Source organism: Pleurodeles waltl, chromosome 8, assembly GCF_031143425.1.
Source record: "Pleurodeles waltl isolate 20211129_DDA chromosome 8, aPleWal1.hap1.20221129, whole genome shotgun sequence".
Lineage (NCBI taxonomy): Eukaryota > Metazoa > Chordata > Amphibia > Caudata > Salamandridae > Pleurodeles > Pleurodeles waltl.
Window position 1 is genome coordinate 304,875,635 of NC_090447.1, and position 144,179 is coordinate 305,019,813.

Here is a 144,179-nt window from a genome sequence, read left to right on the forward strand (position 1 = left end):
GGGCGCCAACTGAAGTACTGGGTTTTTCAGAACCCAGCGGTGCCAGGGAACACACCCTAAGACTTCGAGTCCTTCCTGTTTCAGACTACAGAAAGACAGAGTCTTCTTGGTGAAGTCAAAGATCTTGTTTATTGGCTGCAGCCAGTAACAGGTATCCTAGAAGTACAACACAGTGTATATTCTCAGGAGACTGCCCCCTTTGCAAAGCTAACCTTCTCTTTTATACAAAATATTATGCTTTAGGCAAACATTCCTTATTTTACAGTTGACCATTCACATATTTTCACTACAAAGAAATAGCAGGTTTATGATGACAAGCCCATATTTCAGTTTGTCCAGCCCTCAATCAATTACCCGGAAAGGCTTAGTACTTTCATCAGATATCGACGGACCCCCAATATAAACGGGCACCTCCTCCTTGTAAAGCAAGTCATAAAGAAAGAAACAGGGACAGGTGCGTGTAAGATTAGGCATGGTTTGTGTGTGATGAAAGGTTTATGATGTGTTGTGCCTTGATACTAATCTCATTCGGCCACTGGGAAAGAAACTGGCCGAACAGGTTTGGCTTCAGGCAGTGGAGTCAGCTTGCCCAGGTCACAGAGGAGTCAGCAAAGGTGTACGTGTCCTTCAGACTCGTTTTCAGCATTAGACATTGGCCTATGTGAGGGCAATCACAAAATGGCTGCAGTTTAAATGGAACACGAGGGTTCAGGACGAAAACACTGATATTCGGGTGATTTTGTTATCCGAATATGAATACAATGCTTGTGCATACTATTCTAATCATTCCCGGTCTGCTGATACCAAAATCGTTGTGATACGATGATGTTTATAACACGGGTCCAGAATTTTCAGTACCACAACATGAATAAGTGAAGCAAGGGCTGCTACCTCAGTTTTCTTACCTCGGGAATTACCCAAAATGTCATCTTGTGGTGGTGGTAGTGGTAGTAGTAGTAGTAGTAGTAGCAGGCAAGTGGGCTAACAGGGAAGACAAAGGGAGGGCCACTGGCAGGAGAGACAAAATGGACACCAGCCACATGGCCAAACAACAATTATACAAACAAGCAAGGAGGCATGGAGCACAAAAAAAGAACACATGCAAGCCTATATCTAAAGGACATAGGCTGGGTGGAAAAAATGGTCACCAGCCACATCATTGAACAACAACAACAAGGAGCAAAGAGGCATGAGGAACAAAGAAAGAACACATGCAAGCCCATGGCAAAGGAACACTGGCTGCATGCACAAATTGGGTTCAAGCCACATTGTCAAACAACAACAACAAGGAGCAAGGCGGCATGGCAAACAAAGAACACATGCAAGCCTAAGTAAAAGGGGCACTAGTAGGATGGACAAAATGGTCACCAGCCACATGGTCAAACAACAACAACAAGGAACAAGGAGGCATAGGAAACAAAGAAAGAACATAGGCAAGCCTACCGCAAAGGAACACTGGCTATATGCGCAAAATAGCCACATGGGCACACAATAACAAGGAATAAGGAGCCATGGGGAACAAAGAAGGAACACATGCAAGCATATGGCAAAGGAACACTGGCTGGTTGCAGAAAATGAGTGCCAGTTACATGGTCAAACATTAACTGGGAACAAAGAGGTACGGAGAACAAATAACACTTGGAAGCCTATGGACCTAGACTACACAAAATGGCCATTAGCTACATGGCATGGAGAACAAAGACAAATGGTGGACAATGAGAAACACACACACACACAGGCCATAAGAAGGCACTGTGGTAACACTGAAGAAAACACTAACATTAATTCAGCAACACAAAACACAAAAACTAACTGAGCTCTAAAACATTTACAACACACATCCTCCTATGCCATCAAATATTACCCCACATATGCACTTTTTGCAAACAAAAAAAAATTAAATGCACACAATAACCAACATTTTTAATTTAATCCAATGCCATCCCTGCACTAAATGAAGTTTTATAACCATATACCACAGAAACATTTCTTTCATGCACTGATAACTAGTACTGGGCGTACTGGCTAGATGAAATGTTGGTCTAGGCCACATAGTAAAATAAATGAATATTGCAAAAATAAGAAGAATGGAGAAAGGGTACTGAGCCCCAACTTAAACTCCAGGCCACCCACCACATTGAAATATGAAGATCAAACAAAAGTACAAATAAATACTGGTGCATGCCCTATCAAACAAACAACACCCTTATAAAATAGCTTTTTTTAACCTGCTTGTGTGGTATCACAGTAAAGTCCTTAAACCCAAAGGTATACCTGGGAGACAAAGAGATTGATGCTTTCACCTCAAACTCCAAGTGAAAAATGACTAGGAGAGGGACAAAGCACTAGGAGTAGCCTGATGGACAGTAAAGGGAATTTGGTGTCTCTGGGGCACTTCCTGTTGGAAAACAAATAAGTATAAAGGCTTCTCACACTAAAAAACAACTTGAGCAGTCCATCTGAGAAGAAAATCCACTCAAAAAGCTCATTTTGACTAGATTTAGCTGCTTTTCGAGTGGAAAATCTGCTCAAGGTTTGTTCATGCTCATGAGCAACATGGGTGGGCGTGAAGTCTCATGCATGCTTGCAAGCAGCCTGAGAATATCACTGCACTTGCGAGGGGCAAAAACAACAATCTTGTGTGCTTCAACAAAAAAAAACCTGCTTTGCACCGGATGATGGAATTCAGGAACTCTGTGATACTCTGTGTAGGGCAAAGTGCCTGAATTCTGAAAACTCCACGAGCAGAGCAGAGTTTTATGACTGGGCCTAGTTGTCACTAGCTAGTGGGAGGGGATGACTCCTGGCTCTTCCTTAACAATAGAGTAAATGTTCCCTGTGACAACCCTACCCATGCTTGCAGATGTTTCTGTTTGCCCTACGGAAAACAATCCCATGGTGTACCTTACTGCTAAAATTCAAGATGAAGAAACTCTTCCTCCCTTAGGCAGAGCCTGTGCGCCCACCTAGAGGAGTGACGTGGGAAATGACCAGTCCTCTCCTCTGTGGTTACTCAAAACTGGTTCTAGGGCAAGCTCCCCTCCTACAGGTTTGGTGTCAGCCTGGCTGGGGAATAAATGTTGGCATGCCCCAAGTATCACCTTATATTTACTTTTGAAAGAACTGTCACAAGTAAATGAAGACCCTAGATCCACCCTAACTGATCTTCTTCCCAAAAGAAAAAGCACCTCCTCACATGCAGGTCATTGTCCCTGCTCTTGGAGCATTTTCTAAACACATAAGTATAAGCACAGGCTAGGTAGCTGCTGGATTGCTAAGCAAATTAGCTTTCAGTGCATTCAGGTAGGGAAAAGGTAACTTTCTAAAGGTTATTTTCCTAGATATTTATTAAACATCCAACTTCACCATTGAGTAGAGCTTTCTTTTAATAAATACTAAAAATAGTGGTTGAATTATTTTTATAGCTAATCCCAATCCAAAAATAGCAGAATTTGTATTTTAATCTGTACTCTAGTTTTCCTTATAGAACAACCATGGCCTGCCACAGGGCAAATAGCTTTTTTGGGCATTGGCAATGGAGTAACGTGTTAAAATGACATTTCGACATTCCCCACTTTTTGTGAGAGTTTTTGAATTGTCATAAAGGGTTATTTTGACAGGGCAGACTAGAAGTTTAAACTGCACCTGTCAAACTATATAGTAAGCCTGAAGTCATGCTTTCTCTATTACAGTAGTGGATAGCACAATAAGCGCTGCAGTCTACAGATGACATTTAACTTTCCTTACTATCTGTGTATTTCTGCACTATGTACTGTGGCCTTATAGTAAAGCTGAATATGCCAATTAGGAGTTCGCCAATTTTAAAGAAATGTAGGGTCAGAAAGCACATAGTCAAAACACCAGCATCATAATCACAAAGAAAATGGGAGATCACTACAAAAAGAGCACTTTCACAAAGGAATACAAGGAAAAGGGAAAAGAGGAAGGGTCTTCCAAGCCTAAATAGATCACTTATTATCGGTGGTACAATGAGGAGCACTGAATGAGAAGCTTTGTGTGACCACACCCAACTCCCAAACAAACTTTTCTTATGAACAAAGGCCTGCCTCGTTTAAGGAAAACAGGCTGCTTACAAGAATGTTACTTGATTTATAGGCAATCTGAGACATGCAAATCAATTATTTTACTACTGCTCCCTAGCTTTCAAGCAAAGATAAGAACTGCTGCTATGCCTAGATAATTACAATACCTGCTTCTGTTAATAAACCAGTACAATCCTCAGTTTCCTATGCTCTGCAGATCACAACCTATTTCTGTGTCTCAAAATGGAACTGCAATATTTGCATGGCAATGCTCCCCATACAAATTCAAGCATATCTGCTTTCTCTAATGCATTTTTTATGCATCTGTCAGAATTTTCCCTTCACCATCAATCTGTCCTAAGTTATGACAGGGAGGTTGCTCTCCAGTTCAGGACTGGCTTGACAACACACACTCGTGACTGCAAAAACCATTGCAGAATACATGGAGTGGTCTCCGGGTCGCTCCCTTCATACAGTAGCTTCATTAAGTTAACGTCGTTCGGCCCTTGCTTTGAAGCAGCGCCAATCACATCCTGGTTCAGGACTGAGGAGTTTTATACTCTAATCATCACGTAAGTTGTTGCATCCCCTCCCCCCACCCTCTGGAAATGGGCCCAATGCAGTGTATGAGGGACTGTTTTAATTAAGAAATGTTGATTTAATCCTGTCCTGATTTTAAGATGGCCGTCAAAGATCCACAGCAAAAGCTACGAACTTGCAAGACTAAGGGCGTCCATCTGCGGGTCCGATCTTCCTGATGTCAAACAGACACAGGCGCTTTAAAACAGCTCACATTAAAGTGGGAAGAGGTGAATGAAATCGCTTTCATACATCTTCTTATGAATGTGCACACGGACACAAATATCTGACTTGTTTCCGTTTCTTGCAAAACACTTGCATTTGTTCAGCTTGTGTGTCTCTTAGCTGCCCTCACGTCTCTTGTTCTTGTGTGTACCCCCTTCTTCCCACGTTCCATTCTTTCCCTTTTGTTATTTCTCTTATGTTTTATTTAGTTTCTTTCTCGCTTCTCCCGAGTACGTTCTACTTTTGTCACTGACAAGAATGTCCTCTCAATGCTTCGGAAAGAGTCTTTGGGGTTGGTGTTAATAAAGTGTGTAGAACTGCACCTCCGAAGCCTAAAATACATTTTATTGTATGGAAATGCGGGTGAAGCTAGGCACTTCCAGTGACACCTCAATATAGCACTGCTTGTGTGCGCATCTCATGTACCCAACATTTCAATGGTTTCAGCTGTTAGGCATCTTTTAATTCAAGCCAATGATTGATTCACAATGGCAGCTCAAGAAGAACATCCCATATTTGGCTGCACCTGTGGCTTCCTTCTGCCAGTGATTCCTGTCCCATTTTATCAACGTACATCTATGTCACCAAAAACACGCCTGGGAGTCTGCCAACAGAAGGAGGGGTAAGCGCCCGGCATCGCCTCTTCTGGCATTTCTTTGTGTGTTATACAGATATTTGATATCGAGTGGAAACCAAAATGGAAGTTGGTTCAATAATTAGTTAACAGAATGTATCCACATTACTATACACTTCCTGATAAACATCATCTACCCTTCAAGTTTCAGATGCATACACGTTAACCACAAACACCAATTCACTCATTTTTATAATGTAACTTGTAAATTGAACCGGTATGGAATAAATATATAGAGCGGTGAGAAGCGATTTATGTTTTCACCTCACCGGCATCAAAAATGTTTAAGGGTACAAGTGGAACGTTCGAGGATGGCCACATTTAAGATTGGTCACCTTACATTAGGGTGACCAGATGTTGCGCACCAGACATATTTTGCAAAAATAGAAGGACTACATTGTTCCATCAGCTGAACGTCGCAGATTGATAGCTCTCATCAACTTCGGATCTCAGAAATGGCATAAAGAAAATCAAATGTATTTTTTTTAAAACAGCATCCATACCTGTTAATTAAATTGCTTCTTTCTAACAACTGCTAACTAGCCCTGCTTTGGAACATCTAAAAAAAGTGCCATTTGCTATTTTCAGTCAACACCCTCTAAAAACCGGGACATATGCCAAATTTACTGAAATCTTTCAGGACAACTGGTGGAAAAACGGGACTGCACCGGAAAATTCAGGACGCTTGGTCACCTTACCATCAGTACTAAGATAATTTTAAATAGTAATCATCTACGCAAAGTTTGAAGCTTGGAAGTAAACCTAGAACTCTAGAAGATGGCATACTGCCACAATAAACTCTCAATAATATGTTTGGTCTGCTATGTTTCTCCAAAAATGTAGTCAGAACCAAGCTCCTTTCCTTTGTCCTTGACTCTGATATATTGTCTTAAGGCTGTTTTCAGTTTCAATCTTGGATTTGGGTGACGTACCTGCAATAGCAAGCGAAAAATTAAAAGTAGTGTTCTTCTGCAAATCTGACATTGCCAAACTTATTAGATCTGACGTTTAATATGCTAAAACGCGCAAAAACGGGCATGCGCAGTTTCTGTTTGAATGCAATAGCGTGATAAAACGTTGCCATCGCTCGTTACAATTGCTTAAAGACATTAAGTGAAAGTGTTTTTTTGTGTAGAGCAATTTCACTAACTCAATGTTTCTTCAGCACAACTCTTTTGGCTAATACCATTACGCATATCCTAGAATGCATTAACATTTAAACTAAATAACTTCTGTAGTTTCTACATGAATGGTAAAACTCATTATTTATTTATCTTGCAAAAATTCCTCCAACAAATGGTAATCACATAATTTCCCAAAACTTTCATATAATTGCATGAAAGCAAATAACGCAATTTTCAATCACCTCTAATTTCAGTCTTGATCATTTCCGATAATGCCATCGATCAACAGTCTGCTCTCAATGATTTCTCAATTTCATGTTTGACCTCCTCTTCTGTACAGCTGGCATTGCCAAAACTACCAGGTCTGACTTTTAAAATGCTAAGGCCCACAAACACGGGTATGCACTAATACTGTTTGCCTGCAATTGCTTTAAAAACTCTGCCAATGCAGGTTACCTTCGCTTAAGTTTGAGTGTTCTTTTATGTTGAACAATTTCACTTAAAGTTCCTTTAGCACAAAACGTTTTGGCTTGTACCATTACTCATGTGCTTGTTGTGGAGCTCAACTCCCTTCTCTCTATGCAAGGAAATATTCAAATTTTTGACAGATTATTTCTATAGTCCTTGTTAGAAATTGGGTTTCTAGTTGGCAGACGTATGCACTCTGTCCAAGCAGGAACCACAATCATAGTCAGGGTAAGTCACAAAAACAACCTAGGTTAACCTGTGCTCACCCTCCGGTAGCTTGGCATTGAGCAGAAAGGCTTAACTTAAGAGGCAATGAGTAAAGTATTTGTGCAACACTTAAAACAGTAAAACAGTAAAAACACCATACAAAAAGATACAACACCTGCTTAGAAAATCAGACTTTCATTTAATAAATAAAACAAGACCAAAAATAACAAAAATCCAAAAAGTAGAACTTGAGGTATGATTTTTTAAAGAATAAAGAGTAAAATAGCACTTAGGAGCAATAAGCGCTTTCTTGGGCCATCTGGTCGCACTGATCCTGGACAAAGTCAAGAGTTCAGGCCTACCATGATGAGGTGCAGGCCGACTACAGGAACCCAGTGAGGTCCAATGAACAAAAGTATCCTAATTCAGGTTGTTCCCCCAGCTGAGGAGATGCATCAATTTTCCCCACACTTTGGTGAAGGTGGGTCGATTTTACCCATGCACCAGTGGCAATGCAGCAATACCAAGGTGCAGTGGATCCAAAGGTGATACGCTGAAGTTGATCCCTACAGGAGATGTGTTGATTTTCCCCATGCAGCAGCAGCAATGCAGGGGCTTTGAAGTGCGACAGTTCCAAATGTAATGCCCCAGTTCTAGCCTTGCATCAGCTGTGATATGTCAGAGTTGATCCCCACAGTAGAGGCAATACACCGGTTCTGATCCACACAATGGGGGCAATGCACCAGTTCTATGTCTACCAACAGCAACAATGCATCAATTCTCACTAAAGCAGCACTTTATATCCACTTCCAAGGGACCAGGACTGAATTGCCTCCTCTTGGCAGTGCAAGACCCTCTGATGGCAGTGTCCAAGTACCGTAGGTGATGAGTTGGAAGTCTTTTGTGTCACTGAGAATTCAGAAGAACAGGAGTCACTTTGGTTCTGGGTTGGAGAGATTCAGGACCATTTCCTTCTCACTACCAGGCAAGGAGGACAGCAGGCAGCAGGTCAGCGCAGCAGAGCAGGAGTCCAGCAGAGTGACAGTCCTTTCAACAGTACAGCAGTCCATCTTCCTAGCTGAGTATTCAGAGGTCCAGAAGTGTACTGAGTTAGTAGGGTTAGATGTCCAGTTCTTATACTCAGTGCTGCCTTTCAAGTCGGGGAGACTTCAAAGAAGGACTTTGAAGTGTGCAGATGTCCTACCTTCCTGCCTTGGCTCCAGATTCACTACAGGGGGGTATGGTGCCCTTTCTATGGGGAAAGGACTTTGCTGATTCAGGTTAAAGTGTCAGTCCCTCTCTCCCTCCCATCCTGCCCACGATGGTCCATCAGGATGTTAATGGCCCATCTGTCACACCTAAGCTTCCTTTGTATGTAGTTGTCTAGAAGGAATGAACATGTCCAGTTGCCACCGTACCCCAGATGTTTATTGGAGTCAGGGAGTAGGCACCCACCTACCCATTGTACTACTAAGAGCAGTACAATGCCAACTTCCTAAAAGTAGCATTTTCAAAATTGTAACCATATATCCAACTTTACTATTAAAGAGGCTTTATTACAATTCCATAGGTAGTAAATATGACATATGTTTTCCTTCCTAATTAGGGATTACATCTTATTAGATGTAATAAGGAATCCCCAATGTTATCTTTTGAGAGGGGTAGGCCTGACAATAGTGAAAAACAAATTTGCATGTTTTTCACTACTACGACATGTAGAACTTAAAAAGTACATATCCTACTTTTTAAATACACTGCACTCTGCCCTTGTACTGTCTAGGGCATACCATAGGGGTGACATATGTATTAAAAAGGAAGGATTGAGCCTGGCAACAGGGTTAACTTGCCAGATCGACACACACACACACACAGGCTCTGAGTTGATGGGCTACTTAAGCGGGTGGCACTATCAATGCTGCTGGACCACTTGTAGCATTTAATTTATACCTTGGCACAGGTAGTGCTAATTACTAGGGACATATGAGTAAAATAAATATGCTCCATACTAGGGACTTATCAGTAAAGTCCCTAGTAAGGAGCTGAAACTCCTTAAGCCAATGTTCTCATGTTTTAAGCAGAGAGCATATGCACCTTATGATTGGTTAACAGTGGTGGTAAAGTGACCATAGTACTAAAGCCAACAAAAGCAAATTCAGCAAAACAGGAGGTCAAAGGGCAAAAAGTCTGGGTATGACCCTGCAGAAAGGTCCAGCTCGAACAGTCTATGTATGCATGTTAAAACCCTCTCTTCAACTATTTTGAAAAACTCCTCCAGCAAATTGTAAACCCTGTTGAATTCTTAATAATTGATGTAACCACTGCCTTGAACCCTGTTAATTGTTGATAATGCTAACGTCCAACAAACCTCTCTCAATGATTTCTCAAAACTTCATTTCTGACTTATTCAATGATGTTTTTACTTTTAAAGGTGGATCTCAACTATTTTCATAAACTTTACTGTCTCTGTGTCTCTTGTATTATTCTGCCAGGACAATAACACCAGATTTCCTTCCTTTTTTCAAAAGGTGTACTTATTACATTTAAGAAAGCGGAGGACCATATTTGAGTAAACCCAATCACCCTGATTATGCCTGATGCCTCCTTCTTAAAGGTGCAAAGTAGACTAAGGCCCTCATTACAACATTGGCGGTAAAAGCCACTTTCCGCTGTGCAGAAGACCGGCAACACACCGCTGCGGCCGCGGAAAACCACTACAGCTATTATGACCCACATTTCGGAATCCGCCAAAATTCAGATACCCACATACGTCCGCCACACCAAAGGTCAGTGATAAACTGGCGAAAACAAAACCTCCACCGTCACGCCAACAGAAATACGCTCACACTATCACGACACGATTCCATGCAGCGGTCTTTCAACCGCGGTCTTCCATTGGCGGTACACACCGCCGCACTCAAAATACACACACATTTACAAAACACAGCCACATTGGACAATTCAAAATACACTCACCTGATACACATACACACACCACTCCCACACACCCATTACAATATAGAACACACACCCACATCACCCACAAACCCCTACGTCAAAATTTCACGAACGAAGGCCAGAGAGAGACACCACCAGCAAGAACAACAGCATCCACAGGCACACAACACCATCACCCACAGAACCTCCACGCACCTCACACAACGCACCACTACATATCAGCACACTTATCACCACACAATCCACCCCAAACATCACCTACACCACCCCATGGCACGGCAAATACACCCCAGGTTCTCGGAGAAGGAGCTCAGGGTCATGGTGGAGGAAATCGTCCGGTTAAAGCCACAGCTATTCGGATCACAGGTGCAGCACACCTCCATTGCAAGGAAGATGGAGCTATGGAGAAGAATAGTGGACAGGGTCAACGCAGTGGGACAGTACCCAAGAAATCGGGAGAACATCAGGAAGAGGTGGAACGAACTACGGGGGAAGGTGCGTTCCGTTGTCTCAAGACACCACCAGGCGGTTCAGCCACAACTAACAACATGGGAGAAGCAGGTCTTGGCGATTCTGCATCCTGAGGGCCTCGCAGGAGTAGGCGGAGGAATGGACTCTGGTAAGTCAAATCTTAACTATTACATCCCCCACCCTACCTGCATGCTATCACATAACCCCACCCTCACCCCCAGCACCCCAACTCCTCACATATGTCCCAACATCACAAACCACCCATCCCAACACCAAGCCCTGCATGCAACAACAGAGCATGGACACCCATCACTAAAGCATGCACACTGCACATACCCATACAACCCCCTAAACCACCATCACACAAGCTCCCACACAGGAATGCAAGCACTGGGGTACACGCTCACCCACCCATTGCACACCATGACACATACAGATGTAATAACTATCCTTTTATACCTCTGCAGGACCCCTACCCAACGTCACCGGACAGGAGGGTCCACACATGTCCACACCACCAACAGAAGAGGCCCACAGTGATGACAGCACCTCTGTCCAACTGGATCTAGAGGACCAGCCCGGCCCGTCGGGGACCTCTGGACAGTCGGTTCCCCTCACACTGGCACAGGCCATCACAGACCTTCCCCCCTCTGGAAACACCAGCACAGCACCCACCCAGCGGGCCCTAACCTCTGTCCCCAGGACACGTCAATCAGCTGTGTGTCCACCACTACAAGGAACCCAGGCTAACCCACCACCCCAACAACAACAGGGACCTGGGGGCAGTGGTGGTGGGCACACGGTCCAGGGGACGGAGGCCCAGGAACACAGGGGAACTGGGAGGGCTGCAGTGCGACAGGGGGCGGACAGGCCAAGAGAACCCACTCTCCACGAGGCCCTCTCCTCCATCATGGGAGCCTACCACCACTCCCAGGAGACAATAGCAACTGTACTGGCCAAGTTTCAGGAGACCCAGCGCATGCAGAAGGAACAGTATATGGGCTTCAGGAAGGAACTCAGAACCATCAGCTCCACCCTGGGCACCATTGTAGGGGCGCGAAGGAAATCGTGAACACCAGGAGGGACACTGTGGCACTACAAGGGGCCCCTGACACTAGCATGGACAATGAACTGCCCACCACCTCCACCGGCGCTAGTGGACAGGGCGCCCCGCCACAGGACCACCACAGCAGCACCCCACCCCCTGCAGAGGAAGAACCACCCCGCAAACTTTCCCTGAGATCCAGAACAAAGACAGAGCACGATGCCAAGACCCCCGCCAAGAAATGAGACCACCCTGATTGTCATCCTACTGTCCAACTTTGTCACCCTGTCCATACTTAAACTGCCCCAGCTCCACTTCCTATGCCCATTTGGGCAATGCACCTGTGAGACTAATAGACTGGGCTCTGCCATGGACATTCCTCCACCATCACCCCTCACCATTTCACTACCCCCTCCAATATTGAGCACTTAAATAAATACACTTAAAACACAAAACAATCTGCAGTCTGTCTGTTATTTCGAAATAGTGTATTAGAAATTACAGTGACAAAATGCTCTTTCAATTGTAATGTCAACATACCTATGTCACACAGCTCAAGTCCATGAGGAATCAAAGCAGATGTCACACAGTGGGACCCACATCTGTGAAATCGTAAGGGAAAGTGACAACTCAGTGACTATACACTGGGTGAAAACGACAGACAGTACAGAGGTAGTAGTGTTTCAGTACATGTAGTAGGCAGGTCTGTACTCTTACCTGTGTCTCACTGGAAATATTGCTGGATCACTGAGTCCCTGTTGTTCATGTCTTCTTCCTCTGCTTCCCTGTCTTCCCTATCCACAGGCTCCACAGCTGCAACAACACTGCCAAATGGACCATCCTCCTGCAGAAAAGGCACCTGTTGTCGCAATGCCAACTTATGAAGCATACAGCAGGCCACGATGATCTGGCATACCTTCTTTGGTGAGTAGAATAGGGATCCACCTGTCATATGGAGGTACCGGAAACTGACCTTCAGGAGGCCGAAGGTCCGCTCGATCACCCTCCTAGTTCGCCCATGGGCCTCATTGTAGCGTTCCTCTGCCCTTGTCCTGGGATTCCTCACTGGGGTCAGTAGCCAAGACAGGTTGGGGTAACCAGAGTCACCTGCAAATGGTGAGGAACAAGTATTAGACACAAACTAACCTGTATGGTAACCCCAGACCCAGACAACCATTCCCACTGTCGTGCTCACCTAATAGCCACACGCAGTGCCTCTGGAGTTGACCCATCACATAAGGGATGCTGCTATTCCGCAGGATGCAGGTGTCATGCACTGAGCCAGGGAACGTGGCATTCACATGGGAGATGTACTGGTCTGCCAAACATACCATCTGTACATTCATAGAATGATAACTCTTCCGGTTTCTGTACACCTGTTCACTCCTGGGAGGGGGGGGGGACCAAAGCCACATGTGTCCCATCAATGGCACCTATAATGTTGTGGATATGTCCCAGGGCATTGAAATCACCTTTCACTGTAGGCAAATCCTCCACCTGAGGGAACACGATGTAGCTCCGCATGTGTTTCAGAAGGGCAGACAACACTCTGGACAATACGTTGGAAAACATAGATTGGGACATCCCAGATCATCAGGGTGTAGAGAGGCAGTTGCAACAAACTAATGCATTTCTGGAGGGCATTCATTCTGGTCAGGCGGCCCTTCACCGAACCTTTCAGACTCCGGCCTCAGCACTGATGGCAGCCATTGTCCCCGTCTATAGCCTCCCCCCTCTCTGGCCTCCCCCCTCCAACTTCCTCCACCCAGACCCAATCCCCTCTACCTCAGCCCATCCCAAGCACACCTACAGGCCAACATGCACACACGTCAACACCCAAGGGTAGTCAGGCAAACATAAGCACCACACATCCCACAGGCATTCACGTGAGCATCACACACATGACCACTGTTGTTTGAAATGACCCACTTGCTAGGAAATGGAGCACTGACAGCACCTGCACTTGAAGGGGGATTCCTGTGGGATGGTGGATTGCTGACATCAGGTCTGGCTCCAACTGGGTACACAGTTCCTGGATTGTGGCACGGTCAAGCCTGTATGTGATTATGACATGTCGCTCCTCCATTGTCGACAGGTCCACCAACGGTCGGTACATGCTGCCATCTCCTCAAATGTCCAAACTGACAGTGCCTATGAAGGACAACAGCGAGCACAGAGTCAAACAACTCAGAGTACGTACCCACAGTTTACACAGATCACCAATCATACACAAAAGGTGGCCTGTATGTGTGTTGAGTCTAGGCCTAGGTATGTGTGATGCAGTTGGAAATGAAGCCATGTGGGCCCCTGAAATGGCGGCTGCCTGACCTCTAAAGTGGGACAATGGGATGTGAGGTAACTGCGCTGGTGTTGTACACCGTCGCGGTAGGCGGTCGAAAACTGTGGCGCAATGCTGCATTGGTTAACATTGGACCCTATGGGTCCCAGGAGCCAATGACGATGTGTGCCGGCGGTGACGGTACGCACCGCCGCGGACGTGACCGCCATTTTCTATCTGTTCAATCACTCGATACCTGATCTTCGACAGGAGAGGACCTACACTGCAAGTGCTGCTTTGACCTCGGTCTGGAAGAGACAATGGCTCTAGTGTCTGGGGAAAGGGCCCCTGCCTTCACATCGGAGGAGTTGGAGAAGCTCGTGGACGGGGTCCTCCCCAGTACACGGTACTCTACGGTCCTCCAGACAAACAGGTAAATACACTGTGAGCTTTCTGTGTGGGCTATGACTGTGTGGAGTGGGGTGGATGAAAGATGGGGGGAGATTGAGGCGTGCATGAAATGGCAGTGAGTGCATGTGCATCATGGCAAGGGTAGGGATGGGGGCCAATCACTTTGACGGTGCAGTTGGTAATAACTACTCTTTTTCCACTGAACATTTCATGTAGGTCAGCGCCCACCAGAAAAAAGATATCTGGCGTGCCATCGCCAAGGACGTACGGACCCTGGGGATCTACCACAGACGGAGCACCCACTGCCAGAAAAGATGGGAGGACATTCGCCGCTGGAGCAAGAAGACGGCGGAGGCTCAGCTGGGGATGGCCTCCCAACGTGGGAGGGGTGCCCATCGCACCATGACCCCCCTGATCTTCCGGATCCTGGCAGTGGCGTACCCGGAGTTGGATGGGCGCTTGAGGGCATCACAGCAGACACAAGGGGGTGAGTACACTCTCATTCTGCTGACTTTGCGCGCAGTGGAGTTGTCTGGGTGGGGGAGGTGGGCTGTGGGTTTCCCTAGGCCAAGGCGAGTTCCGTAGGCAAGGCCCCTCCGTAAGGCAGGCCATGTGGCACCCCAGCCCACCTCTGTAGAGTGCCAAGTACACCTAGTCCTGCCCCTGTGTCATCTATGTGTGCAGATGTCGTCCATAGCCTTGTAGGCCATTTCCCAGGAATTGAACAGTGAAGCCCAAGAGCGCGGCGTAGTGCAGGGGGCTTCTGTGTCTGTCATGTCCGCCAACGGTAGCGGTAATGCATGCACTCAACATGTCTCTCTTCTGTCTTCCCCCCTTTTTGTGGTCTCCCTGTTCTTGTGTGCATTAGCATCATCAGGTGGAGCAGCAGTGGCACCGGAGCAGGAGGGAGCTGCATCCCACATGGCCCTGGAGGGCGACACTACGGAGTCTGAATTCACCAGTGGGATGGAGGGCGAGGGGAGCTTCACGGCGGGGACAGGAGCTGAGACCAGTGACACAGACTCGTCCTCTGATGGGAGCTCCCTTGTGGTGCCGGCAAAATCTGTGACCCCGCATCTACAGGTACAGCCACCACCCCCCTACCAGCACCGCCCTCCCAGCAGCCCCTCAGGCTTTGCCCCGTGCCCGCTCACCCAGGAGGGTGGGCATCACCTTCGCCCCAGGCACCTCAGGCCCTGCCCCAGTCACCCCTGCTGCCCTCAGTGAGGAGGCCATTGACCTCCTCAGGTCCCTCACTGTTGGGCAGTCTACCATTTTGAATGCCATCCAGGGTGTAGAGAGGCAGTTGCAACAAACTAATGCATTTCTGGAGGGCATTCATTCTGGTCAGGCGGCCCTTCACCGAACCTTTCAGACTCCGGCCTCAGCACTGATGGCAGCCATTGTCCCCGTCTCTAGCCTCCCCCCTCCAACTTCCTCCACCCAGACCCAATCCCCTCTACCTCAGCCCATCCCAAGCACACCTACAGACCAACATGCACACACGTCAACACCCAAGGGTAGTCAGGCAAACATAAGCACCACACATCCACAGGCATTCACGTAAGCATCACACACATGCAGACACACCAACATCCACTGCCTCCACTGTGTCCCCCTCCTGCTCGTCTCACTCCTCCCTCCCAGTGACGTCTACACTCACACCTGTATGCACTACCTCTACAGCCACTACGTCCCTCTCCAGCACACCCACCACCACACCCCGCTCACGTGCAGTCACCACCCCCACTACCATTCACACGTCCCCTGTGTCGTCTCCCAGTTTGTCTGTGACGCCCCCTCCCAAGATACACAAACGCAGGCACACACCCACCCAACAGCCATCCACCTCACAACAGCCTCCAGCACATGCACCTTCACCCAAAGTCACCAAACGAATACCTCTTACAACCACCACCTCTTCCTCCACTCCCAAACCCCCTTCAGCTACCCGTCCCAGTGTGTCCCAAAAACTTTTCCTGTCCAACCTTGACCTCTTTCCCACACCTCCCCCACCCCGTCCATCTCATAGGTCCAGAACTAGCACCTCAGCCACAACATCTCCGGGACCAGTGGTGCCTGTAGTCACCGGAATCTGGAGTGCAGCGGCCACCAGGGCAGCCAGTGTGGCACTGAGCCACAGCACAGCCAGTCCCCCACCTGTAAAGCATCAGAAGTTGGCCAGTGCCCGGTGGGAGATGGTGAAGACTCCAGTCACCAAAGCCGCTCCCACGGGTCCCGGTGGGAGTGTGGAGTCAGCTGTGACACCTTCCAAGGTGGGGAAGGGCCACAAGAAACCTGGCAAGTCTAGGAAGAGCAGCACGGCGGAGAAGACCGCCATCATCCCGCTGCCCAGGAGGCCACCGCCAGCACCAGCCCTGCTGCCCAGGAGGCCACCGCCAGCACCAGCACCAGCCCAGCTGCCCAGGAGGCCACCGCCAGAACCAGCCCTGCTGCCCAGGAGGCCACCGCCAGCACCAGCCCTGCTGCCCAGGAGGCCACCGCCAGCACCAGCCCAGCTGCCCAGGAGGCCACCGCCAGCAAAAGCCCCGTTGGGCCATGGAGGACCGCCAGCAAAAGCCCCGTAGGGCCATGAAGGGCCGCCAGCAAAAGCCCCGTTGGGTCAGGAAGGGCCGCAAGCAAAAGCCCCGTTGGGCCATGAAGGACCGCCAGCAGCTGAGACCCTGCAATGGAGACCGCCATCTCAAGCACCGCTGAACAGGGCACCGCCGTCTCAAGCACCGCTGCACAGGGCACCGCCATCTCAACCACCGCTGAACAGGGCACCGCCGTCCCAAGCACCGCTGCACAGGGCACCGCCATCTCAAGCACCGCTGAACAGGGCACCGCCGTCTCAAGCACCGCTGGCCCATGAGCCTCAAGGGCACTGACACAACTGAGTCCGTCACTGGGTGAATGATGCACTCTGGGCACCATGCCCTCTCCAGAACCAGTGGAGAGATACATCCACTCCCTCTGCCCTTAGCAGGATGAAGCACTCTGGGAACCATGCCCCCTCCAGAACCAGTGGAGAGATCCATCCACTCCCTCTGTCCTTAGCAGGATGAAGCACTCTGGGCACCATGCCCCCTCCAGAACCAGTGGAGAGATATATCCACTACCTCTGTCCGTAGCAGGATGTAGCACTCTGGGCACCATGCCCCCTCCAGAACCAGTGGAGAGATACATCCACTCCCTCTGTCCGTAGCAGGATGAAGCACTCTGGGCACCATGCCCCCTCCAGAACCATTGGAGACTGTTATCCACTTGAGAGACTGTGGCTTTGCACTCCCCAGGATTGAACAGTGGGCAGCCCACCCACCTGTGAGACTTGAGAGACTGTGGCTTTGCACTCCCCAGGATATGGCAGTGGGCAAACCACCCACTATAGAGACTTGAGAGACTGTGGCTTTGCACTCCCCAGGATTGAACAGTGGGCATGTGGCCCCCTTGTGGATTTGTCTTCGTGCACTCAAGCGGCTGAGGTGCCCCCCTTTCCCTCCCCCTGAGGTGCCTGTTTAGTTGCTGTCTGATGCCCCTGCAGTGTTCTCTCCGTCATGGTCGGGGATCTTGTGTGGGCCTCGCCCATACCGAGTGGTCCCGGTGTTCCACGGACTTCCTTAGAACACTACCTGGACTACTATGCTTGGTATATATTATGCACATGGTGTATATATCTATTTCTGCCTACTTGCTTTTAATATATTACAATGGTTACACTCATTTTCTATTGCCTTTGCATTCTTCCAGGGGGTTTGGGGGGTGTAACTGTGATGTATTGATACGCATTAGTGTGTGTGTTGTAGTGGGTGAGGGTGTGGGTGGGGTGTTGCGTGTGTGTGTCCCTGTTTTTTCCTCCCCCTTCCCTGTGTCGTAGGTGCAGTACTCACTGTGGACTTCGCCGCCGGCGTTCGTGCTCCTGGTAGAGGAGCAAGAAGATGAGGGCTGGAAAAATGTGAAGCTCTGGTTCCATGGCGTCCTCGTTCCTCGTGGAGTGTGTAGAGGTGAGTGTTTTTTCTTCGGGATTCCCGTTTCCGCCATGTTTTTATCCACGGTGAATCCGCCCCGGAAAAGGTGGCGGATTGGCCTGTCATAATAGTGTGGGCGGTACATTGTCTCACGCCTGTCTGTTGGCGGTGACCGCCGCGCTGTTTGTTTGTACCGCCGTGGCGGTCGGAGTGTTAAAGTGGCTGTCTTTGTTGGCGGTTTCCGCCACGGTGGTGATTACAATTTTTTTACCGCCGGCCTGTTGGCGGTCTTACCGCCGCTTTAACACCGACCGCCAGGGTTGTAATGACCACCTAAATCACCTGTGCCTCTAACTCCTTTCCCTCTTTTCCCCTCTAGCTCTTTCGCTTGATCTGCAAATTCTAGTACTGTTTTACAGAGAGATAGAAAGCAGAAGGAGCTGGATTCTCATTGGAATCAAAGTCTGCCTTACAATGCTTGACATCATCCAGTTATTTTAACAGTCAGGAAACAACAATTTTCTTCAGTATTTTTCCCAAAACAAGGAGAGAAGTGACATAAATGAAAGGTAATACATTGTTTTTCAATTATACAGGGCTAAATGTACTATCTTTCAAAGTTCTGGCATAAAGACCTTCAACATTTGATCTTGCAAAAGTGTCATTACATGATTCTCATATTATGAACTTGATTTTACCAAGTTTCCTGATCTCTGAAAAATCTTTAGGGCCAGATTTAGAGTTTGGCAGACAGGAGTACCCTGCCTGCAAACCCTTGGTTCCCCCTCCTCATTTAGAGACAGGCAGACCTTAATTATTCCATCAAGAGACCCCATTGGCTCTGTCGATGGAGTACTTTCTCCGACACCCTAACAGAGTAAGGGCCATTTGAGGAAGGACATTGCACTGTCCGCCCAAATTATCGTGCACAGTGCAATGCCATTTTTCCTTTCCATCACTGCCCAGGAAAACCTGGCATTGAAGGACAGGGAAAAAAACAACAACGAGTAAACCTCTAGGGTGTGGGGTCATTGGTCTTTTTTGTTTTTCACAAGAAAACTATTAGTTTGGAAGTTTGTTTTTGAAAAACAAAAACAAAATGTTAGTAGTTTGGTGGGAAGCTATCAATACCAACATCGGACATACTCCAAATATTTAGTACTTTTAGTACATTGCAATGAACCTCAGTGACAGTGATTCCTCTTTAAATTTGGTGGGCGAAATATCCTTGAGATAGCCGAGATAGTGTCCTCAGCTATTCCATCTTTAAATCAGGCACTTAGGGTCAGATTTATGCTTGCCTTGCACTGTTCCAATGCCACATTAGCGTAATGTTTTCAAGCTAATGTGGCATTGGAAGGGAAAAAACGCTGCAACATATTTACAAAGTGTCGCAATGCTTGCATTGCACCACTTTGTAACTCTTTGCATCACATTATGCTTGCCCCAGGCATGATGTATGCAAGGGGAGCGTTCTAGCACTGGAGGGGCCGTAAAAATGGCTCAAAAGAATCTATTAGATTCCTTTGAGCCATTTTAATCAGCATTCCTAAGTGCAGGTGTTGAAAGGAGGCTCCCATTGATTACAATAGGCCTCTGGGTGCTTTGCAGGATTAGAGTCATAATATTTTACGCTAATCCTGCAAAGCGCCGGACTAGCATAAACAAAACTGACACTGATCACCCTAACTACTACCATTGTGGTGTTAGTGAGGCGCAAAGGGGCATAGGAAAAGTGGCACTGCACAAGGTGCAGTGCCACTTTTCATAAATAAATATATACCCCTTAGTTCCTGGCTGTGACCTTGAGAATTAAACGGTATCACTCTAGAACGAACAGTGAGTGCAGGAGAAGAATCTTCCATCTCAACCTGTGGTAAGGGTTTGCCACAGTGTTTGTAGTGTGTAAATATGAAGAGCCTGTTTTTGAATAATACTATGGTAGACCAGTTCATCATGATTTGATGCTGCAATGATGTTAATGTTTTAGGGTGTAATGAACCATGCATTCAGAACAATAGTCTTCTAGACTCTGATGATAATTATGAAGCATAACTTAACTATGTATGCTATGATTATTTGCTTGTCTTTAATGAGCCTCATCATTAAAACACAGCACTCTCATTCCAGCTTCATTTTCAAGTGACTTAATTAAAAATATGTTTCTGTATTTACTGTAGGATAGTTATCAGCCTTGAGCTTAGGGCTATTGATTATAAAAAAAAATACATTGAGTTCCAATTGAATTGTTGGGTTCGGCAAATTGAATTTGAATCTCTGTACATTATTTTGATTTCTTAATACTTTACAGGACATCAGGGCGGAAGAGAATGTTATTTATTTTCATATGTGAATAGACAGAGATATATTTATTTGGAGTCCACATTTTTTTATGCTCAAGAAAAAAATATTGAGGTATCCAATGACAACCATTCAGTTACTACTACCCATTTATCAAGCTTAAAATATTATTGAAAATTGGGGTCAATGCTTAACTAAGAACACACAAACCAGAAAATCCATACTTATTTTCTATAATGTTGAACACAGTCCACTTTAATAAAAACCAGAGCTATAAAACATAACTAAAATAACAGAGAAAATAAGTGCAGTGGCTGTACATCAGAAGATAGCCAGAGAGATGTGTTAGTTCTCCTTCCATTTATGTAACAATGAGAGCTCAAATCTTTACTTTTAACAGCATTGCACATGCATCTTCACAGCTTGGCAATACTTTGTGAAGGTCCTGCATCAAATACTGCCATAATACATTACTCTCCACACAGTAGCATATTTCTGTAAAATGTTACGTACATTGACTGCTCGTATAACCGTTCAGATACTCTTTTGTTTTTACATTCACAAACGTCTGGCATGAAATACAATTTCTACTTAGAGCCTGCAGCCACAACCATTTGACTCACCATACAGAGGTAACAGTAACAAACATGCTGAATTGATAATTGGTAAAATAGACTGACGATGGTTCATATTCCCAAGCTCATGTCTGGCCATAACCCCAAACAGTTGCTCATTAAACTTTGTTCAGAGCCATCAGCTTTACTGGGTCCATACCATCACACAAGCCCCTCTGCAAAAGGCTGCCAGGTAGTGTTGTGGTGCAGAACAAGGCAGAGTGATCAAAGCTCAAATGAGGTCCAGCCAAGTCAGAGCAAACACTCTGCTTTAAGCATGTGACAGCTGTCAAAGTGATTGTGCCCTCTGGAATCAGATGGGAAGGGAAAGGAGGACATCAAAACCTGGCTGAGAGCAAGGAGAAAACAATGAGAAGAAGGGAAAGAAGGACAGCAGACATGCACTAAACTGGGCTGAGATCAAGGAGAAAGCAGTGAGAAAGAGTGAGAGTCAAGGAGCAGGTATGCACAAAACCTGGCTAAGTCAAAGGAAAAAGCAATAAGAAGGAGGGAAAGGCAGGCCACAGGCATGGACAAAACCAGGCTGAGAACAAGGAAAAAGCAGTGAGAAGGAGGGTTTGGAGGATATCACGCAAGCACAAAATTGGGGTGAGCACAGGCAAAAAGCAGTGAAAAGGAGGGAGAGGCAGGCAGAAGGCATACATAAAACTAGGCTGAGCAGAAGCAGAAAGCAGTGAGACAGAGGGAAAGAAGAACAGCAAGCATGCTCAAAACCACGGTGAGAGCAAGAGAGAGCAGTGAGAAGGATGGGAAGGAAGAAAGGAGGAACGCAGAAAACTGGCTGAGCACAAGGAGAAAGCAGTGATAAAGAGGGACAAGCAGCAGGCACACACAGAACTAGGTTGAGCACAAGCAGAAAGCAGTAATAAGGAGGAAGAGGCAGGTATGCACAAAAACAGGCTAAGCACAAGCAAAAAGCAATGAGAAGGAGGGAGAGGCAGGCACACACAAAACCAGGCTGCGTGCAAAGAGAAAGCAGTGAGAATGAGGGAAAGAGGGCAGCAGCCATTCACAAAACCAGGCTGAGATCAAGGAGAAAGCAGGGAGAAGGAGGGAGAGGAAGGCAGCAGGCACGTACAAAACCAGGCTGAACACAAGGAGAAATCATTGAGAAGGAAGGACAGGCAGCAGGCACACACATATCTAGGCTGAGCACAAACAGAAAGCAGTGAGAAGGAGGGAGAGGCAGGTTTGTACAAAACAAGACTGAGCACAAGCAAAAAGCAGTGAGAAAGAGGGAGAGGCAGGCACACACAAAACCAGGCTGCATGCAAGAAGAAAGCAGTGAGAAGGAGGGAAAGGAGGGCAGCAGGCATGCACAAAACTGGGCTGAGAGGGAGCAGAAAGCAATTAGAAAGACAGAGAGGCAGGCAGCAGGCACATGCAAAACCGGGTTGAGAGCAAGGAGAAAGTATGGAGAAAGCGTGAGAGTCAAGGAGCAGGCAAGCACAAAACCGGACTGAGAGCAAGGAGAAAGCAGTGAGAAGGAGGGAGAGGCAGGCACATACAAGGGATGAACACAAGGACAAAGCAGTGAGAAGGAATGACATGTAGCAGGCATACAAAAGAACTGTGCTGAGCACAAGCAAAAGGTAGTGAAAAGGAGGGAGAGGCAGACATGCACAAAACCGGGCTGAGCACAAGAAAAAAGCAGTGAGAAGGAGGGAGAGGCAGTCATGCACAAAACTGTGCTGAGTGGAAGGAGAAAGCAGTAAGAAGGAGGGAGAGAGGGGGGTAAGCTCAAAATCCGGCTGCACACAAGCAGAAAGCAGTGAGAAAGAAGGAGGGGCAGGCATGCACAAAACCAGGCAGAGCGCAAGGAAAAAGGAGGGAGAGGCAGGCAGCAGATACAGATAAAACTGGGCTGAGGGCAAGGAGAAAGCAGTGAGAAGGAGGTAAAGGAGGTAAAGGAGGACAGAAGACATTGACCAAAACTGAGCAAAATGAGAAAGCAGTGAGAAGGCGGGGTAGGAGATGACCAGGAAGGCACAAAACTAGGCTGAGAGCAAGGAGTAAGCATTGAGAAAGAGGGAAAGAGGGAAATGAGAACACCAGACGTGTATGAACCTGGGCTAAGAGTGAGGAGAAAGCAGTGAGAAGGAGGAAAAGGAGGGCAGGGGCCATGCACAAAACTGTTCTGAGAGCAAGCAGAAACCAGTGAGTAGGATGGAGAGGCAGGCAGCAGGCTTGCACAAAATCAGGCTGAAAGCAAGGAGAAAGCAGTGTGCACAAAAGTGGGCTGAGCACAAGGAGAAAACATTGGGAAGAAGGGAGAAGCAGGCAGTAGGCAAGCACAAAACCAGACTGAGTGCAAGCAGGAAGCAGCGAAAAAGAGGGAGAGGCAGGCATACACAAAACCAGGCTGAGAACAAAGAAAAAACAGTGAGAAGGAGGGATATGCATGCATCAGACATTGACAAAACTGTATTGAGTGCATGGACAAAGCATTGAGAAGGAGGGAAAGGAGAGCAGCAGGCATGCACAAAACTGGGGGCAAGGAGAAAGCATCATGAAGGAGGGAAAGGAGGGCAGCAGGCATGCAGAAAACTGGGCTGAGTGCAAGTAGAAAGCAGTGCGAAGGAGGGAGAGACAGGCAGCAAGCATGCAAAAAACTGGGCTGAGTGCAAGGAGAAAGTAGTGAGGAGGGGAGTAAAGGAGGACATCAGGAGCACACAAAACCAGGCTGAGTACAAGGAAAAAGCAGTGAGAAGGAGGGAGAGGAAGGCAGCAGGCATGCACAAATCCAGACAGAGCGGAAGGAGAAAGCAGTGAGAAGGAGGGAAAAAGAGGGCGGCAGGCACACACAAAACCAGGCTGAGCACAAGAAAAAAGCAGTGAGAAGGAGGGAGAGGCAGGCAGCAAGCATGAACAAAACTGGTCTGAGTTCAAGGAGAAAGCAGTGAGAAGGAGGTAAAGAGGGGCAGCAGGCATGCACAAAAGTGAGCGCAAGGAGAAAACAGTGAGGAGGGAAAGGAGGACAGCAGATATTTATAAAAGGGGGCTAAGAGCTCAAAGAAAGCTGTGAAAAGGAGAGAGAGGCAGGCAGCAGACATGCTCAAAACTGGGCTGTGTTCAAAGGGAAACCATTGAGAGGGTTTGAAAGGAGAACAGCAGGCATGCACAAAAGCAGGCTGAGTACAAGTTGAAAGGAGTGAGAAGGAGGGCAGGAGGCATGAACAAAACTGAACTGAGCACAAGTCAAAATCAATGAGAAGGAAGGAAAGGCAGACAGCAGGCATGAACAAAACCAGGCAGAGCGCAATGACAAAGCAGTGAGAAGGAGGGAAGGGAGGGCAGCAGGTGAAGGCCTAATTGATCTAGTGGAGCACAATCTGTATGTGACTGTGATGAATGTGCAAATCAACTAGATGCTTCCCCCGTTCGGCCTGCACCACCCACCTTAGTAGCATCCACAGGTCTTCCTGCCTTTTGCAAGGATGAAGGAGAGCTTATTAAGCACCCCCCACCCCCAATGTGTTACCCTCTGTTTTTGGTGAGTAGTTCTTGATGCCAAGGATTATGAGGACATCTCCATCAAACAAAGAAACACAACCTTCATATTGGGAAAAGGAAGGACCCTGGATTTGTGGAAATTTCCCTCTTTAAAGTCTTGTTGTCTTCTTTATAGGAGGATTCATGTTATCATATATTTTTGGATAAAGATGCAGCAGGCACAATCATATTGCGAAAACACACACAAGATCACTTTTGATATTTATGTGTGCTCAGACATTCATGCACCCACTCACAGACCCCCTCAGGCTCACGCACCCACTTACCGACCCATTTAGAGACTCAAGCACTCACAGACACACTCAGAAGCTCATGCACTCACTCACAGATGCTCTCAGAGACTCATGTACCCACTCACAGACCTACTCAGACACTCACACACCCACTCACAGATGCACTTAGATACTCATGCACCCAATCACACACCCACTCAGAGACTCACACACCCACTCAGAAACGTACACACCTACTCACAGAACCACTAAGAGACTCATTCAGTCACTTATAGACCCACTTAGACACATATGCTCCCACTCTCAGACCCTCTCAGACATTCACACACCCACTCACAGACCCACTGACACATTTATGCACCCCCTCGCTAACCCACTCAGACTCATGCACCCACTTACAGACCCACTCAGGTGATCATGCACTGACTGGCAGACCCACTTAAACACTCATACACCCACTCATAGAGACACTCAGAGACTCACACACCCACTGACAGACCTACTCAAGCACTCACATACCCACTGACAGACCCACTCAGACCCTCTCACATCCATTCACTGACCTACTGAGACCACTATGCAGTCATTCACTCACTCACTGTCAAAGGTTATTGGTTACAGTTAGGAAACATATTTCAGAAAACCTTAGAAATTCACTTAAAAACAACAACATTTAAATGGACGTTATAGTTAGGAAACAACATTAAAAAAGCCTTACAAATTCACTGAAAAAAACTAAGGTTACAGGGATGTTATAGTTAGGAAATAGATTAATAAAAACCTTAGAAATTCACTGAATAAAACAAAGGTTACATGGACTTTATAGTTATGCTGCCATTTCACTCATACAAAACCAGTTAAATTTAGCAGTTATAGTTATCTGAGCTAACTATAACTTATGCCCCTGCAGTGCATTGCTTATGACCTCACATACAACATCAGTATGACATGGTCAGTGACATTAGGGTTGATATCACAAATTACATCACTGATGCCCTAACTGATGACAGTATCCACAGAAGTACTCACACACCCACTCACATACCTAGACAACCTCTCATACACCCACTCACTCACCCACACAACCACTCACATACGTATTCACAGACCCATACAAGTGCTCACACAATCACTCACTCATCCATGGAGCCACTCACACACCCACTCATACAGGCACACACACAACCACTCACTCATCCATACAGCCACTCACACAACCACTTGCTAACTAATGCAGCCTCTCAACACAGGCACACACTCACCCATACAAACACTCACACACTCACTCACACACCCACACAACCACTTACATACCCATTCACAAATCCATACAAGCACTCACACAACCGCTCACTCTTCCATATATCCATTCACATTGACACTTAGGGCCTGTTTTAGATCTCAGTGGAGGGGTTACTCTGTCACAACAGTGATGAATATCCCATCTGCCGAAGTCTAAGTACCATAGAAAACAATGGTATTTAGATTTCAGTGGATGGAATATCCGTTACCATTGCAAGAGAGTTACCCCTCCACCAAGATCTAAAACAGCCCCTTATTCTACAATAGAGCAACTCACACACCAACTCACTTAACCAAACAGCCACTGAAATAGCCACTCACTCACCCTTACAGCTACTTGCACAGCCACTTATTCACTCATACAACCATTCAGACACCCACTCACTCACCTATACCATCACTTACACTCCCATACAACACTCACACAGCCACTCACTCACCCATACAGCCCCTGACACACCTACTCAGTCATTAGTATAGTCACTCACACAGCAACTCACTCACGCACACAGTTAGTCACATACCTAACTATATCCCAATGAAGGCACTCCCACACCCACTCACACACTCATACAGGCACTCAGACACTCACTCACCCACAGATACACACAGTCACACAGCCACTCACATAATATATGTTAGAGATAGTTTCAGTCAGTAGTAGTACAGAAAGTACACTATTTTAACTTTTGCAGTACATAGGTATATATGCCTAACACTCATAAAGTTTTAGAAAACACTCACACTTACTGGATGGTGTCATCAGTATTGTCATCAGTAATTTCCATGACCATGTCATGAGAGATGTATTATGTGAGGTCATAAGCAGTGCATCACGGGGCACAAGTTACAGTTAGCTCAGGCTGTAACTGCTGAATTTCACTGGTTTTGTATGAGAGCAATGTGAGCCTAACAATAATATACCTGTATCCTTTGTTTTTTTCAATATATATATATATATATATATATATACATATGTGTGTGTGTGTATATATATATATATATATATATATATATACATACATACAAAGGTTTCAGGGGCGCTATAATTATGAAATAGGGTTAAAAAAAAAAAAACGTAGAAATGCACTGAAAAGACCAAAGGTTACAGGGATGTTATAGTTACGTTTTTAATTTATTCATACAATACCATAGAAATTCAGCAGTTATAGTTGGAGTTCTTTCAAACAACTATAGTTTGTGCCCTATGGTAACTATAACTCACGCTGTTGCCATGTACTACTAATAACCCCAGATATTACAGCACTCATGACAAATTGCTATAACATCATTAAAAATATAAATGAAACATTATTACTCAAATTATTGAAGAACAAACTGTGCGCAAGGTATAGTTCCCTTAGTACATGAGTTATAGTTGCTTGAAAGAACTCTAACTGCTGAATTTCTATGATTTGGTATGAGTAAATTCAGAACCTAACTATAACGTCCCTATAACCTTGTTTTTTTCAGTGAGAATATATATATACATACATAAGGTAACTATGACTTGTGCCCTCACCATGCAGTTTTTTCATCCAAAATATTGTTATAAATATTACATTGATATTATCAATGATGTTATGAAAGATGTCGTGAGTGCCATCATTTGTGGGGTGATTAGCAGTGCATGGTGAGGGCATGAGTCACACTTACCTTAGGGCATGAATTATAGTTACTTCAGATTACTCTAACTATAACTGGTGAATTTCTATGGTTGTCTACGTTTAAAATGAGAGCCTAACTATAACATCCCAGTAACCTTTGTTTTTTTAAGTGTATTACTATGTTTTTTTTTTTATTTGATATCCTAACTATAACGTCCATGTATTTTATGAATCTCCCTGGGGAGGTGGTGGTCTCAGGGGCTGCCATGGGCTGTTGGCCACTGCACACATAACATTTTTAGCCCGGGAGAGGCCCCAGGTCAGCGAAGAGGCTGCCAGCCCCCTGTATCAAAATATCAATGCACCAAGGACTTGGCCAACCCAGGGGTCTCCTCTGAAAGAAATGTGATAGATTCCTGTTCACCTTATTACAATTTCATGATATACTTTTGGAGATCATAACAAGGTGGACGGGATATCCCTCATGTTTGTGACAGAGTATTCCTTGCGCTAAGACCTATATCAGGCCCTTAGTCAGTTTTTTAGATACTCTGGGAGCTTTTGCTGGCATGAAACTGAAATTCAATCCAATGTCTTGTACCTGCTGGCCAGTTTTTTTCTGATGGGTCTCACTGAGGCTTGGGATCTTGGAAAGAAACGTTTCCAAAAATGTTCAAACTTTGTTCCGGTGCCCAAACAACTTCAGGAGCAGATCCCAAAAGTTTTGAGTGCCTCAGTGAAGGCACTTAAGAGCTCTCAGGCTGTCAGGCAGTTGTCAACAGCAAAGTACAGGTCATGGTGCTAATGGTTTTCTGTGTACATCAAAAAACTCCTCCTGCAGTTTGTTGTATCCCTGTAGCCACACAGAAGGTAAGCCACCTTACCCTAGCAGTTCACTTCTTTGTTCTGATACAAGAGGAAATAGGTTGAGTCCTTCAGGATTTCTCTTACATAACAGACCACTGGTCCAGTCATCTTCTGATTTTCTGCAAGTCTGAAAAGTATTCTAAGGATGACACCACATTTATGCATGGTACCAGCTATTTCATGGGGACAACTCCTGACAACTTCCTAATTAATGGAGCAAAAGTTCCCTGAGGCAACCTTACCCACGTTTTCAGCAGTTCCTTTTTGTCCTACTGAAAACAATCCCACATGGCTTCTCACTCTCAAAATCCACATTGGGGATGAAAATCCTTCTTCCCTTGTCCAGAGACTCTGTGCTCAACCAGAGGTGAGTCCAGGGTAATGGACAGTCCCCAGTCCCCTGCTCTGTGGGCATCAGAACTGGTTCTTGAGTAGCATTTCTCAACTGGGGTTGGTGCCAGCCTGCCTATGGGGACAAAGGTTGTGACCATCTCAGGTGTCACCTAACACTTGTTTGCAACCTTGCAAACACTTTTTCATTAAATTCAGTCCCTAGGCAAACCCTGGGTGGTCTTCCTGTCAGGAGAAAGAAACACCTCTTACTCTCAGGCCATTGTCTCTTCTCAGGGAACAGTAATATATCTTCATTCTTACTTAATTCAGGGAAAGTACAGGCTGGGCAGCGGCTAAAGAGAGCATGCAAAATAGACCCCAATTGCTTTAGGCAGCATAAAGGTAAATTTAAAAAAATTACATTTTCAATATATTTAATATAAATCTGATATCACTATATGCTTTAAATATCAAAGATGTCTTTGAATAGAGCCTGTAGATGATATAGGTCAAAAGGAATACATTGAAGTATTTTGATATTTTAACGTTTTCTGTGTGCCAGTGGTGCCACAGCAAAAATGTGTTAAAAGATTTTGCAACACATAAATATCTTGTCAAAAAGATAATTGACCTTAATATCTCCGACCTATACTTATAACGTCATTAGCCAGTTGTAGTTAGAACCTTTCAATAGAAAAAGTATTTTCTTACTTGCCTATATCATTGCTGCCAATTGCTGAATCTTCAAAATCTTTTCCATAAAAGTCATTAGTTATGTCAGCTGCTGTTTGGAAAGTTTTGAGGTAATCAGTCAAGCGGGGGCCAGAAAAAAGAGGGTTCCTTAACCATTTTTCCCCCTTCATTTTTCCCTAGGGATTTTGAACAGTGATAGCACAGAAACCACTGAACATCGTTACACCAAATTTAGCAATAAGCTAGGGCCTGGTCCAGAAAGTGACCTTTATGTGATTTTGTATAAATCCATTCAGTAGTTTTAGAGAAATTAAATAAAATACAAATTTGTATATACAGGGGTGTGAATGGTTCACAACCCCTTCCGATCTTGTACTGAGATCTGATTGGCTGCCAACACTTCAACAAGGAATTCCACTCTGTGAGAAAACAGGGATGGGTGCAGGGGCCCCCTAACATTTTGCCTCCATTTTTCACTATTTGCTGGTGTTTTCCTGACTCTGATGGTGCCCTGGGTAATGCTAACCAGTCCCAGGGACTGTGCTCTATGTAAAATGAGTATGCAAATTAGGCTATTTATAATTGGCTAAGTCAACCTTCCTAAAAGTCCCTAGTACATGGTAGGGCCATGTAGGATTTAGGGGCCCCAGCATAGGTAGTGCACCCATAGGTGCACTGCTGAGGTGCCTAGGGTCATTTTGAAGGCCTTATGTTTACATATGTCACTCATAAGGTGTGTCCTATGTGCCCCTAGGGTTGGGGGCCATCTAACTATAAGCAGGGACCTTATAAAATTGTTTTATAAACCCTGGTGAGGTAAAATAGCCAAGTGTATTGTTTCCCTCGCTGTAGTGAATGGCCTCCATAGGCTAAAATGGGGAGATTTTATTTTAATTAACAAAGTCCCCTTAAGTTTCAGTTACCTTGTAACAGTACAACTTACAATTGTTGGATTTAATATAACTAGTTCAGGTACAGAGTTTTAAAACTCTATCTGAAAATGTCCAACTTCAACTCTGTAGTGCCCTTCTCTGATTGATCAGCCTCTGGCAGCCTGGCCAGGCTTCCTTGATGAGGTGAGAAATGGCTTGGGCTGAACACAAAGGATGTGCCTGGGGAAGGAGATCTGCCTCAGCAGATGGGGAAGCAGGAAGGGAGGAGGGCTGCGAAACAGGTCTTCAAAGTCATGGAAGGACATTTGGAGCAACCCAGCACCTCCCTCACATCCTGCAAACCCATACAATTAGGTACCCCCCTGATTAGATTAGGAGAGGGTAGGCGAAGAGTGTGTTTAAGATTTTTTGCCACACCAGTGGGTGGGCTCAGCCAGATGTAACCTCCAAAAATCACTCTCTGTCACAATCTGCACGATGCTTCTCACCTTTGACGAAAGGATTTGAAAGAGCACCCGCTCTTCTGCTGGTTCTGGACTGACCAAGATAAGGGCAACCCTTTCTAGTAGCCACAGTGCTGCATGACAGGAAAAGCCTAAACAGACCGTACCCTCCAGAAGGAGTCCCAGAGGGAAAAAAAAAACAATTTATGTGGGAAAAAAAACTCAAAACAGGAACTCCTGAAATAGGAAGAAATAACAAGAGTGAAAAAAGGAAAACAATTCGAAAAAATCTCAATCAGATCAACAGGAACTGGAGAAAACACAATGAACAGGAGCGAGGATCACCACCATAAGGAAGTGTTTGCGACGCAAAGCAGATCAGGACTGAGTGACTTATATTCTGGAAGAAAGGAAATGACAACACAGGAAAAGAAAACAACACCATCTTGGATTGGGAAAGGCCCATAGAAAAGAATAGGAAATAGTTAACAGTATAAAAGAAAAAAGGCATGCTGGGACAAAGGAACTGAAAGAAGGCAACATGGAAACCAGGAAGAAGACAGCATGGAATCCAGGAGAAAGAAAAGACGAAGTGCACAGAGACCAGAAGAAAAGAAGGAAAAAGACAAGAAGAGGAGTCCACCACCGACAAGCAAGAAGAAATGTTATGGAAATAGGTAAGTACAATGCGACCGGGAGCACAAAATGCACTTCCCGAAATGCGCAGTTAATGTGGTGCAAAAACGCAGAGGATGGTTAAGCGCAGCGTCACACTTTCAGCCATGATGGAGTTTTGAGGAATGTTGCTCCGTGGGATTGATTTTTTGCCACACTTCCCAGGAAGTGGTCATCACAGGGGGAAAGACCCTGCACCTCATTGGAAACCAGGACCCCCCTGTCTTTCACCAGGGGAGCAAGGATAAAACTGGCAGACCTGCACCCACACCTCAGATCCCTACCAGATTCCTACAAGGAAGAACTAGCAAAGAAGGACTGCCCTGCTGGACCCCTGACCTGCACCTGGACACTGCACTCTAGAGGACTGCACCAGCTGCACACTTGGGCTCCACCACAAGAAGGACTTTGCCTGGCTTCAACTGGTTCAAGGAGGGACTCCCTGTTTGCTACAGGTAACAAATTGCTAACCAGAGTCCGCTGCACCAACTCCTGAAGAAACTTACCAGCAGACCACTGTCCAGTGGTAAAAAAGGAGTTTGCGCCAGGTGCATTCTTGGAGTTGTAGTCCACATCCTCATGTAGCATCTCAGAGCTTGTGGAACCTTAAGGTGAACTGTGGACCTCAAAAGGAACACCTGGGAGAAGATCCAGAACTTTGAAGAAGTTTGGAGAACTTTTGCAAAAAAAGCTCTATAAAGGGACTGACCTGACGCAGCAACTCTAGCCGGCTTGCCTCAACCGCGACCCGGCCTGACATGCAGATTCGTCCCAGTGAAGAAAATCTCCAAAAAAGTGACTAGGTCTGAACCTAGGAAGTTGACTGGGACATCCCAGGCAGTGTATCCGAAGAGGGCTCCAGGGACGCCGGATCAAGATTCAGGTTTGCCCCGGTGGAAGGATCTTCATCTCGAAGAAACAACTAAGTCCGAAGATAAAAATCTCCATGAGGGCTACCGTGATGCGTACCCGAGGAAGAGTTCCACGAGGTCGGATTGGTGACTTGGTCCCGTTTAAGAAAATCTTCAAGAAGACGACTATGTCCGAAGGTAAACTTTTGACCGAGGCATCTTGCAAGCTGCAGGGCTCCATCACGGTCGGCCTCAAACTTTGACTTTGCACCGGTCGAGGTGAAACCAGATGACCAGATTGGCACTATTCGTTTCTAAGTGCTAAAAATCATTAATTCTTTATAAGTGTATATCTCATTTTATTCGTTTTGGTGTAATTTTAAAGAGAAAAATATAATATATTTTTCTAAATTGGTGTTGGATTTTTATTGTGTTTTGTGTTTTACTTATTTACTATTTGGTGATTTTTAAATGCTTTCCACATTTGTCTCCTAAGTTGAGCCTTGTCGCTCGTTGCCAAGCTACCAAGGGTTGAGCTGTGTTTAGTTTATTATGACCTAACTGGACCTAACTGGAGGTTAGTGGCCTATTGCTAACTATAGGTACTTACCTGCCCTTACCAACACACTGATAACATAAAACCAAAACATCTTCATAACTATAAACATGGCAGCCATCTTGGAAGAAATAATTAAATAAATGTGCTAAAACAGAGCAAGCTTAGTAGGTTAAAAGTCACTAGGTGATGGGAGCACAGGCCTGCACACCAAAGGCTAAGCTAAACCCCTGATTCCCATTAAAACCAAATAAGATCCACTACAGCAGGACAGCCACAAATTTCCAGGACTAATAATCATATGCCCATCTATATTGAACCCATGCAGAGGGATGAGTCATATCGTTTAACAAGCCACATAAGGTCAGCGTGGTCTTGTAAGCACAAGTGCAGTCTTAAATCCTTTGGAGCAACCACATATGCCCATCACAGTGTTATTGTGGTTAAACACAAACTCAGACATCCAGTGCACTCTCTCTGCAATCAGGTTCAGCCTCAAATGCTCAGTATACATGTTTAGCTTTAAATTCCAAGAGCAACATAACAATTGTACAACCGCTGTACAAGGAATTTTAAAGGAAATAGTAAATTAGCACATTCAGCCACAAAATGTGGTGTAATTTAAAGATCACTTTACAGGAGATGGTTAGGGTATCTCAAACAAGAAGAAAAGGTAAATGGAATTAAATTGGGTATCTCAAAAGTACAGCAGTGCACAACATCTTGGGCATACATTCTCTGGCCTTAACAAGGGATAACAGAGCCCAAAGCCTTTTCCATGAGTCTGTGTCATTGTTTCTGAAAACACAGACTTCTTAAATCATATGTACACATTGCAAAATGTCTTTGTGAATCGGGCTGATGGATCTCAAGTGAACCAGGTGTGCATAGTGAAATCCTTAAAATCAGTAAAAAGTACCTGCTTCCTGATGTGATATCACAAAAATTAAGGACCACCTCAATGATGTATGTAATTTGTCCCTCGCCGTGCACTGTTTATTACTGCACATATAACATCACTCATGACATCTTCTATGGTACCATTGATAATATCAATGCATTATTATTAATGACAAAACTCTAGATGGCGGGGGTATGAGTTATAGTTTAAAATGTTACGTCATTACTGAACACTACACCTAGCCATACCATTACTTTAATCTTTTTTTCAGTGAATTTCGAGTTTTTTAATGCAAAATAATATTAAATTCTAATACTATCTCTCCTCTTGAAGGTGGCAAACTCATGAATATACATGTGAATTGTAATCAGTGGTTCACAATGAATCTCATTACTACTGTATAAGTTATATGACAATGAGTCTCACTATTATTGCATGAGTTATTTGATTGCATACATTGTGCTTAGCGCAGCAGAAAAGGGCACTGAGCCCATAAGGAATTCACAGATACTTGGTAGGATCATCCCATACATGTGTGATGAGAAGCTTTAAGGTCACGCAAATACTGCCAGCATTATTGGGGTATTATATGAGTCAGAATCAGTGATTAACAATATGCTTTACATGGAGTATAAAATAATGGTTACTGAAACATGACATTAAGTACAAATGCTAGCCGCTGAAATCTATAACAGATTTGTGCAGACATCTGAATTTAGTAGGAAAAAACTTTGCAACGCTAGGCAGTAAATTACTTGATCATGTGAATAATGTACAGTGGTTGTTAGAACTATTAACTTTGGAAATTAACAGCATTGAATGTAAAAGCAAGCAAACACACATATTGCCTTTGGGCAGAATTTCTTCCCATTATTGATAACTACATTTTAAAGATGTTGAATGGAATACTACTAACCCCAGAATGCCTCATAATGTTTTCATGTGAGCTAATTTAAATAGTAGAGATATATAACGCATCCACTAACTGTGAGCAAGACTTGGTTGTCGAAGTGTTTCAGTGGTGATTAATATTGTGAACTTGTATCTGGAAAAATAAAAGAGGAAATACACTGTCCTGGAGTGCAGCATAACTATATTGTTGATAAATAAATATATATATTACCTCCTGGCGGTCATAACTAGGTAGGTATAGTTAGGACCATGTTTCCATAGAAAAAACGATTTTTGACATGACTATATCTTTGGCACCGTTTCATTAATCTGCATGAAAGTTTCCCAAAAAAGTGACCCGGTGAATCTTGTTGTGCACAAAAAGTTTTGTGGTGATCCGTCAAGCGGGGGCTTAGAAAAAGGGGCACTCAAAAAAAGTTGCATTCCTATGTTAATTCCATAGGACATTTGAGCAAGGCTACAGCCCGAACCACTTGACAGAATTACACTAAATTTTGCAGAAAGCTAGCTTTCAGTACGCAGATTGTGCTTTCACTTATTTGTTGTGAATCTGCTCGGTAGTTATTGAGATATTAAAGGGAAAACAAATTTGAATATCTGAGGTCGCAATGACTGTGAAGATTAAGAGTTTGTGCACTGCAAATGTTCAGCTGTGATTGACTGCCAACATTTCAAACCAGGAAGTGTTGGCAGCTAGCTTGGTACTAGGCTTGAGCTGAGTCCCACAAAAAAGTGTAAATAAAAGACAAGGGGCTAGGGTAGAATGACCCTGACACCTTAGCTCTGATCCTGGGGCCCCAGAGCGGCCCCACCCCAGCTAAAAAGATTTTACATTTGTACTGCAAAATAGCATGTCATAGTGAATTTGTGGGAAAAAAAACAAGCACAGGCTCCCACGCTTGCTTTTCAACAAGCCCACAGATGGGCCAGGTCTCTGGGGCCTTGTTTTTTTTAAATAGGGGGGCCTCATGGCCCCCCTTAGCCTCAGGGACCACCAGCTCCCCAGGTCTATTTTTAAAGTAAATGTTGGGGCCTTGCGGCTCCCCTGCAGCCCCAGGGACTACCACCTCCCCAGTGCTATAATGTAATTCTATGCAGGGTCGCTTGGCCTCCCGACAGTCCCAGAGAAAACCACCTACCTGAAATATGGGGCTGGGGGCCACGCAGCTCCCCCCACAGCCCCGGGGATCATTACCTCCCTGGGGCATTCACTAAATTTGGTGCGGGCCGTGTGGCCCCCCTGCACCCCAGGGACCACCACCTCCCTGGGCTCTAATGTAATTGTATGTGTGGAGGCTACTCAGCCCCCTGTGTCCCGGGGACCACAACCTCCCTAGGGAAATATGCTTTTTTGATGCAGCGGAGGCCTGACAGACTCCCCCACAGCGCCGTGGACCACCACCTCCCCAGGGCATATTTGGATTCCATGGTAGGCCCCACAGCCCGCCTGCAACCCCAGGGAACACCATCTCCCTGGGGCACCCTGCAACTTATTTGAAGATGGCCCACATAGCCCCCCGCAGCCCCAGGGACCACCACCTGTCCAGGGCATAACAGAAATATGGTGCGGGCACAGGGCCCCCTGCAGTCCCAGGGACCACCACCTCCCCAGGGCAAAATGTTTTTTTGATGTGGGGTAGGTCTGAAGTCCTCCTCTACAGCTCTGGGGATCACACACCTGCGTGGGGCATTTTTAAGATTCCATAGGGTCCCTGGGGGAGAGATCAACCTGGGAGGGGGGCTGCACGATTACCCTCAGCAAAAACAATTTAAATGTTTAGACCAGGCCCCGGAGGATGATCGGCCTGGGGAGGGCACACAACCCCCTACTTAAAAAAAATATATATTTATGATTATCCCTGGGGGATGGGATTCCTGGGGCTGATATCAGCCTAAAGAGGAGGACCAGGTGGGGTTGGGATGTTATAGGGGTTGGCTGCAGGAACGGGCCACATGCCAGGCCCTGCTGCAAACCCTAGCCGTACATAGCCTTTGGCTTTGGTTGGAGTAACATGATAATGAAAGTTACTATTCATTCAAATAAATAGAAATTCACTGAAAAAAAGTTTAGAGGGATGTTATAGTTAGGAAATAGAATTTAATAAAACACAGAAATTCACTTAGAAAAACAAAGGTTACAGGGACGTTATAGTTGGGCTCCCATTTACAATACACAAAACCATAGGATTCACCTGTTAGAGTTATCAAAAGTAACTATTACTCGTGCCCTCAGCTAACTTTAACTCACATTCTCGCCATGCACTGCTAAATACCTCACAAATTACGGCACTCATTACATCTTTGATAACATAATTGATAAAATCAATGTAATATCTGCAGTAACATTTTAATGAAGAACTTTGCATGGTGAGGGCGCGAGTTATAGTTAGTTTAGATAACTATAACTATAACAGGTGAATTTCTATGTGTGCATTTAGAATGAAAGCCTAACTATAACATCCCTGTATTCTTTGTTTTTTTAAGAGAACACATGTATATATATATATATATATCATGTCCGTAGAGGACCATTGCTGTTTGATATTTATATAGATATATATGTACATATATATCTATATAAATATCAAACAGCAATGGCCCTCTGCGGGCATGATAGCATGCTCTGTCACGAGCACGCCACCATCACATAAACCAAGCTCTGTCACTCACATTGACAAAATGGAGATGTTCAATTGTAGTTCTCACTGGCAGTAGTAAACCCTATGCATTTCAGTCCTACCTTGGATCTTGTTCACGGGTGCAAAGCGAGTTCTTCTTTCATTTCCAGTTCATCAATTATATATCTCTATTAATCCATTTAGTTGTTACTTGAAACGGTGAACTCTGGGCTTTAAAGTCCTCAGTTCTGTTTATATCCCTCCAAAGGGTAAAACTCTCAATGTCTTTTCACCAGTCATGCTGTTTTAAACATGGTCACTATAAATTAGTTCAGCTTTATGACAAAGCATCGTGTTGCAATACAGCCCTCCCATGGGCCAGTGCTCATAACTACTGCATACACTTTGTGCCAATAAAACAAATCTTCACAAGTGCAAACGTTTCACCCTGCATACCTTTCAATGCAGGCCGGACAGACAGGCATCTACTTTCACTTGGAGGCAACAGCTTAAGCCCAGTTTAACATCAAACAGCAATGGTTCTTTGCCGCTGTGATAGCGCACTTTGTTGTGGTGGTTTGAACTCCTGTGGCAGGATCACACCACTATAACACACAAAGCTTTGCCACATAAATATGTATGTATGTGTATATATATATATATATATATTTATATATATATATATATATATATATTCAAAAACAGTTCCTGCCTTTCTTCCTGTTCTCGCCAGTCGAAGTCGGTGCACAGCTACAGGCGCAAGACCTGTAATTATATTACCCACGTTAAAAACTTTCAAAGAACGCCAGCACTCCAGACAGGTCCAATCGTACTATTTAATGGCTTACATTAATGAAGTTGAAAGGATTCATGAGGGAGAGAAGATACTTATCCCCGGCGTCTGCATTCTACAGTGAAAGATTACTTCCAATGTGCCTTGCACCATGAGGAAAGTTGAATCCAGCACTTTTTACCATGTGGCTCTGAGTTTCTGGCCCAGAGGTCTATTGGAATAAACTACAGTATTTAAAAACATGGCATGACTGTAATTAGGGTGAGTAAACTTTTATTTCACAGTGGGAACATTGGCTCATGTTTAATTTAAGCATGGATCTTCCAGCATTGCGCTAATACTTTGGATGTGGTTTAACATTGATTCTCCTGTGTTTGAACACTGAGACCACAAGTCCCAGAATGGCTGTGTATATATATATATATAAAGGCAGGTTGATTGGAATATGGTGTTTATGCAGATTGAAGCCACCTGAGGAAGACGAACGTCGAAACTCGTTGTGGTGTCTGGATGGATGCTGTAAAGTAACCTGACATCCAATGTTAAAGAAAATAAAAAGGAAATTGCTGAAACGAAGCCTTCGGGAGTGCAGCTTGATTTGCCTTGTGAAAATGAAAGGGTCTCAGTTTTAACCCTACGTCTGCACCAGCAGTAAATGGAGGACACAGTACAAGGCCACTTTATTTGAACATTAATATGTGCGGTGGCACCTGGCTTTAAGTGCAGAGTTCAAAGGATTTACGAAGGAGAGGAGATGCTTATACCCTACACTTGTGTTGTACAGTGGAAGATAACTTTGAATGTGCCTTGCACCACGAGGAAACGTGAAACCAGCACTTTTACCATGTGGCTATTAGTTTGGGGCCCGGAGGTCTGTTGGAATATGCTACAGTATTTAAGAACATGGTGTGACTGTAATTGTGGTGAGTGGACTTTTATTTCACAATGTAAACATTAGCTCATGTTTTACTTTCAGCATGGATTTTCCAGCACTATGCTAATACTTTGGATTCCGTTTAACATTGATTCCCCTGTGTTTGAACATTGGGACCACAAGTCCCAGAATGCCTGCATATATATATATATATAAAGGCAGGTTTATTGGCATATGGAGATTGAAGCCACCTGAGGAAGACGAGCGTCGAAACGCGTTGTGGTGTCTGGATGGATGCTGCAAAGTTACTTGCATGCAATGTTAAAGAAAATAAAAAGGAAATTGCTGAAACTAACCCTCCGGGAGTGCAGCGTGATTTGTGTTGTGAAAATTAAAGGTTCTTGGTCCTAACCCTACGTCTGAATCAGCAGTACACCGTCCGAGGCCACTTTGTTTGAACTTTAATACGTGCGGTGGCATCCGGTTTTATGTGCGGAGTTGAAAGGATTTACGATGGCGAGGAGATGCTTATTGTTTGGGCCTGTATAGTACAGTGGAAGATGACTTCTAATGCGCCTTGAACCATGGAGAAACTTGAAACCAGCACTTTTCATCACGCGGCTCTGAGTTTGAGGCCCAGAGATCTGTTGGAATATACTATAGTATTTAAAAACATGTCGTGACTAATTGTGGTGAGTAAACTTTTATTTCACTTACGGAACATTGGCTCATGTTTTACTTTAGGTACAGATTTTCCAGCACTGCGCTAATACTTTGGATGCTGTTTAACATTGACTCCTCTGTGTTTGAAGATTGAGAACACAAGTCCCAAAATGCCTATGTATTTATAAAGGCAGGTTGATTGGAACATGGTGTTTATGCAGATTCAAGCCACCTGAGGAAGACGAGCGTCGAAACGCATTGTGGTGTCTCGATGGATGCTGCAAAGTAACCTGACATGCAATGTAAAATAAAATAAAAAGGAAATTGCTGAAACGAAACCTGCAGGAGTGCAGCATAATTTGTGTTGTGAAAATAAAAGGGTCTTGTCCTTAACCATATGTCTCCACTAGCAATAAATAGATTTCACCGTCTAAGGCCACTTTGTTTCAACTTTAATATGTGCGGTGGCACCCGGTGTTATGTGCAGAGTTGAAAGGATTTACGATGGAAAGGATATACAGGGAGTGCAGAATTATTAGGCAAGTTGTATTTTTGAGGATTCATTTTATTATTGAACAACAACCATGTTCTCAATGAACCCAAAAAACTCATTAATATCAAAGCTGAATATTTTTGGAAGTAGTTTTTAGTTTGTTTTTAGTTTTAGCTATGTTAGGGGGATATCTGTGTGTGCAGGTGACTATTACTGTGCATAATTATTAGGCAACTCAACAAAAAAAAATATGTACCCATTTCAATTATTTATTATTACCAGTGAAACCAATATAACATCTCAACATTCACAAATATACATTTCTGACATTCAAAAACAAAAAAACAAAAAATCAGTGACCAATATAGCCACCTTTCTTTGCAAGGACACTCAAAAGCCTGCCATCCATGGATTCTGTCATTGTTTTGATCTGTTCACCATCACCATTGCGTGCAGCAGCAACCACAGCCTCCCAGACACTGTTCAGAGAGGTGTACTGTTTTCCCTCCTTGTAAATCTCACATTTGATGATGGACCACAGGTTCTCAATGGGGTTCAGCTCAGGTGAACAAGGAGGCCATGTCATTAGATTTCCTTCTTTTATACCCTTTCTTGCCAGCCACGCTGTGGAGTACTTGGACGCGTGTGATGGAGCATTGTCCTGCATGAAAATCATGTTTTTCTTGAAGGATGCAGACTTCTTCCTGTACCACTGCTTGAAGAAGGTGTCTTCCAGGAACTGGCAGTAGGACTGGGAGTTGAGCTTGACTCCATCCTCAACCCGAAAAGGCCCCACAAGCTCATCTTTGATGATACCAGCCCAAACCAGTACTCCACCTCCACCTTGCTGGCGTCTGAGTCGGACTGGAGCTCTCTGCCCTTTACCAATCCAGCCACGGGCCCATCCATCTGGCCCATCAAGACTCACTCTCATTTCATCAGTCCATAAAACCTTAGAAAAATCAGTCTTGAGATATTTCTTGGCCCAGTCTTGACGTTTCAGCTTGTGTGTCTTGTTCAGTGGTGGTCGTCTTTCAGCCTTTCTTACCTTAGCCATGTCTCTGAGTATTGCACACCTTGTGCTTTTGGGCACTCCAGTGATGTTGCAGCTCTGAAATATGGCCAAACTGGTGGCAAGTGGCATCGTGGCAGCTGCACGCTTGACTTTTCTCAGTTCATGGTCAGTTATTTTGCGCCTTGGTTTTTCAACACGCATCTTGCGACCCTGTTGACTATTTTGAATGAAACGCTTGATTGTTCGATGATCACCCTTCAGAAGCTTTGCAATTTTAAGAGTGCTGCATCCCTCTGCAAGATATCTCACTATTTTTGACTTTTCTGAGCCTGTCAAGTCCTTCTTTTGACCCATTTTGCCAAAGGAAAGGAAGTTGCCTAATAATTATGCACACCTGATATAGGGTGTTGATGTCATTAGACCACACCCCTTCTCATTACAGAGATGCACATCACCTAATATGCTTAATTGGTAGTAGGCTTTCGAGCCTATACAGCTTGGAGTAAGACAACATGCATAAAGAGGATGATGTGGTCAAAATACTCATTTGCCTAATAATTCTGCACTCCCTGTACTTACCCCCTGCGCCTGCATTGTACAGTGAAATAAAACTTCTAATGCGCCTTCCACCACGCGGAAATTTGAAACCACGACTTTTTGCAAAGTGCTTCTGAGTTTCGGGCCCAGAGGTCTTTTGGAATATACTACAGTATTTAAAAACATAACGTAACCGTAATTGTGGTGAGTGCACTTTTATTTCACAGTGGGAACATTGGCTCATGTTTTACTTTAAGCACCGATTTTCCAGCACTGTGCTTATACTTTTGATGCCGTTTAACATTGATTCCCCTGTGTTTAAACATTGAGACCACAAGTCCCAGAATGCCTACGTATATATAAAGGCAGGTTGATTGGAATATGGTGTTTATGCAGATTAAGGCCACCTGAGGAAGACGAACGTCGAAACGCGTTGTGGTGTCTGGATGGATACTGCAAAGCAACCTACCATGCAATGTTAAATAAAATAAAATGGAAAGTTGTCAGAAATGGGCTCTTTGGTTGGCAGTCAGATTACCCCCTGTCCAGGCAAGGACCCACACTTTAGTCAGGGTAAGTCACACACATTCCAAATTATCCTGTGCCCACCCTCTGGTAGCTTGGCCTCTGAGCAGTCAGGCTTAACTTAGAAGGCAATGTGTAAAGTATTTGTGCAATAAATCATACAATAACACCATATAGCACCACAAAATACACCATACAGTGCTTAGAAAAATGTATAATATTTATCTGGATAAATGCAGGTCAAAACAATTAAAGATGCAATAAGTAAATGTCGAGATATCACTGAAAAGTGATATAAAGTGTCCTAAGCCTTTTAAAAGCAGACAAAGGCCCTCATTACAACCCTGGCGGTTGGCAGAGAAGTGCCGGTCTTACCGCCAACAGGCTGGCGGTAAAAAAATTGGAATTATGACCATGGCGGTTACCTCCATGGTCATCCGCCACTTATCCGAACCGACCGCCATGGCGGAGACGACCGCTGGGCTGGAGACTTGGGTCTCCAGCCTGGCGGCCGTCACAAGACCCCCAGCGGTATCATGACCCAGCTGAACACCATGGATGTCATGGGGTAGGGCACCGCCATGAAATCCATGGTGGTAAGCACTATCAGTGCCAGTGAATCCCTTCCCTGGCACTGATAGGGGTCTCCCCCACCCCGAGTCCTTCCCCGACCCGCCCTCCCCACCCCGACATCACTATACAGACACACACCCGACACGCATGCAGACACCACCAACACACATACCTGCACACACACGAACAAACATGCCAACAGACACACACAGTCATACACACACACCCACATTCAGACATACATGCAGACATCCATACAGGCAGAAACGCACACATTTCTAAACACACTACACCCCCGCATGCATACACGCACTCACACACCCCCTCTTCATAGTCACACCCCATGCAAGCACACAACACACAACCCCCCTCCCCTAACAGACGATCAACTTACATGGTCCGTTAATCCTCCGGGAGGGGATGGGATCCATGGGGGCTGCTCCGCCGCAAACACCCCGTCAACAGAACACTGCCACGCCGAATCACGTAACGTGATTCGGTGGGCGGTGTTCTGTTGACGGGGCGGTGGAGGTAGAGCAACCTCCACTTCCCCTCCGACCGCCAGTATGGCTGCTGGCGGCTCCCCGTCCGGAAAAGGATGGAGGGCTGCCAGCAGCATTAATTTGCTGAGCGGAAAATCGACAGCCTCGGTGGTCTTGTGAAAAGACCGCTGAGGTTGAAATGACCCCCAAAGTCTCTTTCAAGCACAAAGTACAAAAATCTCCGCAAAGAACCGCAGAGGAGGAAATGTCTGGAAACAAAGTGGGTGTGCGTTGATTTCTCGGGCTGTACACGGCGATGCGTTGTTTAGTTTTCATGCAGGGACGGCTGTGTGTCGATTTCCGTTGCTCGGTCATGGATCCTCTTCGGGTTGCGGGGTTTTCAGATGCCCCGGGGATGATGCGTGGATTTCCTGTGCTGGCAGGAGGAAGTCACAGGAGCTGCGTTGATCTAGTCGATGTTGTGTCTAATTTCCTTCTCACGGCAGGCGCTGCGTCGATTCCTCTCTGGAAGTTGGGCTGCATTATTCCGGCCCAGGTGTGCGTCGATCCAGTGGGCCGTGTGTCAAATTTCTGGTCGCTATGCTGGCGCTCCATCGATCTTCTCTTTGTGAAGTCGGGCTGTGTTGTTCCCGTTTGGAGTGCGGTGAAATTTTCACCACGGTGCAGGCTGTGCGTCGTTTTTGGCAGGATGTGCATCGAACTTCAGGGAACAGAGGGCAAGCTCTATCCAACCCTTGAAGAGCACTTCTTCACCACAACCTGAGAGCAACAAGGCAGCAGGGCAATAGCAAGGCAGCAGTCCTTCACAGAAAGCAGACAGGTGAGTACTTTGGGCAGCCAGGCAGTTCTTCTTGGCAGGATGCAGGTTCTGGTTCAAGTTTCTTCTCCAGGAAGTGTCTGAGTTGGTAGCGGCAGAGGCCCTGTTTATATACCCACATGTGCCTTTGAAATGGGGGAGACTTCAAAGAGTGGCTTAAAAGTGCACCAGGTCCCCTTTCAGTTCAATCCCATCTGCCAGGGTCCCAGTAGAAGGTGTGGCAGTCCTTTGTGTGAAGGCAGGCCCTCCACCCTTCCAGCCTAGGAAGACCCATTCAAAATGCAGATGTATGCAAGTGAGGCTGAGTATCCTGTGTTTGGGGTGTGTCTGTGTCACAAAGATCTGTCAACTAAACCCAGCCAGATGTGTATTGTAAGGCGCAGAAAGATTTAAGTGCAGAGAAATGCTCGCTTTCTAAAAGTGGCATTTCTAAAATAGTAATATTAAGTCCTACTTCACCAGTCAGCAGGATTTTATATCACCATTCTGGCCATACTAAATATGACCTTCCTACTCCTTTCAGATCAGCAGCTACCACTCAAACAATGTATGAGGGCAGTCCCAATGTTAGCCTATGAAGGGAGCAGGCCTCACAGCAGTGTAAAAACGAATTTAGGAGTTTTACACTACCAGGACAAGTAAACTACATAGGTACACGTCCTGCCTTTTGCCTACACAGCACCCTGCCCTATGGGTTACATAGGGCATGCCTTAGGGGTGTCTTATATGTAGAAAAAGGGGAGTTTTAGGCTTGGCAAGTACTTTTAAATGCCAAGTCGAATTGGCAGTGAAACTGCACACACAGGACTTGCAATGGCAGGCCTGAGGCAAGCTTAAGGGGCTACTTAAGTGAGTGGCACAATCAGTGATGCAGGCCCCCTAGTAGCATTTAATCTACAGACCCTGGGCACATGTAATGCACTCAACTAGGGACTTATAAGTAAATTAAATAGTCGAATTGGGTATGATCCAATGTTACCATGTTTAATGGGAGAGAGCATATGCACTTTAGCACTTGTTAGCAGTGGTAAAATGCGCAGAGTCTTAAAACCAGCAAAAACCGTATCTAAAAGCTGGAGGGAGGCAGGCAAAAAGTTAGGGGTGACCACCTTAAATCTGTCAGGTCTAACAAAAGTGCTGAAACAAAGCCTCTGTGAGTGCTGCGTGATTTGTGTTGTGAAAATGAAAGGCTCTTGGTCTTAACCCTATGTCTACACCAGTAATAAATGGAGTGCACCGTCAAAGGCCACTTTGTTTGAACATATATATGTCACTCTAACCCTGAAAGGGATTTGTTTTGACTTATACTGGGTGCTACCTTGTGTCTGGACAAAGCTAAACCTCTCTGATGAGCTCTAATTAGAGCGAAACACGTGTCAGGTGTTGATTTTACTCATTCCAGATTGGCTTGGACGGTATTTTACCAATCCAAAGCTGTAATACTGTGCCTGGAGTGGTAAATGGCTTTTGTTATTTTACAGTTCGGCAAGGTTGACACTGTGTCAAACCTATGCTTAAAGACTTTGCTGTACAAATGGCAAAAATACTTTGTCACTATCTAGCTTCGTGTGGATAGCACTGTGCTGATCCAATGCTTAAAAACTTTGCTAGATAAACAGACGTTTGAGGTGAGCACATTTAGGGGGACATTCTGACCTGCCGCCGCCCGCCTGGCAGGAACCGCCAGAAGACAGTACCGCGGTCGAAAGACCGCGGCGGTCATTCTGAGTTTCCCGCTGGGCTGGCCGCCCGCCAGCCCAGCGGGAAACCCCCTTCCATGCAGATGCCGGCTCCGAATGGAGCCGGCGGAGTGGAAGGGGTGCGACGGGTGCAGTTGCACCCGTCGCGATTTTCAGTGTCTGCTTGGCAGACACTGAAAATCTTGGTGGGGCTCTGTTAGGGGGCCCCTGCAGTGCCCATGCCATTGGCATGGGCACTGCAGGGGCCCCCAGGGGCCCCACGACACCCGTTACCGCCAGCCTGGCTCTGGCGGTCAAAACCGCCAGAGCCAGGCTGGCGGTAAGGGGGTCGGAATCCCCATGGCGGCGCTGCCTGCAGCGCCGCCATTGAGGATTCCCTTGGGCAGCGGGAAACCGGCGGGACACCGCCGGTTTCCCGTTTCTGAACGCGGCTGTACCGCCGCGGTCAGAATGCCCATGGGAGCACCGCCAGCCTGTTGGCGGTGCTCCCGGTCGTTGGCCCTGGCGGTCCATGACCGCCAGGGTCAGAATGACCCCCTTAGTGTGTCGCTGGTGTTGCAGGGTGCTACTTACTAGAGCTGCTCTCCACCTAAACTTGGGAACTACCTAGAGTTCTCTATTCTTTTTTGTATATATATATATATATATATATATATATATATATATGTGTTTAAAGAAATATACACATACACATGCTTTCATATATATAATATTAATTTATTTTTCCTGGTGGCAGTAGCCACTAGGTTGTCATAGTTATGACCTAGTTTCTATATAAAAAGCATGTTTGGTTTTCCTAATAACTTTGGTGCAGTTTGATGAATCTTCACAATATTTTCCCAAAAACGAGAATGCTCACTTCAGCGTCTCACTGGAAGGTTTTGGGGTGATCTGTGAAGCGGGTGCCCAAAACGTTTTTCCTCATTCATATATATATATATATATATATATATATGTGTTTAAAGAAAGTGGCCTGGACGGTGCACTCCATATATATATATATATATATATATGAATGAGGAAAAACGTTTTGGGCACCCGCTTCACAGATCACCCCAAAACCTTCCAGTGAGACGCTGAAGTGAGCATTCTCGTTTTTGGGAAAATATTGTGAAGATTCATCAAACTGCACCAAAGTTATTAGGAAAACCAAACATGCTTTTTATATAGAAACTAGGTCATAACTATGACAACCTAGTGGCTACTGCCACCAGGAAAAATAAATTAATATTATATATATGAAAGCATGTGTATGTGTATATTAGTGGCTCTTTTATTTTATTTATATATATATAAGAAAAATACAAGGTTATGGGGACGTTATAGTTAGGGTTTTGAATTTTGAATTTCCTCTCACAAAACCAGATAAATTCAGCAGTTATAGTTAGAGGTACTTGAAGTAACTATAACTTGTGCCACCGCCACGCGCAGTTGTTTTCTACAAACATTTGACCTCTAATGTTTCATTGATATTTTTATTGATATTAGAAATGTTGTCATGGGTGCTGTAATATCTGGGGTTATTAGCAGTGCATGGCGAGGACGCAAATTATACTTACCTTAGGCCGAGCATTATAGTTACTTGAAATAACTCTAACTGCTGAATTTCTCTTGTTTTGTGCAACTAAATTCAAAGCCTAACTATAACATCCCTGTAACCTTTCGTTTATTAAGTGAATTTCCATGGGTTTTTTCTAATGTAAAGTAATTTACATTACTATATGTTAATCCAAACACCCCTGCGCACAGCCTTCAGCTGTGTGCGGTGGCGGTTGGCCACAGGGTCTGACCTGCAGCCAGGCCCTGCGGTCAACCCTCCTAACCACCCATCTGCATGCTGTGCACAACCTTTGGCCATATGTGGCAGGCATTGGCCACAGACCTGTCTCTCTGGGTTGAAAATAGGTGTGTGAGAGGGCCTCTGGGTGTGAGAGTGGGTTTGAGAGGGTCTATGTGAGTGTGAGAGTGTAAGAGTAGGTGTAGGAGGATATCTCTGGGTGTGGCAGTGGGTATGACAGTGTCTCTGTGAGTGGGTGTCTGTCTGTGCATCTGTGATTGTTTGAGGGTGTGTGAGTGGGTGGGTGAATGTCTGAGTGGGTCTGTGAGTGGATGCATGAGTGTCTAAGTTGGTCTATGAGTGGGTACGTGAGTGGGTCTGTGACTGGGAGCATGAATCTCTGAGTGGGTCTATGAGTGGGTTCATAAACCTCTGAGTGGGTCTGTGAGTGGGTGCATGAGTCTCTGAGTGGCTTTGTGAGTGTGTGCATGAGTCCAGGCCATCCAGTGAGAAATGAGAGCATGGGAGGTGCCTCAAGGCCCCCACAATCCCAGCTGGCGCTACAACTCCTGCAGGAGCCGGCTTTGCTTTCACAGACAGGGAACTGCTAAATATGCGGGACGGGAAACAACGGAAACCTCTGCTCCCATCAAGTGAGAGCTATTTGACAAATCTCTCGCCTGCTGGGAGCAGAGTTGTGTTTGCTCTGACTTAAAGGGAGCTGTCAAAGCTCCCACCAAGTCAGAGCAAACAGCTATGGCCCAGGGATGGGAGCCCAAGGACATAGCAGGAGCCAGCCCTGGAGGATTGCAGTCCCTAGGACCATAATTGGCTTCTTTAAGGGTTTGAATGACCCCCTCCAACCCTTAACTTTGGCCCAGGGAGGTGATGGTCCCCGGTACCATGGGTATGCAATTGACCCCCTACATCATTTTCCTTCAGCCCTCAGGGAGGTGTGGGTCCCTGGGTCTGCAGGGTGGCTGTGTGTGCCCCCTTTATACATTTTACATTCAGCCCCAGGAGGAGGTTGTGGGTGAGGCCATATGGGCCTCCCCCCTTAAATCAACTGTTTTGCTCTGGAGAAGTGGTGGTCCCAGGGATGCTGTGCATGGCCTTCAGCCATGCATGGCCTTCGGACATGCGGGTGAGGATGGTCACAGGGCCTGGTCTATGGTCAGACCCTGTGGTCAACCCCCCCCAACCACTCAATCCTGGGAGAGAAAGAGAGAGAGGGAAAGTGAGAGTTTGAGAGTCAGACAACAATTTAGGCTTTATTGAATGATGTACTTAGAATGAGATATTTCCAGTCAAATTGAAAACAAAAATGTGTTTGTCATTTAAAAAGAGTAAGATCACCTTTCAATATGCAACTTAAATATATATAGTTGAAAAGAAACTAAAGCAGGACATGCCCACAGCCTCACCTAAACTAGAACCCTTAGCCTTTTCTTGTGCATGTCTGGGACCTGAACCACTAGGTGAGAGGTGACTCCTTGCTGTGCAGTTTCCAGACTTGGCTATGACATTAAACCCACAGACTTTAAGGGGGAAAAGACTTCAGTGTTCCATCACTAGGTATGTTTAATAGTGAAAATAAACATGCACACTGCCAAGCGATACTAGGATTTGAACCTTCTGCCTAATGAGTGACAGTACAGGACCTTGACCATTAGGCCATTAGTTACTCTGTTCTGCTCTGCATCCCAATGTAAATAATAATATTTCTACCAAACATCTTGCTAGTCTGACTTTGTGACTTCATTGTATGGAGATGCCATTGCAGTGACAGTGACATCCCATAAAGGGATGGAAGAAAGAGAGAGAGAGTGACAGGACCATGGGGGGGGGACCTGAAGGCCCAGTAGTCCTAGCTGGCTCTCCACATCATGCAGGAGCCAGCATTGCTCCCACAAGCAGGCAGCTGCTTTAAATGTCTTCATCTGTTTCCCGGTATGCATATTTGCATGCAGGAAAATAGATACAAATTTCACGTTCTGCAAATGAGTCTGACATCTCTCACTTGTAGAAAGTGAAGGGTTGGCTTTCACTTGGCTTGGCTGTTAAAGTTCCTGCCAAGTCAGAGCAAACAGCTATGTCCTGGTGGTGGGCACCCCGGGACATAGCAGGAGCCAGCCCTGGGGGGTGTGAGCCATAATTGGCTTGCACAGCCATGCAACCCCCCTTCCAATGTAAAATAGTCCGGGAGATGTGGTGTTGCCTGTGGCTATGAAGGGAGGCTACGCTGCCCACCCCGCATACAATTGTATATTTGCCCCAGGGAAGTGATGATCCCTGGGGCTTCAAGAGGGGGGGATTTGGATCCTGCATGAAATTATATATTTGCTCCAGGGAGGTGGTTGTCCCTGGGACTGTGTGGGAGGGGGCACAGCGCCTCCCACATACAATTAAATCATTGCCCCAGGGAGGTGATGGTCCCCAGGGCTATTGGAGGTGGCCCGTGCTTCTCCCTGCATAAAACTGTATATTTGCCTCAGGAAGGTGGTAGTCCCTGAGGCTTTGGGGATGTTGTATGGTCCCCTTCTTACAATTAAATCATTGCCCTGGGAAGGTGGCAGTCCCTGGAGCTTCAGGTGGCTACGTGGCCCCCCTGCATTACATTTGATTAAAGCCCCAGGGAGGTGGTGATCCCCAGGGCTGCGGGGGGCCGGGCGACCCCCCCACACTACATTTGATTACAGCTCCAGGGGGTGGCAGTCCCTGTGGCTGTGGGGGGCAAGGTGGTCCCCGCATAAAATTTTATATTTGTCCCAGGGAGTTGGTGGTCCCTGGGGCTGTGGTAGGAGGCTGCATGCCCCTGCTTTATATTTCCTCAAAGCCCCGAAGGTGGCATTCCCAGGGCTGCTGGGGGGGGTCAGGCGGCCCCCCACATTCATTATACATAATCCCCAGGGAGGTGGCAGTCCCTGGGGCATTAAACTGCTCTAGGGGGGATCCCCGTGTGGCCCCCCACATTCATTATACATAATCCCCAGGGAGGTGGCAGTCCCTGGGGCATTAAACTGCTCTAGGGGGGATCCCCGTGTGGCCCCTCCTTTATTTCAAAGTGCCCCCGGTAGCTGGCCTACCTGCAGGCTTCTTAAAAACAAGCACCAGAGCCTGCACTTGTTTTTTTTTTAAATAGCAACAAATAAATGGATTAACCGCAAATTTGTGGCACCCGGCCTGTTTTATTTTTTTTGTGGGACTCGGCTGAAGCCGAGTCCCCAGATGGCTGCCGACAATTCTTGGTTGAACTGTTGCCAGCCAATCAGAGCTCTCTGTTTCCCTGCATGAGCGCCTTATTATTATTATTTGCAAACCCTTTGTGCCTCTAGATATTTATATTTAGCTTTCTTCTAATGTTTCAAAAAGTACTGAATGGATTTACACCAAATAACAAAAAGAACGCTTTCTGGACCAAGAGCTACCCTTCTTCCAAATTTGGTGTAATTCCATATAGCGGTTCGCACTGTAGTCATGTCTAAAATACTGATGTGAATTATAATGGGAAATTACCCTCCCCTTTTTCTCAGTCCCTCCTTGACAGGTCACCCTGAAACTTCCCATGAACAAGAAGTCTCACTGGAATATTTTTTGGGAATATTTTGTAAAGATTCGTCAAACGGCGCGAAAGGTATAAGCAAATCAAAAATAGCTTTTTTCAATGGAAACATGGTCCTAACTATAACTACCTACTATAGATATAGAATATTTCTCTACTCCTCTTCACTCCACAAGAGTTTCCGTTTCAAAGGTGAGGTGGCACAACATTAGGACGTGGGCCAGAAAAATATATTTGATATTCTTTTTATTGTATTACATTACATCCACCATCTGTGCAAAAGGCGTGCAGTTTATGGCCAATGCGTTTCAGTGATTTGCCGTCAACTGGACCATATGTATATGTATCAAGACAATTCACTTTCAGGCTCAGAGTGCTGCATAAGTAAAGCACAAGAGGAAGCAGGGAACTCTGGATATCTCAAAGGTTGAGGTGGAGAGCAGCTCCTTCATATGGAGCATTCTACAACTACACCAACACTCTGTTCACCTCACATGTCTGTTTATCTATCAGAGGGTCTGATTTGGAGTTTGGCAGAGTGAGTTACTCCATCCCACAAACTTGATGGATATTCCGCCCACCCTATTACGATCCCATAATAGCCTATGGAGATCATAATACTGTGGACAGGATAGCCGTCATGTTTGTGACAGAGTAACCCCTCCACCAAACTCTAATTAGGCCCAGAGTCATTCAGTAAAGAATTAACAAAATGCCATCCACACCAAGCTGAAAAATGACAAAAGTATTTTACCACTCCAGGTACCTTACTGCATCTTTGGACTGCTAAAAGAACATCCAAGCCAACCGGGACGGAATAAAAGCAACCCCTGACATATTTTTCACTCTGATGAAAACTCTTCAGAGAAGTATAGTTTTGTCCAGACAAAATGGGCCACTCAGTACAAGTCAAGGCAATACCCTTTCAGGCTTAGAGTACTACATAAATTATATACTAAAGGAGGTAGGAAACTGTGGGTAGTTCCCAAGTTTAGGAGGAAAGCAACTCTTTTAAATAGGTCACTCTACACCACCACTAACATTCGAAATCTACTCACCTCTGTCTTTCTATCAGAGTCTTTAAGCATAGCGTTTGAACAGTGCCATCCACACTGAGCTGAAAAATGACGACGGCCTTTTGCAACTCCAGGCACAGTATTACAGCTTTGGATTGGTAAAATACCATCTAAGCTAACCTGGAACTAATAAAAGCAATCCCTACCATTTGTGTTACTCTTACTAGAGCTTATCAGAAGAGCTGCCCTGGATTAGGATTGATATTTGCATTTGTATTTATAAAGTACAACAACGACTCAACTATGGTATGTTGGCACTAGTAAATTAGAAACAAATATCACCTGAAAAGCAGTCAGTTATCGAAAATGAGAACAAGAAAAAGATGACTCTTAGTGGAAACTTAATGGCACAACATTCCATTTATAAGCAGCAAGAAAAAAGTCCTGCCACCCATTGTTTTCCACTTCATTGGTCGAGAACTAGTTTTTTTAGCAAACAGATTGTTTGGGATTATTCTACTGTTACCACGTATGCAACAGATATAATTGATGAGAATTGTCTTCCTTATGCACCAAACATGTCGATTTAAAAAAAGATATTCTCCTTAACAGGACGTCAATATAATAATGTCAGGGTGGTTGAAATATCGTATTTGGAATAAAGATTCAGGGTCTGGCAGCAACATTCAATATTATCTATAATCTGTAATTCTCACAAATCAAGGTAGAGAGAAATATAGTAATTAGTCCATGTTTACACAACAGCGTTAATGTTCAAGGCAGAAAATGTATGTCTGTCTCTGTCACTTTCAGATCTGTCTCGAGTTGAGTTTACACCAAGACTCCCTCCGTTTTAGTCTCCACCACCATCGAATTCAGAAGTCCCTTTATGATAGCCATAAAGGAGTGTAAAGTAAGGTAGATGGAGAACCCTCTATAGGGATATTTCCCATGTATTCATCTATAACATTAGAAATGTCCACACTATTAGACATGCCCTTGAGGATGTGTCTGCATAGTCTCCAATGCTGTTCTCTGCAAGAATGTATTGAGCTACTAAATGTTATTGATATTGCTTAATGAAAGAACACTGCTATTGTGCCTATACCTATCTCTGCTACTGCCTTGATCTGCGACTGGGAATTAAAATAGTATTAATCTTTGAGTATGTGCAATGTACCAACAAGTAAAATGTGAAGTCCTCACCCAGTTGTTTCAATCTGACAAATTTGACCAACCTCTTCTAGTTGTGCTCAACACCTCTCTCAACATCTCCCTAGTGGGCACTCCTGAGGTTATTGATCTACCTTCCCTCCCTGCCAAAACCATCTTAAAATCTACCAAGACAAGTTGAACCTCTTCTGTGAAACATTCAATTGTCTATAATACATGTTTCAGGAACCTGTGCTGACCCTGATTAAGTGGGTACTGCCTACACTCATGTATTTGGTATTTATTTATATAGAGTATAGGTTTTGGTGAAACATCGCTGGTACTCCGTTCTTCAACTGTCACTCCTGCAATGCTATGAAATCTGGTCCTTTAAATGCCTGAAAATTTTGAATGTTTATCCTTTCATAAAGATAACGGATGCAGCCTTCTTCTCACCTCGAAGTGCAATTTTCCTATGGGTGGATATGAATTACATACCCTCCCTGCCTCCCTCCTCTGCACAATTGTCGACATCTCTCCGCACTTCTCCACCAACTGCCCATACTGAAAAAAATCAGTAACATTACAGCAAAAAAGATCCTTATGAGGTACAATGTGATATGCTCAACCACCACTGATTTTAATAGGTTTTATTTGACTTCTATCTTCTGCCTGGCTTCTTACCCAATATCTATATTCTATAATCATGCAGTTACCATGTTTTGCAGCCAGGTGGATCAATATTAAAAATAGAGATTACCTAATTGTGATTCCCTGCTAATCGCAATTAGCTATTCGGTATTCCTAATATATGAAACTCATAGAGTTACATTTATCGATTCTTAGTGGGACGCAAATTGGCCTACCTCATTACCATTAATGAGGTAGGTCGTAATTTGCAACCCATTAGGTAATACAAAAATCACAGGTATGGCAGCCTGCTTGGGTCAGCAGAACATCATATCTGTGATTGCTTTTAAATAAAGTAATCTTTTTTTTAAATGCAATCCTTTTTTCTTAAAGGAAAAGGGCTGTGTTTAATAAAAAAAAGAAAAGTTGAGTACGTAGTAGACCTTGGGACAACTGTTTGCTCTTAAAGATATTTTCAAAAACATTCTGAGAGTAGGCAGTGGTCTATGGGACCACTGCCCGCTCTTATAAAGTATTTTCAGAAACATTCACAAAGGGGAAGGGGTCCCTGGGGGTGCATGGGTTACCATCTACTTGAAGTAAGTGGCAAATTGTGACGGTTTTGCGACCGTATTTTAGTCACAAAACATTCTTACATACCGGTGCATTGGGTATTAGGAAGGAATGCTCTGGACACACACCTTCCTAAACCTGAATCAGTATGTATTCGCAATTCCAAATTGCGATTTGGTAACATGTTACTGATCACAAATGGAATTCATACATACCAAAATGCATTTTCCGGTCGCAAATGGCCCAACTCTGAAAATCAGACTGTTTGCGACAAAAGCCCTTACCTGGAAGAGGACCCAAAATTTGTTATGCATTATGGATCTGATCGCCCATGGCTATAAACATTTCATGTGGTTGAGCATTTCACTTTATATTCCTCAGTCATTTGTGAGTTTTCTCTTGGGGATAAATGGAAACTTTATCGTGACAATCACCCTCCTCTGCTCCTTGATTTCAGTCTCTTGTCTGTTGTAATGTATTTGGCCAACGATTCTTTAGTCAGCAGTCTCTGGTCCCTAGGTGCTATCAATTAATGATGTGCCTTATTATGCAACTGGAAGACAAGTCAGCAAAGCATGGTCCATCTGAAATAAATTTTAGCCCTGTTAAGAGCATCCATCAGTGTTTTAAGTCACTACATTTCTCTGAAGTGTATTGGGCCCAGTCCTGCAGCAGGATCAATTTGTCATCACTGAAAGGTGGAGAGATTTTTTGACATCTCTCATGAAATTTTATTTTTTGTGGTAGAATTCTATTTTTTCCTGTATGTTGCTTGGTCTCATAGAGTCACCAGGTCATCTGTAGCCTACTCTTTGTGCTCTCTCTCCATTCAGACATGCTGGCCATTGCCTCAACATAGACAAAATTATCATACCCTTCCACTTCCTTGCTTGCATTTCGAACCCTAATTCATCTACCTCAGCTTCTGGGAAGCTAGTTTATTGTGTGATTCAGGCATCTCTACTATACACCTTCATTCCCTGCCACACTCATTCCTCCAAATCTTGATGCATGTCTTCGTTTAATTCATTATGTAGATTCTGCCCACAGGATTTGGTGGTGTCTTTTTTTAGACTTGCTTCCTTTCTTCTGGCAACCATCTCAGTTTGTTTATGAGGGTGTGGGGGAATTGTTCTCAGGTTTTGTCTACATTGACACCAATAGGTATTAATGCCTCATCTGCTATCCTGAAAAAATGTTTCTGCCATTCAACTGGTCCCAAACTTGATTTTAAGGTATGTGTCCCTCAAGCAGTGAGTGTGTTCCTCATCCACTTTTCACCTTTACATGGGAAATGCTTGGTTCAATAATGGCTTAGTTTCCTCTTTGTGAGGACTGTGACTGACTACAAGTGCTCCAGGCAGGGGCCTTTCTTTCAGTGGTTTATCTCAGCTTAGCTACTTTAATTCATTCACTTGTGCCTATGCCATTCAACTGTTTCCTGCCCAGTATCAGCCCTTGATACACTTTATTTTATTGAAACAAGGCTCAGGATGCCACATACACATTTTTCCATTGCAGATGGGCATAGGATCACAATGATAAAAACATTGGTTATCAGTCATTACAAGATACAACAGCTACCAATTGATGGCACTTTTATAGCCACATTACAAAAAACATGTAACATGATTAGTGACTGATGCCCTTAGATCATGTGGATACTCCTTGTTGTGAGTCTGCAGCCATGCTTCCCCTGAAATTACACTAGGGTTGCAAGATCTTTTTTATTTGTTAGGGCATCCCTGACTCCGATATACCGCTGTTTCTGCCCCCTAACACCAATCCAGATTGGATTCCCAGCCCTCTAAGGTCAGAGGTGTGGGGCAGGCCCATACAGTATGTAAAAATGTTCCCTCCTACCCACAACCCCGAAGATACAGAGGTGTTTCCACTTTGTGAATATTATGTAGGAGAGATCTATAATAGTAGGACCTATGTAAGAACTGTAACTGTATCAGGCACAACCTCGCATGGATGACTATTTATCTTGGGCGTTGAACCAGTTCTTGTCTTCCAGCTCTGCCAGGGCTAGGACCACACTGTCCTGAGGTACCATCATGCCTGGGCCATTATTTGTGAGTTTTCTATAGATTGTTGAGATTGACTTGTCCGGTATGGGCTCTGTGAGCAATCTGTCATCCAGGGGGGTGGCGGGTGGCAATTGCTCCCCCTCAACAACGTGTCATCTCAGGGCATGCATAGTTGTAAATATTTATAGCATTCAGTCTCTGCTAGATAATATTCTGTTAATAACAACTTAAATGTAATGAGAGCCTGGTCCCTCCAGATGCCACCCAGTCGTTCAATGCCAATCAGTTCCCATTTTTGGGAATCCCTTCAGACCGTAGCATATCACTGTCCCATAAGGGTATAATGTCCATGAGTGTGTTGCGTGGCCCCAGAGCTTTGTGGGCCTCCCTCCATGCCCTCTCCACTAATCGAGTGTGAGCAGGTAGTGTGTTTTCTATTTATTGTCTTTATAGGGCCGTACCATAGTCCCTTTTCTCCATTACTGATCTGTCCACTCAGTATGCCGGCTCATTACGGGCTAGAAAGACCCACAGGTTTGTGACTGTTAATTGTGAGGCCCAATAATATTTGGTAATATCGGGGACCACCAGGCTCCCATCGAAGAAACCTCTTTGGAGTTTACAGAGTGCGATGTGTGGGGCCGCCATCCCATAGGAGGAGGCAAAGTGCTTGGTAAATTTTTCAGATGAGAGCTGGTGGGATCCAGTAGGGTGTATCTTGGAGGACATACAGTAGTCAGTCGAGCTACATCATCTTGTAGAGTGCTACCTTGCCCATAAGTGACAACTGAAGCGATCGCCAATGTGTCACATCTGCGTAGAGACGCTCTATTTGCTTATGCAAGTTTTTCTTGAGGAACCGATGAGGGTCTTGTGCAACATGTATTCCTAGGTACTTAAAACTATCCTGCCATACTGGTATCACATACCGACAAGGGAGGCATGGAGGGGCTCCTTGTAATGAGAAAATCACAGGTTTAGACCAGTTAATATATGATACCTGAGTGGTCCCCGAATATCTGGAATATTTGCAGTAATTCAATTGATTGAGAGGGAGTGTCGCATGAGGTACAACAAGACATTGAGAGACATGTTCTTATGAGTCGCCATTTGTGGTCACTCCTCATATCAGTGGGTTCTAGCATATCCAGGCTGCAAGTGGCTCAATGGCCAGGGTGAAAATCATGGGGGACAGTGGACCACTGTGCCACATGACCTTATGTAGGGTGGACGTGATACTATGTCATTCAGTTGAACTCTCGCCAGTGGGAACTAATAAAGAAGTTTAACCCAATTGCAAAATTTCAGACCAAAGCCCAATCTTATCACAATAAGAACTGAATCTTCAAACTTGGGATTTTCTGTGATATACAGTGCCCCATAGAGACTCCAAAGGTTGAGTCTTGTGTTTCTGTGTGGCATGATGCCTGACTGGTCGGGATGAACTATGGACGCTATGGCATCAAGGAGCCTATTTTATAGAGCTTTGACAAGAACTTTAGTCTCAATATTCAAGGAAATGGGCCTGCAAGAGCCACAGTCAGTAGGTGGTTTCCATGCTTTATGAATAACTACAATTGTAGCCATTTTGCAGGAGTATGCCTCTTGCAGTGCCACCAGGAACATCTCAAGCATGGGGAGCAGAGCCCATACCGGACAAGACAATCTCAACAATCTATAGAAAACTGATGAATAATGTCCTAGACTCAATGGGATTTCTCAAGGGAGAAATGGTCCCAAGACCTGGGAGAGATGGAAGATGAGGCCTGGTTGGATACCCTTCGGAGCCCAAGAGAAATAGTCACCAGTGCAAGGTTTTACCTGATACAATTATAGGTCTTACATAGGTCCTTTAATTTCATAGTCCTCCTACATAAGATTCACAAAGTGGATACACCTCTGAATCTTTAGGGCTGTGGGCAGTAGGAACCTTTTTTCCATACTCTCTGGGCCTATCCAGTGAACCGGATCTATTGAAAGGGGATTACCAATAGAATATCTCAGACTCTAGAACTTACAATCACCATATCTGCCAAATGGATCTTGCTGCAAATTACAGGGGAAGACCCAAAACTAAACTACCCTAAAATATGGGCGGTACTGGGGTTGCCAAATGTAACATAGCAAAGGCTTGGGGTAAACCCATGCCTCTGACCTTAAAGAGGTGGGACTCCAACCTGGATTGTGTCAGAAGGCAGAAAGAGTGGTGTATCAAATATGTTAATGCCCTAATAAATGGGGGAAGGTAAGGGGGCCCTAGTGTAGTTTCAGTGGAGGCATTGCTGCAGACTACCAACAAGGAATATCCACTTGATCGAAGGGGGTACAACCATTCCCTTGTACAGTTCAACTGGCAAGCCATCGGGACCCATGGCTTTCCCCTACTGTAGGTCACATTTGGCTAGTGTCAGCTCCTTCACTGTGAGGTCACTTTCTAAGGCTTCCCTCAACTCATGTGTCAGCTTACCAACACTAATGTATTGAAGAAAGTCCTCACAATTGCTAATTGTCATTGTAGTGGTGTATTGATATAGCTCTTCATAACAATCAGCAAATGTACTTGTTATATGTGGACTAACTCTCTGAGGCCTGCCCACAGTGTCTTTTATCTTTAGGACTTACGAGTGCTTCTTATCTCTTTTGTCTAAGCACAATGAGATCTTGGTTGCCTTATCACCCACATCGTACAGATGGCACTGCGGGATAGATCATAGCTGCGGTCTGCCTCCTCCAAAAGCTCCAGGAGGTTGCTCTGCCGGAGGCGCAGTTGGTGACATAGCTCACTGGTATTTTCCTTCAGTACCTCATCTTCCAATCTCTCAATGTCCTGTTCAATTTGCTTGCACTGGAGAGTCATTTTTTTCTTCTTACCCCCTATGAGAGATTGTGCCTGACCCCTTATGACAGTCTTGAAAGCCTCCCATAGAGTACTTACGGAGCTAACCATGCCTGTATTCTCTTGAAAATAGACCTCTGCGGCATGTCCTCAGCATGTTTTTGATAAGTGGGCCTTGAAGGTACCGAACACTAAGATTTGGGGCTAATGTTGTGATGTATATAGTGCTCTGGAGAGTTACCTCCACTGGAGAGTGATCTGACACCCCCTAGGCCTAATGTGTGCTTCCTGGAATTTAGCTTCTTGTGTGCACTGTGTAAATAGGTGATCTATACGGGAGATGTTGTTATGTGGGACAGAGAAGTATGTGTTCCCCCGGCTCGTGGGGTTGTGCATACGCAATATGTCTGCTAGTTCTGGGGTGTTCACGAAGGAGCACAGCACATGGCACTCACTCCCTGCAGGGGACCCCGAGAGTCTCTCCATCCCCAGGTCCTTTACTGCATTGGTATCATCCCCTCATAATCAGACTTCCTTGCACTATATCTAACAGGAGGGTACTTAGCTCAGGAAGGGTTTGAGCTTGGAGGCAGGGAGGGATATAGACAGAACCCACATTCAGGGCCATGCTCTCCCAAAGGACAGGCGGTATTACATATCTGCCCAGTGGGTAATGGCAGGTGCTTTGTAAAGGGAGTTGTTCTTTTGATCACTATCCCCATCCCCGGGAGACAGAAGTGTAGACCACAGGAGCCAGGAGTTGGAAAAAACATCTGTCCACTGCTTTATAGGTTGTGCCAAGAAGTTGTGTCTCTTAGAGTAGCACTGGGTCTGGCGAGTGCTTGTGGGGGTACTGGAGAACTAATGTACATTTTGTCTTATTGCCCATACCATTTACATTCCAGGACATATGGTCAGGTTACATTGTGTGGTCATGTACCTTAACAGGAAGTAATATGGGATGGATTGTGGTTTACCTACCTTCCGCTATAAAGGTGGGACAATGACATTGACAGACTGCAATGTGATGACCAACTGCTGAGGCAGGAGTGCGTTCTGAGCCATAAAAAAAGCATTTCAATGCATCTTAAAACATAAATATCAAAATTATGATTCACCTGTGAATACCCCTCTCCCTGCATCTCTGTACTGTGAACTACCCACCCCCAATCTGAAGAAAGCCTGTCGCCCAAAAAGCACTAACGTGTGGATGTGGCCTTGCCATCGAGCCTATGAGTACAGGATAAGTGACACATTTCTGTAATTCCTATCTACCTTAGTTGCTATCTCTACCATGCTAGTTGAGGCTCTGGTAACCCCTTAACATTTGACATGGTCCTCAATTCAAGGGGAGCTTGACCTAAACGACTGGCGGACTGTCTGAACCCTGACATTGGACGTCTGCATCCAGGGATTGCTATCTTTCTGTATCTCTCAGTAGATCTTTTGGATGAGGTTTTGTTTCTTCTTTCCACTTTACATGCCACCCCTTAAGCCAGTCCCAAGCCTCTGTGGGCATCGTGAAAAACCATGACTTGCCCTCCACCATAATCTTGAGCTTTGCTGGTTAAATCATCATATATTTTAACTCCCTATCCCTAAGCACTCTCTTCACCTCATCGAAGCTTGTGCATTGTTTTTGCACTTGTAGTGTGAAGTGGGGAAAGAACCGGACTGTGCCATTTTCTACTCAAAGATCTCCTAAATATCCTTGCAATTATTGTTCTCGGAGGAGCCTATGGACGTGATAAGGGCACCAGTGCCTTGTGCGCTCGTTCAACCGAAAAACATTTTGGAAGTCTTTTTTGGCAGAAGGTGTTGAGTATAATGTCTTTTACATATGTCAATGCCTGGACCTCTGGCCCTGTCAGAACTCCTACTGTGCGAATGTTGTTTTGCCTGGTTCTGCCTTCCTGATCTTCCAGGTTGGCTGTAATGGGATGTTTTGCTTCGTTAAGGCTTGAACCAGCTTCTCTAGGCACTTAGGCCCTGATGACGAGTTATGCAGGCGGCGGAGGCTGCCCTCCAAACTGGTACAGTCATCTGATCATCAGTGCAGCCAGTACACAGCTGGCCCTATTGCAAGTTTCCCGCTGGGCCGGCGGGCAGAAACAGCATTTTCCACCCACAAGCCCAGCGGAAAACAGGGCCTTAACATTGACGCCGGCTGGTAATCAAGCCGGCGGCAATGTGGCAGTGCGGCAGGTGCATCAGCACCCGCTGTGCTTTCCACTGCTCGTAATTCAGGCAGTGGAAAGCATGGGGCCCCCAATACCTCCATTCCACCAGCCTTTACATGGCAGTCCAACCACCATGAAAAGGCTGGTGGATTGGGGAGTCATAATCCCCAGGCTGATTACAACCACCGAGACCACCAGGCTGTCGACAGCAGCAGTCCGACCCCCACGATGAGTCTGGCGGTCATAAGACTGCTAGACTCGTAATGAGGGCCTGGATGACTAACTGCAATCCAGAAATTTGCAGTTCGGCCACTATGAGCCTGTTGGCAACGTTGCAGAGATCTGCTCTTATAAGGTTTAATTCCACTGTGATGGTGTCAACCTTTGGCTCCAGTGCAACCTTGACGTCCTGATTTGCTGTCATGATATCAGATAAGGAAGGTTCAGTTTGTTGCCGGGGGTCAGACTGTCCATGGTCTGGTGTGGCAGGAGTCTGCAATTTGTTGCCAGTGGGGAGGGATACTGCTATTTATCCATGTTATTATGTTGCATGGGACATGGCCTGAGGATCCTAACCATATACTCTTTGTCAAAGGGGGGGAATAGTGGATTAGTGTCTCTCACTGTAATTATTCATTGGGAGCCCTCATTTCAGCGAAAGTATGATTACATGGCACACTGAATTAGGCCTAAGCGTAGTTTTATGATTGCACTGTCTGGGGCAGGTTCAATGAGGAACAATCCTCCAGCTGTGTTTAGTTTGCAGGAGAAGTAATGATCAGGAGCAGCGTACCCCTCCTAGGTCTTCCAGAAGGGTTCTAACCCTGGGCCAATATTTTCTGCATGCGAGGTGAAAGGGGTGGTGGAGTTGGGGAAGCCTCACAGCCTTTGACACACTTAATCATGGTGGCCCATCTGTGCAGGTCCTATTGAACCCCCCTTCAGTACATGTAATGTCTTTCACACAGTCTGCCAAATTAGTGAGCTATAGATCCTCATGGCCTAATTTTAGGCTTTTAGAGGAAGATCCTTTCTTGCATCGCAGTGTCCCACTTCCCAGAATGTTGGCCTCCTCATCGCCATATTTGAGCTTCTCTCAACTCCTCCGGAGCCTCCTCCATACAATGCATATCCTCTGCCACATCACATTCAGAAGGTAGTTTAGTATCGCCTTCCTCTTTTGCTGTCTCTTTGGGCAGAGAAGAAGGTAAGCCAATACACGAGTCTACCTGTTGCAAACTTCCTCCTTGCAATATACTGTGGTTCTCTCTTTTTATTGCATGGTTCTCCCCACCACTCACCAAAGGTTTCCTCTTGGCCTTGCTATGTAGCATGACCAGAACCCATGGGTCACAACCATGCCAATGGCATTTCAGTATCTCAGCATCTTCATTGAACTCCACTGAATCACAACTACCTTATAGTTGAGACTAAACGTGTCAGACAATGAGCCCCATTGACAATCCTAGAGTATAGGGCTGCCATGATCAGAACTCAAGTGTTCTGAAGAAGTATTCCAACAAGTAATAATTGTCAATAATGCTTTCCCCAAGGTACAGCAGCACTTTCCTAAATCCTCTTATTGCTGTCATTTTGCACCTTGGAACTTAGGTGCAAGAGGTTCTGTAACTAATCATGCTGGGTCAAACACATGTAAAGGCAGCCTTCAGGAACAATAACTGGCATACTTGTGCAGAATATGTTGGCCAGAACCTTCGCATGGGATTTTTAAAACTAAGAGTTGTGGACTATGCTGTTAATGAAAGTTCACCTTGACAACTTTGGTTCATTCATTAAGCATTCTTGTCTTGGTCAATTTACTGTTTTGGTAATTATTACTCACTCTGCATACTTACTATCTTTGATACACACATCAAGCTCGAGTGAACAGCAAGACCAAACATATGCAAGACCACATTTATTGCTCACAGAAAAAGATGAAATAGAACAACTTCTGTGAGAGAATGTTGTTAGGTTTGACATGAGTTTGATATGACCATGTTAACACCAACCACCTTTAACGTAAATGGCCCCAATTAAAGGAAGACCCTTCACACAGTGGCTATGGGTAGATATTGCACTACTATATGAGGACAAACCATGTAGTCATTCTTACTAATTCACAGTCATTTCATTCCACAAGCAAAAATAAAATGAAAGCAGGAGCAAGCCGGATGAGGTGGGTTTTAAAACTCGAAGTACACTAAAAATGCAAAGATGGGGAAAGTCTCCCGTACATAAGTCTCCATTGTAAAATTACAAAATCACTGCTTACCCTGTTTCTCCCTGTATGGACCTATGAGGGAAAAGAAAATGTTTAAACAGACTGTATTCCAAGTGTTGCCCACTTTTTAAAAGGATACACCAAAATAACAAGAGAATTTAATGTTATTCTTGACACAATAGAGGATAGGTCACCAATGTTCCCTACATATCTCTCATCCTATGCTTCCATACTGAAGGGCATAGCAGACATAGATTTGGTGGATGTCCTGTGGTACCAGATTTTACCTTTTGTTCACATGTGCACAATATTCTATACTCACATTGACTTTTTCCTTGTCTCACTAGACCTGCAACCCTCAACAGTCTCAACAGACATTGACCTAAAGATCCTACCAGATCATGCAATAATGCAGATGGTCTTAAATACAACAATACAATAACCAACCCTTTACAGGGCATGGGTGGTAGTGAAATGGCCATGAGAGACCCAGTAGTAAGGAGTAGAATCTTAGAATCTCTGATTATTTCCAGGAAAATGAAACAGACAAGGTTAGTTGGAGGACCATCTGAGAAGCAGCTAAAGCAGTAATAACAGGCAAACTTATATCCTGTACTTTATAATTTGAGGAGCTGGGGAAAAAAGAAACAAGAGTTATGGACAGAATGAAAATGCTTAGAAGCCCAGCACAAACAAGGTAACTCCCAAAAGACATATACATCAATATGAAAAAGGTGACAAAGCCAATCAGCTGCTAGCCTACAAACTTAAACAGATATGTCAAAGGAACTTTAGAGCTAGCACTCGCACAATTTACACTAAAATGGAAGATATTTTTAACACTTTCACTGACTTCTATAACTCTCTATTCACTGAAGCAAGCCTTCAATAGTAATTTCAATATAACTAACCAGAGTACTTTACTTGTTGACAGGAAAGAAACAATTGCTCCTCATTTGAAGGGCTATAACAAGTGAGGAAGTGCAGGAAGCCATAAAAGGACCACCTGGGTAAAAGGCACCAGGTCCAAAGTTTATTAATACAGCATAGCTATTCAATAACAGAAGAAAGGCATGCAGGATCTCCTCAGCTGACACCAGTTCAACTGCCGCAACTTCAAAATCTATATTTCAAAAAACCCCGCATCATGACATTCCTGTAACAAATCTCCATGTCAAAATATTCCAGAAGCAAGCTCAACAAAACCCACTCACAGTTAGGGCCATATTTATACTTTTTGACGCACAACTGCGCCAACGCAGTTGTGCGTCAAAAAAGTTAACGCCGGCTAACGCCATACCAAAGTGCCATGCGGGCGCCTTATTTATGGAATGACGTTAGCCGGCGCAGCTGACTGGTGTGCGTAAAAAAAAATGACCCACACCAGGCAGCGCCGGCGTAGGGGAAAATGGAGCTTGGGTGTCAAAAAATGGGGCAAGTCAGGGCTGAGGCAAAATATTGGCCTCAACCCGATTTGCGCCATTTTTGTTGACTCCCAACCCCCATTGAAATGACTCCTGTTTTAGCACAGACAGGAGTCATGCCCCCTTGCCCAATGGCCATGCCCAGGGGACTTATGTCCCCTGGGCATAGTGGCATGTAGGGGGGCACAAATCAAGCCACACTATGCCACAATTTTTTAAAAAAAAAATTACTCACCTGAACTTACCTTAAGTTCCCTGGGATGAGTCCCTCCATCCTTGGGTGTCCTCCTGGGGTGGGCAAGGGTGGCAGGGGGTGTCCCTGGGGGCATGGGACGGCACCTCTGGGCCCTTCCGAGCCCACAGGTCCCTTAACGCCTGCCCTGACCAGGCGCTAAAAAATGACGCAAAAGCGGCTGGACGTCATTTTTTTTTAACCCGCCCACTCCAGTGCGCCATTTTTGCACAGGAGTTTAAATAAGGCGCACATGCCTTGGAGTCATTTTTTAGACGGGAACGCCTACCTTGCATATCATTAACGCAAGGTAGGTGTCCACGCTAAAAAATGACGCTAACTCCAAGATCTTTGGCGCTAGACGAGATCTAACGTCAAAGTATAAATATGGAGTTAGCTTTGCGTAAAAAAAAACGACGCAATTCCGGCGCAAACAGAGTATAAATATGCCCCTTAGTTTTACACATCTTCCCAACTCCCAGAATAGCATAAAGCAATACACAAAAACAAAAGAGAAAAGGGGAAACTCGATCTCAGACAAAAACAATACAACACAACCACTGATAAAAATGAAGAAGTACACAGAGATATCTTATGGAAACTGCTAGGTGTTAAAAACAAGGGCACAGAGATACCCTCAGGTATGAAACACGCTACGTGTAATTATGGTTCTAGAACTCCTCCATCTAATCATGACCTGGGATTTCCCAGAGTCATCTTGAGGTCCACTGGGTAATTGGTAATTCTGTCATCATGAGCATTGCCTACCTTAACAATTTTTGCTAGATTCCACCAGTGTCTACTGTTTTAATGGCATTACCACAGATATTCCCAGTCCTAACTGGATGACTGAACTTACTTCTCCCTTCCTGTTCATGGTCAGCAGACTTAATACAAACCATGTCACTAGTCTTTACTGTGACCAATTTAGTGCCTTTCTTTTTGTCGTACCAACTTTTCTGCTTTTCTTGTGTAAGCCCCACATTCTTTCTCACTAAGACTCCAGCTGCTCCACATCAGACTCACTTTTAAGCCATTTTGCCACCTATGCAGGTTGGAAGCTGGTAATGGCTTCCTACCCCTCAAAAGTTCAAAAGGGGAAACCGTGGTGGTGGAATGTGGTATATTTCCGTAGAACCATAACATACTATGCACAGATTTAATCACATTGTGATTTGCACTCTTGGCCCACCTGATGCACTCATCCACCCCCCCGGTTCATCCTCTCCACAAGGCCCTTAGATAGTGGGTGGTACAGGAAACTTCTCAGGTGTTTGACACCTCATGACTGAAGGAAAACCTGCAGTTCTTTACTAATAGGCTGGTTGCATTTTCTGAAATTATCAACTCAGGAAACCCCTCTTCAGGAAGATTTTTCTAAGAAACTCAGCAATGGTGCCTGCGCTAGGGTCTTTAACAATCTTGAGCTCAGGCCATTTTGAACCATAATCAACCAAAACTACTATGTATCAGGCACCTCCTGGCAACGAGTCATAAGGTACCATGATGTTGATACCTAGCTAAACTAAAGGCCCATCCTGACACTAAATCGGCATGAGGGGCAGCAGTAACTACCTTCAAGCTTTTTACGGCTGACTTGCATACAAGACAATTTTCCACCACTTCAGTGTCCACTCTTGGCAACCAGAAAGATTAGCAAAACATGGTTAGTGAGAGAAGAACCAAGATGACCCTCATGGGCATTGCTTATTATACTACTTCTCATGGAAAGTGGGGGAATCAACTTGTCTGACTTTAAAACAAGACCATCTTCAATGAAATCGCATCACACAGCTTACCATATCATTGTAATAGAGGTGAAAGGACCTATTCCCTAGCCCAGCCTCCCTTAACTAGGTCCACAACCTGTTCTAAAGCCTGATCGCCCAAAACATCGTCAATCCATTCTTCTTCAAAACAGATCTTCAATTCTGGAATTTCTAGGGAAGCCACCATGCAATCTTCAAAATCTCCATCCAACAAATCAGGCACCTTTACATCACTGCCATCACCCCCCCCCCCCCCATTGCAAGGAAACCAAGAAAGAAAAACAACTCTGCTGGACTGGAATCAGGAACCAGGAATGTGGGATACATCAAACTGGTACTGCATCAATTAGTGGACAACTGTAAAATCTGGGGTGAACAAGACTTGCTTCCACCCCCTCCCAGAATATTGGCTTATGGCTTGTGATCTGTTTGCAACCTAAACCATCTTCCACACACATACATGAGGAATTTCTCAATAGTACACCAGCAGGCCAACAATGCCATCTCAATGACAGAGTATTGCAGTTCTGCAAACACAGGTCAAAAGGCTTAAAAACCTCACTTTGGCTCAGCAAATATTTAATTTGCTGAAAAGCCATAGGAAAAACATTACACCACACAAATTTGGAAATTTTGTAAAGAAAATTGTTAATGGGCCTCACCCTGGTGGCATAATAACATGATAATAAAGCTCACAAATACCAAGGAAAGCTTTGACCCACACCTTGTCAGAAGGAGGTGGCATGTGAACGATGGAGGCAACTGATCCAGGTCTAGGTCTAACACTGTCCTTGGAGATGACGTGTCCCAAATATTCCACCTCACTGCTTAGAAATTTATACTTCTCTTTCTTCAACATAGCTACATGTTACTTGAAAATTCCTGGTACTCTTTGGAGAATCACATTATGGGCTACAACATTTTCTATGAACACCAACATGTAATCCTGGAACACCAGGACCTCCTCTACTTCCTTCAACAAATTGTACATGCCCCTCTGAAAAACAGAGGCAAGACAAAATGGCATCCTACAGAACTGAAAGGTGCCAATAGGTGAAATAAAAGTGTCAAGTATATCGAATCAGGATGGAGTTCCACCTGATGAAAGGCATTCCCCAAATTGAGTTTGGAGAAGACAGTGGCCCTCAGAGGTCATGCACCCATCCATATTTCCTTATTAAGGAATCTGATGTCCACCCACACATGCAATTGTCCACACCTCATGCATGCCACAACTAAGTGAGAGAGCCATAGTGAAGTTTCTGCCAGCTCAATGATTCCCTTTTCACACAGACTTCGGAGTTATTTTAAAAGATCTTCCTGGCAATGAAGGGTACCCTTCTTAGCCTGGGCTGTTCAGATATTTACCCTCCCTTCATCCTAATTTTGTGTTTGAAACCCTGAGTCCTGCCAAGATAATACAACCACTACATATTGAGGCCCTTTACTGCCATGTAAATGTTTCTTTTGGTACTCTTCCCTTTGAAATCGAAAACCTCTTCGATATACCCCAAGAGCTCATCTTGTGACCTTCATATGAAGTGAGGGAATGGTCTGGAGGCAACACAACTCTATCAAACCCATATTTCTGTGAGAAATTATGTGTAATAATGTTGATTCTGGCACCAGAATCCAGTACGAGCCTTGAAACATTGTTCCCCACTCAAATGCCTACCACTCACATGGAAGAGTCAACAACCTGGGGTTCCTCTCCTTTGAATGTGTCTCTTGACACCTGGAAATCAGATAAATCATCACCAACAGCAAGAAATAAATCTTGCATGACACCTATGTCGGAATCAGACTCTGGATCCAATTCATCCACACGTGCCACAGACTTCTGGGGTTCTTTTATTCAAGGCAAACTTTAGTAAAGTGACCAACCATTTTGCAATAAATACTTGTGACATTTGCTGCAGGACATCTACCTTTATTGATATGGGGAGGATTGCCACACTGGAAACATGAGTTAGAATTCACTGTGGGCAAATTCTCATCTTTCATAACTTTAGATGCTCCCATTTTCCCATTATAATTAGCAGATTGACAAGACTCCCCTGCTTTTATGGCACTAACTGCTCCACAGGTTTTTTTTCCAGCACCCTTACAGAAATCTCCAAAATTTCAATACTTTTTGCCACCTTGATGGTCTCATCGTGTGATGAGCTAACTAAATCCAATCATTTCTCACAAATCTGTTTGTCCTTACAGTGATAAACAAACTTGGGGCCTCTATTACAGGGCTCATGACAAAGGGCAGCACAGCAAGTGCCTTGCTGCACAACCCTGCACCCTGCACCACCGGGAACCGGGAAAGGGCAGGAATGTGCTGTATTCACAACATACAGTGCATTTCTGTCCTCTCCCCCTGCGCTGGCACACAAATTGCTGACATGCACCAACATGGGCTCCCTTACACCATGGTGCAAAGGTGCCTGCTTTGTGGGGCTGATTGTTTTTGTGTAAGAAGGGACACCTTCCTGCACAAAAACAATCAAGTTGTGCTTTCTGCTTTCTATGTGTGCTGCAGAATGCAGTATACATAGAAAAAGGAAAAATGGGGAGCAATAAAGATATTTCTCCTTGTTGTATCACTCTTATGCCACCCCTGAGGTGGTGTAAGAATCAGACGATTTCCTAGACTTTTAAATCTGGGAATGCACTAGACTCCTTCGGGTTCCATGGGTGTTGTGTGGGAACACCCGAAGCAATCCCCACAGAACACCCCTTTCACACAGTGTTATGCTTGAAAGGGGTCCATATTTACAAGGCCATGAAAAGCCACCCAAGCTGGCTTTGCGTGGCCTTGTAAATATGGGCTGGCACAATGTGCAACCGGAGCGGAAAAAAATGATGCTCCGGTGGCAGTGTGCTTCTAGGGCCTCGTAAATGAGGCACTTGATCTCTAATGTGTTGGTCTGTGGAAAATTCCAAACTGACAATCAGAAATCAATCTACGCAGCACAGTAATATCTGTCAACATCTTCAGCAACACTTTGCTTGCATTTCAAGAATTTGTGTCTTAAAACCATCAAGCTAAGCTGTTTGATGAACCATAATTTGAGTTTCTTTACTGCCTCTAAGTATTCACCAAGGTCTCCAGCCTCATCCTGCGTTAACTCTGGTAAGTACTTGAAAACAGATCTACCCTCAAAGCCAAGAGAGTGCACATTTTCCTCCTAGCTCCAAATCTTAAGGCTCAAATTGCTCCCAGATAAGTCTGAAAACCATCAAACCACATCCCCCACCTAACTGACGGTTCACCTGCCATATCCAAGAAAGGAGGAGGTGCAACTGTCTGCATAGTGAAGAGCAAGAACAACAGTGATAACATGACACCTGTGGAAGAAAATATAGGTAAATGCACATCAGCAGCAGCTTTGATATAGACAAAATGAGAACTGCAGATGATTCCTAGTGGAGCAACCCATGCGAAAGCATCTGTCACAACTGTTACATGAATAAATAGACAGAAGATGTAAAAACAACATCCCAAAAATAAGCAAAAGTAATCCGGCTTATTTCGGGGAGCACCTTCTGACAAATTCCAATAACTACTCAGAGAAGTGCACCAGAACACCCTGGAGAATGTCAAATGTAAAGTGTGTGTATCACAGTGAAGATACCCATCAAATGACAAAGAATAGTGTGCGTATCACTGAATGTCTAATAAATGGTGTGCATTTCACGAAAAGACACGCACCAAAATGTCATCCTATAGACCAGGTGTGAGCATCACCGAAGAGAAACGCCAAAGCTCTGAATTTCTGCTGCACCAGAATCAACAGTAAATGCACAGACTAGAATGAATGAAAACCTACAGTTTCAAAACAGCAGATCATTGCATCACCGCTAGAAAATGCACACAATTCCAAGCCTGTCGCTGCTGCCACTGGTGTTCACCTGCATGAGGATTGGGTGAATCAAAGGAAATTTCTAAGAGAGTAAACCCAAATTACAGTAGGAGCGAACTCCATCCAAGTTGACGACCTGACATTGTTTTCTGAAATGGCCACTTGTAGGCTGATGACAGTTGAATGCGGACGGCACAGTCACTAGCTTTGCAAAGTATACACCCAAGATGGTTATCATGCAGACTAGGCCACTGCCCAAACTTGTTCTTCAAGGCAGTGCACAAGCAGGCCCTGTCAGTGACACCAGTAACTGGTGCAATGTAGACCACACCGACCCATTGAGAAGAACAACCACCACAGACTAGTCTCTATAAGAGACCTGCCAAAAAATGCAGGCAGGAAAATTATGGCAGCTGCCCTAGCCCCCAGCTGATCACAGGCAGCGAACTAGTCTATTTCAGATCCAGCCGGGACAGGCCAAATATCAGAAGTGCAGTGCACTCACCCTCACAGGAGGAACATAACGCCAAGAGTGTGCAGCACACCAACCAGATGAAGTGAAAATGCATGACATTGTTGCTCAGCTGGGTAGCTCCTAACAGCGCTTTGAGCAACCCAGTGGCAAAACATGTAGTTAAACACCTACTCCCAGACAACTACAAAAGACCCAACAAGAGGATCAAGGGGAATGGTGAATTTTCTTTCAGGCTACCAATGTCAAGTGACACTCATCAGGGATGCCCCTTCTCGACATTGAAGCTTGCCAACTCTATGGAGCTCTGCAGATTATAACCTTACTACGGTGTGGCGGTGTCCAGATGGTGAGGCGCTGACAGCAGTGGAAGGGTCGGGACCTGTCCCCTCGGGATGACCTCTTAAACGGACGAGGTAAGTGGATCGCCCAATAGGAGAGGGTGTGTGTGTGTGTTTGTCTGCGTGTGTGAGTGCATGTATGAATGTCATGAATTCGGGGGGGTGATTTTGGGTGCATGACTGCATGTGCGAGTGTCTGTGTGAATGTTGTGAATGCAGGGGCAGAGGGGTGTGTGTCTGCATGTGTGAGTGAGTGTTTGTGGATCGGATGGGGGTGAGTGAGTGTTTATGGATGGGGTGACTGGTGAGTGAGTGTGGATGGAGAGGGGGAGAGTGAGTGTTTGTGAATGGGGAGGGGGTGAGTGCGTTAGTGCATGCGTGCAGGTGTGAGCGATTGAGTGCGTGAGTGCAATTGTGCAGATGGAAGGGGTGAGTGTGTGTCTGCATCTGCATGTATGTAAGTGAATGGCGAGGGGGTGAGTGTTTGTGTGAGTGAACCGGGAGAGCGGGTGAGTGCATTTATGCAGTGCAGGGGAGTGGGGTGTGAATGTATGTATGCGCTGGGGGAGGGGGCTATAAATGTATGTATCCACAGGAGGGAGGGGTGAATGTATGTATGTGCTGGGGAGGAAGGAGGGGGAATGAATGCATGTGTGAGTGTGGTGTTTGTGTATGTGCGTTAGTGTGAATGGGAGTGTATGACGCAAGTGCATGGGTGAGTGGGGGTGTGATTTATTTGTGTGTGGGAGTATGTGAGTGCATGTGTGCAGGTATGTGAATGTGTATTTGAGTGTATCCTGGCAACAGGAATGCTTATTCCTGGCACCAAGGTGCAAGACCGCCAGCTTTTTCTGGCAATGTGATCGAAGGAAAAATGCTGGTGGTCCCCCGCCTCCTGATACCACTAGCGGTATCACACCTTCCACCAGGCTGGAGGTGCTCACTTCCTGCCCGGCAGAACACGGTAATGTGGTTGGATGGGTGGAGGCTCAGCAGTTTGGCTTTGGCCAAACCACCAAACTCCTAATTTGGTGGTATTCACTGTCAGCCCATCAGCGGTGACATCGCCACTGTGGCCCTGGTGGTCTTCGGACCACAAGGGTCATCATGTGGACCTATATCTTTTTTTTTCTGTCTGACCCCACCACCTCCATTCCTGCTGTTAAGGCTTCAATCAGTCTTGACCCTGATGAGGGGTGAAACCCCGAAACCGGTCCCAGGATGCTTTTTCCGGTCCAGTGAGGACCTGGCTTGGCAGTTCGGTCTGGACTGTTCCCATGAGGAACAGGGTCAAGACTGATTTGCATATGGCTGGGTCCAAACTGGGGTGGCATGGTGAGCAAAAGAACGATGGATTAAACCCAGATCTATGACTTGGGGTGAGTGTTTGACAATGTTCAGCATTCCGCCCATCACTTGTTGTTTTTGCTTTGTCGCCCTTAGTGGGAAGGGTATGCCCAGACGTGGGTCCCGTGCTTCCCATGCCACTGGATTCAAGCTAGCCTGGCTGGTGAGGGGTCAAACCCCGAAACCGGTCCCAGGATGCGTGTTTCCAGTCCAGGGAAGACCTGGCCTAGCAGTTCGGGCTGGACTGTTCCCATGGGGAACAGGGTCAAGACTGATTTGCATATGGCTGGGTCCGAACTGGAATGGCATGGGCAGCAAAAAAACAATGGATTTAGGCCTAGATCACTGTACTGGGAGTGAATGTTTGACAATGTTCAGCATTCTGTCCATCACTTGTTGTATTTGCATTGTCGCCCTAAGTGGGAAGGGTATGCCCAGACGTGGGTCCCGTGCTTCCCATGCCACTGGATTCAAGCTAGCCTGGCTGATGAGGGGTGAAACCCCGAAACCGGTCCCAGGATGCTTGTTTCAAGTCCAGGGAAGACCTGGTCTAGCAGTTCGGGCTGGACTGTTCCCATGGGGAACAGGGTCAAGACTGATTTGCTTATTGCTGGGTCCGAACTAGAATGGCATGGGCAGCAAAAAAACGATGGATTTAGGCCCAGATCACTGTACTCTGGGTGAATTTTTTGACAATGTTCAGCATTCCGTCCATCACTTGTTGTTTTTGCTTTGTCGCCCTTAGTGGGAAGGGTATGCCCAGACGTGGGTCCCGTGCTTCCCATGCCACTGGATTCAAGCTAGCCTGGCTGATGAGGGGTGAAACCCCAAAACCGGTCCCAGGATGCTCGTTTCCAGTCCAGGGAAGACCTGGCCTAGCAGTTCGGGCTGGACTGTTCCCATGGGGAACAGGGTCAAGACTGATTTGCATATGGCTGGGTCCAAACTGGAATGGCATGGGCAGCAAAAAAACGATGGATTTAGGCCCAGATCACTGTACTGGGGGTGAATGTTTGACAATGTTCAGCATTCCATCCATCACTTGGTTTTTTTGCTTTGTCGCCCTAAGTGGGAAGGGTATGCCCAGACGTGAGTCCCGTGCTTCCCATGCCACTGGATTCAAGCTAGCCTGGCTGATGAGGGGTGAAACCCCGAAACCGGTCCCAGGATGCTTGTTTCCAGTCCAGAGAAGACCTGGCCTAGCAGTTCGGGCTGGACTGTTCCCATGGGGAACAGGGTCAAGACTGATTTGCATATGGCTGGGTCCAAACTGGAATGGCATGGGCAGCAAAAAAACGATGGATTTAGGCCCAGATCACTGTACTGGGGGTGAATGTTTGACAATCTTCAGCATTCCGTCCATCACTTGTTGTTTTTGCTTTGTCACCCTTAGTGGGAAGGGTATGCCCAGACGTGGGTCCCATGCTTCCCATGCCACTGGATTCAAGCTGGCCTGGCTGGTGAAGGGTGAAACCCCGAAACCGGTCCCAGGATGCTTGTTTCCAGTCTAGGGAAGACCTGGTCTAGCAGTTCGGGCTGGACTGTTCCCATGGGGAACAGGGTCAAGACTGATTTGCATATGGCTGGGTCCGAACTGGAATGGCATGGGCAGCAAAAAAACAATGGATTTAGGCCTAGATCACTGTACTGGGAGTGAATGTTTGACAATGTTCAGCATTCCGTCCATCACTTGTTGTTTTTGCTTTGTCGCCCTAAGTGGGAAGGGTATGCCCAGACGTGGGTCCCGTGCTTCCCATGCCACTGGATTCAAGCTAGCCTGGCTGATGAGGGGTGAAACCCTGAAACCGGTCCCAGGATGCTTGTTTCAAGTCCAGGGAAGACCTGGTCTAGCAGTTCGGGCTGGACTGTTCCCATGGGGAACAGGGTCAAGACTGATTTGCTTATGGCTGGGTCCGAACTAGAATGGCATGGGCAGCAAAAAAACGATGGATTTAGGCCCAGATCACTGTACTCTGGGTGAATTTTTTGACAATGTTCAGCATTCCGTCCATCACTTGTTGTTTTTGCTTTGTCGCCCTTAGTGGGAAGGGTATGCCCAGACGTGGGTCCCGTGCTTCCCATGCCACTGGATTCAAGCTAGCCTGGCTGATGAGGGGTGAAACCCCGAAACCGGTCCCAGGATGCTCGTTTCCAGTCCAGGGAAGACCTGGCCTAGCAGTTCGGGCTGGACTGTTCCCATGGGGAACAGGGTCAAGACTGATTTGCATATGGCTGGGTCCAAACTGGAATGGCATGGGCAGCAAAAAAACGATGGATTTAGGCCCAGATCACTGTACTGGGGGTGAATGTTTGACAATGTTCAGCATTCTGTCCATCACTTGTTTTTTTTGCTTTGTCGCCCTAAGTGGGAAGGGTATGCCCAGACGTGAGTCCCGTGCTTCCCATGCCACTGGATTCAAGCTAGCCTGGCTGATGAGGGGTGAAACCCCGAAACCGGTCCCAGGATGCTTGTTTCCAGTCCAGAGAAGACCTGGCCTAGCAGTTCGGGATGGACTGTTCCCATGGGGAACAGGGTCAAGACTGATTTGCATATGGCTGGGTCCGAACTGGAATGGCATGGGCAGCAAAAAAACGATGGATTTAGGCCCAGATCACTGTACTGGGGGTGAATGTTTGACAATCTTCAGCATTCTGTCCATTACTTGTTGTTTTTGCTTTGTCACCCTTAGTGGGAAGGGTATGCCCAGACGTGGGTCCCGTGCTTCCCATGCCACTGGATTCAAGCTGGCCTGGCTGGTGAGGGGTAAAACCCCGAAACCGGTCCCAGGATGCTTGTTTCCAGTCTAGGGAAGACCTGGTCTAGCAGTTCGGGCTGGACTGTTCCCATGGGGAACAGGGTCAAGACTGATTTGCATATGGCTGGGTCCGAACTGGAATGGCATGGGCAGCAAAAAAACGATGGATTTAGGCCCAGATCACTGTACTGGGAGTGAATGTTTGCCAATGTTCAGCATTCCGTCCAGCACTTGTGGTTTTTGCTTTGTCGCCCCAAGTGGGAAGGGTATGCCCAGACGTGGGTCCCGTGCTTCCCATGCCAACTGGATTCAAGCTAGCCTGGCTGATGAGGGGTGAAACCCCGAAACCGGTCCCAGGATGCTTGTTTCCAGTCCAGGGAAGACCTGGCCTAGCAGTTCGGGCTGGACTGTTCCCATGGGGAACAGGGTCAAGACTGATTTGCATATGGCTGGGTCCGAACTGGAATGGCATGGGCAGCAAAAAAAGATGGATTTACGCCCAGATCACTGTACTGGGGGTGAATGTTTGACAATGTTCAGCATTCCGTCCATCGCTTGTTGTTTTTGCTTTGTCGCCCTAAGTGGGAAGGGTATGCCCAGACGTGGGTCCTGTGCTTCCCATGCCACTGGATTCAAGCTAGCCTGGCTGATGAGGGGTGAAACCCCGAAATCGGTCCCAGGATGCTTGTTTCCAGTCCAGGGAAGACCTGGCCTAGCAGTTCGGGCTGGACTGTTCCCATGGGGAACAGGGTCAAAACTGATTTGCATATGGCTGGGTCCGAACTGGAATGGCATTGGCAGCAAAAAAACTATGGATTTAGGCCCAGATCACTGAACTGGGGGTGAATGTTTGACAATGTTCAGCATTCCGTCCATCAGTTGTTGTTTTTGCTTTTAGATTTAGAGGACAAGTTTATTGAGAGAAGTGTGATACAACCAAAAGATTCTTATGGAGCAATAGATTAGAGTACAAAAAATAAAACAGTGGAATAATGGGAAGTAAGGAAATATATAACAAATGGTACATGTCATAAGGATAATGTGATTGGGTTGGAAAGTCAAGGAGGTTAAAAACATCTTGACCACAGAGTGAAGGGGCAAACAGCGAGATTGCAGCATCATCAAGGAACTGTGTGATTGGTGTCCAAAGGTATTTTTATTTTAAAACAAGTGATTGTATATAGGCAGTATACAATCGATGATTATATAAACTGAGGCCCTGATTAATATTTTTTCAGCACCACATTTGTGTCATTTTTTGATGCGAAAGTGGTGCAAACTTAGAAAATATAATTGTATTATGTACATTTGTGCCACTTTTGCATCACAAAATGACGCAAATGCGGCACAAAAAAGTACAAATCAGGGTGTGAGTACCACCATGCTTTGAATGATACTTTTAGAACATCTTTCCAATGTCAAGTTATTTGCTGAAAAACAATTGCTAATAGCAAATCTAGGCCCTTATTTATACTTTTTTTGCGCCACATTTGCTTCACGTTTTGACGCAAAAGCAGTGCAATCTTACAAAATACAATTCTATTTTGTAAATTTGCGCAGCTTTTGCGTAAAAAAATGACGCAAATGCGGCGCTAAAAAAGTATAAATATGGGCCCTAGTATTTTCACATTAAGTGAAGCTTTTTCCCATGCATCGGATACACTTCCTAACAACACATTAGAAATGGAGTAAGGCATGTTGGATTGAAATATAGAAGTGGTTTGGTCCTAAACTTGTGACCAACAAGTAGGGATGGAGGGACAGGTATTTCAAATCAGTTTGCTGTGTATGACACATCCAACAAGTATCTGGAATATGTTGGTTAATTTTAAGTAGGAGTGCAGGTGTTAGAAAAAGTCTATCATGTATGAAAAAAGTGCTTGTGTTGTGTTTGCTGCTCAAGGGGATTTCTTAATTTTGATCCAAATCTGTTTCCAAGTTGAAACAGGGAAAGTGATGAAGAGATCACTTTCCCAAGCCAATTCAATACTGGATGTGTGTCTGTCAATAGAGATACATTGTAAGTGCGAATATGTGTTAGAAGCCTTTGTATTTGTGTGTAAGAGGCTAGCAAGGTGGTTGGGTGGAGTTGGAGTAGGTGAGAAAATTCATTTAAAGTGATCATATGCTTGAGAAATGATATTATGTAGAATTATGAATCTGTATCAAAAGATGGATGGGAGACCAAAGATTGCCTGAGCTTGTGAGAAAGAAATAAGGGAATTTTGGTTAAATAATTGACTAATTTAAATTTGTCTTCTGGTCCTCCAATATTTGCCAATAAATATGTTTTTTATTTGTATATAATGATTATGCCAAATAGTAGAATCCAGAAAGGAACATAAGACTGTAGGGGAGTAAGAACTAACGGAAGCTAATAATTTACGCATATTCCTGAGTATTGAATTAAAACATTTGTGAGGCTTTCACATGTATGTTAGGTATTCGTGACATGAAAAAGACAATAAGAATGCATGTTTTAAATCTACCCATAGTGGAGTCTGTGGTAGAGAAGGCATAACTCAATGCACATATTGTATTAATAAGAATGATTTATGACATTTGGAGAAATCAGGAAAAATTCACTCCACCTTCCTCCTTGTGACGCTTTAATTTAAGTAGAGACATGCAGGATTTTTTTTTTATTTCAAAGAAAAGAGACTAGTATTGAATACATTTTCATAAAAGATTTAAGGGGGATATTCAAGGGAATGTTAGAAATAGTGAAAAGAATAATGGGAACAAACCTCATCTTGTTAGTATCAAGTCGACTCCACCATGATATATCTACTTGTTAATGAAGTGATTTTATGAAGGCAGGTATCAATATTTGTGGAAATGCAAATGGTTAGGGACTGGGTGAAATGATGTCTAAGATATTTGAGTTGTTTAGATTGCCACTTAAAGTTAGAGGAAGAAATATCATGTTTAAAGGTGAAATTGTTCAAAGGTAAATTTTCACATTTGTCATTATTCAATTTATAACCAGATACCAAAGCATAAGATGTGACTTCTGGTGAAAAAGCAGGGAGGGAAGAATTAGGTTTTGATATAAATAACAAAATATCATCAGCACATGTGGCTAATTTGATATGTTTGGTGTTGTATGTGAAGCCATGTATGTTTGTATTTTGCCTAATCCTAGACAAGAATAGTTTGAGGGCCAGATTAAAAAGAAATGGAGAGAGAGGCAGCCTAGGCTGACTCTCCTACCCAGAGTAAAATAGGAGGATGTCAATCCATTGGCATATATGGCAGCTTCAGGAGAAGAATATAGAAGAGAAATTAAATTAATAATTTTAGGGCCAAAGCCAAACCAAGTGAGGGTATGGGATGGGACAGTCCAATTTATAGATCAAAAGCCTTCTTGGCATCTAAAGGAGTTGGTGCTAGAGATTGAGACATGTCTGTAGATTTGGAGAGAATATCAAAGAAGAGGTGGGTATTATTAGAAAGTCATCTGCACTTGACAAGCTCTGATTGCTCCCTTCCCAAAAGGTCAAGAAAAAAGGGTTCCAACCTAGATGCTAACGTTTAAAAATAAAATCTTATAATCTAAGTTGCCAAGGGATAAATGCAAATCATTTTTGCAGTAACGTGGGTCCCTGTCATCCTACGGAATATGGCAAATAAGTGCATATAGAAAATTACCAGATGAGTTGAAAGAATTAGTAAAGGAGTGAATAAGAAGGTACAATTTGGGTAAATGAAGTTTTGAGAAATTTATGTAAAGTTAAGCTGTAAAACCTCCGGGTCCTGGAGCTTTATCGTTTTTGAGGGAAAGCATTACAAGATGCAATTCTGTTTGTGTGATGTCTGTTTGAGAAATCTATTTGGGAGTCTGTGTTTTGACAGAGGACAGGCATTGTAAGATTTCAGACTCCAAGGTGTGTATATATTAGTGTAAAAGTTCTTAAATTGGGTTAAAATATCCAAATATTTCTCTTGTGTTGTATTAGTATCATCCGTAATTGATTTGATAAGTGACTTATTCTGTTTAATTTTAAGATAATTTTCTAATAGCTTCCTGGATTTGTTTTGACCACCTTAATATTTGGCACTGGATTTAAGAAGATAGAAGGATGCTTATTCAGTATAGACTTTATTGAATTGAAACTTAGCATTAATGAGTTGTTATAAGATATGCTGTGCATGAAAGGTATATTAAGAGTGTTCAAGGCATATTACTTTGTCAAAAATGTGTTTTGTCAGGACCTGAGATCATTTCCATTTTTTCAGATACAAAGTTAATGATACAATCTCGAGCTGAGACCTTAAAGGCATCCCATACGGTGTGAAAAGTAATAGTGTCTGTATGATTAAAATGAAAGTATCCATGAAAGAAATAAGTGAAAGGAGAGGTAAAAGTAGTATCTAACAAGAGGGGGTTATTAAGCCTCAATTGTTTGGGAGAGACATGCTTAGGTAAGAGATCTAGATGTACAGAGAGTGGAGCCTGGTCAGAAATTAGGACAGAACTAATATCTGCTGATTGTAAGGATTGAGTGAGAGGGTGTGAGGTAAAAATGTAGTGTATCCTGGATTGAGTGTGGTGTACTGGAGAAAAATATGTATAATCTCTTAGGATGGAGGTTGCATAATCGCCAAACATCTGTTAGGTGATGTTGCTGAATAGCATGTACCAATGCTTTTTGCGATTTGTTCAGAATATAATGAGATGCAGAGTATCTATCAAGAAACAGGTTAGCAAACAGATTACAATCTCCTGCTAAAACTAGGCTATCATCAGTATATTGTAAGAGTTTTGGGGAGATAGTGAACCAAAAGAAAATCCAGGGGGTTAGGACTATATACAATAAAGAGAACAACGGGATCCTTATCTATACACAATTTAAGCAATCACCATCTTTCCTCTACTTCAATTTCCTGAGACACCAGTTAAATATGTCAGGATTTGTGGCATAGAATCATAACTCCATGCTTTTTTTTTATCATTGCCTGGCAAAAATAATTATTTGCCCAACCACCTCTTTACATAATTCATAGATTCATTCTCTGTAAGATTGATTTCTTACAAATGAGCAATGTGAGTATTAAGCTTTGACAGATGAGTTAGGACTCTTTGTATTTTGGTTGGAGACTTCAAACCCCTGACATTCCCAGAAACCATTGTCAAAACCATTGAGAAGAAACAACATGAAGTATGCAATCACACAAAATGTTTAAGAAGATAAAAAAGAGCCTTAAAAGTATTTAAAAAAAATCATAAATAGAAAATAACATAAAAATGAGTACAGTATAGTGAAATGAGGATACGTTGAAGAAGAAGGAAGAACCGAGAAATGGAAGTAAAGAGAAAGGAAAAATGTAGAATGAAAAGGAAATACCTACGAGAACTTTAATGAGGGTGGGGGGCATCAAGTGGAGAAGACAACACGTTTGGACCCCAAAGGAGAACAAGGTGCAAAAATGGTGATATGACATGAAACGGGAGGTGAGGACATGCACAACAAAGAAACAACACCTGTAATAAGAAAAGCATTAAGGTAAGTCATCTGAGAATAACTTGTGATACATTTCCAACATTAGTAAATCATATAGTATAGTATAGTGAGAAAACAGGAGCAGTAAAATAGTGATGATATCTACTACAGAATGAAACAGGTAAGAATAGATTCAATTGAATCATTTTGATGACTGAGCTGATATGGTATTGTCCATAGTCTCTGCCCTACAAGTTGCGTGTAACGTCTGTAGACGTGATTGGTCCTCATAATTTGTTGTCTTATTGTTGTATGTGACTTTAAAAAGGCATGGATAAAAGAGCCCAATTTGTGCTCCCAGAGACAGAAGTGCTAGTTGCATATTTAAGAAAACCTTTTGCCAGTCTGCCATACTCTTAGCATTACCTCGTGAGATGACAATATTATGACGAGCCCAGGAGATATGCTTAAATTGCCTGGCAATTGAAATCACCTTCAGTAATTCAGTATACTCCAGAAAGTACAGATTGACTGCTACGGGCTTTTTAGATGTTGTAGGTACCGTAGAAGGATGCCCTAATCTATGCGTCCATTGAATGCTAAGTGGTGGAGCCGCTGGTAACTTCAATATTTGAGGTAAAAAGGTTTGAACAGTGAGAGAGAATTCATCCCTTAGGAACCCTCAGGAAGACCATAAATTTGAAGGTCATTCCTTCTATTGAGGTTTTCAAGGTCTTCAACCTGTTTCCACAAGGTGAGTACCGGTGGAGAGAGTTCACTTTAATAGAGGTTTCATTGAGACTGGTAAGTTGCTACTCTGCAGAAGATAAGCACTCTTCCATATGAGACCATCTATCACTGAGATTCTACAGCCTGGCATTAGTTTTGTCCATAAAGGGTTGTGAAGCCCTAATTTCCTCCAGTAGCAGATACAATGATACATTGGGAAGAGATTTGTTGGGAGATGGAGAGTCATTCTGAAGCCTTTTGGTTGACACCTTGCCAGGATTAGATTGTAAAGAAGTGGTGAATGGAGCCGAAGAAGATGAGGAAGTGGCACTTTTATACAATGAGGAGTCTTCTATTTTCATGTAAGATGTAACCGGAGGAGAACGTTTGAAAAATCTGTCTGTGGAAAGCTTACGAGTTTTTTTATTTTTTTATTCTGACTCTAAACTGAAGTCAACAGTGAAATAAATTAATTATAAGGTGCAAACTGATACACCAAACACAGGAACTCAGGGACACTTGGAGAGGTCAGTCAGCGGAGGAAAAAATTAATGCAACTGGAGAGGATATTTGCAATAACTCACAGCTTGGTAAGGTAATGCTATGTATTTAGTGGGGAGCCTTCAAAAAGAAACAAAAGTTACCTCCATCTGCCAGGTGACTGAACTGTGTCCCTTCAAAGGTAAAGGAGAAGCATTTCAGTGAAAATGCACTCATGCTCATTTATTTCTTTTCTCATATGCCCAAAATGGCAGCCACAGGTGAGGAAAAAAGAGCTCCTCTGGAAAAAAAAAAGATTTACACCCTCCCAAGCACTAAACAATAGAGTAAGCTGCAGAGGCCACACTTTGCCGATGTTTATGAGTTACTGAGGTAATTAGAGGCATTTTTGTCCTGGAGGCTGCCTACATGATGCTGGTCCATGCGCCATCCTCTGGAGTTTCGGCCAAGCACCACTATATTACCCTGAGTCCTAAACCATAACCCCAGAACTCACTGCTTTTGATGTAGCACCATGATTCAAAATACATTTTGTGAAATATAGTGGACTAGGAATCGTGAGAAGCCTGCAAAATGCTAGAACATACTAGGTTTACGGAGACTCAACAGTCTATCAGGTACTTATGCATTAATCTGCCCCAATAAAGCATCAGTAATCTACCATGTTAGCACTACACTTCTACTATGAACCGTATTCAAAGACATGTATCTGTGGGAGAAGTTAGAGATATCTTAACTAGGGGTGATGGCATGCATCAAGATGGCTTTCTTACCCTGCCTCCTCTATGTCTTACAGACCCTCCCACTCACGTACCACAGTTCTGTCACAGTCTATATTTTTAAAAAAGTGTTGTCCGTAGTTTGGATGAATCAAGCCTCAAGATCTACACTACTCAAAACTACCACAGATGGAGGGTTAGTATTCCCTAACATTAAAACTTATATTCATGCAGCAAAGATCTGCCCAGTTTTGGAATAGTATCACAACCCTGAAATTAAGGGGTCATTGGAATCAAATAAAGCTTTTTTCTACCCCCCACAGGCGGCCTGTTATGAAGGTATGTAGAATGGGGGATTGTATACTGTGTTGGTGTAGGTTTTGATGTGTTTGAGAGTTCCAAGGGATTTGCTTTGAGAGGTATTGATGGCCTTTGTGTGTTGTGTGCTGTTCTGTCATTGTATGAGGATTAAAACATAATTCAAAGTCCATGCCATGCTCCTGTGATTATGTCGTAACATATTTGGTGACGAGTGGGAGTTGGACTTCCGAACAGCAGATTTACAATGCAATTAAGGTAACAACAAGGTAACAACAAGTGCAAGTACCAATGCACAGGTATCACAATTGAGACGCGGCAAACACTTGACAAGCAGACGACTCTAATCGCATTACCCCCCTCATAGACTTTTTTACCATAAAATTGAAGAGTGAGGAAAGCTACATGCATTGTGTGAAGATCGAGAGCAGCCACACAGCATAATACATTGTCATGTACAAGCCAATTAGAACACTACACATGCACAGGCTCATACTGTGCAGATCACAGGAATATTAGAGTGGTTGGGAAGATTAGTAGACACTTTAATAATCTGTGTATCCCATGGCCCAAGCTACCATTATTAAAAAAACATACTTATATTGTTGACAGAAATGGAGTACACCACTCATCACCGTATGAGTTGGATGGCTTCAGGGAAATTTTAGGAATGCATCTGCATGCTTATTGGTTCAAGCACTGCTGCTAATTAGAACCTGCAGGCGATTGGTTCAGCTACTGCTGTTGCTGATTGGTCCGTTGCTTAGTAAGCTTGTTGGGCAGCCTCACCTAAATTCTAATTGCACAACTATTATTGAAAGATTTATTGAAACAATATTTTTTCTGGAAATATATTGCAAAAAATAATTGCACCATTAGCATTTTTGCTTGAGCAAAGAGTACAAAAACGTAAGTGGAAACAATGGTTTAAAGCATTTGACAGCTATTTGATAGCTATTGATGGTGCTAAATTTAATCCTATAACGAAACAAGCTTTATTGTACAATTCTTAAGGATCGGCGGGTGCAAGAACTTTTTTATTTGCCCATTCTGGTACCTTCACGTTCAGGTGAGTGTGATGTTTATAAAGAAGTGGTTCACAGACAACAAAATCACTTCAAGGAAGACACCAGCATAATAGTAGAGAAACACTGATTTTTCATACAATGACAACAAAATTCATCAATTGATAGATTCCTGGCTAAACTCAGAGTCTGGGCAGCTATATGTGAAATTGATGGAAACCTGATTAATCATTTGAGAGATCACATTTTTTATAATTGTTTTGATAGAGGAACACAAGAAAAAGTGCTTTGCTGCAGGAATCCTTTGCAGCCCAAATCCCTCAAAATTGCCAAGGGGATAAAAGATCAGTTAACACATCAAAAAAACTAGGCAGATTTGCACAAATGTCGGAGGTGCTATCACAATGAAATCTTGCAACTGGTCTCAATTGAAATCTGTTATTAAAACACCTACCTAAACATCCAACAGTTTCTCAAGATGTGCTTCGAAGTCTCATTCAGGGAAATCGTTTGTGTCCCACTTTAGGCAAAATATGTCTCAAATGTAAAACAAATAGGCAATTTTTCTGGAGCCTGTTCAAAAGGATGTTTTGGTCTCTGAACAACACAATATGGAGGATACTGACGATGAAACAAGTTCAGTTACGGTTAGTTTGGTGTATCTATCATGACCATCTGTTTTAGTGTAAAGATTGGTCACCCAACATGTCATGTTAAAGTTGGGGAAGTAGTTGTTAAAGTCACAATTGATTCAGGGTTACCAATAACTGCTGTGGATAATCAATTATATAAAAACAGTGGCAACAGTTAAAATTATATTTCCCTAATATAAACAAACTGTAGCATTTGGAGGTTTCTAAATCAATATATTGGTCTATTTTCAGGTCAGTGCCACCTACAAAGACAGAAGGACATACACAAGGATTTATGTGGAATGCAAGGGTTCAATATTCTTGGTTGGAGGGATCAAGGTTTCCGTAGTAAAATATTGAGACCCGACGTGGAATGTCCCATTTCCTTGGTCAACACTGAAGAAGGTTCTGCATCAGTAAAATCATTGCAGTGGATCTCTCCCATCGTAGTGGTGAAAAAGAAAACAAGGGAATCAAGGCTTTTCATTGACCTCAAGTCACTAAACAAGAATATTTTGATGGACTGTTTCCCCTTGCCCAAAATACAGGAAATGTTGAACAAACTAGGTGGAGCTAAACTATTTTTGGTACTAGACTTGAGGGCGGTGTGCCATCAAGTGGATCTCAGTAAAGATTGCCATGACCTGACAGCCTTTATTACTCCATTTGGAGCCTTCAGGTTTTTACACATGCAGTTTGGCCTAGCCTCAGAGAAATCTGTCTTTCAAAAATTAATGTTTAACATGTTTGGGCTGATAGAAAATGTAAGGGCCTACCAAGATGACATTTTAATATTTTCCAATGCAGAACAAAAACCATCTGGAAGTCTTAGGGAAGGCGTGGGGAATTTTGTGTGCACATGGAGTTATGGTTAAAAAAGGTACACGTAATTTCATGTTGAGAGAGATTGAGTATTTGGGACATTGCATGTCAGAGGAGGGAATTAAACCTAAAGTTGATTTGGTGGAAGCCATAAGAAATAGCCTGACCCTCTAGTGTAGGGATCTGATTTGGTCCTTTCTGGGTTTGTGTGGATTTTACTCCAGGTTAGTTGATTGTTTTGCTTTCCAAACTGAGCCTTTGAGGAAACTGCTGAAAAATGGAGTGAAGTATGAATGGGGTGAGGAGAAAGAGTCAGAGTTTCAGTCAAATAAAACATTAAACAAGGATGTCCCTACCCTTCAGACTTTTGATAATAGCCCCACATCAGTTGTGATTGTGAACATGAGTGGGTTGGCTTGGGAGCTGTTTTGAGTCAGATTTCAGGAGGAAAAGACCATTTGCTTCATGGAGTTAAATGAAGTCTGAGTGGAAGTATAACAGTATTGTTAGGGAGGCTTTGGCATGTGTTTTGGCTACAAATCACTTTCTAGTGTACCTGTGAGGAAGTTTTTTTTTTTTTTTATAACCACTGACCATAAACCCTTAGTACATCTTATGACTGAGAGACGTTTTAACAAGACCAACCCTAGGTTAGTGAGGCTATTATAAAAAGCTTTATGATTTCAAATTTAGTGTGAGACACATCCCGGGGTGATTATAGGGCAGATTTTTTGTAAAGATGTTCATTGACTTTAACAACTATTGAAGGGTTTAAAGATGATGTAGAATATGTGATCAGATCTGTTGATGGCATTATAGTCTTGAAGGAAGTGATTATGTTGTAGGAGTGGCAGGATTGTAGTTCCAATTATGCTTGCCAGTCCAAGTTAAGACAATATATTATTGATGGATAGCCAAGAGAAAACAGCCTGGATAAGGAAGTGGTATAATTTTCCAGTGTAAAACTATCTACTCAGGAAGGTTTGGTTTTGAGGGAAGGTCTTTTGATCCCACCAGCATCACTAAGATCTTGTTTACTTGTCTGTGCTCATCAAGGGCATGTTGGTGGAACTGCAATGAAGAAATCTTGTCAATGTACTATTGGTGGCCGGGGCTGAACACAGAGGTAGATGTTTTTGTTGGGTGTTGTGCATCATGTCCCCAGATTGATAAGTCTTTTGCACATCTAATGTCCCACTAACGCCAGTAGAGTTTCCTAGGTTACCACAGAAAAAGTTAGGCATGGATTTTATTGGCCTACTGTATAATCTACCAGAGAATTGCAGGTACGCACTGGTGTTAGTTGATTATCACTCCAAGTGGGTAGAGTGCAGATTCTTGAAGGAACCTAATACGAATGTAGTGGTAGAATCTTTAAGTTCTCTGTTTTTGAGGAAAGGCATAACCAAGTGCCTGGTGACTGATAATGGAATATAAATTAAATCTCATGCAATATTTGCCTTTTTGTCTTTATTTGCAATGAAGCATTTGACTGTTGCCCTATACAGTCCCCAGCGCAATGGAATGGTGGAGAGAGTCAATAGGATGTTGAATGAGGTCAGTTGGGAATGAGGTCAGGTCAGAAAGTCAGTGATGTGGTCCCTAAGAGTTTATGGAGCTGTCATATTACTCTAGACACTGCTCTAATGAGTTGTTCCTTGGGTGGACGTTGGAGTTAACGAAAATGGGAGACAAAGAGATTAATTTGAAAGATGTGTGTCACAGGGTGACATAATTCTAGAAGAAGTCTAAACTTAGATATGATGATCCAAAAAGAGTAAAGGAAGTTGTGTTTTGTGTGTGTGAGAATTAGTGAAGGCAAGGGGACCTCTAGATTCAAAAAGGGGAAAATCTAAATTTTACCCTCGCACACATGTAGTGAAGGTTTCTAAGCATACTGTCACGGTGGAGGATAGAAAGTATTTGAACAAGAGATGTGTGACCAGGGTTCAGAATAATGACAAAGGTGAAAAAGGTGATTTTGGGGAGCATTTGTGGTGGCGTGATGGCAGTGAGGTTATAACTGTTTCAGCTGATCATGTCAGTGGTGATGTTTGTGATCAGGATCTGCCCAATGTGTTAAATGATGGAAATTCTGTAACCTCATCATTATCTACCAGCAATGTCAGGCCACGAAGATGAATTTCTGTTCCAAAACATTTGAAAGATTATTTCTTGCCTTAAATTTACTGTGGCTATGTATAAGTGCATGCACTGATATATTAATTCAAGCCTTTTATCATTGTTTTTCATCATTCCGTTTTTTGGTTCATTTTTGTTTTATATTTTTAGTTGTCTGTTCACCTATTGCTTAGGATAAAGGGGGGTATTAGGAAGGATTGTAGAGTGGTTGATTGTAGAATGTGTTGGCATGAGTTGTGATGTGACTTAGAGTTCCAAGGGAATTAGTTGGAGATCTATTGATGGTCCTCTGAGTGTCATGTGCTGTTCCAGCATCATATGAAGACTAAAACAAAACTTAATATCCATGCTGAGTGGCTGTGATTCTATTTTGACACTTCCTCTGTCATGTTGGCTCTCATGATAACAATCATACTGCTGGATTCGGGCACCAGCACCAACAGATTGTGGGGAACTGAGTCCTATTCCACACCATGTGACAACTGTCGGCCTAACCCATTCGGCCAGTTAGCAGAACCTCACCAGTACCCAAGACTAGAGTTGATTTGTAGGAGCCATGTGCATGATATTCTGATTTCTCAGGGAAATCATAGTGCAACATATCTTACCCTTTTTTCTCAGTTACAGTCACCTCACTCATGCAAAGTCAAACAGAAGCAGGAATTGAATCAATTAATATTTATTTAATCAACTTCATCCTAGGTAAAAGGCATGTACTGTAATAATAAGGATAATGAAACATGATAATAGTAGTGCAGTGACAAAGAAACTAAAACATAAGAAAAGTCCCACCATAGTGTCACAATGCTAACTGTCAGAATTCCGCCCTACACCACTAAGGTTCTATACAAGAGCATAGCAGTGTTAGCCCTAAACTGCCCTTCAGGACACCAGGCAGGACACCATCCCTCATACCTGAATATGGGAGTAAAGAAGAGGGCTGTTGGTCTTCCGAGAGTGTTGTCCCTTGTAGGCAGAAAATATGTCTAGTCTCAACAGTTGGCTGCAATAAAGTGAACAGCATGCAGTGGCAACTTCTGGCTCAAATTTCCCTCTAACGCATAGAGGGCAAAGAGGTGTAAAAAAATTCCTGGGTTCCAAAAAACTGCCCTAATGTAAAAACACATATGTTTCCATGAAATGACAGGGAATATGATGTTTTACTTTGTACTGAAAACATTATTGGGTACAGCCTTAAATAAAGCGCAGAGCGAAAATGTTGTTCTTAAAAATGAAAACAATTCCTAAGCAAAACAAACAACAGATAAGAGAATGAAGCTTCAGCTAAAATAATAAAATGAAAATTTTCTAGGTTATATGGCACAAGCTTCAGGCCTATGGCTAAAATAACTTGCCTATAAAATGCTGCTAAAATAAGCTCATGACACTTCAAAGGGTATGTCATGGAATCACCATCTTATCTTCTTTTCTAATATTACTTGAATACTGGCAATAGATAATCTGAAGGGAAGGCTCCACCAAATTCCCTTCACCCATGGTGCTGAATATTTATTATCTGGACTTCCTACTGGGTCTCCAAGACTCCAGATTTAGAGCATGGAATGACAATATCCAAAAAGAAATTCACCACCAGAGACAGGCATTCAAAGCCCATAAGGCCGAAAGGACCTTAGTCCCGTAGTCACCCCTCCTGTTGTCTGACATAGCCAGGGCTGTGGAGTACACAGGAATTACTTGAACTATCCTGGGTTAAGGCTGGGCGGGGGCTGATGGCTCAGCCTCATCCAAAGTACTTTGCTGGTCTTCAAAAGACTATTTATCAGTCTTTGTGTGTTTAAACTGCCACCGGACCACTGCTGTCCACACACTTGTTATGGACCTCTGCCAACAGAGTGGGATAAAGGATTAGATGATTTCATTTACAATACAAATGTGGTCATGTAGCATATTAAAATGAAGTGCCCAGCCACTGGCCTTGTTTGCTTGAAGCTCCAAAACAAAAACCGAGCCTTCTAAGTGGTATATAACTCATAATTTTAAAAAGGGTCCAAGAACCACATTTCAAAATGTAGATTTCTTTAACTCGAAGCGTTTCACTTGAGTACACTAAAATTAATATCTGCATTGACTGACATTGATCAGGATTCGCAGTTTGACTTTAAAACATTCATGCCTGTGATGACAATTCTATTAGCACAGCCAACAGAACTGAGGCCCTCATTACAACCCTGGGGGTCGGTGTTAAAGTGGCGGTAATACTGCCAACAGGCTGGCAGAAAAAAAATGGGATTACGACCGTGGTGGAAACCGCCAACATAGACAGCCACGTTAACACTCCAACCACCACGGCGGTACAAACAAACAGCAAGGCGGATACCGCCAACAGACAGGCGGGAGACAGTGTACCGCCCACCCTATCACAACAGGCCTATCCACCACCTTTTCCGGGGCGGAACCAACGCAAATAAAAACACGGCGGTAACAGTACACAGAAGGGAAAACACTCACCTCTCCACACCCCATGAGGAACCAGGACGCCATGGAGCCCGATTTGCAGATACAGACCGGCGATGGTCTTCCTGCTACTCTATCAGGAGCTCCAACAACGGCGGCGACGACCACAGTGAGTATTGTACCTACAACACAGGGGGGAGGGAAAAGAGAGTGACACACACATGCAACATCCCCACCACACCCTCACCCACAACACCATACACACAAACACATGCTGCAACATTACATATACACCCCCCAACCCCATGGAAGAACGCAAGGACAAAAGGAAATTATTTGAACAAATGTAATCATGTGAAATATCATTATCAAAATGCTAAATCCAGTATATACAATTATGTACACCAAATACACAAGTCCGGATAGTGCACCAATCATTGTCTGTGGACCACTGGGCCCACAATGCATGGGCGAGGCCCACACTAGATACCTGACTCCAAACGGAGAGAACACTGGAGGGGCATCACATAGAAAATATACAGGTACCTCAGGGGGAGGGGGGGCACCTCAGCCTGATGATCGCACGATGCCACTGCTCCACGAGGGGGCTCCATGCCCACAGTTTGGTCCTCGGGAGTGCAAAGCCACAGTCCCTCAAGTCTTTCCAGTGGGTGGGTTGCCCACTGCTTTATCCTGGGGAGTGCAAAGCCACAGTCACTCAAGTCTTTCCAGTGGGTGGTTTGCCCACTGCTTTATCCTGGGGAGTGCAAAGCCACAGTCTCTCAAGTCTTTCCAGTGGGTGGTTTGCCCACTGCTTTATCCTGGGGAGTGGAAAGACACAGTTTCTCTAGTGGATAACAGTCTCCACTGGTTCTGGAGGGGGCATGGTGCCCAGAGTGCGTCATCCTGCCAAGGACTGAGGTAGTAGATGTATCTCTCCACTGGTTCTGGAGGGGGCATGGTGCCCAGAGTGCTTCATCCTGCCAAGGACTGAGGTAGAGGATGTATCTCTCCACTGGTTCTGAAGGGGGCATGGTGCCCAGAGTGCTTCATCCTGCCAAGGACTGAGGTAGTGGATGTGATACTCCACTGGTTCTGGAGGGGGCAAGGTGCCCAGAGTGCTTCATCCAGCCAAGGACTAAGGTAGTGGATGTATCTCTCCACTGGTTCTGGAGCGGGCCTGGTGCCCAGAGTGCTTCATCCTGCCAAGGACTGAGGTAATGGATTGTATCTCTCCACTGGTTCTGGAGGGGGCATGGTGCCCAGAGTACTTCATCCTGCCAAGGACTGAGGTAGTGGATGTGATACTCCACTGGTTCTGGAGGGGGCATGGTGCCCAGAGTGCATCATCCAGCCAAGGACTGAGGTAGTGGATGTATCTCTCCACTGGTTCTGGAGGGGGCATGGTGCCCAGAGTGCTTCATCCTGCCATGGACTGAGGTAGTGGATGTATCTCTCCACTGGTTCTGGAGGGGGCATCGTGCCCAGAGTGCTTCATCCTGTCAAGGACTTAGGTAGTGGATGTGATACTCCACTGGTTCTGGAGGGGGCATGGTGCCCAGAATGCTTCATCCTGCCATGGACTGAGGTAGTGGATGTATCTCTCCACTGGTTCTGGAGGGGGGTTGGTGCCCAGAGTGCTCCACGTGCAGTGTGGCCGGAACAATTCACTCGCCTGGGTGTGTGTGCCACGAGATTGCCGAGGTACAGGTAGCATGATATGCCATGGAGGCAGAGACATACCCCACACTGCTGCGGCTTCGCATTCCATATGCAGGTGACAACTGTGATGACAGTGATGCTTCATGGAAGCTGCCCAGGGTCCTGGAACTCACCACCAGCCTCGGACAACTGACCCCTGGGGATGGTAGCCATGTCAGCAGTGGTGCCACTGTCAGAGAACTTCACGGGGCCTCAGGCTGTGCTTGCGGCGGTGTCAGTCGCGGCGGTGCTTGTGGGGGGGTCTGTGGCGGCGGTGCTGGCGACGGGGTCTGTGGCGGCAGTGCTGGGGGCGGGGTCTGTGGCGGCAGTGCTGGCGGCAGGGTCTGTGGCGGCGGTGCTGGCTGCTGGGTCTGTGGCGGCGGTGCTGGTGGCGGGGTCTGTGATGGTGCAGGTGGTGGTGTTCTCCACCGTACAGGTTGGCGTCGACGTGGACAGAAGGTGTGACACTGGTCCCTCAGTCCGTGACACCATGCCCTCTCCTGACATGCCCTTTGGTTTTTGGCCCTTACCCACTTTTGATGGTGGCGCAGCTGTCTTGCCACTATCCCCTTTCATTTTCCCTGACCCCTTGGTGGCAGGTGTTTTCAGCTTGTCCCTCTGGGATGTGGGCACATTTTTCACCTTGGCAGGTGGCGGAAAGTCCTTGCCCTCGCTCTGTGGCACACTGTCAGCCCTGATGGTTGGCACTCTCCATGACCCCGCAGTTCCTGGCACCACTGTGCCTGGGGATGTGGTGGCTGAGGTGCTGGGCTGGGACCTGGAAAGCCTGGCCCTAGGGGAAGGATGGGGGGGAGGTGTAGGGAAGAGGTCAATGTTAGCCAGGAAACGTTTTTTAGACACACTGGGAAGGGTAGATGGAGGGGGTTTGGGAGCAGAGGTAGAGGTTGTGGTTGTAGGAGGTGTACGTCTGCTGAATTTGGGTGAAGGTGCATGGGCTTGAGGCTGTTGTGAGGTGGATGGCTGTTGGGTGGGTGTGTGCCTGCGTTTGTGTGATGGAGGTAGTGGCTGAGGATGTAGTGCATGCAGGTGTGAGTGGAGACGAGACTGGGAGGGAGGAGGGAGATGTGGAGGAGGGGGACACAGTGGAGGCAGTGGATGTTGGTATGTGTGCATGGGTATGATGCTTGTGTGAGTGCCTGTGAGATGTGTGGTGCTTATGTTTGCCTGAGCCACTCTTGTGTGTGGATGTGTGTGCATGCTGGTCTGATGGTGTGCTTGGGATAGGCTGAGGTACAGGGGATTGGGTCTGGGTGGAGGAAGTTGGAAGGGGGAGGCTGGACACAGGGACAATGGCTGCCATCAGTGCTGAGGCCAGAGCCTGAAATGCTCTCTGTTGGGCTGCCTGGCCAGAAGGAATGCCCTGCAGGTATGCATGTGTTTGTTGCATATGCCTCTCAACACCCTGGATGGCATTCAGAATGGTAGACTGCCCAACAGTGAGGGATCTCAGGAGGTCAATAGCCTCCTTAGTGAGGGCAGCAGGGCTGACTGGGGCAGGGCCTGGGGTGCCTGGGGTGAAGGAGATGCCCATCCTCCTGGGTGAGCGGGCATGGGACACACGATGAGGGGCTGCTGGGAGGGCGGTGCGGGTATGGGGGTGCGGCTGTACCTGTTGATGCCATGGGCACAGAGGTGCCCGCCACCGCAATGGAGGTCCCATCAGAGCAGTCGCTGGTCTCTGCTCCTGTCCAAGCCATGGAGCTCCCCTCACCCTCCGTCTCACTGGTGGCTTCAGACTCTGTGGTTTCGCCCTCCAGAGCCAAGTGGGATGCAGCTCCCTCCTGCTCCGGTGCTAATGCTCCTCCGCCTGATAATGCTATTGCACACAAGAACAGGGAGACCACAAAAAGGAGGATGGGGAAGACAGGGGAAAGACATGCTTAGTCCATGCAATACCACTACCGTTGGCAGACACAACAGATGCAGCAGCCCTCTGCACTACGCTATGCACTTAGAGTTCCTAGATTAATCCCATGCCCATGGGGTACAAGGCCTAAGCCCGATTGCTGCACACCTCGAAGTCACAGGAGCATAACTAGGTGTAGATGGCACTAACCACTAGTGGGGTTGGGGTGACACAGAGCCTGCCTCATATGGGACCTTGCCTACCAAGATCACCTGGCCTAGGGGAACACACTGTCCACCTCCCCCACCCAGACACCTCGTAATGCGCCCCCTTGTGGCTGCTGTGATGCCCTCAAGCACTCATCCAACTCCGGATACACCACAGCCCGGATCCGGAAGATCAGGGGGTTCATGGTGCAACGGGCACCCCTCCCACGTTGGGAGGCCATCCAAGTGGCAAAGGTCCTCCCATCTTTTCCGGCAGTGGGTGCTCCATCTGTGGTGGACCCCCAGGGTCCGGACGTCCTTGGCGATGGCAAGCCAAATAGCCTTCTTCTGGTGGACGCTGACCTAGAGGAATAGTAGAGGGGGAAAGGAAAATCATTACCCGTCCGGACCGTCATACTCATTGACCCACGTTCCCACCCTTGCCCTGACGCACATACACTCACCGTCTGCACATGCAGGCCTCAGCCCCCCCCTTTTATCTTCCATTCCCACCACTCCAAACAGGCATTGCCCATGCAGCATGCTCACAGTGTACTCACCTGTTTGTCTGGAGGACCGTACAGTTGTGTGTACTGGGGGAGAACCCCATCCACTAGTTTCCCCAACTCCTCCGAAGTGAAGGCAGGGGCCCTTTCCCCAGACACAGGAGCCATCGTCGTTTCCAGACACAGGTCACAGCAGCACTGGCAGTGTAGGTCCTCTCCTGTTGAAGGTCAGGTTTCAAGTGAGTGAACAGACAGAAAATGGCGGTCACGTCCGTGGCGGTGCGTACCGTCACCGCCGGCGTACCTCTTCATTGGCTCCTCGGACCCATAGGGTGCCATGTTAACTAATGCTGGATTGTGCCGCAGTCTTCGACCGCCCACCGCATATCCCCTTGTCCCACCTTACAGGTCAGGCAGCCACCATTTCAGGGGGCCTCATGGCATTATTATTAACTGCGTCACACCAATGTAGGCCTTGAATACACACAGTTAGAAGCACATTGCGGATTAATAATTGTGTGCAAATGACATTTTGTGATACCTCAGTGTTGGCTGACTCTCTGCTCGCTGTTTTCGTCACGTCTGCAGGGGCAGGTGATGAGATGGCGGCATCCTCGGGTGTACAGACCGGTGGTGGACTTGTCGACAATGGAAGAGAGACACACAATAGTCACCTACAGGCTTGATCGTGCAACAATCCATGAACTGTGTGCCCAGTTGGAGCCAGACCTGATGTCAGCTATCCGCCATCCCACAGGAATCCCCACTCTAGTGCAGGTCCTGTCAGTACTCCATTTCCTGGCAAGTGGTTCCTTTCAAACAACATTGGCCATTGCATCAGGGATGTCCCAGCCAATGTTCTCTAAAGTGTTATACAGAGTGTTGTCTGCCCTGCTGAAACACATGCGCAGCTACATCGTGTTCCCTTAGGTGGAGGATTTGCCCACAGTGAAAGGTGACTTCTATGCCCTGGGACATATCCCCAACATCATTGGTGCCATTGATGGGACACATGTGGCCTTGGTACCCCCCGCAGGAGTGCACAGGTCTACAGAAACCGGAAAGCTACCATTCGATGAATGTGCAGATGGTGTGTTTGGCAGACCAGTACATCTCCCATATGAATGCCAAATTTCCTGGCTCAGTGCATGACGCTTACATTTTGAGGAATAGCATCATCCCTTCTGTGATCGGGCAACTCCAGAGGCACTGTGTGTAGCTAATAGGTGAGGACAAGGACCCTATACAGTGTGAATAGGTGTCTGGGTATGGGGTTGTCCCTACAGGTTAGTGTGTTTCTAACAGTTGTCCCTCCATATTTGCAGGTGACTCTGGTTACCCCAACCTGTGATGGCTACTGACCCCAGTGAGAAATCCCAGGACAAGGGCAGAGGAACGCTACAATGAGGCACATGGGCGAACTAGGAGGGTGATTGAATGCACCTTCGGCCTCCTGAAGGCCAGATTCCGGTGCCTCCATATGACAGGTGGTTCCCTCTAGTACTCATCAAAGAAGGTGTGCCAGATCATCGTGGCCTGCTGTATGCTGCACAACCTGGCTTTGCGACGCCAGGTGCCTTTTCTACAGCAGGATGGGCCAGCTGGTGGTCTTGTGGCAGCTGTGGAGACTGTGGACAGTGAAAAAGAGGAGGCAGAAGAAGAGGATATTGACAACAGGAACAACAGAATCATGCAATACTTCCAGTGAAACACAGGTGAGAAGATGTCACTGCCTCCCATATCTCATACTATTATTGGAGCTAGCATAAGTCTGTCATTTTCACTCAGTGTATAGACCCTGACTTGACACTTTATCTTTCCATTTCACAGATGTGGGTCCCACTTTGTGCCCTCTACTATATTTCCTCCTGGAACTACAGCTGTGTTACATCGGTATGTGCACAAGTAAATTGACATTGCTATATTCCATGGTTATTGTAATTACACGTTTGTGAAAGCACAGACTGACTCCAGATTGCTTTGTAATTGAAGTGTGTTTATTTCTGTGAAAATAAGTGGAGGGGGTTGTAAAATGGGCAGGGGGGATGGTGGAGGAATGTCCATGGCAGAGTCCAGTCTATTTGTTTCACAGGTGCATTGTCCAAAGGGGCATAGGAAGTAGAGCAATGGCATTTGAAGGATGGACAGGGTGACAAAGTGGTACAGAAGGGTGACAGAAGGGGGGTCTCATTTTCTGGCGGGGTTTTGGCAATGTTCTCTGTCTTGTTCCTGGATCTCAGGGACCGTTTGCGGGGTGGTTCTCCATCTGCAGGGGATGGGGTGCTGGTGTTGTGTTCCTGTGGCAGTGCCTCCTGTCCACTAGTGCCGGCGGAGGTGGAGGGCTGTTCATCATCCAGGCTGGTGTCAGGGGCCCCTTGGTGTGCCACAGTGTCCCTCCTGGTGTTGACAAGATCTTGCAGCACTACTGAAATGGTGACCAGGGTGTTGTTTATGGACTTCAGGTCCTCCCTGATCCCCAGATAGTGTTCCTCCTGCAGACGCTGGGTCTCCTGAAACTTGGCCAGTACCGTTGCCATTGTCTCCTGGGAATGATGGTAAGCTCCCTTGATGTTGGAGAGGGCCTCGTGGAGAGTGGGTTCCCTTGGCCTGTCCTCCCCCTGTCGCACAGCAGTACTCCCAGCTTCCCTGTTTTCCTGAGCCTCTGTCCCCTGAACCGTGTGCCCACTGCCCCCAGGTCCCTGATTTTCTTGGGTTGGTGGGTTTGCCTGGGTTACCTGTAGTGGTGGACACACTGCTGATTGACGTGTCCTGGGGACAGAGGGATGGGCCCGCTGGGTGGGCCCGCTGGGTGGGTGCTGTGCTGGTGTTTCCTGAGGGGGGAGGCTCTGTGGTGGCTTGTGACAGTGTCCGGAGAACCGACTGTCCCGAGGTCCCTGATGTGCCGGGCTGGTAATCTTGATCCAGTTGTACAGAGCTGCTGTCATCACTGTGGGTCTCTTCTGTGGGGGGACTGGATATGTCTGGTACCTCATGTCCAGTGTCGTTGAATTGGGGTCCTACAGGGGTGGAAAGGCATGATTATTGCATCTGTGTGTGCCATCATGTGCAATGGGTGAGTGACCCTGTACTCCAGTGCTTGCATTCTTGGCTTGGTCCTTGTGCGATATTTGGTTTGGGGTCTGTGTGGGTATCTGAGTGGACATGCTTTGGTGATGGGTGTCCATGCTTTGGTACTGCATGCAGGGCTTGGTATTGGGATGGCTGGGTTGTGATAGTGGGGCATATTTGAGGTGTTGGAGTGATGGGGGTGAGGGTGGGAATATCTGATGGCATGCAGGTAGGGTGGGGGGGATGAGGTAGTAAATATTTGACTTACCAGGGTCCAGTCCTCCTGCTACTCCTGCAAGGACCTCAGGATGCAGTATTACCAAGACCTGCTCCTCCCATGTTGTTAGTTGTGGTGGAGGAGGTGGGGGTCCACCGCCAGCCCTCTGCACAGCAATCTGGTGTCTGGAGATCACGGAACACACCTTCCCCTGTAGGTCATTCCACCTCTTTCTGATGTCATCCCAAGTTCCTGGATGCTGTCCCACTGCGTTGACCCTGTCGACAATTCTGCGCCATTGCTCCATCTTCCTTGCAATGGAGGTGTGCTGCACCTGTGATCCGAAAAGCTGTGGCTCTACCCGGACGATTTCCTCCACCATGACCCTGAGCTCCTCCTCAGAGAACCTGGGGTGTCGTTGAGGTGCCATGGTGTGGTGTGAGTGATGTGTGAGGTGGTGTGTGTTGTGATGTGTGAGGGGATGTGTTGGTGTGTGTTGTTTGAGGTGTGTGGATGTTGTGTAAGTGATGGTGTTGTGTGCCTGTGGATGCTTGTGTTGTTTATGGTTGTGTCTCTCTCTGACGTAGTTTCAGACATCTGGTAGTAAGGGTTTGTGGGTGATGTGGGTGTGTGCCTTATATTGGATTGGGTGTGTGGGTGTGGTGTGTCTATGTGTGTCAGGTGTGTGTATTTTGAATTGTCCAATGTGGTTGTGTTTTGTAAATGTGTGTATATTTTGAGCGCGGCGGTGTGTACCACCAATGGAGTACCGCGGTTGAAAGACTGCCGTGTGGATTCGTGGGTCATGATAGTGTGGGTGTATTCCTGTTGGCGTGGCGGTGGAGGTTTTGTTATCACCAGTTTATCACTGACCTTTGGTGTGGCGGGCTTGTGCGGGTGTCTGGATTATGGCGGATTCCGAGCTGTGGGTCGTAATAGCTGTAGCGGAATTCCGCAGCCACAGCGTTATGTTGGCCGTCTTCTGCACGGTGGTAAGCGGCATTTACCGGCAGTGTTATAATGAGGGCCTATGTGATTCAAGAGTTTGTTGAATGTTATTGGATTTTCAGCATTTGACGCATAGGGGGTCATTATGACTCGGCGGAACACTGGCGGTAATACCGCCAACATGCTGGCAGTTTTCCAGTATTGGATTTATTACATCATATACCCAGGTGTCCCCTTAGAAGTGCCACCTGCAAAAGCTATCTACCTCGGCATGGTTGCTGGCTGGTCCAAACCTGCTTGCCATCACCAGACAAGATTCTAGAAGCCTGGGGAGAGAGATCTTGGTCTCTGGGTCTCAGAGCAAACCCACTTCTGGGTAGAGGTGCAAACACTTGCTCCCTCAGGAATGTGCACTGCCCTGATAACGAGCTTCAAAGAGCTTCCCGTCCTTGAAACTCAACCCCCAAGCCTGCTGCTACCAGCAGATGGCTGCCTCTATTGAAAACCCCCACTTTTGGCTGGAGCAAGGGCAGTAAACCAGACAAAGGACAGGAGAAGTGGTCATGTCCAGCTTCCACCACCCCTAAGGTAGTGCATGCAAGGTGACCCCTCCATTTCATTTTCCTCTATCTTGCATGGAAGGAAAATAGCCAATCAGGTGTAGGGAAGTGACCTCTGCCCACAGGAAGTGGTCACTTAGTTGGTGTAGCCACCCAAAGGTAGATGACTCATTGGTCACAAGTTGGTACTCACCTAAACACCCATAAATACAGTAGTTAGTGGGCATCCCTAGACCAAGAGATCAGTTACCGAGGACAGAAGAAGACCAGCAACAAGACCTATGGCTCGAGAACTGAAGTCCTGCTGCACAATGAAAAGGCTCCTAACCCTGCTTGCTGTACCTAGGACTCAACATTCGCTGCTGAGGCATTACTTGGACACTGGATGGAATCTACAACCCCGAGGACCTTCACTCTTTGAAAATCACCAAATATCCCCCTCCAGAGTGAAAGCATCAATCTCCTGCAACCAAAGACGCAGTGAAGGCCACTTCACTGCCCGGCTGCTGTCCAAGGAACTGGACACTGCAGCCTGACCAAACTCCACCCTATGGACCATGAGGAAAAACCCTGCAAGTATGTCAGGTTTGGTGGTACTGTACCCTCCAGTTGCCAGACTGTGCAATAGCCCCCGGTACAGATGACCTCATGTTGGACTCCTAGAAGGACAGTCCCCACTGGACTGTAAAAGGACCAGGAGGAAGCCCCAGTTGAGGAACTTCAGAAACCACCAGGATCTTCCACCAGACTACCCCTGCTGACCTGTAAGTGACCCTCAAAGAGAACTACCTCCTACTTCCATGGGCACCTTTGTGCACAGCTCCTGGCTCAATGATTTGATTTGCTCTGCACCTAGCTGCCCATTGCCCTACACTTAAGACCCAGCTTGGGCCTAAGGGTACCCCAACCCTTGTGACTGTGACACTCCAAGGGGATCCACCAGACTTACTTTTTAGTCCACCTGCGCAGCTTTTCCAAGTGGTCCCTCACAGTGGCCTGGCACAAGCTCCAACGTCCTTCTGCAGCTGCTCCTGCCGCAACTGAGAGCAATCTGAACTTCTCCAGCTAGTTCCTAGTGCCCACCAATGACCTCGACAGACCTGCAAAAGAAGAAATTCATAATCACATTGCCTGAATTTATATGGATTTTCAAAGTATTTTCTCCATTGATTCCAATAGTGCATAATTATGCGCAAAAATACTTTTTTTTTTATAAAACTTCAAAAATCCATAACTTAAAAAGAACTTACCCAATTTTGGTGATCTATGTCTTAATTTTTTTTATAGAAATCTGAAGTATTTTTGTTAATTGGTCTCCAGTTATTCTTTTGAGAGTGTGGTCTCATTTATTGATATTTTGGGTAAAACAAATACCTTGCACCTCTCCAAGATTAGCTTAACTACTTGACCAAGATACCTAAAAAATTATAGCATTAGGTGGTCTAGTTTTTATCTCCAACATGTGATTGTCTGGATTCCCTGCACAGTGTTCAGGGTTTTGCACACTATATAGAGGACCAGCCTTTCTACAACTGTTCACTCACAAGAGCACACTGGTCACTAAAGTCACACTTGGGCACCCTGCTCACCCTGCATTCACTCTGCACTTACACCACACAGCGTCAATCAGCACTACCTGATAACACATGTAACACACCATACATTAAACTAACCAACACTTGTGAACATGCACATGTCTACAAATGCAGTCACAGAATATCTGTTCTTCTCACAGAACTAGATGCTTTTTCAGCCCCATCCGTAACTGCTGGTGCAATGCTAGAGGGGAGAGTGTTTTCAGACTGTCGGATGTATGGGAAAGGAGATTGAGCTGGGGTAGTGGGGCTCGTGTGAGAGCTGGGATCAGTCTTAGGATGTGGGAAATCAGCCAAGAAGGAGTAGTGAAAGCAGCAGGACAGGGATCAGCACAACATGCTAAGGATGAAGCACTGCAACAGTGGCTAACACAACATGAGGGTGAAGCACTCTCACATCAAAGTTGATCAAAAGTTCAAAAAACATTATAGATTCAAATATCACAGAACAGGTGTAATAGAAAAGCTTGTTCTTTATTTCTGCTTGTATTCAGAAATAAAAGGTTGGACACAGCCAACGCGTCTTGTCCCCGAACATAGGGACTTCTTCGGAGCATTTAAAAACATATGACACAATGTAGGCAACATTCAATACAATAACACAAGCAGACAACAAATTCTAAACATTAAAATTAAACACACAATAATGCAACATAAATAATGACAATTCAAAAACAACATACAACAAACAATACCAAAAGAAATATGCAGTGATATCACTCACTACTTTGGGAAAAGCCCAAAACAAAGACCTTAGCGCACACAATTGCTCTCAATAATATTCCAAATGGCACCTTGGGCTTCATACCTTACATTGCAATAACACACATTTTGAGAAAACACTTGTCCGTTGATTCTTTAAGAGATAATCTATTAATCTACACATACATTTAGAAAAACCTTTATTTATGTTATTATTATTCATAATTCACCACATATGGGGCCAACAGAGAATTACCCCTACAGTGGAAAATAAGAGTAAAAGATTTCTACCTTAGGTGCAGTCACATATCAAATGAAAGATATGCCAAAGTTACCACAGCAAGTATGAGAAAATTGTTCATACACATTATAGTTGACAGCGTTGACATTACTTCACTCTATTCCCTTGGACATGAATTTCAGAAAACAGACATAAAGGGGGTCATTCTGACCTCGGCGGTAAAAGGCGCTTACCGCCGGTCAGAAGACTGCCATAACACCGCCGCGGCCGCGGAAAGCCGCCACGGTCATTCTGACCCACAACGGCCAAACCTCCAAAAATCCGACCTCCACTGCAGGCCGCCACATCAGCGGGCAGCGATAAACTGGAGATGACCAAACCTCCACCGTCACGCCAACAGAAATACGCCCATGCCATTTCGACCCACGAATCAACGCAGCAGGCTTTCCAACGCGGTATTCCATTGGTGGTACACACCGCCGCGGTCAAAATACACACACAGCACCAAAACACAGGTATATTGGACAATTACAAATGCACACACCTGATACACATACACAACCCACTCCCACACAATCAATCAACTATAAAACACACCCCCACATCACCCACAAACCCCTACGACCACAATTACTGAGAGAAGGCGAGAGAGACACAGCAGACAATCCATAGCAATACACACTGAGGCACACTACACCATCACACACACCACATAGTAGCACAAAGCACTACACACCAACATACTCATCATCACATACACCACCTCACACCTCACACACACCACCCCATGGCACCCCAAAGGCACCCACGCTTTTCGGACCAAGAACTACGGGTCATGGTGGAGGAAATCCTAAGAGTGGAACCCCAGCTCTTCGGCTCACAGGTGCAGCACACCAGTATAGCTAGGAAGGCAGAGCTATGGCAGCTGATCGTGGACAGGGTCAACGCGGTGGGACAGCATCCCAGGAATAGGGAGGACATCCGCAAACGATGGAACGACCTACGGGGGAAGGTCCGATCGATGGTCTCCAGGCACAACATCGCGGTCCAGAAGACTGGCGGCGGACCCCCACCCACCCCTCCCGAATTTACATCATGGGAGCAAGAGGTCTTCAACATCCTGCATCCTCAGGGCCTCGCAGGAGTAGCCGGAGGAATGGACTCTGGTAAGTCCAATCTCAACTACTATATCCCCCCCACCCCACCAGCATGGCAACCCACACCCCCACCCTCACCCCCAACCCCCCAGCACACATCCTCCCTGACAATGTCTCACCAGCACAACCCACCCATCCCAACACCAACTCCTGCATGCCAACACAATCCATGGACACCCATCACCCAAGCATGACCACTGCACTTACCCCCCCCCCACTAACTACCCTCACAACACCTCCCTCAAGGGAATGCCTGCACTGGGGGACGAGGGCACCCATAACACGCACGCCATTGCACACACAGAAACAATAACCAAACTCTCTTACCCCATGCAGGGCCCGAACGCCAACACACACGCCAGGAGGGTCCAGAAATGTCCATCCCACCCCCGGAACAGGCCCACAGTGAGGACAGCAGCTCTGTCGACACTGAACCTGATGACCAGCCCGGACCATCGGGGACCTCTGGGCAGTCGGTTCCCCTCAGGCAGCCACAGGCCACACCAGACCCGACCCCCTCTGCCAACACCAGCACAGCTCCCACCCAGCGGGCCCATGCCTCTGTCTCTAGGACACGTTAATCAGCGGTGTGTCTGCCACTACAGGGCACCCAGGCTAACCCAACACCCCAACAACAACAGGGACCTGGGGGCAGTGGGAGCGGGCACACCGTCCAGGAGACAGAGGCCGGGGGAAACCGGGCAGCTCGGAGGGCTGCTGTGCGACAGGGGGGGAGGCGAGGCCCAGGGAACCCACTCTCCAAGAGGCCCTCACCACCATCATGGGGGCCTACCACCACTCCCAAGAGACGATGGCGACGGTACTGGCCAGGTTCACGGAGATCCAGGCACAGCAGGAGGAACACAACATGGGGTTCAGGGAGGAGCTGAGAATCATCGGGACCGCAATGGGGACCATCGTCCTGGCCCTCAACAGGATAGAAGACGCGTTGCGGGACCATGTGGCACCACACAGGGCCCCTGTCACTAGCCCGGACCAGGAACAGCCTACCACCTCCGCCGGCGCTAGTGGACAGGAGGCCCCAACACCACGACAGGCCACCAGAACCCCACCTCCTGCTGAAAAACAACCACCCCGTAAGAGGAGCCTGAGATCCAAAAAAAAGACAGAGTAGGATGTCAAGACCCCCGCCAGCAGGACATACCCCCTGAACTCTTCCCACTGTCCCACATTGCCACCCTGTCCAACCATGAACTGCCTCTGCTCCATCCTTCCACAGGCAAAAGGACAATACACCTGTGAGGCTGAGAACTGGACTCTGCCATGGACATTACTCCACCCCCACCCATCACCCTTATAATCACATGTACCAATATCTAGCACTGTAAATAAATCACATATTGCACACAAATCAGTTTGGAGTCATGCTGTATTATTAGCAAATGTATTACATATTACTGTTCAATATCTGTTCTGTCAATTAGTGATGACAACATACCAATGTCAATACGCTGTAGTTCATGGGCAAACCAAGCAGAAGTTAGGCACTGAGTCATACAGGACTGAGAAGGGAAGGGAAACCAAAAATTACCCAAAAAGATCTGGTGGGAACTACAGAAAGTACAGATGCAGGAGGCTATAAGCAATTGTGAAATGGCGTGGGTGATTCTTACCTGGGTGTTACTGGAAATACTGTTGTATCACTCTGTCCCTATTGTCTGTGTCGTCCTCTGAGTCTTCCTCCTCTTCACTCTCCACAGGCTCCACGGCTTCTACAACACCACCATCTGGACCATCCTCCTGCAGGAAAGGCACCTGGCGTCGCAAAGCCAGGTTGTGAAGCATACAGCACGCCACGATGATATGGCACACCTTCTTTGGTGAGTACATTAGGGATCCACCGGTCATATGCAGGCACCTAAACCTGGCCTTCAGGAGGCCAAAGGTTCGCTCAATCACCCTCCTAGTACGCCCATGGGCCTCATTGTAGCGTTCCTCTGCCCTTGTCCGGGGATTCCTCACTGGGGTCAGTAGCCACGGCAGGTTGGGGTAACCAGAGTCACCTATTAGCCACACACGTTGTCTCTGTAGCTGCTCCATCACATAGGGGATGCTGCTATTTCGCATCACATACGCGTCATGCACTGACCCTGGGAACTTGGCATTTACATGGGAGATGTACTGGTCAGCCAAACAGACCACCTGGACATTCATCGAATGATAACTTTTTCTGTTTCGGTACACCTGCTCATCGTCTTTTGGGGGTACCAAAGCCACATGGGTCCCATCAATGGCACCAATGATGTTGGGGATATGTCCAAGGGCATAGAAATCACCCTTCACTGTAGGCAAGTCACCCTCCTCTGGGAAAATGATGTAGCTCCGCATGAGTTTCATCAGGGCAGACAACACTCTGCTCAAAATCTTAGAAAACATAGGCTGAGACATTCCAGATGACATGGCCACTGTGGTCTGGAATGACCCACTTGCCAAAAAATGGAGGACTGACAAAACCTGCACCAGAGGGGGAATCCCTGTGGGTTGGCGGATGGGGGACATCAGGTCTGGCTCCAGCTGGGCACACAGTTCATGGATAGTGGCACGGTCAAGTCTGTATCGAAGTATTATATGGCGTTCTTCCATTGTCGACAGGTCCACCAGCGGTCGGTACACGCGAGGATTCCTCCTTCTCATCGCAAGTCCCAGCGGACGGTGCCTAGGAAGGACAACATGGAGCACAGAGTCAGCCAAACCACAGGTACGTACAGACAGCTTGCACAGTTAAAGAATGGCAATGGGTTGAAAGACGTGTATGTGTGGCAATGCAAGGCCTAGGCCTGTGTGTCGCAGTCAAATTTAAGCCATGTAGGCCCTTGAAATGGCGGCTGCCTGACCTGTGAAGTGGGACAATGGGATGTGAGGTCAATGCGCTGGCGGGGCACACCGTGGCGGTAGGCGGTCGAAGACCGCGGCGCAAAGCCGCATTGGTTAACATTGAAGCCTATGGGTTTCAGGAGCCAATGACGAAGTGCGCCGGCGGTCGCGGTACGCACCGCCGCGGGCGTGACCGCCATTTTCTATCTGCTTAATCACTCGAGACCTGATCATCCACAGGAGAGGACCTATACTGCAAGTGCTGCTGTTACCTCGGTCTGGAAGATACAATGGCTGCTGCGACTGGGGAAAGGGCCCCTGCCTTCACGTCTGAAGAGTTGGAGAAGCTCGTGGATGGGGTCCTCCCCCAGTATGCGCTACTCTACGGTCCTCCAGACCAACAAGTGAGTACACCGGGTGCACATGGAATGGGCTATGCCTGTGTGGATTGGGGTGGATGTAAGTTGGTGGGGTGGGGGGCGAATGAGGAGTGCAACGCCCGACAGATGAGAGCATGTGCCATATGGCAAAGTTGGTGGGGGGGGCCAATTACATCTAACATGCAGGTCATTGATGATTTCCTCCTTTCCACCCTGTACATGTCAAATAGGTCAGCGCCCATCAGAAGATCGAGATTTGGCGTGCCATCGCCAAGGAAGTCCGGAACTTGGGGGTCCACAATAGACGGGGCACCCACTGCCGCAAGAGGTGGGAGGACATCCGCCGCGGAACAAGGAAGACCGCAGAAACACTGCTGGGGATGGCCTCCCAACCTAGGAGGGGTGCCAGTCGCACCATGATCCCCCTGATGTCCCGGATCCTGGCGTTGGCCTACCCTGAATTGGATGGGCGCTTTAAGACATCACAGCAGACACAAGGGGGTGAGTATCAGCACATTCTCCTATCTTTCTGCGCAGTGGAGGCATCTGGGTGGGGGAGGAGGGCTGTGGGTGACATTAGGCCAGGGCGCTTTCTGTAGTGTAGTCCTCCCCCTTAGGCATGGCCCTGTGCCCCCGGCCCCCACCTCAGTAGGGTGACAAGTACAGCCATTGAAGGTCCAGCATCTCCCATGTGCGCGTTTGACGTCTCTTGGCCTGTTGTCTTAGTCAGTATTACTGAGTAGTGTACCCCGACTGCGCGGCTTAGTGCATTAGGCACCTGTGTCTGTCCTCTCCGCCAACGGTGTTGACATTGCATGCACTCAACCTGGTCTTCTTTTTTCTCCCCCCACCCTTTCTCTTCATCTTCTTGTGCATGTGTGCATTAGCATCATCAGGCGGAGGAGATTTGGCATCGGAGCACGAGGGAGCTGCAGGACACAAGGCCCCGGTGGGCTCAGGAACAGACACCGAGGGCACCAGTGATCCGGAGGGCGAGGGGAGCACCACGACGGGGACCGCTGGTGAGAGCAGCGAAAGCGACACGTCCTCGGATGGGAGCTCCCTAGGGGTGGCGGCAACATCCGTGCCCCCCGCCTCTACAGGTACAGCCGCCACCCAGCGCACCAGCCCCGCCCTCCCAGCAGCCCCTCAGTCTTCGCTCCGTGCCCGTTCGCCCAGGAAGGTGCGCGTCTCCTTCGCCCCAGGCACCTCAGCCCCTGCCCCTGTTGCCCCTGCTGCCCTCAGTGCGGAGCTCATTGACCTGGTAAGGACGCTCATTGTTGGGCAGACGACCCTTTTGAATGCCATCCAGGGTGTGCAAAGGGAGGTGCAACAGAGCAATGCGTACCTGGAGGGCATTCATTCGGGTCAGGCTGCCCATCAACGAGCGTTCACTGCTCTGGCCTCAGCACTGACGGCAGCCATTGTCCCTGTTTCCAGCCTCCCTCTTCTTACTGCCTCCAGCCTTTCTCTGTCTCCTGTTCCTCAGCCTATCCCATCCACACCATCAGACCAGCCTGCACACACCTCAACACCCAAGAGCAGCTCATCCAAACACAAGCACCACAGATCCCACAAACACTCACCCAAGCAACACCCAGATGCAGACATGCCAACAGCCACTGCCACCCCTGTGTCCCCCTCCTCCTCGTCTCCCTCTTCCCTCCCTGTGACGTCTACACTCACACCTGCATGCACCCCAACATCAGCCAGTGCTTCCATCACCACCTCACCCTCCAGTACAGTCCACACTCGTGCAGTCACCACCCCCACTGCCATTTACACGTCCCCTGTGTCCTCTCCCACTGTGTCTGTCACCCCCTCTTCCAAGACACACAAACGCAGGCAGCCACCCACCCAACAGCCATCCACCTCACGACAGCCTACAGCACCAGCACCTTCACCCAATGACAGCACACCTGACTCTCCTACAACCACCTCCTCTACCTCCACTTCCATCTCCACTTCTCCTACCCTTTACCTTGGCCCTAAAAAACTTTTCATGGCTAACCTTGACCTCTTTCCCCCCGATGAGCTCCCCCATCCATCTTCAAAGAGTCCCAAGAGCACCGCAGCCACCACCAGCCCAGCTTCGGGTGTCACTGTTTTGCATGGGTTCTGGAGCCCACCCTTTGCCAGCAGTGACACATCGATCAGCAGCAAGGACACGTCCAGCCCCCCCCCGGCAAGAGGACCTGCAAAAACAAGGGCCGCGTGCGAGGACCGACAGGGCTGCCCCCAAGGAGCAATGTGCGGCCACTTCACCACCCACACCATCTAGGGGAGTCAAGGGCCCGAGAGCCCCATCAAAGGAGCGGAAGGGCAGCAGGAGCGCGGAGAAGGTGGACCCCACATGCCACATCCCAGCTGGGAAGGAGGACACTAAGGAGGCCAGGAGTCCGTCCCCGAAGGGTCCAGAAACGTCACGGTCTGAGGGCGACTGAGCAGGGAGTCCAGGCCAGGTCTGGCTCCCTTGACCTGCTGGATGAGCACAGCTGAACAGGGCCCGCCGTGGAGAAGAGCACCGCTGAACAGGGCCCGCAGTGAAGAAGAGCACCGCTGAACAGGGCCCTTCTTCTCAAGCACCACTCCGCTGGGCCCTTCCTCTCAAGCACCGCTCCGCTGGGCCCTTCATCTCAAGCACCGCTCCGCTGGGCCCTTCATCTCAAGCACCGCTCCGCTGGGCCCTTCATCTCAAGCACCGCTCCGCTGGGCCCTTCCTCTCAAGCACCGCTCCGCTGGGCCCTTCATCTCAAGCACCGCTCCGCTGGGCCCTTCTTCTCAAGCACCGCTCCGCTGGGCCCTTCTTCTCAAGCACCGCTCCGCTGGGCCCTTCATCTCAAGCACCGCTCCGCTGCGCCCTTCATCTCAAGCACCGCTCCGCTGGGCACCGCCGTCTCAAGCACCGCTCCGCTGGGCCCTTCTTCTCAAGCACCGCTCCGCTGGGCACCCCCGTCTCAAGCACCGCTACGCTGGGCCCTTCCTCTCAAGCACAGCACCGCTGGGCACCGCCGTCTCAAGCACCGCTCCGCTGGGCCCTTCTTCTCAAGCACCGCTCCGCTGGGCACCGCCGTCTCAAGCACCGCTCCGCTGGGCCCTTCTTCTCAAGCACCGCTCCGCTGGGCACCGCCGTCTCAAGCACCGCTACGCTGGGCCCTTCCTCTCAAGCACCGCTCCGCTGGGCCCTTCCTCTCAAGCACAGCACCGCTCCGCTGGGCCCTTCATCTCAAGCACCGCTCCGCTGGGCACCGCCGTCTCAAGCACCGCTCCGCTGGGCCCTTTCTCTCAAGCACCGCTACGCTGGGCCCTTCCTCTCAAGCACCGCTCCGCTGGGCCCTTCCTCTCAAGCACCGCTCCGCTGGGCCCTTCCTCTCAAGCACCGCTCCGCTGGGCCCTTCATCTCAAGCACCGCTCCGCTGGGCCCTTCATCTCAAGCACCGCTCCGCTGGGCCCTTCTTCTCAAGCACCGCTCTGCTGGGCACCGCCGTCTCAAGCACCGCTCCGCTGGGCCCTTCATCTCAAGCACCGCTCCGCTGGGCCCTTCATCTCAAGCACCGCTCCGCTGGGCCCTTCATCTCAAGCACCGCTCCGCTGGGCCCTTCTTCTCAAGCACCGCTCCGCTGGGCACCGCCGTCTCAAGCACCGCTCCGCTGGGCCCTTCCTCTCAAGCACCGCTCCGCTGGGCCCTTCATCTCAAGCACCGCTCCGCTGGGCACCGCCGTCTCAAGCACCGCTCCGCTGGGCTCTTCATCTCAAGCACCGCTCCGCTGGGCCCTTCATCTCAAGCACCGCTCCGCTGGGCCCTTCATCTCAAGCACCGCTCCGCTGGGCCCTTCTTCTCAAGCACCGCTCCGCTGGGCACCGCCGTCTCAAGCACCGCTCCGCTGGGCCCTTCCTCTCAAGCACCGCTCCGCTGGGCCCTTCCTCTCAAGCACCGCTCCTCTGGGCCCTTCCTCTCAAGCACCGCTCCGCTGTGCACCGCCGTCTCAATCACTGTTTATGGTTCACTGTGCCCACCATGCCTCCTCCTTGACCAGTGGAGACTGTCATCCACCTGATGGACTGTGGCTTTGCACTCCCCAGGATGGTACAGTGGGCAGCCCACCCACTGTAGAGACATTGAGAGACTGTGGCTTTGCACTCCCCAGGATGGTCCAGTGGGCAGCCCACCCACTGTAGAGACATTGAGAGACTGTGGCTTTGCACTCCCCAGGATGGTCCAGTGGGCAGCCCACCCACTGTAGAGACATTGAGAGACTGTGGCTTTGCACTCCCCAGGATGGTACAGTGGGCATGGTGGCTCCTCGTGGATCTGGTGTCGTGGACTCATGTGGCTGTGGTGCCCCCCCCCTTCCCTTCCCCCTGAGGTGCCTGTAGTTTTTACATCTGATGCCCCTGCAGTGTTCTCTCCAAAGGACTCAGGTCTTCTGTGTGGGCTTTGCCCTTGTTTCTCAAAACTTTGGCCCACGGACATGATGAATTCGTAGGATGTGCAGGACTTGTTACTTCAGTTATACACTGATGTGTATGTCATTTGTTTTCTTGTGAATATCTTTCATGGTTGTACGATATTTTTCAGGACCTTTTTGGTACATAAATATTTATTCCAAATTTGATTATGTCCTAGCATTTTTCTGGGGTGTTTGGGTGGTGTCACTGTAACTTGTTGCTCTGCATTGGTGTGTACATAGTTGGGGGGGGGGGGGGTCGCATATGTGTGTGCCCGTAACCTTTCGTCCTCCCCCCTCCCGTGTGTCGTAGGTGCAGTACTCACCGTTGTCGTCTGCGCCGGACTTCGTACTCGTGGTAGATGAGAAGGTAGACGAGAGCAGGTAGGATGTTTAATTCGGGTTCCATGCTGTCCTCCTTCCTCCTGGAGTGTGTAGTGGTGAGCGTTTTCCCATTCGTAGTCTGTTTCCGCCGTGTTTTTATCGGCGGTGCTCCCGCCCCGGAAATGGTGGCGGATTGGTGAGTTGTGATAGTGTGGGCGGTACATTGTCTGCCGCCTGGCTGTTGGCTGTGACCGCCACGCTGTTTGTTTGTACCGCCGTGGCGGGCGGAGTGTTAAAGTGGCTGTCTGTGTTGGCGGTTCCCGCCAGGGTCAGAATTCCATATTTTTTACCGCCAGCCTGTTGGCGGGTTGGCCGCCGCTTTAACACCGACCGCCAGGGTTAGAATCACCCCCAAATTGCCTAAAATTTCAGCATCAACTTTCCATCGATATGGTTGTTAAAATAAAAAATCCAGTTTAATGGTTCATGAGTGCCTGGAACTGTAACAGACAGAAAATATGTACATGTCCTATGTGAACTAGAAAGGAAATACAGCCAAGCAACAAATTATGTTAGCTTTAAAGTCGTCCATCTCTATCAAAAACTGTTACTTAGACAGTGCTACTTATGCGGTACATATACAATATTTCAGATCATTGTCTATCTCTATACAGAGCACACATGCAGGAACAGTTGTTCCTCACTCTCTAAATGGTGAGTAGCTTGGATATTTTCTTTTCTTTTCTTCACAAGAACGACAAGTTGGTAGCAAGGAAAGCTGACTGGAGCCAGTAAAGATAACACTCCTTGTGACCTGAGGGCTGTCTTGCTCAAGGGAGACCTTCCCTATGTCCTGGAGACCTTACCTACAAACGGTAGAGCTGAGAGTAGCCACAAACCCTTAACACAGTGCAGAAGATTTTAATTTAGAGAGCTGTTGAGGGTCCACTCAGCCATGATGAGAGGCCTCAAGGTCACATCAACAGCTTTGCTAGATTATTTCAGAGGAAAAAAGATGCACCTGACATAATACCTGATGTGGTAATACCTTTAGATATCCTGATTCCTAGGGCAGTAAGGCTAAAGGTCTCCTCACTACTGGCCCTTGCTGTTTGAAGGGAAAACCTGCATTACATCTCATCCATTAAATTCCCCCCCACTCAAACACAATTCCAGAAGCTCAATACAGTTTACCAGATAGAAAAACAGAAAAACATCTACAGTCACTCACCGTTAATCTTATCAAGGCTTGTGGGCCAGCAACATTTCCTGCAGACCCATGCCAATGACTAGCTCAGCAGCCAATCCAGTCAGAACAGTCAACAGCTCATTGAATATAGATATTTCCACAAAGCAACTCTTAATTGCTCACCCTCTGCATGCTCCGCAAGATCTTCCGCTGGATCCCCACCGACACCAGAAAAACCGTGACCCACGCCCTAGTCACTAGCCGCCTGGACTACGGCAACACCCCTTATGCTGGGACCACCGCAAAACTCCAAAAACGTCTGCAACGTATCCAAAACGCCTCCGCCCGCCTCATCCTCGACATACCCCGCAACAGCCACATCTCCGCACACCTGAGACACCTGCATTGGCTCCCAGTCAGCAAAAGGATCACCTTCCGACTTCTCACCCACGCACACAAAGCCCTCCACGACAAGGAACCTGAATACCTCTACTGACGCCTCAGCTTCTACGCCCGCGCTCGCTGCCGTTCCTCGCATCCGCCGCTCCACTGCGGGTGGGAGGTCTTTCTCCTACCTGGCAGCCAAGACCTGGGACACCCTCCCCACCAGCCTCAGGACCACCCAAGACCACTCCGCATTCCGTAGACTCCTCAAGACCTGGCTCTTCGAGCAGCAGTAATCCCCTTCCCCCTAGCGCCTTGAGACCAGCACAGGTGAGTAGCGCGCTTTATAAATGTTAATGATTTGATTTGATTTGATTATTGCCCCACATAAACCCTCCCTAAGCCAAACAGGCTTTTAGCCAAGAGATCCTTCTAACCGCTGGCCTATAAGAGACTTTTTTAGTCAAAAAGATAGACAACTGAAAGATGTGTCTCAAAACATATACCTGCTTTTAAAGAAAATAACCTGCTTTAAGATTACCATAACAGATTCTAACAGGGCTGAGACACAGAAGCAGCAGTAAATTCTGCATGGGATGATTTTGAAACAACAGTGGATTAAAGCTGGAGTACCGGCATACCTATTACTTAAACTGTCCCTTGCCTTTGATACTATTCACCATTCCAAACTTCTACAGAGACTTGACAACATCAGAGTACAGGCGTGTAACGAAAGCATATTGCATCTTTTCTATCAGACAGATCATCACCTCACTGTTCCATTCATGTCAGCTCCATTAAATCACAACTAATGTACCAACCATCTTTACCCCACCTTTAACAATTACCTTACCTCTAAATTGCACTCAATCTGCTCCTTTACTTTCAAGTGTTAATGTTAAGCAGATAATAAACAAACCATACTAAAGTATGACTTCGACTGACTTTGACTCATACTCAATCGAACAATATCTCAAAGTCAAATAATAGATGATAGCTAACCACAGCAAAATAAACACATCACAAATCGAAATATCCATATGCCGTAAATGGATCAAACACCACCAATCATCAATATGACCTCAGCTAGTAGGGCCATCACTAACATCTGAGCTTAAGTGCGGAACGTAGGAATGAATATGGACTCCAGCCTGTCACTCATGATAAGATTATATTTGTCTAATACAATTAAACTGCAGTTTGGCACTTCCCCACCCCCTCCATATTAGCTAGGAATATATCTCTGCCCACAATGCTTCAAATGGTTGTCCTGCTCTACTGACTGAAGAGTTAGCGTCCACAAAAGTCGGGTCTAGTTGTGTCCCTGAACAGAGAAGAGTGTTTTGCTTACTGGGGTCAAGCAGGGCCGATTATTTCTGAATTGCTCGGACTGGTTCCCAAAGGCATACAGTATTCGTTGGCAGGGATGAAACGCCACTTGGAAACTGCTTATAAACAAACAGATTCATAAGGTTACAACTGAACTCCAAAGTGCTTTTTTAGAGGTGAACTACAAAACACAAACATAAATATGTCTTGAAATGAAGGTGGGGCCTACAGGAGGAGATTCCTGAGAGGAGTTGGGCTAAAATTTTGCATGGAGCTTCAAAAGCATTCATATTTGTCAACTATAAAGAAAATGCTTTCAAACTACTAACGCATTGGTACCTATCGGCTTCCCACTTACTTGCTATGAACAGAGACCCACAACAATGCTGGAAAAATGGCTCGATGATGTCCCCTTTTACACATGTGATGGTCTTGTACACATGTGCAAACCCATTGGAAAGAAATCTTATCACATATAAAAAAAATAACGGAAATCGCACTACCAATGGAACCACTGGTGGTAATTATAGGCTCCCTCAGAGAGAATAGCGTCTTCTCACTCAACACTCCCATGTGTAAGCTAATATTGCACCTGCTGATCGTCACTAGAATGTTCCTAGACACGTCTGGAAACAGCAAATAACTATGCATAGTATATATGGTGGAGTGAAGTTTCGAATATCTATGCTTTTGAAAAATTAAAAGGAACCGTTCATAATAAGTTCTACAAATTCCATTCAATTTCGCTAACTTTGGTGAACGTACATAAAATGAAATCTTATGAGACCGTTGTTTAACCAATGCACCATATATACTACACAATGCTGGTATAAAGGTCTTTTCAACATCCCCCTCCAGCTCCTCAGAGTGGAATGAGTATTTTCACTTTCACCGATAGTTTGGTTCATTGTAATGTATTGAACATTATATAAAGTGTAAAAGAAATCAGTTCTAATTACCTGAAGTGTATGTTCAAACCTAATCTGGTGTCACTATGACGTGGAGTACTAAAATTACAAATAAAATGTTTAAATCTTCATAATATCTGAACGTTATTATTTATTTGTAAGTATTATCATTTTAGATTAGAGACAGGAGGCAAACGAACAGACTCAGTTAAATACAAATACATTTTGATTTGGAAAAAATTACACATTAGTTGCCCGTTTTCAAATGTAAAAAGGAGGCCCAGGTTAGGACTCATAGTGGTTATTTAAGGAAGTAAAATGATTCAGTTTAATTAAATTAAATATTGAATCTGCTGCATTAACAAAGGAGAGAAAAAACATTGATCGGCAGGAGAGCCACTGAAAAAGACATATGTAGACAAGAGAAAAAAAAGAGTCTTTTTTTAACATTTCCACTGACTAGCCTAAATCATAGTTGAATTTAGAACAGAACAGGGAAGTATTCATAAAATTAAAATAATTCTTTTTGGTTAAGGACCATGCTTTTTCATTGGAAATACATTGTTGCCACGCCCATGATCCTTTTGTCAGAACATTGTGTCATATGTTGATTTGCACAATATTTCTTGGCATACTGGGGCGGCTAATGTAGTTTATTTCTGTTTTTGTGAGAACTATGCTGCTCGACTGAAGGAACACATGGTTGTGTAATATATCCAACCATTTGCTCTAATCATAGTTGAGTTTAGAACAGAAATTGGAAGTATTTGTAAAAGTAAAATATTTCTTTTCAGTTAAGGACTATGGCCCTTATTACGACCCTGGCAGTGGGTGTCTTTCCCACTGGCTCTGGGGGGGCAACATGCCCATTGCTTTGTCCTGGAGAGTGCAAGGCCACAGTCTCTGGAGTGGGTATCTTTCCCACTGGTTCTGGAGGGGGCAACATGCCCATTGCTTTGTTCTGGGGAGTGCAAAGCCACAGTCTCTGGAGTGGGTATCTTTCCCACTGGTTCTAGAGGGGGGAACATGCCCATTGCTTTGTCCTGGTGAGTGCAAGGCCACATACTCTCTGGAGTGGATGTCTTTCCCACTGTTTCTGGAGGGAGCAACATGCCCATTGCTTTGTTGTGGGGAGTGTAAGGCCACAGTCTCTCAGGCGTGTGTCTTTCCCACTGGTTCTGGATGGTGCAACATGCCCATTGTTTTGTCCTGGGGAGTGCAAAGCCACAGTCTCTGGAGTGGGTGTCTTTCCCACTCGTTCTGGAGGGGGGAACATACCCATTGCTTTGTTCTGGTGAGTGCACGGCCATATTCTCTCTGGAGTGGATGTTTTCCCACTGTTTCTGGAAGGAGCAACATGCCCATTGCTTTGTTGTGGGGACTGCTAGGCCACAGTCTCTCAGGCAGGTGTGTTTTCCACTGGTTCTGGATGGTGCAACATGCCCATTGTTTTGTCCTGGTGAGAGCAAAACCACAGTCTCTGGAGTGGGTGTCTTTCCCACTGGTTCTGGAGGGGGGGACGTGCCCATTGCTTTGTCCTGGGGAGTTCAAGGCCACAGTCTCTCTGGAGTGGGTGTCTTTCTCACTGGTTCTGGAGAGGGCAACATACCCATTGCTCTCGCCTGGGGAGTGCAAGGCCACAGTCTCTCAGGTGGGTGTTTTTCCCACTGGTTCTGGAGGGGGCAGCATGCCCATTGCTTTGTCATGGGGCGTGCAAGGCCACAGTCTATGGAGTGGTTCTATGGAGTGGGTGTCTTTCCCACTGGCTCTGGGGGGGAAACATGCCCATTGCTTTGTCCTGGAGAGTGCAAGGCCACAGTCTCTGGAGTGGGTATCTTTCCCACTGGTTCTGGAGGGGGCAACATGCCCATTGCTTTGCCCTTGGGAGTTCAAGGCCACAGTCTCTCTGGAGTGGGTGTCTTTCTCACTGGTTCTGGAGAGGGCAACATACCCATTGCTCTCGCCTGGGGAGTGCAAGGACACAGTCTCTCAGGTGGGTGTTTTTCCCACTGGTTCTGGAGGGGGCAACATGCCCATTGCTTTGTCATCGGGAGTGCAAGGCCACAGTCTATGGAGTGGTTCTATGGAGTGGGTGTCTTTCCCACTGGCTCTGGGGGGGCAACATGCCCATTGCTTTGTCCTGGAGAGTGCAAGGCCACAGTCTCTGGAGTGGGTATCTTTCCCACTGGTTCTGGAGGGGGCAACATGCCCATTGCTTTGTCCTGGGGAGTGCAAGGCCAGAGTCTCTGGAGTGGGTGACTTGTCCACTGGTTCTGGAGGAGGCATCCAGCACAGTAGCCCCTGGAGGGTGGACTACATGGCATCCACCGGTGGTGATGGCTGCATGGTGGTGGTGGTTGGGAGAGGCTCCTGGGCAGCCCCTACACTCAGTGATGGCTGCATTGTTGTGGTGGTTGGGGAAGGCTCCTGGGCAGCCCCTGCACCCTCCTGGGTGAGCGGGCATGGGCAACTCGCTGAGGGGTTACTGGGAGGGCGGTGCTGGTACGGGGTGACGGCTCTACCTGCAGCTTGGGTGGTCACAGAGGTGTCCGCCACCACCAGACAGCTCCCATCGGAGGAAGTATCTGAGTCTGTGTTGTCCTCTCCAGTTTCTGCTGTGGTGCTTCCCTCCCTGTCTGCCCCACTGGTTCCCTCTGTCTCGGTTGACTCTGCCTCCAGGGTCCTCTGGGATGCAGCGCCCTCTGTTGCCGGTGCCTCTGCCCCTCCACCAGATGATGCTAATGCAAAAAGGACAGGATGACAAAACAAGAAAGGGGGAGAGAGAGAAAAATGTTACACTGGCTCAACGACTGCACCCACACAACCGTTGACATACACAGCACCCTCACACACAGGGAACAGGCCTACGCACTTTGCATTGCACTACCAGTGATATGGCTAGTCACCAAGGCATGAGGAGGAGCACACACCACCAACTGCAGTACACCTGGGACCCAGGCAGCCCTGCCTGGAAGTGTATTCTAACAAGCTAGGTCATCTGTATTTACCATGCAACTCTTACCTTTCAGAGGACCTATGCTGCTATGTCTGGCTTAGCCTTCATGCCACCCACTAACACACAACCACCACCCAGATATCACCCCACCAGCCATAGGTTGTAACTATAGCCACTGTACTCACCCCCTTTTGGCTGCTATGATGTCCTCAAGTGCCCATCCAGCTCAGGGTAGGCCACCGCCAGTATGCGGGCCATTAAGGGGGGTCAGGGTCCAACAGATACCCCTTCCTCATTGGGAGGCCATCCCCAGCTGGGCCTCCACGGTCTTCCATGCCCAGAGTCTCAGGTACTCCCACCGTTTGCGACAGTGGGTGCTCCCCCAGCTATAAACCCCCAGGGTCCACACCTCCTTGGCGATGGCATGCCATAATCCCTTCTTTTGATGGGCGCTGACTGCAGAGGTAAAATATACAGGAGAACTCCATTAAACGAACAGTCCAGCCTGTCACACACATGGCCCACCATACCCAATCGCATCAACATTGCAAAAAACATAGGCCAGCTCACAACATGTATACTGCCAAGAGAAAAAACACCACCCCCACCAACCCTTACACAATGTCTTCTCTCACAACTCCATGCATTCATGCACATGCATCGTGCCCACAGTGTACTCACCTGTTGGTCTGGAGGCCCATACAGCAGTCTGTACTGGGGTAGGACCCCATCCACCAGTCCCCCCAACTCCTCAGAAGTGAAGGCTGGGGCCCTTTCTCTGGTTACTCAGGTCATGGTAGGTTCCAGACACAGGTCACAGCAGTGTAGGTCTTCTCCTGTAGAAGGTCAGGAAACAAGTGATGATTGAGAAATAAAATGGTTGTTTTACCGTCACAACGGGCGTACATCCCAATTGGCCACTCTACCCCATAGGGCCCAATATTATCCAATGAACATTTGCACATGGTTCACGACCACCTACCGCCACAGTGCACAACGTCGGTGGAATTACCTCACCTCCACCTGTCCCTCCACACAGGACAGGCGGTCACCGTTTCGGGGGGGGGGGTGAGCAGGCCATCGATAATTGCTGCATCACAGGATAAAAAGCACATACTTTTAAACTCCACTGTCCCAAAACATGATTGCATGATTGCATGATGTGGACTGCTCTTGTGGCATGGTCATTCAAATTGTGACAGCATACTCAATCTTGTGTCCCTTAGACTCCTACCTCTGTGGATGAATAGGAGATGGAGACATACCCCTGTGTAGAGACCCCTGGTTGACCTAGCTACACTGGAGGGCAGGCACATAATACTCTCCCCACAATCACAGAGCTGGGTGCACAGTTGGAGCCTGACCTGATATCAGCTATCCGTCATCCCACTGGGATCCCCCCTCTTGTGCAAGCTCTATCAGTGCTTTATTTCCTGGCAACTGGTTCTTTCCAAGTGACAGTGGGCTTGGCGGCAGGAATGTCACAGCCAATGTTCTCAATAGTGCTTGCAAGAGTATTGTCCGCCCTGGAAAAACACATGTGCAGCTACATTGCTTTCCCCCTGGTGGAAGATTTGGCCACTGTGAAGGCCAGGATTTATGCAATGGGACATATCCCCAATATTATTGGTGCGATTGACAGAACACAGATTGCGTTTGTCTCCCCACAGCAGAATGAACAGGTGTACAGGAATCATAAGAGTTTCCACTCCATGAATGTGCAGATGGTGTGCCTGGCAGACCAGTACATCTCCCAAGTCAATGCTAAGTATCCAGGGTCGGTGCATGATGCCTTTTGTCCTGAGGATTAGCAGCATCCCAAGTGAGATGGCCCAACTACAGAGGCACAGGGTGTGGCTTATAGGTGAGCCTTGGTCCACACCCAGTGTATGTTGGTGTATATCTATGCTGTTGGCCAAATAGGGTAGTGTGTGGCTAAATGTTGTCCCTCACTATTTGCAGGAAACTCTGGTTACCCAAACCTATTGTAGATGCTGACCCCTGTGAGGAATGCCAGGACAAGGGCTGAAGACGTTATAATGAGGCACTTGGGTGAACCAGAAGGATAATTGAGAAAACCGTCGGCCTCCTGAAGGCCAGGCTCAGGTGCCTCCATCTGACAGGTGGATCCCTGTGCTACTCACCCAAGAAGGTCTGCCAGATAGTAGTGACATGCTGCATGTTTCACAACCTATCCCTCAGACACCATGTACCTTTTCTTCAGTAAGAGGATACTGAAGATGCCGCTGGGGCAGCAGTGGACCCAGTGGACAGTGAGGGTGAGGAGGCAGAGGATGAGGATGTGGACAACAGAACATTAGTGATCCATCAGTATTTCCAATGACACACAGGTGAGACAGTGCAACTTTACATTTCTTTGACTATTGTATTCTGTGTGGCAGTGGCATGCTAGCACTACCCACTTGTTTCCTATACTTACTGTTACCTATGGATTGTCATTTTACAGATGTAAGTGATATGAAAACAATGTCCTGATGTGATCACAACAGCCAGCAACAGGTCATTCATTCTATGCTCTCACTATTTACAGTGCATTTGCAATGTAAGTAGCTGTTTCAATAAATACAAATTTGCAATGCATGAAATACTAGTAGTCAAAGTTTGTCAGAGGTTGTTTATTGTAGTACTAAGATATTGAGGGGAAGATGCAAAGGAATGGGATGATGCTGGAGTAAAGTCCAAGTTATCGTTCCAGTCTCTTTGTAGCACAGGTGCAGTGTCCAACGGGGACATAGGAAGGGGAGCAATTGCAGTTCAAGGTGGACACAGTGACAGAGTGGGACACAAGGGGGACAATCAGGAGAGTCTCATTTCCTGGTGGCGGTCTAGGCAAGTGTCTCTGGCTTCTGTCTGGGTCGCAGGGAACATTTTTGGGGTGGTTCACCTTCTGCAGGGAGATGGGAACTGGTGATGGGTGCTCGTGGCCTGTGGGTCCTGTGGCAGGGCTTCCTGCCTACTAGTGGCAGAGGAAGTGGAGGGCTAGTCGATGGACTGGCTAGTGGTAGGGGCCCCCTGGAGTGCTGTTGCCTCCCTCATGAGGTTGGCCATGTCTGCCAGCATCCCTGCTATGGAGATCAGGGTGTTGTTAATTGCCTGCAAGTCCACCCTGATCCCGTGACACTGTCCCTCCTGCAGCCGCCTGTCCTCCTGCACATTATAAAGGATCTGGCACATCGTGCCCTGGGAATATTAGTAGGCCCCCAAGATCTTGGAGAGTGCCTCCTGGAGAGTCAGTTCCCTGGTCCTGTCCTCCCCCTGGCGCACAGCAGTCCTCCCAGTCTCCTTGCTGGCCTGTGCATTTATCCCCTCAATGGTGTGCCCACTGACCCCAGGTCCCTTATTGTCTTGTGGGCGAGGTGTAGCCTGAGGTCCCTGTACAGGTGGGCACAATGCTGATTGATGTGTCCTGGGGACAGAGGTGTGAATCTGAGGGGTGGGTTCTATGGTGTTGCTTCCTGATGGGGGAGCCTCTGTGGTGGTCTGTGAGGGGCCTTGGGTGACCTACTGTCCAGTGGTCCCTGATGGGCCAGGTAGGTCCTCCAGATCTTGAAGTCCAGAGTTACTGTCACCACTGGGGACCTCTTCTGTTGGGGGACTGGATAGTGGTGGCACCTCCTCTCCACTGACATTAGATGGGGTACCTGTAGGGAAATAAATTATGTATTATGCTTCAAGTGTATGACATTTTCACTTACTTCCATAGCTTCCCCTCTATGGTTGGTGTTACCCTGCTAGCTTTTGCTTGAGAATGGTGCTGTATTGTGGGATTGTTAGCTTCCCTATGCTGTGCATGCTTTATTGATGGGTGTCCACACAGGGCTGGGAGGGGTGTCCATGCATGGGTATGGCAAGCAGGGCTTGGCATTGGGATTAGTGAGATGTGTGAGAGAAGTGTGTGGGATGGAGTGGAGTGATGGGAGTGAGGCTGTGGGTATGAAATGGCATGCAGGTATTGGGGGGGGTGATAGGTAGTAAATATTGACCGACCAGTTTCCAGTCCTCTGGCAACTCCAGAGAGTCCCTCATGATGCAGTATTGCCAGTACCTGCTCTACATGTGCTGTGAGCTGTGGGGGAGGAGGTGGGCGTCCACCGCCAGTCTCTGTATGGCGAGAGCTGGTGTCTTGCTGCTATGAAATGAAACTTCCCTCGTAGGTCATTCCACCTCTTCCTAATGTCATCCCTTGTTCTTGCATGCTGTCCCACGGTGTTGACCCTGTCCACCATTATCCTCCATAACTCCATCTTCCTTGCAATGGAAATCTGCTGTACCTGTGCTCCAAAAAATTGTAGCTCTACCCTGACAGTTTCCTCCACCATGACCCTTAACTCCTCCTAAGTAAAACGGGGGTGTCTTTGTGGTGTCTTGGGTGTTGTGTAATGTGTGTTGGTGAAGGTGTGTTGGGTAATGTGGTGGGGTGTGTGATGTGGAGTGTGTGAGGTGTGTATGGGTGTAAGTGGTGTGTGTGTCTAGTTGTCTCTGGGATCTTCTTCTCAGTCTCCTGGCTGCAACTGTTGTTTGTGTAAGGGGTTGTGGGTAATGTAGGTGTGTGTTTTATAGTGGTGTGGGTAGGTGGGTGTGGTGTGTATATTGGTGTCAGGTGTGTGTTTTTGGTATTGGCCAATGTAGTGTTATTTTGTCTGTGGGTGTCCATTCTGAGTCTCTATAAGGATTGCAATTTTGGGCCAAAATGATCGAGGACAGTCAAAAATCACTTGAAATTGAGAAAAGGAATGAGGATTAAGGCCATCAAAAAGATCTTGAACCCAGATAATTCACTTATTTTTCCAACATTTCCATTATAAGGGCCTATTATTAATATTTATAAACTTGTTATACCAAAGCGGGGATTGTAAACACGTAGCTCTAGATGAGATTTTTATTTGATAATAAGGACTCAATAAACAGCAAGTATGTTTAAATGTGGTGAAGAAGTTATGTTATTTTTTGAAGAAAATGTTAAAATGTCCTTACTAGAGAAAAGTGCAAGTAATGTTAGTTCAGTGTCAGCCACAAGGGAGTAAAAAAAGAGGGAGCAGAAGAAATCCATTTGGTAGCTTGTTTCAGACAAAAAGCTTTATGATAAGGCTGAAAATGTGGGAAGTTCAACCCTCCATCATCCTTAGCTTTTCCAAGAAGTGAGAGAGAAATTAGTGATTTATTCTTATTCCAAAGGACTTAGGAGAGAAGTGAGTCAATTTTTAAAAATATGTATCTGATACATGAACTGTGGTTATCGATAAAATGAATAAAACACTGGGTATAATCATCATTTTTATGGAATCCGACCCCACCATGACAAATAAAGAGGATTCCAGGAGGACAGTTATTTGTCAATTCTATTGAAAAATGTCTTCATATTTATTTTAATGGAATCTAAAATGGAGTTAGTAAACCAAACACCCAAGTATTCGATTTTAGAGAAACCCAGTGGAGCCAAACGAATGCTTAGTGCAAAATTTAGTAAGGGGCAGAAGTTCAGTCTTCTCTGAATTAATTTTATAACCAGAAACAGATGAAAAGTTTGAAAGCTCCTTAAGCAAATCATGTATAGATATATTAGGATTAAAAAGGGAAAGAACAATATCATCTGCATAGGTAGATCACTTTAAATGTTCATCTCCATGTTGAAAATATAAGAGTATTTCACGGATACGAGAAAGGAAAGGTTCAAGGACTAAAAGACAAATAAAAGAGGACATAAGGGGCAACCTTGACAAACCCCTCACTGCAAGGAACAATAGTGAGATACACAACTGTTAATTAATACTGCAGCCTGAGGATCTGTGTAAACCAAAGAAATAAGAGATATGGGCCCTCATTGTGACCTTGGCGGGCAGCGGAGGCCGCCCGCCAAAGTCCCGCCGTCAGGTTACAGTTCCGCGGTCGAAAGACCGCGGCGGTAATTCTGACATTCCCGCTGGGCTGGCGGGCGGCCGCCTTCAGGCCGCCCGCCAGCCCAGCGGGAAAGAGGCTTCCACGATGAAGCCGGCTCGGAATCGAGCCGGCGGAGTGGAAGCTGTGCGATGGGTGCAGTTGCACCCGTCGCGTATTTCACTGTCTGCGCAGCAGACAGTGAAATACATTTAGGGGCCCTCTTACGGGGGCCCCTGCAGTGCCCATGCCCACGCCGGGAACTGGATGGGGGTAGGGGGGGTACGAAGACTATCGCCGGTAGAATTTGGAGTTCCAATTCCATGGTGTCCTCGTTCCTCGTGGGGTGTGTAGAGGTGAGCGTTTTCCCTTCGAAATTCCTGTTTCCGCTGTGTTTTTATCCGCGTGAATCCGCCCCGGAAAAGGTGGCGGATTGGCCTGTCATAATAGTGTGGGCGGTACATTGTCTCCCGCCTGTCTGTTGGCGGTGACCGCCGCGCTGTTTGTTTGTACCGCCGTGGCGGTCTGAGTGTTAAAGTGGCTGTCTCTGTTGGTGGTTTCCACCACGGTCGTAATTGCATTTTTTTACCGCTGGCCTGTTGGTGGTCTTACCGCCGCTTTAACACCGTCCATCAGGGTTGTAATGACCACCAAAGTGTCTTTGAACCCTAGCACTACACACTAGGCCTGCATGAGTAATGTCCTTCTATATAGATTTAGGGACTACAACAGGTACCCACACCATAGATATAGGTAAAGGGGTGGGCCCTGCTTCTGGGATTGTAGAAGGTGATTGGTACTCCAGGAAATGATCATGCTTGTCATGGGCAGTGCAGATTTCTTGCAAGGGTTCCCACTGTGAATCATTCTTTTCACAGATTTTGTAAATGTCATTGGTGCAGGCCAGAAACCTTTGAAAGTGTGGTGTGGGGGGCTACCCAGATGTAGGCCCCCAAAGGATTCTGCCGGAAGGGTGGAGGGGGCCCTGAGAAATGTTTCCATGGCTGGGGGAGAGAGAAAGTTGTGGTTCTCATTTTCCTTATTGGTTATGTTGTGACCCACAGTGGTGGGTGGCCTGTGCAGGGGATGATTCCTGAGGTTTAAGGTATAGTAGGTGACTTTGAGGCGATCACAGAGGGGAGTTGGACTCCTTAATTTCCTGGGATTGGTTAGTGGTGATCCCTCCGGTGTCAGGGTATGGTAAATGACTGCCTAAGGGCAGTGAAGGATATCATCTTAGGAATGTTTTTACCTGTACCCGAGGTGGTGGATAGGGGATACCCAGCTGGATTTCAAATCAGCAGGTTCTGTGAGGTCAGATCCCAGGACTGAGGGCAGGGCTACTTTAGCTGGAGGTTGTGTGGTAGGCTCTACCATGAAGAGACGCATCCCTGGCACATTATTGGTGTACCTGCCTGGAGGTGGATAACCTGAAGACCCTGTAAGTAATAGCTTTGTAGACATTGGTTTGATTGGTGGGTGCAGCCCCAGCATGGTTTGATGGGACAGGAGATATGTGTGCCTGCAATGGCCATGCCAGGTGGCCAGGTGGGGCCTATCTTAAGTGAAGGGACCCTATACTTTACTCTGGACTGAATTTGTCACTTCTGTCTGGGATATTTACTTTGAACTGTCAAACAAGCAGCTGTTAAACCAGTTGAGTGAGGGTAATGGGTTGTATATTCTGCAGAGGGGGAACATCCATTAACCTGAGGGGCAGGATTAAGACCTGTATGTTGTGCTGGCATCAATGCTGAGGCACTGAACCCTTGCCAGGAATGGTGTGATAAACACAGCGTTTCAAGAACTAGGGCCAGGGAGGGCCTAGGCCTGATCAGTCTATGTACTAGGTAAGGGTCCTGGATGCATCCAATCCAGAACAAGAAGGATTCTCAGAGCAATCTGAGTTCACTATAGGGATAGGTGACCACATGGTTCAGTTAGGGTGGTCGTCTTAGCATAGACAGGCCAGTGAAAGGTCTCAGTGGTAGTGGACAACTGGTGAATGATGTGCCTGGTCTGAACCCACTGCCAGTGATTACCACTGACTAGGTAAGAGTACCCATCAGTGTTGGCTAGCCCTTCCCTACTTTCAGCTGGTGACAGTGTGTATTGCAATTGGATTCCACCCATTAAGTATAGCCAGATGTCCTGCTTTTTGGTTAATGTTGTTTTGGACTTGTTACAGTGGGTCAGTCTCACTACATTTGTCTCACCCATGGTAATCACGTGGCAAATGAACTGTGCATGGTTATCTCCAGTGCCTCCCTTTTAAAGTAAAGGTATTACAATGCAACAAGGATAGGGGGCACTAGGCTGGTTAAACATGAAAATGTGTGCACACGTGTCCACATGTGCACATGTGAACATGTGTGATCATATGTGTGCACATGTTTGAGAGCTGCATAAGTGAGACTTCTGTTGTATTCAGCATGGCAACTGAGCACAGGTAGCCTCGTACAGAGGGGACTCTCCAGGATTAGATATTGACCTGTGGTAGGATCTATAATGTTAGTGTACATTCATAGGGAAAGTTAGTGTGATTTATTGTTTTGTCTGCAGTGATACTTCTTTATACACATGGGGTAAAACTGTCTTAGAGTACAGCTTCACTTCCCTTTGGCCTACAAAGTCCAGTGACATATAAAAATGGAGCAGAACATGTGCTCCAAAATCAAATCTGTTAGTTTCAATATGATATCTGTGTATGTTATAGGGCATCCACAATTCCCAAGGTTCAGCTCAGCATCAGAACCCAGGCCTTTAATCACCCTCTTGTGCCAAGCAAATTACATTTCTTTCCAGCAGCAGGAACAAAGTCCACCCCGCACATTGGAATCAATTAACAGTTCTTAACTCAGCTACTGAGGAGGAAAGTGGTGGGAGTTAGAAATGAGGTCTTTGGTTGGCAGTCAGGTTACCCCCGTCCAAGAAAGGACCTTCACTATAGTCAGGGTAAGTCACACACAATCCAAATTATCCTGTGCCCACCCTCTGGTAGCTTGGCACTGAGCAGTCAGGCTTAACTTAGAAGGCAATGTGTAAAGTATTTGTGCAATTACTCATGCAATAACACAGTATAACACCACAAAAATACACCATGCAGTGTTTAGAAAATATATAATATTTATCTGGTTAAATGCAGGTCAAAATGATCAAGATTTGATAAGTACACATTACAATATCACTTTAGAGAATGATAAAAGGAGTCTTTAGTCTTGAAAAAGCAACAAGTGTTTCTTGCAAGCACAAAGTACCTGATTTGTGTTGAAATTCTCTGCAAGGGACCGCAGAGGAGATGCGTGGAAAACAGGGAGATGTGCGTCGGTTTCTCCGGGCGCACACAGATGATGCGTCGATAATTTTCCATGCAGGGAAGGCTTTGCGTCAATTTCCGGGGCACAAACTCGGATCCTCCTCGTGTTGCGGGGTTTTTGGACACCCCACGGACGATGCAGAGAAATCTTGGGCATGCAGGACAAAGTCACAGGAGCTCTGCTGATGCAGTGGGCAATGCGGGAAAATTTCTGTTGCACAGCAGTCGCTCCATCCATTCTTCTCACAGAAAGTCGGGCTGTGTCGTTCTGGGTCGGCTATGCGGCGATCAATTGGGCCGTGTGTCAAAGTTCCAGTCGCAAAGCTGGCGCTGCATCGGTCCTCCTTTGGGGAGCCAGGCTGCATCGTTCAGGTTTGGTGTGCAGTGATTTTCTCACTGCAATGCACGCTGTGTGTCGTTTCTGGCAGGCTGTGCGTCAAATTTTTGCCGCACAAGGAATTCTTTGCAGGAGGAAGTATTTTTTGGTCCTGAGACTTCAAGGATGAGGAGGCAAGCTCTAGCCAAGCCCTTGGAGAGCACTTATCAGCAGAGCCAGGGGGAAGCAAGGCAGCAGGGCAACAACAATAGACCAGGTCCCATTTCAGTTCTATCCTGTCTGCCAGGGTCCAAATATGGGGTTTGGCAGTCCATTGTGTGAGGGCAGGCTACTGTCCTTTCAAATGTAAGTGGCAGGCCTTCCACCCTCCCAGCCCATTAAGACCCATTCATTATGCAGATGTGTGCAGGTGTGACTGACCATCCTGTGTTTGGGGTTGTCTGAGTGAAATGCACAAGGGAGCTTTCAAGTAACTAGCCAGACGTGGATTGTAAGGCACAAACGGATTTAAGTGCAGAGAAATGGTCACTTTCTAAAAGTGGTATTTCTAAAATAGCAAACATTAAATCCAACTTCACCAGTCAGTTAGATTTTGTATTACCATTCTGGCAATAATAAGTATGACCATGTTACTCCTTTCAGATCAGAATCTACCACTCAACAGTATATGGGGGTAGCCTATGAAAGGAGCAGGCCTCACAGCAGTGTAAAATGAATTTAGGACTTCTACACTACCAGGACATATAAAGTACACAGGTATATGTCCTGCCTTTTACCTACATAGCACCCTACCCTATTGGTTACCTGGGGCCTCACATAGGGGTGATTTATATGTAGAAAAAGGGGAGTTTAAGGCTTGCAAAGTACTTTTAAATGCCAAGTCGTAGGGGCAGTGAAACTGCACACACAGGCCTTGCAATGGCAGGACTGAGGCATGATTAAGGGGCTACTTATGTGGGTGGCAGAATCAGTGCCGCAGGCCCACTAGTCACATTTAATCTACAGGCCCTGGGCACATGTAGTGCACTTTACTGGGGACTTACAAGTAGATTAAATAAGAGTATTGGGTATGAACCAATGTAACCATGTTTTAGGGAGTGAGCATATGCACTTTAGCGCTGGTTAACAGTTGTAAAGTGTGCAGAGTCCTAAAACCAGCAAAAACAGTGTCCAAAAGATGGAGGGATGCATGCAAAAAGTTAGGGGTGACCACCCTAAGGCTGTCAGGTATAACAGTGGGGATGAAGAATCTGCATCAATCAGCTATTTGTCTCACTGTACCAGAGATAGGTCAGCCCAAACCCACTGAACAAAAGAGGGAGCCCAGATCTCTGGAGCCAACACAGGAGGGGGCTCTGCTTTGAACTTTTTTGGTGGGAAAGTCCCTGGCAGTCATTTCTGTGAGGGGCTGGAGCAGATACTCCTCGAGAAGGTGTGACCAGTGACTCCTGCTCTGCAGGAGGGTTGGAACAGAAGGAAGAGATGATGTGGCACCCCAGGATTGACCAGAAGTGCCTGACTTCTAGAACCTTCTGCCCCCAGTTACAAATTGGCTTGCACAAGGGGGAATGCTCTCTCTTGGTTCTGCTTTGTGCTAGACACTGGGACTAGAGGTAGCAGCCATGGATGACTGGAAGGAGGGACCCCTCATGGCCATGTGGACTAAGGACTTTGGCTACAGTTTACCCCAGGACCAGTGTGGCTCCTCCAGAACCAGGGAAGCTGATCCCCTTGTTTCTCCTAAGGATTAGTTGAATGAAGAGCTGTACTTCTGCACCGAGGAGGAAAGAAGCACCAGAGGAGAAAGAGGAGAAAGGCCGGCACAGGGAATGAGTGGAGTTAACTCTCTGCAACGCCTGCCACCTTAGAAGCTGAGAGGCCCATGGAGAGGGCTCTGGGTGGCTAGAGCTCACCGCCAGGAGTAAAACAAGCCCAGAAACAAGAAAAACAGCACAATACCTCCAGAAATAGGAGGAGGGAAAGAGTTTGACCTTTAAAACCCCCAGCATGGTCACACACAGAGCACATGGAGCTCTGCTGCAGATGCTATTAACACTCAGAGGGGACAGGGCCTGGAGGTTGCCACAAGGAGGATTTGCCAGCTGTAACCATGAGAGGGAAAGTGCATGCCCCCCCCACCCTCTCCGGAGCACCAAGGACCAGGGCCTTCCATCCCCTGGGTGGGATTTCAGTCATTGGAGACCGAAACTGCAACTCCAGGACCTGACGACCACAACAGAAGTAGGGAATGCTGTTGCACCCCCGAGGAGGATCAGGAGTGGGGTCCAGAATTCCCACCTTTGGGCCCCGACAGAGAGGAGAGGGATGGGGAAGTGCCACCTCACTCTCCCCATTGGTTGTGGGCCTGTCCTGCTTCCCGTGCCTGTGGCTGGGGATGAGTGGACGGCCACCTCGCAAAGTAGCGTCCTGCCCTCAGGAGCAAAATTGGCAGGAGAACTGGAGTCTCCTGCAGCAGCACGTGGAAGTGCTGACTGCACAGGGGACTGGCGAGGAGCAAGGGGTGGGCTTCCTGGGCTGCTCCCAATGTTGGAAAGTAGTTGGGGTGCCAACATGGGACAGGGCACCCCCAAGACCAAAAATTAACAAAATTAAAAGGAAAAAGCACACACTGTGCTGCACAGCAAAAATGAGTACCCTGAGCCTCTCATTATTATTCATGCTCCCAAAGTGGCGCCCCATAATGCCTTTTGGGGTGAAGTTGTCCTTCCATTTTCTACTGTTTGTGGTAGCCCCAAGATGGCAGGGGCCCCACCAGGGATAGAAAAGGGTGCCAGGAAACTACAGGAGTGTAGCAGACCTCCCCCTCAACAAGGATACCCAAGTACTGGGAAAGGAGATCCTAAGTTTGCAGGGTCCCAAGAAGAAAGACCACCCCATGGTTTTCAATGTCTTTTCAAGTACTCTCAAAGCAGGAGCTTTTGCTCTACAGCTGGTAAAGAAGCACCCTTTGGAGTCTCTTCTATGGCTGCATTTTATGTGGACTGGATGTGTGCAAAGAATATACACATAGTGTCACATCCTTTAGGGGCTAGATCTATAGTTGCATTTTAAGTGGCCAGAATGTGGCACCCTCCAGGGGCTGTGTTTATGATTTTATTGTTGATGGCCTAAAGTTTATAAATATGAGACAGACACATATTACGTTCATTTCAAAAATTATTTTCTGATATAATAATGTTGACAGCGCATACTGATCAATGTTGTTGTGCTTTATTGAAATTAATAATTGCATTTACTCACAGTTGTTATTGAAAATTGCATTTAAGCATAACATGATGGTGTTTTTAACATGTATATTTCTGGTAATGTGATGATACCTTAGGGGTCAAATTCGATTTTCTAATGTCATCAATGGTATTTTCAATCTGCCTGGCATGTAAATTAATAAATAGTATTTAGTATTGTGTGCATAATAAATGTACTTTTTGAATTGTGATCACTATCATGAGAGAGTCAAGAACCATAGCGAAGTTCTTAGTTCTCAGTAAGTAGAAACTTTGGGCCTATTTCTTGCACAGGCATCACATCCTGCAAACTAATAACCCAATTCCCTACAATTTGTATGACCTGTTATCTTTAAGTAAAAATGTCACATTGCACATTTGATATTCCCACAGCTTTTTTTGTTGACTTAGAAATTGTTGGCAAGATGGCTTCTAAATCAAGTCCTCCTGAGAGTGCATATTTTTTAGGCACTGTATGAATTCATTCATCATCCCCTCTCATTACTATGATCAACCAAGAGATCTTAGAATCATTTCCATATCAATCTCCTTTAGATTCCTGTCATTGTACAATCTCTTCTGATGATGTCTTACAGCAAGGGCAGGCCAGATCTCCCCCCGCCTATAAATAATACCCAGCTTTCAGCATACAAATATTTTTGACCTCTATCAAAGTAAAGCTTGCAAAATGAATCAGGGCTAATGGGATATACTGAATATTAATAGCGTGTTTGACAAATGAACTTGTTTTACCAAATGTACAAAGGAAAAATTACGTCCAAAGCATAGATTGTTGCCAGGTGAATAGCTCATTTAATAAGAGTACGCATTGTTTCGCTTTTTTTATTTCCAATGTTTCATTTTTCTTTGTTCATGCGTTTCGTAACACAAAGAGACAATCAGGGTATGTTTTTACATTTGCATCCTAGATGTATTCAAATTAAATGGCCTCTACTGATATGGAGCCATTAAATTTTGCACCACAAATGTTGTCAGCAACAATTGGCATCAAGAAACTATGATAGATATTTTTTCCAATTCAATCAGCCAAAAAAATCATGGATATTTCACACTGTCACCGCATTTTGCTATCTTTTCTTATCCAATGTTGAGCTGAGCAAATTTAAAAGAGCTTAGAAATGTATTTGTTACCCCCCCCACCGGCTTTTCAGATAAGGTGAAATGTTCTGAAAATAAAAATGACATCATACTGATTTGTTTACCCTAGTTGTAAGGAAATAACCCTGGCATGCATAAGCATTGTAGCAATGGCTAAGCTATTCCTCTCAATTGTTTCTACTGCTACCTGCTCCCACTCCTCGCTAGACGAATATGGCTGTTGTAAAATACGGTACAGATTAGGCCGTTCTTATAATCATTCGTGGAATTTCGATTTTTAAAGTAAAACTCAAGTTACCAACCTTATATATTTATCTTGTGTCATAATAAAATATTTATAAATCACGAAAACGTTGCCAAGGGAAATATAGGAGTGGCTCGAAGTATAATAAAATTGACCCAGAATGTATCATCTGACTACTTCAACCATTTTAACAAATTATACAGGTTTATCCACTAATCACAAACACGTGATGCTTTATGAGACCATGCAAGAGGGCACCATAGTTAAAATAGATCAGTCTAAACCCTGTCACAAAAGTGAACAATTGAACTAGGATGGTATTAGGGCCCGTATTTATACTCCGTTTGCGCCGAATTAGCGTCGTTTTTATCGACGCAAATTCGTCGCAAAACGAACGCCATATTTATACTTTGGCGTTAGACGCGTCTAGCGCCAAATGAGATGCAAGGAAGGCGTTCCCGTCTAAAAAAATGACGGCAACGCAAATGCGTCGTATTTATACTCCCGGGCAAAAATCACGCCCGGGAGGTGGCGGGTCAAAAAACCCCGCATTTGCGCCACTATTTAACGCCTGGGTCAGGGTAGGCGTTAAGGGGCCTGTGGGCTCAAAATGAGCCCACAGGTTCCCTCCCCTGCCCCCAGGGACCCCCCCTGCCACCCCTGCCCACCCCAGGAGGACACCCAAGGATGGAGGGACCCACCCCAGGGACATTCAGGTAAGTTCAGGTAAGTATAATTTTTTATTTTTTTAAAATAAAATTGGGTGGCATAGGGGGGCCTTATTTGTGCCCCCCTACATGCCACTATGCCCAATGACCATGCCCAGGGGACAGAAGTCCCCTGGGCATGGCCATTGGGCAAGGGGGCATGACTCCTGTCTTTACTAAGACAGGAGTCATTTAAATGGCGTCTGGGCGTCGAAAATAATGGCGCAAATCGGGTTGAGGCGCTTTTTTTGCCTCAACCTGACTTGCCCCATTTTAAGACGCCCTAACGCCATTTTCCCCCTACGCCGGCGCTGCCTGGTCTACATGGTTTTTTTCCACGCACACCAGGCAGCGCCGGTCTGCTAGCGCCGGCTAACGCCATTCCATAAATACGGCGCCCGCATGGCGCTTCAGAATGGCGTTAGACGGCGCTAAATTTTTTGACGCTAAACTGCGTTAGCGCAGTTTAGCGTCAAAAAGTATAAATATGGGCCTAGGTATCTCCGCCCAACATGCACTGTGTATAACTGGATTTAAACCATTGCTCTAGCTTTCAAAAAATCTAACACTACGGGGCTTATGACGACCTTGGTGGATGGGATACTCTGTCACAAACGTGACAGATATCCCGTCCGCCATTTTGCAAGTTCCATAGTTTCCAAAGTCGTAATCAGGCCCTACATGTGCTAAAATGCAATTACTGGAGGAATGGATCATTCAAATATTGAGCCAACAATCATGCTCTTTTGTCGAATATCACGTGATGATTAAAACATGTGTATATCTATTTTATCCCAGAAAAACGAGGCAGTATAACTTGTTAAAAAATGTTAACGATAAATCTTTCCTAGTTATTGGTAGTCTTCATTTGGAATGCTGTGCCTAAAAGCACAGTGTGCCAACTCCTTAACAGTGCCTATTTTGCCCCACTGTAAAAAATGTGCCTTTTCTTCATGACCATCCTAGTGTGTGTTGTGGTCCTAAAGTGATGTTAATAAACGTGGGGGTATATTTATACTCTGTTTGCGCCCGATTTGCATCATTTTTTTACGCAAATCTGGCACAAACTCAACTCCATATTTATACTTTTGCGCTGGACCCGTCTAGTGCCAAATGTATGGAGTTAGAGTCATTTTGTTACTTTGGAAACCTACCTTGCGCGAATGAAATGCAAGGTAGGCGTTCCAGAGCAAAAAATTACTCTAAGGCCTTTGCACCTTATTTATACTCCCGTGCAAAAATGACGAGGGGGAGGGCCTTAAAAAATGACTCTAAACCAGTCTAGAGTAATTTTTTCATGCCTGGGTCAGGGCAGGCTTTAACGGACCTGTGGGCTCATTTCTATCGTCTCCGCCCATGGAAGCAGTCCACAGGTGCCATTCCCTGCCCCCAGGAACACCCCCTGCCACCCTCGCCCACCCCTTGAGGACACCCATGGATGGGGGACCCATCTACGGTAAGTAGAGTTAATTATTTTTATTTTATTTTTTAAAGTGGCATAGGAGGGCCTAACTTGGGCCCCCCTACATGCCATTGTTCCCAATGACCATGCCCAGGGGACAGATGTCCCCTGGGGAGGTGGGCATGACTCCTGTCTTTGCATTTCCATGGGGGTTGTGTGTCCAAAAATGACGCTAGTCAGGTTTGAGTCAATATTTTTGTCTCTAACCTGACTTGCACCATTCTTTGACGCAGAACCCCCATTCTTCCCTACGCCTCCGCTGCCCAGTTAGAGTCATTTATTTTTACGCTAACCAGGCCCGCAGCACCGGCTAATGTCATTCCATAAATAAGGCACCCGGCTGGCACGTTGGAATGGCGTTGGCTGGTGGTAAACATTTTAACGCAAATCTGCACCAGTGCTGATTTGCGTCAAAAAGTATAGATATGGGCCTTGGTTCCACTCAATTAGTCTATATACATTATCTACAAGCAACTTATTTGGGGTGGGAATGTTCCCTGCATGACACAGAGGTTTGTTACCCTGACCTGATTGCACAACTGCATGTGATTCTGGTATGCTGACTTTTTTAGCCCTGGCATCACAGTGGTTTAGAGTGCGGGCTTGCCCGAAGCATGACCCTGACAAGAGAAGGACCAGGACCTGTTCTGTGACCTGGAGTGATATACAAAGCATGCCCTCACAGTGGACAGAGAACTACTGTCCCTTTTTCTGGGTGTAGCACATAAAGAAGATGTAAATATTTGCAGTATTAGTTGAAGGGGTTGACAACCCACCTCAAATAATAATCGCAATCCTTGTCTGGGTGAACCACAAAAGTCACTATATAAACATGTGCTTAACCCTTTGGTAGCTTGACACAAAAGCAGTCAGTCTTAACTTAGAGGCAATATGTAAAGTATTTATGCAGTACCCAAACAGTAATAAAGTGGAAACACAACACAGGAAACATCCCAAACCAATTAAGGGGGCTAGAAAATATTGTAATCAATTAAATGACACCCACATAACTAAAATCCAATATATTGGAACTAAAGACAAGATTTTTTTAAAGTTTAAGGTTAAAAATAACACCAAATAGTGTAAAGCGCCGACAGCAATCATCTAGTTGTGCTTGACCAGGACAAAGGTAAGATGTAAGGATTATTGCGAAGAATACCTGGACCAGGATCATCATGGTGAAATGTTTTACCTTCAGACAGGCTCTGACATGGAATTTAAAAAAAACTCAGTGGGGCAAGGCAGCATGCTGTGACCAAAGGGGGCTTCAGATCATCAGATAGCTGCTGGTCGAGCTGGAGAAGATGCATTGTGCACCTAGAGATTGTTCTCTTCAGCGAGATACTCTTTGTGCATTCACCCAACAAAAAGTTCTAAATTTGCACCTAGTCACTTTTTGGAGCTTCAGTTCTTCTGGCATAGCAAGGCTGCAGGCTGTAACCAAACAATACTCTACAATGCCGGACACCTGGCTGAAGTCCTGCTGCAAATAATGTACTAAGGGCACCCTGAATTTGTGGCTCTTGTTGAGGTCTCTAGTCATTTCTCAGAGCAAAAAGTCCCAGGTTTCAGGAAACTTTAGGAGGAATACACTTTGACACCCACCAAGGGGACAGCACTTGGGGGGTCAAGACTCACTCCAGCAGAGGCCAGCACAGTGGTCAGGGCAAGACAAGTTGGAACTAGACAACTGGTGGTTTGCAGGAAAAGCCTCTGGAAGCTTATTGTGTTGCTATAGCACAAGCAGGAGGTAAACAGCTGACCCTTGGAGTCACTTCTGTGGTGCTAGGTTTAGGGCAAGCAGTTTCAGTCATCCTTCAGGCTCATTAGAGAGCAGGGCAATCCTTCGGGTTCTTCACAGGTCCAGGAGTGTTCTTAGAAGGTTACTAAGGATGCCACATTTATTCCCAGTGACAGCCTGTTGGTGAGGGAAACTCCAGGTCCAAGGGGTGACCTTATCTACTTTAACAACACCTCCTTTGTGTTTTACTGTAAGCTATCCCACGGTAAACCTCTCTAACTAAACTAAATATGGCAGAACCTTTCTTCCCTGGGTCAGATCTCCCTTTGTCCCCACAGAGGTGTGGCTAGAATAATGGGCAAGCCCCCCTTGTGGTCACACAGAACCATTTCTTGGCGGGTCCCACTCCCACTGGGATAGGAGGCAGGCCTAGGCATGAGCTGCATTTGCATTAGGATGGGCCTGACAGAGACCCCTAGGCCATCTTGCTCAAAGAGGAAAAACACTTTGCATCACCAGTGCCTTTTGTCCACTCTAGGAATTATAGGAATAATCCACATCTCACCACAGGGGAACCATTCATCAGTCAACTGACCCTCAGCATTGTCAGAAAGGAAACATTTGGCTTAGACATGAAAATAAGAACATTCTGAAAGTGTCATTTTCAAAATAGCAATATAAAATCTTAATTTACCATTAAGTTGGATTTTAAATTACTATTCAATTGAGTCATTGAATCTTCTTTCTAGCTGCTCCCAAGCAGAATTAAGCAATATAAATTGGTATGCTGTAACCCAGTGTTTTTATATGGGAAAGCCAGTCTTGGTATGCTAGAGCCAAAACCATTTATTTTCACTGAAACAGTTTAAAATTAACATGTCCTACTTTTAAATTATACGCACCCTATCTTGTGGCCATTTAGGGCCTACTTCAGGGGCGTTTTCAATGACAAGTTTAGGCCTGGCAAAATCTTCGTTCCACCAGGTTGAAATGGCAAGTTGAAACTGCATGCATAGACTGCAAGGGCAGGCCTGGAGACATGTTTTACAGTGCTACATTAGTTGGTGCCACAATGAGTGCTGTAGCCCACTTGTAGAATGTATTTTACTGGTCCTAGGAACATGTAGCACCATATACTAGGGCATATAAGTAAACAATAGTTACCAAATAGGTGTATGCCACTTTTATCATGTTTAAAAGGTAGACCACAATCCTTTTACCCCTGATTAGCAATAGTAGTATGCAAAGTCCTTTTTCCAACAAAATCATTTTCCATTAAAGCAGGCAAATAACTGGGTGAATACCAGGCATATTTTGTGATTGAAAGTGTAACCGGATATTGTGTGGCTTACCGACCCCTCTTGTGTAATGTTGCACTGTTATGTGCAACCTTTAACCTTGCATTGATATCTTGTGTGAATGTCAAGTGCATATGCATTTAAATTTTGTATGTATTACATATTTAGTAGCAGAACTCTAGGTGTGTGAGTCTGAGTGCTGAAGCCAGCTGGTTCCATTTTGGTTTAGCACGGAACAAGCTGGAAGATGTGGATAGTTCCTGAGAGAGTATAAGTGTTTTGCTTGCTTTCCTTTGGCTGGATGGTGAAGATCCAGACATTGAAATTAAGAGAAAGGAAACAGGGCTCCATTTAGAACTTCCATGTAAGCTTTGTTAATAACAGGCTGTTGATTAGTTCTTCTTGAGCACTGCCATGTGGTTGATGCAATGGAGAAGGTCAGAATGTAGTATCAGTTGTTCAAGGTTAGGAAGTTTCGAGGTCAGATCTGCCATTTTGCCAATCCCTGATTATTGCTTTAGAAAGTCATGATAGGCAGATGAAGAAAGTGTTCTCTTTGAGGAGCCCCTGTAGTGGGTGCTACTGTTTGGAGACAGCCCCAGTATTATCTGCAGTGAACAGCATCACTATACCTGTGTTTGGAGAGCAGCCTGAAAAGGACACTTTATAAGAGAACCAACTCAAACCTTTTCTGGGGTTTAAGACAGTAAATATATATCCTTTGTTTGGAAAATATGTTTAAAAGTGTGATCAAAACCACCCCACATTATTCTTGACCAAAGAAGGGAGTGCTCCACAGAGCACTTAAAAACCTGCTCTGCAGCCAGGGCTGGTGTCTGCCAGACAGCCAGTCTTTCAGAGGTCAGGGGGCCCCACATCAAGTCGGCACTTCTGGGGGAGCTGAGTGACTGCCTAGTACTTAAAAGCCTGCCTATTTACCGAAAGAGGGAAGCAGAGTGGCTGGCCCTGCAGGTATGTGAATCACCTAGAAGAAGTAGACGTTATCTGAGAGGGCAGCCAGGAGTGAGATTTATTGCCTTTTTGGGGAGTTATTCAGTCTTTCCAACCCCCTGGGGGCAGATGGGGGCAACATCCCCTTTTGCCCCACCCTTGGTAGCAGAAAGCTCACTAGTACTCCAGGGAATATATTTGTATTATTAGTGTAGGGGTGGGGGCTGGTCAAGATGGTCTTGTCAATGCCCCACCCACCAAAAAATTTGGATTTTTTTTTTTTAATTAGTGTAGGGGTGGAGGCTGGCCATAATGGCCCTGTCAATGGCCCCACCACCCAAAAAATGGCACAGTCTTTTTACCACCTTGGGAGGGATGTAGATGGGAGCAATAGTCCCCGATCCTCCACGGGGGTGGGCAGAAAGCCTCTTAGGCACCAGGAATTATTTTTTTGTATTAGTGTAGGGGTGGGGTCTGCCCAGTATGGGCATGACAATGCCCCCAACCTAAAACAAAAAAAGGCATAGTCTTTCAGCTTCCTCTTGGGGGCAGATGGGGGCAATGGCCCGAGAAGATTTGCAAGGGGAAAATCGAGACTCTTTTTTTCTGTAGCACTTTTTCGTTTTGGCCAAAAAAAACAAAAATTAAGCTGTATTTAGACTAATTCCTCAGTCCTCTTAAGGTGAATCCACAAACCCTGGGTACCTTTAGGCCCATATTTATACTTTTTGACGCAAAACTGCGCTAACGCAGTTTTGCGTCAAAAAAATTAGCGCCGGCTAACGCCATGCTGAAGCGCCATGCAGGCGCCGTATTTAATCAATGAAGTTAGCCGGCGTTAGCCGCCAGCGCTGCCTGGTGTGCGTGGAAAAAAACGACGTACACCAGGCAGCGCCGGCGTAGGGGGATATGGAGCTTGGGCGCCAAAAAATGGGGCAAGTCAGGCTGAGGCAAATTTTTCGCCTCAACCCGATTTGCGGCATTTTTTTCGACTCCCAACCCCCATAGAAATGACTCCTGTCTTAGCAAAGACAGGAGTCATTCCCCCTTGCCCAATGGCCATGCCCAGGGGACTTCTGTCCCCTGGGCATGGTCATTGGGCATAGTGGCATGTAGGGGGGCACAAATCAGGCCCCCTATGCCACAAAAAAAAAAAAAGTACTTACCGGAACTTACCTTAAGGTCCCTGGGATGGGTCCCTCCAGCCTTGGGTGTCCTCCTGGGGTGGGCAAGGGTGACAGGGGGTGTCCCTGGGGGCATGGGAGGGCACCTCTGGGCTCCTTCCGAGCCCACAGGTCCCTTAACGCCTGCCTTGTCCAGGCGCTAAAAAACGGCGCAAAAGCGGGCGTACGTAATTTTTTTTGACCCGCCCACTCCCGGGCGTGAATTTTGCCCGGGAGTGTAAATACGGCGCACATGCCTCGGAGTCAATTTTTTAGACGGGAACACCTACCTTGCATCTCATTAACGCAAAGTAGGTGTCCACGCTAAAAAATTACGCAAACTCCATGGACTTTGGCGCTAGACGCGTCTAACGCCAAAGTATAAATATGGAGTTAGTTTTGCGTCGGAATTGCGTAAAAAAAAACGACGCAATTCCGGCTCAAACAGAGTATAAATATGCCCCTTAGAATCATAAAGATGTTGAGGAAAAAAGGATTCATATTTGGCAAGGATAGCTTATGTGGACAAATCGTTATGGGGGCCTTAGTGTGAACTATCCCAAATAGCAAAAGAAATGGATCAGCAATAGGGAGGAGGGCCTAGCAGCGAAGGGAGTTAATTGGTGTGCTGTGTCTATGGTATCTGGCTTGTAATCTTTCTGCACTGAAGAATCTTAGGCTATTTGAGACAGGCTAAGGATTACCTGTATTTGGCATTTGTATGGAGCAGGTTGGGGTTTCTTAAATGGTCCAGCACCAGATCTAGGATTCCTTCACCTGAGAGGAAGCATAAGAAAAATAAAGGGGCATATTTATACTCCGTTTGCGCTGGAATTGCGTCGTTTTTTTTACGCAATTCCGACGCAAAACTAACTCCATATTTATACTTTGGCGTTAGACGCGTCTAGCGCCAAAGTCCATGGAGTTTGCGTCCTTTATTAGCGTGGACACCTACTTTGCGTTAATTATATGCAAGGTAGGTGTTCCCGTCTAAAAAAGTGACTCCGCGGAATGTGCGCCGTATTTACACTCCCGGGCAAAATTCACGCCCAGGAGTGGGCGGGTCAAAAAAAATGACGTACGGCCGCTTTTGCGCCGTTTTTTACCGCCTGCAAAAGGCAGGCGTTAAGGGACCTGTGGGCTCTGAAGGAGCCCAGAGGTGCCCTCCCATGCCCCCAGGGACCCTCCCTGTCACCCTTGCCCACCCCAGGAGGACACCCAAGGCTGGAGGGACCCATCCCAGGGACATTAAGGTAAGTTCAGGTGAGTCATTTTTTTTTTTTTTTTTTTGTGGCATAGGGGGGCCTGATTTGTGCCCCCCTACATGCCACTATGCCCAATGACCATGCCCAGGGGACAGAAGTCTCCTGGGCATGGCCATTGGGCAAGGGGGCATGACTCCTGTCTTTGCTAAGACAGGAGTCATTTCTATGGGGGTTTGGAGTCGAAAAAAATGGCGCAAATCGGGTTGAGGCGAAAAATTTGCCTCAGCCTGACTTGCCCCATTTTTTGACGCCCAAGCCCCATATCCCCCTACGCCGGCGCTGCCTGGTGTACGTCGTTTTTTTCCACGCACACCAGGCAGCGCTGGCGGCTAACGCCGGCTAACGCCGGCTAACTTCATTGATTAAATACGACGCCCGCATGGCGCTTCAGAATGGCGTTAGCCGGCGCTAATTTTTTTGACGCAAAACTGCGTTAGCGCAGTTTTGCGTCAAAAAGTATAAATATGGGCCAAAATGTTCTCCTTATGTCAAGGTAAGAATCATACACTATCTTGGAAACAACTTCTTTGTCATGACATACCAGTCCATCAGCCTGTGTCTCATGTCGCTTCTCTCCTCTGGATTCTACTGTCTTTCAAATAGAGGATGTTCAACAGGTGTGTTTATAAAAAAAAAAAATAGACAAACAACCCTAAGCTTATTTCTTTAATTATTTTTATTGGTTTTTACCAAAGACAATATTTTACTGATCGTGCAGGTAGTATTGTATGTCTGGTGTGCTTCATCAGACAAGTGTCAACGTTCCAGCTGTCCATCAGATTCCTCTCTGGGACACCATGCTTTTCATACTTTACCCTATATTCCGTCCCTTGTATATCACCTGTTCTGCCAGCATGCACTAGTCCATGTCTTTTTCCTGGTCAACTACTTCTGGGGCTGTTTTAGCTCCCCAATGTCTGACTATATTTCCCTTCCCCACTATAAGAGCCAAGGCAATTTTCCATTCCACCCCTCATATATTTTACATACACCATTTAGCTGTTTTGACTATGGGAGGCCTGCCATTCTCATCATGCAGTCTGGGTAGTTCCACCCAGTACCTCTGCAGTTTTGGACATTCCCACACAATATGGTTAAAGATGCTGACATGCCTATGTTCCCTTGCACACATCTGTGAAGTGTTCCTTTCCTTTTTGTAACAGACTGGTTTTGAGTAGAACGTTCTGTGCAGAATTCAAAGTTGAATGAGCCTGAACCCATTCCTGTTGGCGATTCCCTGGGCCTCTGAGGGCCTCCTCCTACTCATCCTCTTCAAAGTCCCCTAGATTGCTTTCCCAGTCAGTTTTTACTTCTGTAGGGCTTCTGGGGATTTTTTTTTTTTTTTTAAGGATGTAGTGCCCTTGACCATGCGATCAGACAGCAATCTGTCTTCTAAGGAAGCTATGTCTTCCAGGGTGGTTGTCTTTCGTATGCAGGATGACAGTGCGTGACTTATATGCATGTATCTGAATTTCTCAGGGTGTGCCATTTGGTATTACTATCTGAGGTTCTCGAAGGATACTACATCTCCTCCTTGCCATAGGTTACCTAGGTGCGAAATGCCTCTCGGTCCCATTTGCTAAATCCCTCCAGGCTTCCCACTGCTTTATAGTGTGCCAGTATCCCATTGCGGGGATGCCCTTCCATCCCAGGAAAGCAGTCAACTTCCATTAAACTGTTGTCACTGTTTCGGTGTCGGATGGTAGCTTTCGTTTGAGGGTGGTCCTGTACAACAATGCGGGGTATCCCCTAGCTGCCATCAGATGTCTATCCACTGTGGGTGTTTGTAGCACTGGAGGAACCTGCGGTCAGTTGTATATGACCCCGTCCACCTCAGATGTCCAGTAATATTTTTTAATATCAGCTGTGGCTATGCCCCCACCATAGACTTCCCTAATTAGTTTTGGTAGTGCAGTCCGCTGGAGGCCTCCACCCTATACTAGGAGCTGCAGTTCAGCCTCTATCTTCTGGAAGAATTCTGTTGCTATGTGGAAAGGAGTGTTCTGAATAATGTGTAGTAATCTGAGTAATGTCACTATTTTGAAGTGAGACACTGTGCCTTATAGAGATAGCTGGGGGAGTGCCAGTGTCTCATGTCTTTCCTGAATTGGTATGAGTCTGCAAAGATTTACATCCAGCAGCCTGTCCTTCTTCCTCTTTATGTGAAGGCCAGGGTATCAGAAGCTCTCGTCCATGAGTGGTAGCGTACAGTGAGTGAGGAGTTGTGGTGCCTTCACCAAGGGGGGCTATATCAGGGACTTTCCACAGTTTATTTTGTAGCCCGATTATTGGCTAAAGTTTTGGAATAGCTGATGTATTTTCTGGAAGGACTGTTCTGATTTGGCTGCATATACGGAGATGTTCTCCTCCAAGGTTTTCACCTTTCTCCTGCCCCAACCGAGTGGGTCCTGGCAGACCTAAGTCATGAGGGGTTCCAGGACAAAAGCAGATAGCATGGTGGAGAAGCAGACACCCCTGTCACGTGCCCCTTCTAAACTTAAAGGGTGTGATTGACTTTTATTGCTGCCAGTGCAGGAGGTTTACCCAGTGTGTGGAGCAGGTGCCAAAACCCATCTTTTTTAAGACCTCAAACATATAGGGCCGGTCTAGCGTGTCATATTCCATCATTGCCCTAAACAAAATTACTAGTGCATTTTACTGATCCATATCTATGAACCCCAGTACTCCATACAGACACCACAGGCTGTGTTTGGTCCCTCTCTTGGTCATGAATCCGGGTTGATCTGGGTCTATC